General features: G+C 46.0%; 2 protein-coding genes and 1 long non-coding RNA gene across 3 annotated transcripts; 1 reads left to right on the top strand and 2 right to left on the bottom strand.

The window, feature by feature from the left end:
- Positions 1-48,419: 48,419 nt before the first annotated feature.
- LOC135895694 (uncharacterized) lies at positions 48,420-67,288 on the bottom strand. Its single transcript, XR_010562475.1, has 5 exons — positions 67,025-67,288; positions 61,727-61,795; positions 58,259-58,422; positions 51,576-51,679; positions 48,420-48,795 (listed from the first exon to the last, which is right to left on the bottom strand). It is a non-coding gene; the product is annotated as an uncharacterized LOC135895694 (long non-coding RNA).
- Positions 67,289-76,287: 8,999 nt separating this feature from the next.
- LOC135895344 (C-type lectin domain family 2 member L-like) lies at positions 76,288-100,900 on the bottom strand. Its single transcript, XM_065423434.1, has 5 exons — positions 100,488-100,900; positions 98,278-98,361; positions 91,434-91,621; positions 85,898-86,001; positions 76,288-76,564 (listed from the first exon to the last, which is right to left on the bottom strand). The coding sequence occupies exons 1-5, from the start codon at positions 100,807-100,809 to the stop codon at positions 76,453-76,455; spliced, it is 810 nt and encodes a 269-aa protein (XP_065279506.1). The 5' UTR covers positions 100,810-100,900; the 3' UTR covers positions 76,288-76,452.
- A 16,979-nt stretch (positions 100,901-117,879) lies between these two features.
- Positions 117,880-134,426, top strand: LOC135886665 (C-type lectin domain family 2 member L-like). Its single transcript, XM_065414449.1, has 5 exons — positions 117,880-118,228; positions 123,094-123,183; positions 127,660-127,823; positions 130,054-130,157; positions 132,378-134,426. The coding sequence occupies exons 1-5, from the start codon at positions 117,880-117,882 to the stop codon at positions 132,511-132,513; spliced, it is 843 nt and encodes a 280-aa protein (XP_065270521.1). The 3' UTR covers positions 132,514-134,426.
- Positions 134,427-144,179: the final 9,753 nt, after the last annotated feature.

Raw genomic sequence — 144,179 nt, 5'->3', positions numbered from 1 at the left:
GCTGCATCCTCTCGTATGCAAGCAGAGAGGGACTGGCTCCTGAATGGAGGACTACCACAGGGAGAGGAAGCCTTAGATGAACACCACAGGGCTAATCCGAGACTAGTTTAGGTAGCAAAAGTGGGAAATTGGGGTCTAAGAAGGCAGAAGATAAATATAGTGAGAAGGGAAGAAAAGGTGTATGTGTGTCTGTAATGGGGTTCATTCACCACATGAGCACCTCCTCATGGCACGCTTAGCATAATGGCTGTCTCGCCATATAGCGCCCCATACCAATGGTTGCTCCATTATTGTGGTGGTCTCTCTTCCTGCAACTTGGCCCTCTGGCCATGTCATGCTATAGTCCACCCCTGCTAGGGTATCTTCCAGAGTAATTCAGTCCAGTGACCTTACAGCAGGTCTTATGTCTGTCTCTCGGCTCCATGGTCCTTACATCCCCTTATCTCAAGGGGTTTCACCTCACTTTTCTTGGTGGCTGATAGGGGAACTCAGGCTCTGCCTCTACTCAGATTCCAGTCCAGGGTCCCTGCAGCTGGCAGCTAAGGTCTTCTCCCTCAGACTCCTTGGTGCCTCCCTGAACCGCTTCCATCCCCCAGAGCATGACTGCAGACTCTACTTATAGCTTCTTTCTTCTTCTTCTTCTGCTCCTTCTTCTTGACTTTTGTGGCATATAAGATTCACTTCCTGAGTGTTTTACCACCATGCACTGTACTTTGTATCTTCTTCACGACTTAGAGTCTTGCACCTTTCCCGGCATCCTTCAAGAATTGCAGAAGAGCTTTTCTTTTTATTAGGCCCCATTTTCCTTCTATTCTTGACAGATGTTGCAAGCAAAATTTTGTTACTTTAAGACCTCTGACTTTTCTATATAAATACTTCCATTCACTGGTACAGTCTTTACAATCCCAAAGAATATGATCTATCATTTCCTGGACCTTACATGTTACGCATAATCCATCTTTATACTTGTTAATTAGAAATAAATTACTATTTAACAGGCAATGCCCTGTTAGAATTCTAAATGGAGCCACTTCAGTCTTCCTGTCAGGGCTTGGGTCATATCAACATTTTCAACTGGTGAGCATACTTCTCAGAATTCTTCCCCTTTCTTTCATTTGCCCACAGTTCTTGCCATTCCTTCCTTAGCCCATTTTTGAATAGGTGTTTAAATTTCAGTTTGCTTAAGGGGATTCCTAGGTGAACTTGTTCATGATTAATAGCACTTTTTGCCTGTTTGTCCACCAGTTCATTGCCTACTATCCCTACATGTGCCAGGAGCCATGCTATTACTATGGTTATATCCAATTGTGCCAGTTTGGTTGTTAGCAGTAATATTTCATTAAGAATATCATTTCTGCTGTCAGACTTACCACTGTATATTGCCTACTGTCTGGATAAGGAATCAGACAGGATGGCCATGGCAGCTAGCCAGACATTTATAGCCCAATTTAGTACTAGAATAATCCCTGTTAGGTCAGCTGTTAAGATAGCTACGAAGTTAGTTAGCATTATGGTTTCCTTGAATCTGAGTGAGGGCATGTAGGAAGCTCTACCCACTCTTCCTGTTCCTTCCTCTTTGGAGCTGTCTGTATAGATTTGGCAGTAGTGTTCACACCACCAATTTATTGATTTGCTATATCTTGTATATTTATCATTATTCTTTCATTTCTTTCATTATATAATTCCATGTTTCTCTCAGGGGGCTACAGAGTATTTCTCCATAGCTATAGATTTTTCAATCTTCTATTTCCATCAATATTCCTTATCACGTCTATACTCTACTTACCTGGGGAATTTTGATTTTTTTTGTCTTACCCAACCTCCACTTAATTCCCAACAATCATTATATATTAGCGTTGGGATGTCATCTTCACTATTACTTAGTCAAAGGTTAAGTCCAAAAGCTTCCTTGTAAGCGTGATGGGCATTTCACTGTCTGCTATCTGTAGTACATACAGCAGCATAGTAATAAATGCACCCTATCAATATACATTGCCTGTGCTTGGATAGAGTCTAATTTTCTCAGATTTGTGTTCACTGCTAACCCAAAGACCTGGCATCCATACTCAATAATTGGACTAACTTTCTAGCATTACCACCATTTTCTTATCCACTCCACAAGATGTTCCACAGACACTTTTAAGTAAGTTAATTCTGCCTTTGGACTTATCTTTAATATTTTCATTGTGGGCCCTCCAAATGAGCTTGTTATCAAATATCACACCTAAGAATTTGTAGTTTTTCATTATATTTATCTGTTGGTCATACAGATATAACTTTACATCTTTCTGGATTTTCCTTTTTTTGTGAAAATAATTCCCTTAGTTTTGTCTATGGAGAAATGGAAGCCCCTACCTGTTTCTCTGTTCTGCACTTCTCTCACGTGCATCATTGATTCTTTTGGAGTGATTTCATGGTTTCTGCTTTTGGTCCGTATGGCACAGTCATCAGCAAATAACATGATCCCTATTCCTGTACTCATCTCCTTAAGGAGGTTATTTATCCTGGTGTTAAAAAGGGTTGGCCTAATTACACTCTCCTGTGAAGTTCTATTTGCAATTAAATATATGTTGGAAAAAGGTTTCCCTATTCAGAGATGTATAGTTCTTTTGCTCAAGAAGTCCCTTATCCATCTGTACATTTTCCTATATAACACATGGAGGCCACTTTATGAAGAAGTCTCTCTCTCCATAACACATCGTAGGCTTTTTCCATGTCTATGTATCATGAATACTTTGGTATTCATGCTTTTTTATGCATCTGTCTCTATTTTTACAGTGTGGTCAATCACATTCCTACCTCTTCTGAACCCACTTTGTATTCCTTCTATGAACCTATTTCTTTCTAGGTGACTTATTAATGTTTCGATTACCGTTCTTTCCATGGTTTTACCTAAACATGCTGTAAGGGAAATTGGTCTGTATGCCTCAGGACCTGAGCACATCTTACCTGATTGCCTCACTGGGACAATAATTGCATGTTTCCAGTCGTTAGGTATTTCACCTTTTAGCCATACGATATTATGGAATTTTAGTATCACCCTCATGCTTCCTTCACTTCGGAGTTAAAGCATTTCAAAGCTTATTCCGTCCTTACCTGGTGTGGTGCTTTTACTCCTTATCACTTTCTGGAGTTCTCTTATACTAAAGTTTTCATTAAAATAATATCCACATCCTCCTCCTCCTCTTCATCCTCTCATAATTATCCTTAATGAATGTTCTTTTCCTCTTCCTAATTTATATTCTTTGATCCTTGTCATTGCTGACTTTTTGAAACATAGTGGCCAGAATTTCTACTTTTTCTTTGCTGGAGCTTATTACTCTATGCCTGCAACTGCAAGGCTTTCTATTATATGGCTCTTACTATTTATTCCATTCATTTTCCTAATCTGTTTATATACCTCTGCCGTATTAATGATCTGGAGGATGGCGTGGACTGCACTCGCAGCAAGTTTGCAGATGACACTGAACTGGGAGGAGTGGTAGATACGCTGGAGGGTCGGGATAGGATACCGAGGGACCTAGACAAATTAGAGGATTGGGCCAAAAGAAACCTGATGAGGTTCAACAAGGACAAGTGCAGAGTCCTGCACTTAGGACGGAAGAATTCCATTCACTGTTACAGACTAGGGACCGAGTGGCTAGGCAGCAGTTCTGCAGAAAAGGACCTAGGGTTACAGTGGGCAAGAAGCTGGATATGAGTCAACAGTGTGCCCTTGTTGCCAAGAAGGCTAACAGCATTTTGGGCTGTATAAGTAGGGGCATGGCCAGCAGATCAAGGGACGTGATCATTCCCCTCTATTCGACATTGGTGAGGCCTCATCTGCAGTGCTGTGTCCAGTTTTGGGCCCCACACTACAAAAAGGATGTGGAAAAATTGGAAAGAGTCCAGCGGAGGGCAACAAAAATGATTAGGGGGCTGGAGCACATGACTTATGAGGAGAGGCTGAGGGAACTGGGATTGTTTAGTCTGCAGAAGAGAAGAATGAGGGGGGATTTGGTAGCTGCTTTCAACTACCTGAAAGGGGGTTCCAAAGAGGATGGATCTAGACTGTTCTCAGTGGTACAAGATGACAGAACAAGGAGTAATGGTCTCAAGTTGCAGTGGGGCAGGTTTAGGTTGGATATTAGGAAAAACTTTTTCACTAGGAGGGTGGTGAAGCACTGGAATGGGTTACCTAGGGAGGTGGTGGAATCTCCTTCCTTAGAGGTTTTTAAGGTCAGGCTTGACAAAGCCCTGGCTGGGATGATTTAGTTGGGAATTGGTCCTGCTTTGAGCAGGGGGTTGGACTAGATGACCTCCTGAGGTCCCTTCCAACCCTGATATTCTATGATTCTATGATTCTATTGGTGTCTTGATTTACTTTCCAGCAATATGTTCTCCAGATTTCTCTTTTTTGCCCTTTTTATAGCCCTTTGTGCAATTGCCTTACTTTCTTTATATTTCATTAAGTCCTTGCTTGTAAGAATTTTTTTGTTGTCTTATGTGCCTTATTCCTTTCCTAATTACAATTTCACATTCCTCTTTTTACCATGGAACACCCTTCCTATTGTTAAGTAGTGTTGGTATCCTAGGAATAGGTAGGCTGTCTTGATTCCCTTAGTAACATTACAACAGAATTCCTCAATATCTTCATTCACATATTCCTCACTTTTGTTTCTAAAGAGTTTCCAGTTTCCTTTTTTAGATTCCAAGTGGGGATATTATCATGGGTGTAGTTTGGGGAAGCAGAGATGGCATTGCCCCCCCAAACTGCAAGCCTTGGGCAGGCATGGAATTTGCCCCCCCTCCCCCTCACATGTGGCCCCATGGCCTGACTGGAGCTGTCCCCCTCCCAAATATAGAAGTCAAACTACGCCTATGGATATTATCCTCTTCTTTGGTATTTCCTATTTCCTTAATATGTAATTAATTCCCTTCTCTCTGTAAATTTCCCAGCTGAATTTTATGGTATAGAAGCTAAAGAAGCTTCCATCAACTGCATTCAATCTGGTAGGTGCTCCATCATTTAATATTACTAAATTATTCTCTTCAAAGAATAGCGCTAAACATTTTCCATTTTTATCATTTTTCTTACTTCTCCATAATCTGTTGTGACTATTCAGATCACCACGGATAATGAGCAGGCATGTGACATCCACAATTAATTCTTTCAGTTCCATAGCCTCTAGTTTCCTGCATGGGTTATAGACATTATAAAGTTTTACAGGAGTAGAATTGCTTTGTATCAGTATCTCAGTAGCAGTATACTCGATACTTAGCTTCTGCTTCAAAGTAGTTCAGGTTCTACTTAATGAAGGTGCAGACACTATCACCCTTTCCTATTTCTCTCTGAGGTCTATATATACCATATCGCTGGATTTTATAATCTAGCTTTTCTATTAACCCAGTGTCTTGTGTTAATTACATCAGGCTTGGTTTTCGTATCAATAATATTTTTATTTAATTCCTGCCCATCTGCTATTAGACTGTAGGCATTCCAGCTGAAAATAGTCACTACCATTCTTTTAACCTTCAATATTTCCTTCACTTAGGAAAATATGAAGTCATTCGTTCATAGCACTTTTCAGCAGCTTTAATTATAATTCTCATTTTCTCTGTTTTCTTTCAGCCTCTTTCTACTACAACCTTTTTGGCTTTATAATCACCACCCAGCCCCTCCCACACTGGGCTCGGTCATCAATGAAATCAGGCTCTCTTCTCTCTCTCCTGCTGCCAGATATGTCAATAGGCCTCTCAGGCCCAGATTAACCCTTTCAGGGCCTGCGTGAGGTACATACCCAATCACAGTGTTCCAGAGTGGGGAGAAAAAAACCCTACATGTAAGGAGTAGTGACAATAAATAAAATACTTTCTAATAGTTTATGGACTGCTAAAAATAGAAGACTATGTCACTAAAAGTATGCTGCTTGCAAGGTTTGGGGGTCCAAAGACCTAAACTTCTACTAGTCTGATGTGTTAACCCAAACAAATTAATTATAATTAGACAAAAATAAATGGCAATTCATATATTTTGGAGATATTTGGAATATATGTATCTGTGGAATGGGGAGGGAACAGTGAGACAAGAACAAAAATACCATTGCACTGTAGCTAAATACAGACTGTGAAATGAAGAGTCTTCCATGAATTAAAAACATTTTCAGAGTTCTCCCACACCTTCCCTTCCTGTGTCTGTGCCACTGAACTAGTCTAGGTCCAGCTGTTCTCCATCCTAGGCTCTCCAGGCCCCACTGAAAACAGCAGCGTCCAGCCAGCAGGAACCCTTTAAATCTAAACAGAACAAGTGAGAATACAAAGAAAACCTCAAAAATAACAGGAGTACTTGTGGCACCTTAGAGACTAACAAATTTATTAGAGCATAAGCTTTCGTGGGCTACAACCCACTTCTTCGGATGCATATAAAAGAAAACCTCCTTTCCCTTGATTGCCAGCTCTCTCTAGTGTCAGTTCACAAAAATTACAAGTGTGTAATATAATCTTCCCCTACAGGCAGCAAACCAATACAAGAATGATTGTGCTTGTGTTTTTGTTTCATTTTTTTTTAAAGGTTCAAAGCCTGATTGTTCTCTCATGTTGGTGTAAAGCAGAAGTAACTATTGAAATCTGTGGAGTTGGACTGCTGTAAAAATGATGTAAATGTGGTCAAAACCAGAGCTTTAATCTGACAGGGGAATGCCCCTCCTAACTAGAAAAAACAACAAGGAGTTAGGGCAGGGGTGGGCAAAATTTTTGGCCTGAGGGACACATCGGGGTTCCAAAACTGTATGGAGGGCTGGGTGTAGTGTATTAAATTGCTTCCTGTAGAATGTGCTACTTATGGTGTACTACATATGGCTGCCAGTCCTGGTGCTCTGAGCAGCATGGTAAGGGGGTGGGGAGCGGGGGGGTTGGATAAGGGGCAGAGGGTTCTGGGGGACAGTCAGGGGACAGTGAGCAGGGAGGGTTGGATAGGGGGTGTGGTCCCAGGGGGCAGTTAGGGGCTGGGGGTCCTGGGAAGGGATGGTCAGGGGACAAGGAGAAGGGGGGGGTTGGATGGGTCGGGGTTCTGAGGGGGGCAGCCAGGGGGCGGGAAGTGGGAGGGGATGTAGTGTATTAACTTGCTCCCTGTAGGAATGTGCTACTTATGGTGTACTACTTATGGCTGCTAGTCCTGGTGCTCGGTAAGTAGCACATTTCTAGGGAGAGCAAGTTAATACACTACACCCGGCGGCTCTCGCAACCATGCTGCCCAGGAGGAGCTTGCAGCCCCACCGCCCAGAGTGCTGGCGGCATGGCGAGCTGAGGCTGCGGGGGAGGGGGGACAGCCTCCCCAGCCGAGAGCTCAAGCGCCAGGCAGGATGGTCCCACAGGCCGGATATGGCCCGTGGGCTGTAGTTTGCCCACCTCTGAATTAAGGTGACCACATAGCAAGTGTGAAAAATCGGGATGGAGGTGGGGGGTAATAGGAGCCTATATAAGAAAAAGCCCCAAATATCAGGACTGTCCCTATGAAATCAGGACATCTGGTCACCCTACAAGGAGTTCGGTAGCACCATAAAGGTCCTTAAGGTCCTTTAAGGTGCCACCGGACTCCGCGTTGTTTTTGTGGATACAGACTAACACAGTTACCCCTCTGATACTTGCCTCCTAACTAGAACGCCGGGACCTTAGCACCTGTTACATGATATCTCCTCCTCAGACTAGCCAGGCTGACAAAGGTCTGGCACTGGCATAGGCAGGGCCGGCTCTAGCGTTTTTGCCGCTCCAAGCAGCAAAAAAAAAAAAAAGCCGCGATCAGCAGCAATTCGGCGGCAGCTCTACTGCCGCTTCATTTTACGGCAGCAATTCGGTGGCAGGTCCTTTGCTCCAAGAGGGAGTGGGGGACCTGCTGCCGAAGAGCTGGATGTGCCGCCCCTCTTCATTGGCTGCCCCAGGCACCTGCTTGCTACACTGGTGCCTGGAAAGTTTCATTATACTCATGTTACAGATGGGGAAACTGATGCACAGAGCCACCCTGACTTGCCCTAGATGACACACTAAGTCAGTGGCATAGCTGGGCAGAGAACCCAGGTTCTACTCATTCCCAGGTCTGTACCCTTTCCACTGAATCCTGCTGCCTGCTTCCCTCCTGGGTACAGTGTTGGGAAGAGGGAGGTGATCTGCTACTTTTCCCTTGGTCTCTCCACTGCAGCTATGGGGCTCTCTCCTCTGCCCCAAACCATTTATAACCGAATTAATCTGGAGACAGGTGCGGTCTGTCCTTCAGGCCTGACCCAAAGGCCAATGGAAGTTTTGGATCCGTGTCTTGGTCACTCGGCAAAGCCGCAGATGTCCTAAGCTCTCCCCACACGTCAATCCCCCCTTCTCCCACTGCCTTTGGCCTGTCAGGCTCCCCAGTGCACCGGGACCTGTCCCTACCCCCGCGACCTGACACCACGTGGAAGGCAGCACCCGGCCAGGCCCCAGGCTGATCCGCAGTGGCCCCTCTCCAGCCAGCTGCGTGCTGGCACCCCAAGGTAGGGACCCCCCCACATACATGGCCCCAGCCCATGTGCAGCTGCAGCCGGGCGCCGGGGGATGTGAGCAGCCAGGCCCCCCACCCTGCTCACCGGCCGCTCCAGGCTCCCCTCCATAAGCCCTAGGCGGAGCTCGCCCGGTTCAGGCTCAGGCTCAGGCTCGCAGCCCTGAAGGTGCCGGTGGCGACACAGCGCCATGGCCTGCGGGTCGGGCCGGGAGCCTGCACGTGACCGACTCCGACATGCCATGTGGCCCTGCTCCCGGGGCGGACTGAACCACCGCGACCTCTAGCAGGGAATACAGGGCTGCACTTCCCATCCCCTCCGGCTGGAGAGATGGTATCGCCCGCAGAGCCCTGCGCTCAGCTGGTTGCTGCTCTTTGGGCACTGCTTTTTGGCTCCCCCAAATCTTGGCGCCCTAGGCAGCCGCCTAATTCGCCTAGTGGTTACACCAGCCCTGATGACAGCAAGGGAGTTTGTTCTCTGCCTTAATCTCTGTAACTAGAGTCAATTTTTGAGTCAGAGTTGCTCTGTGGGAACTCGGCACTGGTGTTTTTGACGGAGCTTGATGACAGAGGGATTTGCCTGGATGCTGGTTATGGCCACTTCTATTCAGGGACTGCTGTCTACAGTGTAAAATAATCAACTTCCAGTAAATGTATTTACCCAGATTCCTTCACTGATTGCTCCCCCCATAAGAAGCTGACTTCCAAGTCCCTGGACATCTGCCTCTACTCAGCAGAGGGGTGACATGCATCTCCTTTCCTCTCCATCATCTAGTAACCTTCTCTCACTCCCTTTTTTGCAGCAGCATTATTAATCCTGTGAAATAGGATATTCCTCTTCAAGCATGGATTACATCTGATAATGAGTCTCAGGGCAGCAGAATTCACTGCAATTCAACACGGAATGCAAGAAAGAAAATTCAGGGACTTGTGTCATTTTAACAAAATGTTATTATTTAAGCATACAGTCTCTTAAACTGGAGTGTATCATTAAACAAAAAAAAAAGCCATAGTGTGCAGTTTACCATAGACCCAACTTTCCCATTTGCTAGATGTCTGATCAGTTCACTGCCATCAAGTCCAATGGAAGCACCTAAAGGAGAACCTATCCATTGTATGGACTAGGGTCTTGACCTGTGAAAATGTAAAGTATTGGACTGTATTGTGGCAAAGTACCTTCTTCTCCTCAGCAGGCTCAGTCCTTTTTAGCCTTGGAGACCCAGGCTTGGGCAAGGCAAATCCTTGCAGGTAGCACAGGGTTTGGCTATTCCTTTTCTCAGTCAGCCCCTTGTGCTTGTTTATCTTCCCTTCTGGGGACAGAGTGCAGCCTTCCTTGCAGGAAGGGTTCAGAGCCTTGCTGCTCCTAACTTACTGGCAGCTTCCCTGCTTCTCTCGCTCTCTCTCCCCCCTCCTTCCACGGGGAGGGTTTAAAAAGGTCCCAAGCAGTTAGAGCCAGCTGAACCTAATTAGTTCCCTAGTAACCCCTTGCCCAGCTGAACCTTATTTCCCCATGGTTCTCTCTCTTCAGTGGCTTGGGAGAGGCCTTTTTAACCCCCTGGGACTGATTACTACCCCCTTTGTAGCTGTTTGTCCTGGGTTTGCCACAGTATATATACACTTCTAGTATCTCCTGAAATGTGTGTGAGATGGCTGGTTTGCACTCTTTGTTTAACTGGACACTGTCAACTTGATCACATTTCTGTCTAAAGTATTTTTTTTATTTAATGTTGTGACAAGTAACCCATAAGAGGTGTAAAACTGAGTGAGATTAGAGAAAATTTTAATTTTTCCATTGAATTTGTCTACTAAGTACATTTAATAATACTCTTGTGTAGTCATTTGCTCTGCTTGTGGACAGTTGAACTTAGTCTGATGCATTAGTATGGCACATTACACCCATTCACTGCTCTGGAATCCTACATGTATAGTTTTTCCTGGACTCTGCAAAAGTGTATTTAACAGTAATTGTGATGAAGGACCTTCTGATGTTTCAGAGTTTGGGTGGATGCTGCAATATAAGTATTTCTCATTTAAATGATTATGCAATAAAGTTTCACTGAATAGTAAATGCAATGCATTGCATGAATTTCTATTATATACAACAATTACAACTATATATAAAACACTACATTAAATAAATGTTAAGGTTGCAAAGTCTAGTACTCAAAAATTGGGCAATGCCAGAATTAAAGTTGCTCATGCAATCTTAATTTATCCCACTTGGGCATATGCATTTTGAAAGAGTCTCTCTCATCATCATATAAGAAGTCTGTAGCAGAGCCAGAACCCCACACTTCTGCCTTCCAGTTAAGTGCTTTGACCACAGGAGAAAGTCCTTTCTCTTTTTGCAACCCTCTGCCTCATTTACTGTCTAGCTCTAGCATGTGTATTGAAAGAGTCTGGAATACCAAAGAACAAAGAATATGCGATCAAATAATTAACATTGTTTCATAATTATAGGGTAACCTAATTTCTGGCATTTCCATTTAAGTGATGGACTCTGAAACCTTAATGTACTTTTAATGTAGTGGGTTTTTTATGTAATTTTAATATTTTAACAGAAACATTAAAATACACTAAATTTCTATTATCTGGAATGACATTGACCTCACACATAGGTCATCAAAAGGATTTCAACAGAGGATTTTTAGATCCACAGCACAAATCTTTACCTTTTGAGCTAAAGAAGTAACTAACAACAGTGGTAGGCTGTTATCGTCCATGTGATCTAGTTGTGAGAAGGGTACACCGCACACGCTTTGCAAACGGCTTACACAATATTAGGTACTGTATGCTCGACAGCAGAAAGTTGGTAACCAGAATATCTGGGTTATCCTCACAGCTGTGGAAGAGAGTGGGCTTTAGTAGTTAAGGGCAGCACAGTCATGCCCACAGATTTGGCACATTCATCAGGGAAGGAAGTGTAGCTGTGAGTGAGACCTGAGTCTGATATCTAAATATACTTTTATGTATAATTTCACCAGAATTCAAGTTGTGTTCCTTTCATTTTGCATGAACTATCCCAGTAGATGTGAAATTATGTTAAACCTGCTAAACCAATTTGTCACTACAATCCAGCGATGTCTTAGATATCCATCAGAGTGGCCCTTTTCTCACAAATCCATTTGTATAAGGAGTGGCAGCTATCCGCATGCATTTCAGTCATCTTATAAGCAGCACAATTTTCTCCTTGCTTCCTTCCTTGTATTTTAAAACTGAAAAACAAACCAACACAAAGATAAGAGAGATCAAAGTATAACTTGGTTCTACAACACCATAAAACATAAATAGTGAAACAAAGAAGAACAGATGCTTTCTTGGTACCACCTTACTTTCAGAGGGACTGAGACATGGAGGGCTGGGGGTCAGGTCTCCAAAGGCCACACAGATGGGGCTTCCTTTGGGTTACACAGAAGGGGGGTGTATCCCAGGATCTGCCATTATTGATGGATTTCACATGTTCCTTATGGTTTTTAACCTTTCTCTGTCTCACTGGTGGCTATCCAATTGGAAATTAAAGGTCCCATGGAAAGAGTAGAGGTGTCCATGAAGTATCCTGGCCAACATTCCCCCTCTCAATAAAACAGGTTGCTATTCTTACAGTTGTTACAAAATCTCAGCCTTTTGGAAATATATTGACTTATTGGAATTTGTATATGAAAGATGAATTATGGATCAAGCTTGCAATGTACTGGGAGGGGACACAAAGCACTGAAAATGACTCTGGAATTAAGTAGAATATTTATCCTGGTGGAGAGAAAAACAAGGACCTGTGATTTCTCTCATTGAAACAATGATAAAACAAGCATTGGGTTTGCCTTTCCACTGTCTTACACCTCATATGGAGAGACAAGGTGGGTGAGGTAATATCTTTTATTGGACCAACTTCTGTTGGTGAGAGAGACAAGCTTTTGAAACCTTGTTTCTCTCACCTACCTTGTCTTTGTAATATGCTGGGCCTGACACCGATGCAACAACACTGCTTACACCTTGTATAGTCATTTACACCTGTCAAGAGTGGGCTTGAGGTTGTGGTGTGCTTTACTTTGTTTTCAGTGTGCCCTTGTATGGATAAATCATCTGGGCGGGGGGGGAGGGGGGGAATATACTTGTCCAAGCAACTGAGGCAAGTTAAATTGATGGCTAGGGCTGCGGGTGAGCAGGACGTAAAGTAAAGGGGGATCATAGGCATGGAAAACATATTTTAAAACTTGAGAAGGGTTGCACATCAAAGCTGTAGACTTATGCAGCTCCTCAGGATCTGCTCCACACCCTCTGGGCAGAGGCACCACTGCCCACTCATTAGCTCATCTGTCCATGTCAGACATGCAGGGTCTATTTACTACCTCTCCATTGGGGAGGCATATTTTGACCCTACCCACTGTTGGGTGGAGGAGTGGGGAAAGTTGCTGTCCTGATTGGCTCTTTGTTTGGAAGCTGGGAGCCAACGAGGACTGGGAAAGAGAGCACGCCATAGAAATGAATGGGGCAATTCACATCTCTGCAAGGCTTCTAAGGATCTTGAGGTGGGTAAGTTACTCAGGAGATCCCTTTCCCCCTCCAGCTGTACACCAGGCAGGGATTCCCCTGTGCCAAGGAAATCCCTAGCTGCCGGTTTTACAGCTCCTTCATACAACAGTGTAAGTACTGGGGGCTGAGAATCTGACCTCGCGTCTCCAGAGGCAAAAACCTAAAAACTTTCATTATATCTGGAAATGTTCACTGTTCTTATTTGAAAATTAATCTACCTGTGTCCCTGTTGTTTGGAATCATCAAGCCATATCCATCTTCCTTTCTTCTCTTCATAATTTAATCCAGTCCAAAGAAAAACAGCATCTTTGTCCTTTAATTTGTTTATAAATTCCTACAGATAGAATTACATCATTGCACCCTAATAATAATGGCATGTTGCAAAACTCCATTGCTAATAAAGTTCAATAGTAACACAATATTTGTTTGTGCACTTTTCATGCCTAAGGATTCAAAAGTATTTTTACAAACCATCAAACTATGCACATGGGGCCAGATTTGCAGCTGTGCCCAGATTCACTAGTTACAGCTGGTATGGGGGAGTGGCATGGGAGGCAGATCTTTCTTGGGGTCTATTCTATGCTCTCCCAGCCCATGCTAGCTTACTTCAGACCAGCTGCAGGTTCTAAAGCACACCGGCTTGTAATGGGTCTTCTTGCCGACGGACTGCAAGGGTTAGGGATGCTGAAGAGCACTTCACTAATTCTGTCAACTGAAGATCCAAAAAATGTTGGGGAAGTCCCCATTTTCTTTCTAGTCCCTTTTTGTTGCAGGAGTGACAAAGTTGTTGTTTAGGATTTGGCCCATGGGACCTGATTCTCCACTGCCTTGTACAGACATTTAAACTTCTGCAAAGGAGGTCTAAGGTATGTAGAGAAATCACTCCACCCACCGGTGAAAAGCAGCAGCCTTTGGAGTGGTTTAGTTGTGCACAGAAGTTTAGGACAAAAATTGAAGGACAGAAATCCCTGAATCAGTTTACTAAATATCTATTGTTGTCAGGGCCGGCTCTAACTTTTTTGCCGCCCCAGGCAAAAAAGAAGAGCACCGCCCCAGGCAAAAAAGAAGAGCGCCACCCCGTCATACCCCCCCCCCACGTGAGCGCTGCCGAAATCCCCGCCCCCCCAGCACTACGCAACCCGAAGCCCCGCCCCCGAGCACCATGCCGCCCGAAGCCCCGCCCCCCAAGGACCACGCCGCCCGAAGCCCCTGCCCCCCCCTCTGAGCACCACGCCGCCCAAAGCCCCGCCCCCCCTCTGAGCACCACGCCGCCCGAAGCCCCACCCCTCTGAGCGCCGCGCCGCCCGAAGCCCCGCCCCCACTCCGAGCACCACGCCGCCCGAAGCCCCGCCCCCCGAGCACCACGCCGCCCGAAGCCCCCGCCCCCCTCCGAGCGCCGCGCCGCCGAATCCAAAAATAAAAAATAAAAAATCGAGCGCCGCCCTGCCCCAAGGTGCCGCCCCAAGCACGTGCTTGTTCGGCTGGTGCCTGGAGCCAGCCCTGATTGTTGTTGGGGTTTATCACTAAGACAAATTACTGCAAATATTGTTTATGTGAAATTTAGGCTGATGCACATCACATCCTTCATACAGCCAGCCAAGAGGTTTCTTCATATACAGGGGTCTATTTTCCCTCAGCGCACTTGCTTACTAGCCATTAATATTGCATTATATGAGCATATTTATAGAACTGACCTCTATTAATACAGGGAAATATTCTGCTCTATTTCAGATTTATATCCATGTAAATGAGATCAGAAGTTGACCCACAGTAGGCAATACAGATTTACCATTTCAGTTTCATCTTCAATAACAAGCAGCTCAGATTTTTTTTCTGAACAATATTCTTTACTGTAGTTCCAAGTCTCACGATCTTCTGAGTAATAGTAACATCTCCCACTGTGCAGCACCCATCCATTGGGGCAGAGCTCACATTTTGACTCTGAAGAGTTAAGGAGTGAAGAGATATTAATATTCATTATTTATAATTGTATTATGCATTGCCCAATTCAAACTTTTGTTGTGGATTTTGAAAACAGAAGCCAAGATTTTTTTTTAAAATGGGTGCATAAGTCATGCCCTCAAGTCTGTATTTAGGCACCTAAATAGGTGCCTGCTTTTAAAAGTCTGAACGTTAAAATGAGACATTTTTCATGCCTCATGTACCTTGTACCTTTTCTACTTGTGCTGCTTTTCTTGTCGCTTTTCCATAAGGAGAAGCCCAGCAGGCAGTAGTTGGGAACTAGCTGATCCAATTAAGCAGCAGCTAATGATTGGCTCTGATTCCCAGCTGGAAGATATAAGTGAGGTCTCAGTGCTGTTGTGGGGTGGAGGTGAGATGGTATAAACACTTTTCTGGAAGGGTTGGTCTCCTGAGGCAAGAAAGGGCTGTGATACCTGAGCTGTGGGGTAGGGGAGCCTGCAGTATCAGTCCAGGTCAGGACTATCATTTGTTACAAAAGCATAAGGAACATAGAAAAGTGACAGAAAGTAAAAGAGTCTGTGCAGAAGGCTGACATGGAGTGGGAGTGTCTGACTGTTTTGTCCCCCAAGCCAGTGGGCAGGCCCATCACACTACAGCCTCCTTCCATGAAGGCGTCTGAATATAACAGGGGTGGGCAAACTACACCCCGGGGGCCACATCTGGCCCTCCATTTTAATCTGGCCCTCGAGCTCCCGCCAGGGAGTGGGATCCAGGGCTTGCCCTGCTTCAGCCGGGGAGCGGGGTCAGGGGCTTGCCCCACTCTGTGCGGCTCTTGGAAGCAGTGGCATGTCCCCCCTCCAGCTCCTATGCATAGGGATAGCCAGGGGGCTCCGCATGCTGTCTCTGCCCCAAGCGCCTCCCCTGCAGCTCCCATTGGCCGGGAACCATGGCCAATGGGAGCTGCAGGGGCGGCACCTGTGGATGGGGCAGCGCGCAGAGCTGCCTGGCTGCGCCTACATGTAGGAGCCGGAGGGGGGACATGCTGCTGCTTCTGGGAACTGGGAACTGGAAACTGCTTGAGGTAAGCGCCGCCTGCAGCCTGCACCCCTGACTCCCTCCCTCCCTCTCTCACCCCAACCCCCTGCCCCAGCCCTGATCCCCCTCCTGCACTCCAAACCCCTCAGTCCCAGCTCGGAGCACCCTCCTGCACCCTCAACCCCTCATCCCCAGCCCCATGCTAGAGCCCACACTCCCAGCCAGAGCTCTCACCCCCTCCCACACCCCAACCCCCAATGTCATGAGCATTCATGGCCCGCCATACAATTTCCATACCCAGATGTGGCCCTCGGGCCAAAAAGTTTGCCCACCCCTGGAATATAAGATGCACCTGTTGGAGAATGCCTAGGTTAAGGACATGGGGCCACATTCTTAAAGGTATTTAGGTACCTAATGACGCAAGGGCACTTAATAGGATTCTCAAAAGTACCTAGACACCTCACTCGCATTGATTTTTGTCACTTAGGCACCTAGTAGGACTTTCAAAAACACCTATCTGCATTGTAAGGTGCCTAAATTCCTTTAAAAATCTGGCCCATGGTGCCAACTCACTTAAGCAGTGCTTGGTTCTAAAAACATTGGCTGAAATCCTGGCACTATTGAAAGCTGTGGGAGTTTTGCTATTGACTTTGGTAGGGTCAGGATTTTATCCAAGCAGGAGCAATGAAGTACTTAAACGGTACTAGCCACACTGTTACTTTTTTCCTTTCCTTTTATTTTTATAAATGTGTGGGCCAAAATGTTCCAATGTGGGTGCCTAAAGTTAAGCACTTACTTTTTAGCAAGCGGAACATGACTGCAGGGATTTCTGGAGGTGTGGAGCACCTGGAGCTCCCACTGATGTCCGTGGGATTTGTGGATGCTCAGCACCTTTGAAAAATCAGGACAGTTTTATTTAAGTTCCTATATAAACCTAACTTTAGGCACCCACATTTGAATATTTTAGTCGATAGTTATGGACATGCTCTACTTTCTCTTTACATTACTGAGGGCTTAAACAGTTAATATTATTGCAGAATAATATTTTATTTTCTTACCCTTTGTATCTATGCACAAACTGTCCTTTAATCCAGTGAGTAAGATTCTTGCATAAGGATCTTCCTCTGAAGTGTTGTTATTTTCTTTGGGCCACAAAGACTTTGTTGATTGCAAGTCACCTGGGTAGGAAGCTTCAACACTTAAATATAAAACTCAGAGCTGTAACAGTCAGTAAAATTAATAGCTTTAGCCTGGGAGTTCAGGAGTAAAATGCAGTCTTTTTATTGCTCATGTGCCCTTCAAGCTCTCCTGTGATGAATGGTTATGTAGGGATTTGTGCTCTGACTCCTACATTAAGAGTATGTCTACACTACGAAATTAGGTCGATTTTGTAGAAGTCGATCTTTAGAAAGCGATTTTATACTCTCAATCGTGTATGTCCCCACTAAGCGCAGTAGGTCGGTGGAGTGGCTAGCATTGACTCACAGAGTGGTGCACTGTGGGTAGCTATCCCACAGTCCCTGCTGCCCATTGGAATTCTGGGTTAAGTTCCCAATGCCTGATGGGGCAAAAACATTGTCACGGGTGGTTTTGGGTACATGTTGTCAGTCTCCCCTCCCTCCCTAAAAGCAATAGCAAACAATCATTTCATGCCTTTTTTCCTGGGTTATCTGTGCAGACGCCATAGCACGGCAAGCATGGAGCCCACTCAGCTGCGCACTGCTGTTGTGAGCATTGTAAACACCTCGCGCATTATCCTGCATTATGTGCAGAGTCTGGCTAGGAGTCGCCAGCACAAGGACGATTGTGAGGAGGACATGGACACAGACGTTACTGAAAGCACACGATGTGGCAATTGGGACATCATGGCAGCAGTGGGGCAGGTTGATACAGTGGGCCTGGCAAACAAGCACAGACTGGTGGGACCGCAGAGTGGTGCAGATATGGAATGATTCCCAGTGGCTGTGAAACTTTTACATGCATAAGGCCACTTTCATGGAATTTTGTGAGTTGCTTTCCCCCGCCCTGAAGCACAGGAATACCAAGATGAGACCTGCCCTGACAGTTGAGAAGCGAGTGGCGAGTGGCAATAGCCATGTGGAAGCTTGCAATGCCTGACTGCTACCGGTCAGTCGGGAATCAATTCAGAGTGGGCAAATCTACCGTGGGGCTGCTGTGATCCAAGTAGCCAAGGCAATCAGTAACCTTCTGCTAACAAGGGTAGTGACTCTGGGAACTGTGCAGGTCATAGTGGATGGCTTTGCTGCAATGGGCCATCATGTCTGTTTGCTCCCCCATTAGCCTCAGCATCTCCTCCTGCATGTTCTGATCACGCTCACTGTATGCTTTCCTGGCCTCTGCCACCGAATGCCTCCATGCATTCAGCTGTGCCCTATCAGTGCGGAAGGACTGCATGAGCTCGGAAAACATGTCATCGCGAGTGCATTTTTTATGCCTTCTAATCTGCGATAACCTCAGGGGCGGAGATGATACGGGGAGCATAGAAACATTTGCACCTGCAGGGGGATAAAAAGGGAGAGTACAATTTAAGAAGATACATTTCTGAGGAAAAAAGGGAGACTCTTTCACAGTGAATCAAGCAATTCACAGCAGACAGCACACGTGTTTTAGGTACAAGATCGCATTTTGCCTTTTATATTGAGCGCCTGTTGGTATGGTGACACATCACACATGGCTGGGCAAAATAATTCGGTTTCCAGGCAGCCATGATAAGCCAAAGGGTACGTGGGGTTGGCTTCTTCCGCCTTCATAACATGTGGGAATGGTTTTAAACTGCAGTGCCCTCCTTTCCCATAGCAAGTAATGCCGGTTGGGTTTGCTGTTTAAAAGGAGGGGCTGCGGTTTTGGGGTGGATGTGGAGCACACCCCTCCCTCCACTGCGTGGCTATTCTCTGGGATGATCCCTGTTAGCCAAGTGCAAACAGTCCAGCATGAACGGGGTCCTTTTACTGTTCCCTTACAAAAATTCCCCTATTTCAACCAGGTGACCATGAATGATATCACTCTCCTGAGGCTGACACAGAAAAATAAAGACCAAATGTTGCATGAATGCGACCAAAACCCAGGACCATTCGCTGCCATGCTTTGTGCTGCAATGATTCCAGACTACTGGCTTGGCATGGTAAAGTATCCTACCATGGAGGACAAAATAAGGCAGCCCTCCCCAGAAACCTTCTGCAAAGGCTTTCAGAGTATCTCCAGGAGAGCTTCATGGAGATGTCCCTGGAGGGTTCCTGCTCCATCCCCAGACACATTAATAGACTTTTCCAGTAGCTGTACTGGCCACGAGTGCATCCCAATTCTTCAGGGCAAATCAAACATTAAACACAATTGCTTTTAACCCCTGTAGTGTAGTTACAAATGTGCACTCACCAGAGGTGCCTTCTCTGCCTTCAGGGTCTGGCAACGATTCACCCTGGGAGGTTATTGGCTCCAGAGTGATGAAAAGGTCCTGGCTGCCGGGAAGAATGGATTCTCCGCTTGCCTGCTGCGCATTCTCCTCCTCCTCCTCTTTCTCATCCACAAAATCCTCCTCCGTGTTGCGTGAGCCTCCCCCCTTGCAAGTGCCCACGGACAGTGGTGGGGTACTGGTAGGGTCCCCCCCTAGAATGGCATGCAGCTGATCATAGAAGCGGCATGTATGGAGCTCTGACCCGGAGCGACCATTTGTCTTGTAGTAGGCTTGCCTGAGCTCCTTAACTTTCACGCAGCACTGCTGTGTGTCCCTGTTGTAGCCTCTCTCCATCATGCCCTGTGCGATTTTGGCATATATATCATCATTTCTTCCGCTGGATCGGAGTTCTGCCTGCACAGATTCTTCTCCCCATACAGCAATCAGATCCAGTGTCTCCTGTTCGCTCCATGCTGGAGCTCGTTTGTGATTCTGGGACTGCATGGTCACCTGTTCTGCTGAGTTCACCATGCTGACCAAACAAGAAATGAAATTCAAAAGTTCCCGGGGCTTTTCCTGTGTACCTGGCTAGTGCATCGGAGTTGAAAGTGCTGTCCAGAGCGGTCACATTGGAGCACTCTGGGATAGCTCCTGGAGGCCAATACCGTTGAATTGTACAACACTGCATCTGCACTACCCCAAATTCGACCCAAGAAGGTCGATTTTAGCGCTACTCCCCTCACCAGGGAGAAGTACAGCAGTCGATTTTAAGAGCCCTTTAGGTTGGCGGAACGGGGTTGATTGTGTAGCCGCATTGCTTATAAAAATCGACCTAACGTGGCTAAATTCGACCTAACCACCCTAAATGAGGCTGTTTGGCTGCTAAAGCGTTTATGGATACAATTTGGACTGCAATGCCATCATCCATATGTAGAGGACATGCAACTCAACACCTCTTTTTCAATTAACCCAAACGTTGCAGTGTCTGTTTTCCAAGTGCCTGGCTAAAATGTGATTTGGATCAAGGTGAATTGATTGACACTAATTTCAGAAAGGATAGGAATGGTGCTGGAGTGAAGTGTCTACCTCACATGGAAGGGATAGTGTCTGCCTCCATTATTAAGGAGTTCACCCACCCTTTGTTCAAGAAGTTTACATTGTAGAAGAGCTTTTGAATGTTCATTTCCTCCTGGATTGTCAGGCAATATTGGTGCCCAAAAGCACCTTTGGCCATTTGTGTTTAGTAGCCTTTTCAAAAGCAGGACCCTACAATTAGGCTCCTAAATCTGTAGACGCCTGCCTGTTTTTCAAAAGTGTTGAGCACCCAATAGCTTGCACTGACCTCAATTAAAAGTTTTTGAAAATCTTAACCTAAAGCAACTAACCATTTCTTTGATTTTGATCGTGACACATTTATCATGCCTTTGTGCATTGCTGTAACGTACTTACAAGGAGCTAGCTTTGAAGAACATTCAGAGGTTATGACTCAGGGGTAGGCAACCTGCAGCACATGTGCCAAAGGCGGCACGCGAGCTGATTTTCAGTGGCACTCACACTGCCTAGGTCCTGGCCACCGGTCTGGGGGGCTCTGCATTTTAATTTAATTTTAAATGAAGCTTCTTAAACGTTTTTAAAACCTTATTTACTTTACATACAACAATAGTTTAGTTATATATTATCGACTTATAGAAAGAGACCTTCTAAAAACATTAAAATGTATTACTGGCACGCGAAACCTTAAATTAGAGTGAATAAATGAAGACTCGGCACACCACTTCTGAAAGGTTGTCGACCCCTGTTATAACTAGTGCAGAATGTGGCTGCCTATCTGCTATTCTAAGAAGCCTCCCTGTTTGCTTCCAGATAAAATACAGAGTATTGTCTCTGATCTATAAAGCCCCAAATGTTAGACCCTTGCTACCTGAAAGACCATCCCTTCCCATCTGTCACCACAGGCAGCTGTAGTCAGCTTAGATGCTTGGCCTTAAAAGTCCCTAGAGTTAAACAAATGGGACTAGTAGCAAGTGTTTCCAGTGTGTGTTTGAAGGGGGGGGGGGGCTCTGTGTTGTCTAAAGACTTTTGCCCACTCTAACGGAATGAGGCTGTGGTAGACTTCAGGGCAGAGTGTAAGGACCATCTTTTTTTCTCAGGCTTTAGCCTGGTCTACACTACGACTTTAATTCGGATTTAGCTGCCTTAATTCGAATTAACGCTTGACCCGTCCACACAACGAAGCCAGTTAATTCGAATTAAAGGGCCCTTTAATTCGATTTCTGTACTCCTCCTCGACGAGAGGAGTAGCGTCAAAATCGGTATTGTTAATCCGAATTAAGGTTAGTGTGGCCGCAATTCGATGTTATTGGCCTCCAGGAGCTATCCCACAGTGCACCATTGTGACCGCTCTGGCCAGCAATCTGAACTCGCATGCACTGGCCAGGTGGACAGGAAAAGCCCCGGGAACATTTGAATTTCATTTCCTGTTTGCACAGCGTGGAGAGCACAGGTGACCACAGAGAGCTCATCAGCACAGGTAACCATGCAGGCTGATAATCGAAAAAGAGCACCAGCATGGACCGTACAGGAGGTACTGGATTTGATCTCTATATGGGGAGAGGATTCAGTGCTAGCAGAACTGCGTTCGAAAAGACGAAATGCCAAAACTTATGAAAAAATTTCCAAGGGCATGATGGAGAGAGGCCACAATAGGGACACAGATCAGTGCCGCGTGAAAGTCAAGGAGCTCAGACAAGCCTATCAAAAAGCAAAGGAGGCAAACGGTCGCTCCGGGTCAGAGCCGCGGACATGCCGCTTCTACGCTGAGCTAAATGCAATTCTAGGGGGGGCCGCCACCACTACCCCACCTCTGACCGTGGATTCCGAGCTGGGGATAATCTCATCAGGTACACCTGATGATTCCGTGGAAGGGGAAGAGGAGGAGGAGGAGGACGAGCTGGCAGAGAGCACCCAGCTCTCCGTTCTCCCCAACAGCCAGGATCTGTTTCTCACCCTGACTGAAGTACCCTCCCAAGCCTCCCAAGCCAGCACCCAAGACCATGACCCCATGGAAGGGACCTCAGGTGAGTTTACCTTTTAAAATAGAAAACATGGTTTAAAAGCAAGCATTTTTAATGATTAATTTGCCCTGAGCACTTGGGATGCATTCGCAGCCAGTACAGCTACTGGAAAAGTCTGTTAACATGTCTGGGGATGGAGCGGAAATCCTCCAGGGACATCTCCATGAAGCTCTCCTGGAGGTACTCCAAAAGCCTTGCCACAAGGTTTCTGGGCAGTGCAGCCTTATTCCGTCCTCCATGGTAGGACACTTGACCACGCCATGCTAGTAGCAAGTAATCTGGTATCATTGCCTGACAGAGCCTGGCAGCGTATGGTCCCGGTGTTTGCTGGCATTCAAGCAACATCCGTTCTTTATCTTGCTGTGTAATCCTCAGGAGAGTGATATCGCTTAGGGTAACCTGGTTGAAATAAGGGAATTTAATTAAGGGGACAGAGGTGGCCGTTCCTACTGGGCTGTTTGCCTGTGGCTGAAAAGAAATCCTTCCCTGCATTTAGCCAAGTGCAAAGGGGGGGGGGGGAGGATTGGCCCAGAGCTTTTCGCGTTTTGCTAGCAGGGATCTTCCCTGATACCAGCCACGCGGTGGGGGGAGGGAGAAAGCACTCATCCCTGAGAATTCATGGCGGGTGGGGGGGTGGTGTTAGTTTGGTTCCTGCAGGGATCTTCCCTGATACCAGCCACGCGGTGGGGGGAGGGAGAAAGCACTCATCCCAGAGAATTCATGGCGGGTGGGGGGGGGTGTTAGTTTGGTTCCTGCAGGGATCTTCCCTGATACCAGCCACGCGGTGGGGGGAGGGAGAAAGCACTCATCCCAGAGAATTCATGGCGGGTGGGGGGGGGTGGTGTTAGTTTGGTTCCTGCAGGGATCTTCCCTGATACCAGCCACGCGGTGGGGGGAGGGAGAAAGCACTCATCCCAGAGAATTCATGGCGGGTGGGGGGGGGGTGTTGTTAGTTTGGTTCCTGCAGGGATCTTCCCTGATACCAGCCACGCGGTGGGGGGAGGGAGAAAGCACTCATCCCAGAGAATTGGATGGGGGGGGGTGTTAACCTTCAGCAGCAGAAAACAAGCTAACAGGAAAACTGCAGCACAACGGGCTTTGCTTGGTATGTGGGAAAGCAGGGCGCAGAAGCCTAAAGACAGTGGCTTACCATGGCAGCATGCAAGGTGAATTCTGTTGCCCGGACCTGCGTCTGTGATCTCTAGCAGCAAAGCCACAGGCACTCAATATTAAGAGGCAAAATGCGACCTTGCACAGAAATCACATGTGCTATGTAATGTGAATAGTATACACCGTGAAAGAGTATAAGCATTGTTCTGAAAAATGTATCTTTTAAAAAAATTCTCTCCTTTTTTCACTCCCTCCAGCAGGTGCAAATGTTTCAAGCCTCCCTCCTCCTTCCCAAAGGCTATCCCAGATAAGGCGTCGTAAAAAAAAGACGAGAGAAGAGATGTTTTCCGAAATCATGCAATCCACCAGGAATGAAAGAGCTCATCTGAATGAGTGGAAGGAGACGGTTTGCAAGTATAGGAAAGAAGCCAGTGACCGTGAGGACAGGAGGGACCAACGTGAGGACATGAGGGACCAACGTGAGGACAGAAGGGACCAACGTGAGGAGAGGAGAGACGCTCGAGATGAGAGGTGGCGGCAGGAAGATCAGAGGAGTCGGGAAGCAACGCTGGGGCTGCTGCGTGAGCAAACAGACATGCTCCGGCGTCTGGTGGAGCTTCAGGAACGGCTGCTGGAGAACAGAGTGCCGCTACAGCCCCTGTATAACACCCCTACCTCCTCACCATGTTCCATAGCCTCCACACCCAGACGTGTAAGAACACGGGGGGGGAGGCTCCGTACACCCTCCCATTCCACCCCAGTGGACAGCCCAAGCAAAAGGCTGCCATTTTTTTAACCTTTTTTTACTGGGCTTTTCCTTCCCGCAGATCCTCCTCCCAAACCCCACTCAGGTTCTGTGCCGCTACAGCCCCTATATAACCCCCCTACCTCCTCACCATGTTCCATAGCCTCCTCACCCAGACGTTTAAGAACACGGGGGGGGGGGAGGCTCCGTACACCCTCCCATTCCACCCCAGTGGACAGCCCAAGCAAAAGGCTGCCATTTTCTTAACCTTTTTTTACTGGGCCTTTCCTTCCCGCAGATCCTCCTCCCAAACCCCACTCAGGTTCTGTGCCGCTACAGCCCCTGTATAACCCCCCTACCTCCTCACCATGTTCCATAGCCTCCTCACCCAGACGTTTAAGAACACGGGGGGGGGGGGGGGGGAGGCTCCGTACACCCTCCCATTCCACCCCAGTGGACAGCCCAAGCAAAAGGCTGCCATTTTCTTAACCTTTTTTTACTGGGCTTTTCCTTCCCGCTGATCCTCCTCCCAAACCCCACTCAGGTTCTCTCCCTCTTTTTATAATCAATTAATAAAGAATAAATGATTTTTAAACAATGGTGACTTTATTTCCTTTGAAAGCAAGCTGGGGGAAGGGGGAGGGTGGGTTCCTTACAGAGAATGAGTCAATAAAGGGGGCGGGTTTTCAGGAAGGATAAACAAACATAAATTTCACACTGTAGCCTGGCCAGTCATGAAACTGGTTTTCAAAGCTTCCCTAATGCGCAGCGCTTCATCGTGTGCTCTTCTAATCGCCCTGGTGTCTGGCTGCGAGTAATCAGCAGCCAGGCGATTTGCCTCAGCCTCCCACCCTGCCATAAAGGTCTCCCCCTTGCTCTCACAGAGATTGTGAAGCACACAGCAAGCAGTAATAACAATGGGGATATTGGTTTGGCTGAGGTCTGAGCGAGTCAATAAGGATCGCCAGCGACCTTTTAAACGGCCAAATGCACATTCTACCACCATTCTGCACTTGCTCAGCCTGTAGTTGAACAACTCCTGACTCCTGTCCAGGCTGCCTGTGTATGGCTTCATGAGCCATGGCATTAAGGGGTAGGCTGGGTCCCCAAGAATAACAATTGGCATTTCAACATCCCCCACGGTTATTTTCTGGTCCGGAAAGTAAGTCCCTTGCTGCAGCCGTTTAAACAGATTGGTGTTCCTGAAGACGCGAGCATCATGAACCCTTCCCGGCCAGCCCACATGGATGTTGGTGAAACGTCCCTTGTGATCCACAAGTGCTTGCAGCACCATTGAGAAGTACCCCTTGCGGTTTATGTACTGGGTACCCTGGTGCTCCGTTGCCAAGATAGGAATATGGGTTCCATCTATTGCCCCACCACAGTTAGGGAATCCCATTGCAGCAAAGCCATCCACTATGACCTGCACATTTCCCAGAGTCACTACCTTTCGTAGCAGCACCTCCGTGATTGCTTTGGCTACTTGCATCACAGCAGCCCCCACAGTAGATTTGCCCACTCCAAATTGATTCCCGACTGACCGGTAGCTGTCTGGCGTTGCAAGCTTCCACAGGGCTATCGCCACTCGCTTCTCAACTGTGAGGGCTGCTCTCATCTTGGTATTCTGGCGCTTCAGGGCAGGGGAAAGCAAGTCACAAAGTTCCATGAAAGTGCCCTTACGCATGCGAAAGTTTCTCAGCCACTGGGAATCGTCCCACACCTGCAACACTATGCGGTCCCACCAGTCTGTGCTTGTTTCCCGGGCCCAGAATCGGCGTTCCAAGCCTATAACCTGGCCCATTAACATCATAATCTCCAAAGCACCGGGGCCCGCGGTCTCAGAGAATTCTGTGTCCGTGTCCATGTCCTCATCACGCTGGTCGCTGCGCTGCAATCGCCGCCTCCTCCTCCTCGCCTCTTTTTTCTGGTCCTGTGTAAGCATAAACTCCACGAGAAAGCGTGAGGTGTTTATAATGTTCAAGACTGCGTTCTGGAGCACAACGGGATCCATGCTTGATGCAGAATGGAGTCTGCAGAGTTCACTCAGGAAAAAAGGCGCGAAATGGTTGTCTGCCGTTGCTTTCAGGGAGGGAGGGGGAGGCTGTACCCAGAACTACCTGCGACAATGTTTTTTGCCCCATCATGCACTGGGGTCTCAACCCAGAATTCCAAGGGGGGTGGAGACTGCGGGAACTATGGGATAGCTATGTAAAAGCTACCCACAATGCAACGCTCTGGAAATCGATGCTACTATGGTAGCTTGGACGCACACCACCGAATTAATGGTGCATAGTGTGGCCGAATACATTCGAATTTATAAAATCGGTTTCCTAAATTCGAATTATATAAATTCGGATTAATCCTGTAGTGTAGACATACCCTTAGGGAATGAGTAGGATTCCCTTCCAACCCTGATATTCTATGATTCAATGAGTGTAATGTGTCATTTAATAGTGATGGGAGTCATCCAGTGTTGATATTAGTCAAGTTATACATATTCCTTTTTAATATTGTTCAGCATCCACAGACTATGTGATGGATGTTGTTATAGACTGAAGTGTGTAACTCACTTTTCCTCTTTGGTGGTATTTTCTAAATCCCTGTAAATATCACATCTCCCCACTCCATTTCCACCCATCCTTGAAACCTAGCACCATACATACTGTTCTTTGGGCTAGGGAGACTGGGTGGGACTCCTTTTGCAGTCAGAAAGAGGACAATGTGTTAAGCAATGTGAAGCTCCCACTACTCTAGTAGCAAGAAACCAGTACTGGCAGTCAAAACCATATGGTAGGCCAGAGGCCAAGTTTTCTGTCACAGGATGTCAGGGGCAAGGATCCTACATAGAGCTGCAGTTAGTCTGCTGAGTTACTCTGACAGCCAAACCAGGTAGATGCAATTAATTCTAAAACAAGAATATAAAACTTACAGGAAACTGAAGGAAAGGAAAGTATGGGTAGGGAAAGAGGAGACTCTGAAAGGAAAAAATCCTAGGAATAGCCACAGTCAAGAAAGAGCTGAGGCTAAAATTTGTTTTCCATTTTGTTAACGATACAGGAAACCCCACAAATGGTGCAAATTTAGACAATGTTCCGTGTGCATGAACTGTGTTAGAAGTCAGGTGATAATATCTGATCAAAAATCAGAGGCTTAAAAAGAATGTTTAGTTACAAGATTCAAAGCTGTAAATTGTACAGAAACTAAAACAAAACATGTCATCCAGTTACTCACATTGCAAAGATAAGGTGATCACAGCTCCCAGAAGCAGGAGACTAAGAAGCCCGAAGATTAGGACAAGATACCACAAGCCAGGACATTTAGGAGATGAATCTGCAAGAAAAAGATGGATTTTCAAATGAGTGAGATGTTAGAGTCACATTTAACTGCTAGGGAAATGCCTGATTTATCTTTCAGAGAGAAAATGTTAGATCAGGAGTCTTCTGTTACTTCTCTATAAGGTTTGATCACTTTCCCCCCCCCCCCCCCTTCTGATTGTATCATACCCCTGGAGTGGGTTCTGTTCCTAATTAGCTTTCATTTATTAAATGTGGCTTTCCAAACTGTAGACTTGAATTTTCTCATGTTGGTATCCTTTTTATCACCTGTGAGTGGAATGAATTTGTTATTTTGTTGGGTTTATGAAGGGCCTTTAAAAGTTTTTCATATTTCCTGTTTCCTCAGGATATCGGCAATGCCGTCTGCCAGATACCATGAAGACTGTCAGAAACCACAGTGAGCACTTAAACATTAATAAATAAAACCTCACAAATGCTTTGAGACAGAGGTACAGGTAAGCATTATTTTTAATAAATGCAAAGAAAACATTGGGATATGTACAGCAAAACCTGCCAAGAGCGACCACTCATGGGAGTTAGCAAAAGTTGTCACTTGTAAGAAGTTGTCTCTCTTCAAAGGTTTGCACACTAGAGAGCAGTGGTGTTCCATGGCCTCTGCAAGTAGTTGCTCGTGATACATGGTATCTTGTCACAGGTGGTCTAAGGCAGGTTTTACTGTATTTGTAACATAAAAGATGCAAAAATAAAGTTATGGGGCAATGAGTAGTTATGCTGTAATTAAGGTTGCAATATGGTTTCTGTTGAAAGATTACTTACATCCTCTCTATAAACCACACAGCTAGTCAGATCACTTGAACATTGGTACACTAATTCAGGGACTAGAGTGGTAGAGATTGTGGTGCAAATTGGAGATCATTTGATAAGAGGTTCCTGAGGTACAGCTTCTCTCCCTTGGGAAATTAACCCCAACACTTAAGGTATGTCTACACTACAAACCCAAGTCAACCTATATTATAATTACCACGGTGGTGCATGTCTACACTACCCTTCTTGGCACGTCCTCACCAACCTAAGAGGGGCAGTGTGCGGAGCTGAGAGTTGCCTCCTTCCCACTACCCATTCCCCACTGGGAACAGGGGGATGCTGCCTGGGGCTTCTTGCCCCCCTGCTCCCCGCCAGGAGCAGGGAGAAGCTGCCTGAGGCTTCTTGGCCCCCCCTGCCCACTACCTGCAGGGAGCTGGACAGCTTTGTCAATTTCACTGAGCCATGAAATTGACAAGGCTGCCTGGCTCCTGGCAGGGAGCCGGTGGGGGGCCCTCTGGCTTCTCCCCAGCTCCCAGCGGGGATCAGGATCTGAAGCTGCCGCAGCTCCCAGCTGGGATCAGGGTCCAGCCGCCCAGGGGGGTGGGGGGATTTGTCAATTTCACAGCTCCTGCCATGAAATTGACAAGACAGACCAGGGCCAGCTCCAGGGTTTTCGCCCCTAAGCAGCCCCCTCCCCCCCCCAAAAAGCCGCGATCGTGATCTGCGGCTCTTCGGCAGGAGGTCCTTCACTCCGAGCAGGAGTGAGGGACCCTCCGCCGAATTGCCGCTGAATAACTGGACGTGCGGCCCCTCTCCGGAGTGGCCACCCCAAGCACCTGCTTGCTAAGCTGGTGCCTGGAGCCGGCCCTGAGACAGACAATGAAAGGTAAGTAGTGTCTACACAGATACTGTCTCTCTAACTACACCTCTCGTGGGGGTCGATCGAGTTATTATGTCAGTGTAGTAGGGCACTTGCATCAGTGAGAGGAAGGCTGTATTGTAGGCATTGACATAATTAGGTCGACATAAGCTGCCTTACCTTATGTCGACCTGTGTAGCGTAGACCAGCCCTTAATTACCATGGAATTAAGGCTGGAAGTGCTCAATATTACCCTGTTCTCCTTGTGGCATTCGAAAACATGAGTTTATAATTTCCAAAACTCAATCATTGGAAATGCAAGTTTAAGGTCCCTCACTTATCCCTTACAAAATATTAGCATAATTGAAAAAAATATCAGAATACCAACACTAGAAATCTCAGAAATTTCCCCTACAACACAATCTTAACTCTGCTCCCACAGGGTTGCCAAGAGGAACTGGGAACATCCCAGTACCTTACTAATGCCTAATGAAAACTGCCATTTTCTTTTGCCCACCAACTCTTGATCAGGATTATATTTGTACACTCCAACAAACCCTCAATGCATAGGCGCCGATTCTGTGGGTGCTCTGTGGCTGGAACACCCACGGGGAAAATTAGTGGGTGTCTGCACCCACCGGCAACCAAGCTTCCCTCCACCCCACCTCCTCCTCCTCCCCTGAGTGCACCGCGTCCCCACTCCTCCGCTTACCTCCCAGGGCTTCCCACCTGGCCACCACCAAACAGCTGTTTGGTGGCATGCTGGGAGGGGGAAGGACTGGGAACGTGGTGCGCTCAGGGGAGCTGGCGGGGAAGAGGCGGGGCCGGGGTGGGGATTTGGGGAAGGAGTTGGAATGGGGAAGGGCAGGGGTGGGAAGAGGCAGGGCTGCATGGAAGGGGTGGAGTGGGGGCAGGGCCAGGGGCAGAGTGGGGGTCGAGCACTCAGGGGAAGCAGGGAAGTCAGCGCCTATGCCTCAATGTGCTCTTTGCAGCACTGTAGATTTGGTGAGTACTTGCTGCTGGATAGATCACATTGGACAAAAAGGCTGAGGTACAGGGGGAAGGTACAGTATTACAGGGGGCAGAGTTAAGCTTGTGTGGGAAGTGTCACCTAAACTCTGCGTTTTCTGGCTCTCTCATTGTTTTGTGAATTCAACTTTATGTTCTGGAAAGACAGACACAGGACAGAGTTTAGCACATGCAACCTTAACTTCAAATTAATAAAGTTTTTGCATGTTAGTTGTTCCCTGATTTGGGGCTCAGTAACAAAAACAAAACCCCAACAAAATGATTCTTCTCCCACTGAAATGTGCATCCTTGGATGAGGAAACAGAAGCCGCTATTTTATACCCTGTCAAGCTAGGACAAGCTATAATGAAAAAGAGTATTTATTTTGGGAATCAGCTTTGCATCTGTTTAGATAAAATCCTCAGAATCTGGATAATGACTGATTCAGGAGGATGTTGATGTGATTTCTCCTTGAAAAATCAGTGTCCATTTCCAAAGGCCTGTATCTCTGAACAGATTTTAATCAGGGAGGACATTTTAGCATGGCTGAAAAGAAATGATTTGAACTTACTCGAGCTTACATAATAGGCTAACTTTGACTAACACCTTTGTAACATGGCTGATTTCTAGATAGCACATCTCTGCACATGTGGCTGAACTGTTCTTTTTCTAATTTGGATTTTTCATAAGAATTATTATGAAATTTCTATACTGTGTCTGTCTACCCCAAATAGTAATGAGTCAAATGGATAGATCTACCAAAGTATATATCCACAATGTACTTAAGTTTCTTCCTTTTTCAGATGGTTAAAGATATGTTAATGGACTGTATATCATTCATTGTTAATCTGCTGTGACCAAAATGGTTGAGGGTATGTTTATATTTTTTCTCAGACATTGTCTAGTGATTAGAACACAGCAAGGGAAGCCATAACTGCCAATTTCTAATGGCTCTGCCAGTGACTTACTGTGTAGCCTTGGGTACGTGATTTATGATATATAGCCTAACAGTCTAGTTCAAATCATTATTCTCTTTAGTGCCTGAATTCAAATCCCACTGCTGCCAAGTCATGTTTTTTTGCCTGTATCCACATTTGCAACATTCCTTTTTGGAAAGGTGGTTAGAGCGGGAATGTGGAGTTCTAAACCTGACTTATTTACTGGGTGACCTTGGGCAGCTCACTTAACGGCTCTTTGCCTCCATTTCCACATCTCTAAAATAGGAATAAAAATATTTACTCTTCTACATTACAGGAGTATTGTGGAGTTCAAATAACATTTGGGAGACACTTGGAGATCCTCATATAAAAGGCATTATAGATGTAAAGTATTGTAATCATCTCCCAATTGGTTTTCAACTCTGTGGGTTGTATACTTTTTGTATTTTGGCCCTAATTATGCTCTCAATTAAACTGTTATAAATTTGGAGAAGCTCAACTGAAGTCAATAAAATGGCTCCTGATTTACACGGGCATACTTAATAGAATTTGCTCTCTCTTGTAATAATAAAACATAATTGTTCATTTGTAAAACGAAGGAACATTTAGCCAATACATCTTATTGTCCAATGAGATTTCTGTTAGCAAATTCTATTCATTTTAAGCCTCCTATGTTTGGAGTCCGTTTGATCAGCTGTCTATCTCATTTTCCCTCCATACATGCTTAGTGCTCAAATCCTGTTAGGAATGTTTCATAAAGAAACTGAACCTGCAAAATGCTTTGGTAATGCTGCTGAAGTTATTGCCATTTTGTAGGTTCAGTTTCTTTATGAAACATTCCTAACAGGATTTGAGTAGTAAGTGCACTTTTGATGACAACTACAACAGCCAGCACTTACAATGCTAACCTGAGTAACAATTTCATTATATATAGAAGAATTCAGATATATTAATCTTACCTGTATTTGATCTTTTCTTCCTTTTTTTGAAGTGAAGTGCTGTGTAACCCTCCTCATCTTCCATTCAAAGGTCTTTTTATCAGTTCTTACTATTGAAGACAAAATATGACCCTCACCTTCAAACTTAATGAGAAAAATTTCACACTAAGAGTCTGATAAACAGGAAGGGGGAAGAGGCTGGTCACTCAAACTTCTAGCTGAAACCATAAAGCAGGTCAGCCATCCTGCTTATAAGGACTTAATGTAATCTTCACAATCTGTTGATTGGTTTTTTTCTTGCAACTTTATTACAATCTCACTGGCACTGGTTTTACCCCATTGTAATTCCACTGACCAATCTCACTGACTCCCATTGATTTCAAAGCACCTATAAAACCTTTGAGGATCTGGACTTCTGAGACTACTAATCTGGACTAATCTGTTGTTCTCATTTACCCATCAGTAACTAATGGCAACATCAAATAGTGGTGCTTTTCAACATTTATGTACCCTTCGTCACTGTCGCGGGGCAAGTGCGTCCCATCCCCTCTTGGGGTGGGGTGAGGTAATTACCTCCCCATGGTCACATCCTTTCGACCAGCCTTTGTCTTGGGGTGGTGAGGACTAATAAGAAAAGTCAATATGGCCACTCTCCTCTCAAGGTTGTGTGGCCCAAAGGCCAGAGGCATTTACAGCAGCTGTTACGTTCAGTTCAGCATGGCCTAGCAGACAGAGTCAATTACAGCAGCCCTTGCATTCACAGCAGTGCACCTAGTGGCCAGAGTCAATATCACAGCCTCCAGACACAGGGCAGTGCAGCCTAGCGGCCAGTACCCAGGGAGGAGAAAGGGGCCGCCACCAGGTAGAGAGGCTCAGGCCCACCCAGCTCCATCAGGCCTCAACCCAGAGCCCTGACAATGGCCCACCACTAGGTCAGCAGGGAATCCCACCAAAACACACTGACTTCACTCAGGTGGGAGGCACCACTCACACAGCCTCCCGAGGTCACTTCCTACTGCACTTCCAGGCACTGAAGTCCATTGAGCATCAGGGTTTCCAATCTCCTCAGCACAAGTGATTTCCAATAAGGCTCCGTCGGCCGCAGACCTGCCCCCCGCCTGGGCCCTCCTGCCAGAGACGGGCTGAGCGAGCCGGAATTCCCCTCCCCCGGGCATGCTCAGTCCCTTCCCTGGCAGCTGAGCCTGGGTAGGGAGTGGGCCGCTGTTGCCTGCCAGCCAGGCTCTCTCAGGCAGAAGCGGCTCCGTTCTGCTCCTGATCCTGTTGCCAGGGACAATGGCGAATGTGCCGGGGGGGGGGGGGGGGGGGGGAGGTGCAGGGAGAGAAGGACAAAGCCCCTCTCTCTTCCTGCCCTTGGCAGGCCAATCTGGGGGGGAGGGCACTTGACCTGCCATGCCCCGCCATGCGTCGGCTCTGCTTCATCAGTCAGGAATTATTTGTTGCCTTACCAAATGAAGGTTGGACAATGTTTCTCATCAAATAATAGAATTAAAAAGGTACATGACTGTGATGGAATATATCCTGTATTCACATCCTATGCACTATTGTAATAATCTTTGTATAAAGTATTCTTTGTAAGGTATCATTTGAAAACTCATAATTTTCTGGTCAATATTGTCCTGATAAAATATGTGTGACAACATTGTATGTGAAGTTATAAAATTCCTGCTTATGGTGTTATTAACATGTTCCAAACACCACAGCCCTGCCCAGGCAGAAGTCAGCAAACAGGTCTACCCTAAAGAAAAGAATGTGTGCTTTCCTTAATTTGCATTTAAGCAATTAACAAAGTCATCAAGCAGGAAGGGAAAACAAAGGAAACTCAATCAGGTGGAAAAAAACAGCAGGGAATATCTTCCACAGAGACTCTTTGTCTCCTGGTTCTCAGCTGAAAATGTTTTTCAAGGGGGGGACTGAAACTATAAAAAGGAGGGGCAAATATCCTAAGACTCCTTGCCCACCACATTCTCTGCACATGAGAAGACAAAGGAAACAACCATTGGATTTGGGGGTGAGTGGGGACCCTGACCTGAAGAGTTAGGTCAATAATCTTGATAGAATCATGCAGTGAGAAATTTTGCTTGCATCTAATATAGTTTGTTAGGCACTAGTACGTGTTTTTAATCTGTATTTTTCTTGTAACCATTTCTGACTCGTATGGCTCATTACTTGTATTCACTTTAAAGCTATCTCTTTGTAGTTAATGTACTTGTTTTATTGTTTTATCTAATCCAGTGTGTTTAAGTTAAAGTGTCTGGATAACTCTATTTGGGATAGCAGGCTGGTGTATATTATTTCCTTAAAGAAATAAGAGACAATATATTTGTATTGTCCAGGAGAGGGCTGGAGTACAAAACATACATTTCTGCGGGAAAGGCTGGGACTGGGGTGTGTTAGGGTCCATTCTGCTGTATCACCAAGGTAGGTGAGAGCCAAGGTGTGACTGGCAGGCTTCAGTTATACAAACACATCTGGGAGTGACCTGCATGCTGGTGGCTGTTTGTGAGCAGTCCAGGTTGGAGGCTACAGCAGCAAGGCATTGCAAGGCACCGCAGGTCAAAAAGCAGGGTAACACAGCCCCTCACTGATCTGGACTGTACCCCGGTATGTCACAATGACATAAATACATTAAAACTGGCTGCATAGATCCAGATCCTTGGCTCCGCTGTTTCCGCTTTGTGCAGGTCCACAGAGGCATCATTTAGGAGGACAAGGGGGACTCCTGCCTCCCTATCCTGAGTTTCATACAGGAGGTGTGGGAGCTCCCAGACGGAGCTCTTAACTACAGCACAGAATTGGTGTGGAATGTAAGTACTGCAGAGGATAGGTGCCCCTGGGGCAGGGAATCAGTATTTTGTTTACAAACAGAGGCAGGGTGATTAAGAGAAGAAAGGGCTGGTGATTAAATTAAGAATCTGGAAGTTGTTTGATGAGCAGGGGAGGTGTTGAAGAGAAAATGCAGGGGACTCAGAAGAAATACAGTCAAGCTCTCTGAGCCAAATTTACTTTCAGAAAAGAGTGAGATTTGAGGAGCATAGGTGAAAAGAAGAGGCCAAAACCAGTAGAAGGGGTAGCAGTGGTATAGAGAAGTTCCCTCTCTACCTGCAGGGCCATCTGTAGGCATACGCAGCATACATGGCTGTGTAGGGCATCCAAAAATTTGGGGCACCATTCCCCTTGCTACCCGCGGCTGGAATCCTCTCTTCTCCAGCCCCCCTCGCGCTGGGCTGGCAGGCTTCTCCCTGACCTCAACCCCGCCCCCTCCCTCACTCGCTCCTCGGCTGGCTAGCTGAGGGCTCCAGCCTCCAGCTCTGCCACCCCTGCCCCAGGGAGCCCAGAGTGGCGCAGCCAGTCACAAGTGGCCAGGAGGCACTTCGGCGGCAACTCAAAGAGGAAGAGAGGGACTGAGGGACCCGCTGCCGAATTGCTGCCGAAGACACGGACGTTCTGCCCCTTTGTATTGGCCGCCCCAAGCACCTGCTTCCTTAGCTGGTGCCTGCAAGTGGCACAGCGGCACGGCCCACCGCCGCTCGGAGCGGAGTCCCTCCCTGGATCCTGCTGCCTGCACCTCTCGGTCTCTGGTGAGGGCCAGGCCGAGGCTAGGACTGGAGGAGCGAAACTTCCACATGAGTCAGCGAGGGTGGGGCAGCCGGACCAAGCAGGGGAGGGAGAGAGGTGGGAACCTAAAGTGACAGTGTGCTTACTGTCTCTCACACTTCCCTAACACACACACACAGAGTCTTTCTCACTCACAGACTGGCTCTCACATCCACATACACTCTGCCTCTCACGAGTCCCAGTCCCCAATACAGATTTTCACACACATGCAATCTCACACCCCCCAACACACACTCTGTCACACAGTCCCCCAACACACAGTCACACACACACACACTGGTGTTCTCTCTGTCTCTCGCACATGCACTGGCTCTCTCTCTCACTCACACATACACACACACTGTTACATACATGCATGCGCGTGCGCACACACACACACTATTTTTGTTGTTATTACTGCTTGGTACTTCCTGTCAAAATGCTTGTGGTGAGCCAGGAGGGCCGTGGGCTCTGGCAAGATGCAGCCCCCATGTGACAGCGTGAAGCCTGACTTGAGCCATTGCTGCAGCGTCTGCTGTGTATGAAGCTCAGTGTGTGGCAGCAATGGGGGGGGGGGGGGGTGGCGGGGAGTGATGGCCCCCTCGACGCACTGGGGTCAGCGGCGCCAGCTGGGAACCACCTTCAGTGGAGCATAGGGGCACCAGTTTAATAATACTGTGTAGGGCCCCATAAATCCTAAAGATGGACCTGTCTACTTGTGGTACTTATGTGGCCCTATCACCATAGTATCTGAGCACCTCACAATGTCTAACCTATTTCTCCTCACAGCCCCTTGGTGAGATGGAGCAGTGCTGTTATCCCCATTGTACAGAAGGGGCACTGAGGCACAGAGAGACTAAAGGCCAGATTTTCAAAAGTATTTGTAGTCTTCCTTCATGTATGATAAAAGTAATTGGACTCCAAATTCATGTTCTGCTTTTTATTTATGAAAATATAACAAGAATTCTGGTGACAAGGATGGGATTGTAAAACAATGAAGAGAAACTGATGAAGCAGTGAAAGTGGTTTCCTGGTTATAAAGAAAAAGGGGAAACGGTCATTTATGGAAATACATAAAATGTAACTATGTATTCCATGATGAAAAATACTTACATTAAAATGGAGTTACAACTGAGAGTATGTATCAATAGTTCAAGGGATATTGTAATTATCCTGAACCAAGCAATACAAACCCTGAAAATTCAGAGTTAAGTCTACACTAAAAGAAATCCAAACATGTTAGGGTATAGACACGGATGGTCAAGGCACCCAAACAACTTAAGTTTGCCCTTTAGTGATGTTATATAATAACCATATAACTATGATAAAGACATTTTAGTGTTTGTGGTCCCAGATTAAACTAATTTTAAAGACACTTTAGGTTTTATTCATATTGTTAAGATGGAAATGTTAATGGCTGCCATCAAGAGGGTCTTTGATCGTAGACAGTTATAGAGCTGGTTAAAGCTGCTGGGTTTGCGAAACCCCCTTCTTTCAGGCTCAATGGAAGGTGCAATTAAATGTCCTTTTAGGTCGTGTGACAGACCCAGACCAGTGGGGTACAGGAGTCTGGTAGAGGGCAAATATACTGGTCACTGGATGAGTAGTTTTCTGTTCCCTGAGTGACCAGAGCAGGGGCTGTACTAGAGTAATCAGGAACCTGCTAGAACCAGTTAAGGCAGGCAGGCTAATTAGGACACCTGGAGCCAATTAAGAAGAAGCTTCTAGAATCAATTAAGGCAGGCTAATCAGGGCACCTGGGTTTTAAAAAGGAGCTCACTTCAGTTTGTGGTGCGAGTGTGAGGAGCTGGGAGCAAGAGGTGCAAGGAGCTGAGAGTGAGAGGGTGTGCGTGTGCTGCTGGAGGACTGAGGAGCACAAGTGTTATCAGACACCAGGAGGAAGGTCCTGTGGTGAGAATAAGGAAGGTGTTTGGAGGAGGTCATAGGGAAGTAGCACAGGGAGTTGTAGCTGTCATGCAGCTGTTACAGGAGGCACTATAGACAGCTGTAGTCCACAGGGCCCTGGGCTGGAACCCGGAGTAGAGGGTGGGCCTGGGTTCCCCCCAAACCTCCCAATTGACCTGGACTGTGGGTTCTTCCAGAGGGGAAGGTCTCTGGGCTGTTCCCCAACCCACATGGTGAATCTCTGAGGCAAGAAATCCACCAATAAGCGCAGGACCCACCAAGATAGAGAAACTTTGTCATAGTAGTGATAGCTGGAAATAATAGCAGGGTACCACACGAGGCACTGAGCTGCATGGCAAAGCCTGAGTAGAGCTAAGCTGTGTGGGCTGAGGGGTTCCCTGACTATAAACATAAGGGCTAGAGAATTGTTTGGTCAGCTGGGTGTGTCTCTGTGTAAGAGACAGAAAGCCAGCAGACAATGAGAAAAGCAATTGTGAGATCCTGAGAAGGAGCAGAGAGACAGAGCTCCTGGGGCATAGAGCTGACTGGAGAGGCAGGCTTGAAAACTGTGAACAAGGAAATGGCCTGATGTTGTTTGTTCCTGCTGTGGTCAGGAGAACTGAACTTTGTGCACATTCTTTGTAAACAAACAGTATTGCACCTAAGAAATACCTGACTTGTGTCATCTATTTCTCATTCTAACAAACAACCCAGCAAGGCCCTGAATATTGGCTAACCGCTCAGGCCAAAAGGACCAACAATGTCTTCTCTTCTCCCCCGCCACCCCCATGTCATCTAACGTTGCTTAGTCCTGTCCTGCATGCTTTTGAAAGCCCCTCTCTTATGGCCTTTGGGCTATGGAGTCTTAGGGAAAGGCCTAAAATAACATAATCAGTGTCTAGGTAAGGAGAACCCAATCCATATTGGAAATCTTGTTTGAACTTTGTTTTGAAAACTGGGGTCTTGTTGATGTGATTCGAAACTGTTGAAAGATTCCTTGTTTGGATTAAAAAGCTACTGGTAATTCTGAAAGAAATATTATGCTTAGCCTGGTAGCTTTCCATGATTTATGGAATCTCAACGGGCAGGGGGAAGGGTGCAGCATTTGATGACTGTGATTCATTAGGGCCTTAGCATCTATATTTTTCATTTGCTTTTCTTATTTTTTTTGGTTCTGAGTTATGGACCTAATGGTTGTCAAACTGATTGAACATCAGGCTGTAGTATTTCTAAGGTTTTATCAGTGTATTCTCTCTCCAGGTATGTCCACACTGCAGTCGCAGCTTGCAGCTTGTGTAGAGATACCCAAACTAGCTTTAATCTGGCTAGCTCGGATACCAGAGTAGTGAATCTGCAGCAGCATGGGCTTCAGTGTGGGCTGTAGGAGCCTGCCTGGGACCCTGGGTAATTACTTGGGCAGCTAGCTCACTCTGAAGCCCACACTGCCATAGTGTCACTGCTCCAATACTGGAGCTACTGTGATTAAAACTACCCCATGATTGCTGTGTAGACATACCTTCAGACTTGGTCTTTGTCTCCTTATCTGAAACTGACTCTTCTGGTTTCTAACACCTGGAAAGGAGGGAAACTCCATCCACTGTCTGAAAATCATCTCCAGTCCAGGCTTATGACCTGACCCCTATTCGGCCAGGATCTTTGCTTTCCTGAGAAAAGTACCTGATTTTGCTTGAAGTAACAATTGGCATCCACTCCATCAGACCACAGTAGAGCTTCTTTTCCTTCCCTCTCTTCTTCTGTCTACTCTTTTGTGTGTGTTTGGTTGTGGAAATTGATTTTAAAAAATCAATAACTTTGTAAATAGGCAGATAACATTTTGGTTGAAACTTGTTAAGATTTCCATCCTTTAAGAAAGGTGTAAGAAAATAAAACTTTATTTCTAACTGCAGTTTTTGCATGTTTAGCTTAATAAAGTATGTGACAGTCGGTGCCCTCCATAAGGCTTTATGGAAATGTGTGTGTGTGTGTGTGTGTGTAAAACTAGAATGTGTTTTATGCTACATATGCCATGTAAGATATCTCTGTTAAGGTTATGATCTACTGAACCTATTAATCCTATTTGTATGCATGCATCATTTTTGTATTTGACGTTATGAATATTGGCTGCATACTTGTTTGATTCTAAGTAGGCTGTAGTGAAGCAGTTGGTTAGCTTCCTGAGAAAAGACTATTCTCAGTAAGTGCCCAATCAAGAAACATTTACGCCAACAATGAACTTGGAGATGCCAATCCACATCTGAGCTCTCCAAGGAATGTGGCTTGGCTGGGGACATGTGACTTGCCCAGGTGACTCAAAAACTCCATTTTGTAGCTGGACTTTGCAAAGGAGAGAGGAGGGGGTCTCCACCCACAAGAGAGTCTATTTAAGCCCATGGGAGACCCCTCCATTTTGTCTTTGGCTAAAGAGAGGGCATCTCACTCCCAAAGATACCTGAAAGAAACTGGATCAAAGGACAGTGACTGCAAGGGGTGTGAGTGATTGCTGGACTCAGACTAAAAGGAGATTAGTCTGTAAAAGGAAGCATTCTGGAACCGGTGAGGATCTTGTCAGTATTCAGTTTCTTACTGTATTAGACATAGACTTGCGTGTTCTATTTTATTTTACTTGGTAGTTCACTTTGTTCTGTTTGTTACTACTTGGAACCACTTATATCCTACTTTCTGTATTTAATAAAATCACTTTTTACTTATTAATGAACCCAGAGTATGTATTAATACCTGGGGGGGGGGGGAGAGGGGCAAAGAGCTGTGCATGTCTCTCTATCAGTATTATAGAGGGCGAACAATTTCCAAAAAATGGAATTATTGGGTTTAGACGCCATTGGGAGTTGGGCATCTGAGTGTTAAAGACAAGAACACTTCTGTAAGCTGCTTTCAATTAAGTCTGCAGCTGTGGGGCAAGTAATTCAGACCCTGGGTCTGTGTTGGAGCAGATGGGCGTGTCTGGCTCAGCAAGACAGGGTGCTGGGGTCCCAAGCTGGCAGGGAAAGCAGGGGCAGAAGTAGTCTTGGCACATCACTTGGCAGTTCCCAAGGCAGTTTCTGTGATTCAACCCATCACGAAGTAGAAGGTTTATGTTTTGTGTGATTACTGAGAAGCCTTAGACCATGAAAAAGAAAACTCAGTGTTCAGCATTACCTCTTTCATTCCATGGCTAATATCTAAGAAACTTATAAAATGCAACAGGAAGGAAGTGAAAAATAAACTGACTTGATTTCTCACTGACCAGAAAATAAATATGGTTCTGTACACTATAATTCAATTACGTACCTTTTTCAGGAGGTTTGAGAGTTAACAGCTGGGGATGGGAGGAGAATCCTCAAAACATATTTGTTATATCTGTTCCTCTCCTTCTCCCACCCTTCACAATAACTTTAGGATGACAAATTCAGATTGGAAATAAAGCATAAGTTTTACAGTCAGGGTAATTAACGTTGGAACAATTTACCAAGATTTGGGGTGGATTCTCCATTGGTAACTTTTAAATCAAGATTGGATGTTTTTCTAAAATATATTTAGTACAAGCATAGTTATTGGACTTGAAACAGGAATTAATAGAGAGTAATTCCATGGCTGGTGTTAGGTGTGAGGTCAGACTAGATGATCACAACAGTTCCTTTTGGCCTTATATTCTATGATCTATAAAGAAGAACAGTTTAAGGCCTGGTCCAAAGCCCATTGAAGTTGATGATTTTCTTTCCATTGACTTCACATCTTTAGTGTGACATATCTTATTTGTGATTTTACAAGGTGATATCGGTAGTCTTTTACCATCTGAGTACTCTATTAGAACATTTCTTACTGTTCTGGAATTGACCCAGGCTCTTATCTCAGCACATCTGGTGCCTTCCAAGATGTGAGTCTTATAAGGCACTAAATTATTCAGTTCCAAAACCTCTTGAAGTTTTCACCTTTGCATTTTATTATTTCTTATAAATTCAACCCAGAAGCACATTCAGGACATGGAAAGAGATTAACCACACACCCCTTAGTGTATATACAATTTTTCAGGGCTATAGTTATACTTTTACAGCCAGAGATCCAGAGGGGAACATGGAACAGGACTCATGGAATACATCCATGGAAGTTATTGTTTAAAGCTGAATCAGCCTTGTGCAATTTAAAGTTTTCTGGTATCACATGCAGATCTTGCAGTTACAGTAAGTCCAGTATTTCTGGCCTCAACGTTATAGGCTCCACCATTATGACCTGTGGGACTCTTTGTGTTGATGAACTCTGACAATATGATGCTTGTTGGAGCTATAATGTTATGGTGAAATGGGCTAATGTCATGCATGTTATGAGTCACAGATGTTTAGGCACACAAAGTCTTTAAGTGTGTTTGTGTGGGTTGATGCACTCTCTCTTTTGTTTATGAAGTTAATTCTTTTCTGAGGTTCCTTTGTGTTGCAAAGCACCTACACAAAAGAAGGGATGCTGTCCAGGCTCACTTGTTGAAGCCAGGAGCTGAGGGAGGGACAGAGAATAGTGTTTTTAAAGAGTAAAATTCCAAGAGAGCCCAGGACAGACAGACCCAGAATAGTTGCTCTGTGGTGAAATGACAATGATTAGGGTTACCATCTGTCCGTATTTCCCCGGACATGTCGGGCTTTTTTGTCTTTAAATAGCCGTCCGGGAGGAATTGGTAACAAGGTTAAAAGGTCCGGGATTTTCCCCCCTCCCCTCCCTTCCATGCAGAGTGTGGCGTGGCTGATTGGGTGGCTGGGCCTGATTGAGCCGCTCCCATTGGCCTCCAGCAGCCAGAGCCCCTCCCCTGCTCCCCCCATGCTGCCTCAGCACTCTGCGGGGGAGGTGTGTTTTGCCTCCATGGGGAGGAGCCAGCATCTGACAGGCATGGGCATGGTAAGGGGAATCCCGGGAGGCAGTCAGGGAGCAGGGGGAGGGTTGGATGGGTCAGGAGTTCTGGGGGTGGGGGTGTGAATATGGGGTGGGGGGCAGCGGGTTATATTCTTTTGTGGTACCTGAGCTCCAGCAATATCCAAGGCCGGGGGTCCTGCTCCAGCAATATTTGGAGCTGGGTCTCTCCCCCGGCCCTGCCTGGAGCGGGCCCTGGCCTCCACCTGCCACCCCCCCGCGCATCCCCGCCCCACGGGTCCCCCCCGTCCGTTTCCCTAAAGAAAGCAGCATGCGCCTCTCCCATGCTTGCTTGTGCTGCCGGAGTAGCACATTCCTACGTGGAGCCCTGCTCACGGCAGCAACTGCTGTCTGCTGCCCCAGGGTCCTAGTGCCCCCCATCCACTAAGGGCAAGGCAGGCTGCCCTTACCCTGCCCTTCCTCCCTAGCCCTGAGCCTCTCCAATGCCCCAAACCCCTCATCCCCCCCACACCCTAATCCTCTGCCCCAGCCCTGAGCCTCCTCCTGCATCATGAACCCCTCATCCTCAGCCAGAGCTGTCATCCCCCCTGCACCCTAATCCTCTGCCCCAGCCCTGAGCCCCCTCCTGCATCATGAACCCTCATCCTCAGACCCACAGCCCTCACCCATGCATCCCCCTCCTATCCCCAAACTCCCTCCCCAACCCCCTCCCCCTTCCCACACACCCCCTCCTGCCCTCAAACTCCCTCCCAAAGCCTGCACCCCCTCCCTATGCACTGCCTCCCACCCCCAAACTCCACCCCAGAGCCTGCACCCCTCACCCCCTCCTGCACACCCACCCCCTGCCCCAGCCCGGAGCTTGCACACAGCACCCAAACTCCATCCCAGAGCCTGCACCCTGCACCCTAATCCCCAGCCCAGGACCTGCACCCCAGACCTCCTCCCCCCACCCAACCCCCCTCCCAGAGCCTTAGGCAGGTGGGGGGGGCGGAGTTGGGGGGGGGGCGGGTTCTGGGCACCACCAAAATTTCTACAAACCTGCCACCCATAAGGGTCAGGGCAGTCAGGGGACAGGTAGGGTCCTAGGGGGGCAGTTAGGGTGGGGGTTCTCAGGAGGGGGCAGTCAGGGGACAAGAAGCAGGGGTGGGTTGGGGGTTCTGAGGGGGGCAGTCAGGGGGTGGGAAGTGGGAGGGAGTGGGCGGTGGCGGGGCTAGAGCAGGGCTCCCCCCCAGTGTCCTTTTTTGATCGTGGAAATATGGTAACCCTAACAATGATGCTTAATCTAGCACTGATCTGATTTGGGTGGCTTTTTTCTTTTGAGAAATATTCAGTGAAACAAACAAAAAATTTTCATTTTCATTTTCCATGGCAAATTTTGAGTTTCCAGGGGAAAAAACCTCAATCAAGATTTCAGCTGAAAAGAGAGATGTAGTGCCTCCTGGGTGTTGCAGTTTGCTCTTCGTTTCCCCATTCCTTTCTCTGGGCTGGGATCCTCAAATGGACTACATCTACCATAATGCATCACAGTATCCCCTTTCAGTGAGGAAGCTGTGCTATATGAAGTCCCTGGTCATGGTACATATACACCTCTACCCTGATATAACGCTGTCCTCGGGAGCCAAAAAATCTTACTGCGTTATAGGTGAAACCGCATTATATCGAACTTGCTTTGATCCATCGTAGTGTGCAGCCCCGCCCCCCCCCCCCCCCCGGAGCGATGCTTTACTGCGTTATATCCGAATTCATGTTATATTGGGCCGCGTTATATCGGGGTAGAGGTGTACGTATACAGAGCTGTAGTCCAGCAAACAGTTAACTTAGTTATCTAGTGAAATAGCTAGTAAAAGGCTTAAAAGTCTCAAATGAATCATCTCTAATTATAAGAAACATAAATTATTCCAAAAGTATTAGAGAGGATAGCTTGCTGATTTCTTAGATACAACTTCTGGCCAGACCTGAAGCAAGGCTGCCTTCTGAGACGAAACCGCTGAGCCCACTCTGATCAGCAAGACCAGAAGGAAAAGCCTTGCCTCCCAGTGAAAGTGACCACTCCATCACCATTCACCAGTGTCTTTTATGTGTTTGGGGAGTAATAAAGTAGACTTTACAGTAATTTACCTTATTTTGAAAACACAAGTACAAACAGGCTTTTAATTTGACAGCCTTCTGAAGAATTTATTCTTAAAGCTGCTTAATCTAATTAAAATTATTAATAATAATTTTTATTATTATTTAACATTTATATTGCAGTAGCACTTAAAGGCTGCAACCAGATTGAGGTTTGATTGTGCTAGGTGCTGTACAAACATCATAAATGACAGTCTTTCCCCCAAAGTACTTACAGTCTTAAAGACAATAGGCAATGAGGCAAAGATGGGCCACAGTGGGCTAGAGAGCTGGGGTAATAAATAAATATGATAGGATATGTATAATTTCTAGTCAATTAGTAATACTTTTCACAAATCTCCATTTGCCTGTCCATTATTATGTTGCAGTTTACTGTATGCCTGGGTGAGTTCTGAAGAAGGAATTAAAGGAAGACAAGGCGGTGGATTTAAGGATTTTGACTGGAATCTTTTACACTTGTAAGGGGCGGCATGGGTGAAAGGGTAAAAGTTCTTTTTGGAGAAGCAGCATAACTGGCCAAGTGGAGGCAGATGTTGATAAGATAAGAAGTCAGATAAGTAGGGAGGGGCTAAATTGTGGACGGCTGTCAAAGAAAGGACTAGACATAAGAAGTGAACCAGGACAGAATGGAGTCACGAAAGCCCATTGACAGGATTTCAAGAAGAGTATGGTTGACAATGTTGAAAGCAGCCAATAGTCATTGTCATTCATGTTGACCATGAACAGCTTCAACAGGAGAGACTGAGAAAGCTCCATACCTGAATATCCCATAGCCTAGTGGCTAGGTCACTTTCCTGCACTAAGGAAGACACCAGTTGAAACCCTTCTCCACATTAGGTAGAGGGGGACATTGAACCCAGGTCCAGTGGTGTAGTCCTAAACTGCAGCATCTCCCCACCAGCCTGGCCCTCTAACCCTCCCCTCCATGCTGATCTAACCCTGTCCAGTCACTTCCACTCTGCTCTAACCCTTCCGACATGGTATGGGGGAGCAGGGCACCATTTTGGTTCGTTCCAGCTCCATTATGCCATTACCCAGGCGTACTGCTCAGGTATCCCACAGTCCAGTTGAGCTCCCTACTCGCTGAGCTAAAGCTTGTAAGGTAAGCCACCTCCTCCCCACTTGGTTTGTATCTAGGCCTCCTTTGCTTTTATAAAATTGCCCAAAATTGAAACACAAAATTTTGAGCCAGGTCAAAATGAAATATTTTGTTTTGACCCCAACTTTTTTTTATTGGCCAAAATTTTTTGAAAAATTTTATTTCAGTTCGACCCAAAAGGATGTTTTTTCCCAATTATTTTTTAATTGCCAGTGAATCAAAAAATCCATTACTCTCCCAGCTCTAGTCATTAAAGGCCTTAATGAAAGAGGTTTCAGGGGAATATGGGGTATAAGTCATGTTGGAGCGGGTCTAGAATGGAATTCGAGGAGATGAATGTAATTTCAGTGGTTGTAGAGGGCATGCTCAGTGAGTCTGGAGATGCAGAGGAGAAGGGAGATGGAGTGATAATTTGAGGGGTTCAGTGGTGCATTTTTATATGATGCAATGCTTGTTTTCATTGTGAGGGGAAGGAACCTAACAAAGGTGAAAGTTTGAGAAGAGTGATGGCAGAAATAAGGGTGGGGGTGTGGGAGGTCAAGAAACAGGAGGGGATGGAATAATGAGGCAAGTGAAAGGGTTAGAAGAAGAAGTATGGAAGCAATTTCAGTGTCTGTGCTGGGAAGAAAGAGGACAGTGTGAGAGAGTGAGGGGAGAAGGGAGGGGAAAGATACCAAAGGGGAGGGGAAGTCACAGTGGATTTTGTCAATTTTCTTTTTTTTTTTTTTTTTAAAGAAATTGACAAGATCCTATGCAGGGAGGAAAGACAGAGAAGGAGTCAGGGAAGATTGTAGGAGGGACTGAAGAGGGGCAAATAAATGGAAAGAACTGTGAGCACTGGAGTGAGAGAGTGGAGAAGAAATGCTTTGGACTAGAAAGATGGCAGCGCTGAAGGGGGAGGATGCAAATTGGTAGCAGAATTAGGCCTTGTCTACACTACACAGTTTTGTCGACAAAAGGCAACTTTTGTCGACAAAACAGTAGTGGTGTACACACTGCAATGCCCCTCCTGCCGATTTAATTTTCCTGCTATGCTGACAAAATAAAACCACCTCAATGAGAGGCATAGAGCTTTTTGTGACATAGTTAGAGTGACACAGTATCAGTGTAGACACTGCATTCGTTACGTCACCGTAACTGGCCCCTACAAGGTATCCCAAAATGACCAGCCTGACTGCTCCGCTCACCATTTTGAACTCTCATGCCCTGCATCCAGCTACAGAGATATGTGCCCCTCCCCTTTCAAAGCCCCAGGAAGCTTTCATATTGCTCAACATTGAGAGCTCACATAGCTACTGCCCGTCTAAGCATGCCAGCTCCCAGCAGCAAACACACTCCTGCCTGGACTACAGGAGAGAGGGTGGATCTCCTTGGTCTGTGGGGAGAGGAGGCTGTAGGAGAACTCAGAGGGAATTATGGAATCAAAACATTAACACAGAATCCTGCTCTCTCCAGCACTGGGACTGCAGCGGCAGGCAGGCAGGATGAGCTGCTGCTGGGGGGATGGGGAGGGGAAGAGACAGATGTGCTGTGCAGATCTGGGAAGGAAGATGGGGGTTCATAGGAGGGTGTCCTCCTCCCCCCACATGTGTACCGCTCTTTGCTGAGCTGAGGTGTGGGGAAAGGGAGGGTGCCTGGATTGGTTGCTTCTGGCTGCTATCTGAACAAGTGTTCAGGCTAGTGAGTGCTATAGTTAGAGACAATGTGCTGACACACTCACTGTCCTCCAACATACACACTCCACCAATTCTCTTTCTTACACACACACACACACACACACACACACACACACACACACACACACACTTCTGTGAGCTTCTTGTGTTAGGTAGCAATAGAACTTCCACATTTTCTTTAGTAAAATGTGCATGTTTTATATTACTAATACTAGCACTTTCTACACTATTACAATATAGATATATTATGGTGTGTGCAAGGTCAAACTGCATGGAGGGTGCTATTTTAGCATCCTCCATGTGGCATGACCTCACAAGTATGGTATGTCTGAGGTCATGCTGTGTGGAGGATGCCATTTTGTAAAATGGTGTCCTCTGCACACTCAGGATTGCCATGACTCTATCTGCTGATGGAGTGACCCCACTTGGGGTCTCAACCCACAGTCTGGGAACCGCTGGGCTAAACTCTTGTCTAAAGTAGTTTATCTCATCTAAAGTAATCTCCCAGCATCTCCAACCAACATGACTGAGATTCCTCTTTTATGAATGCAAAAATCACTGTCCTTTTTGCTTCATCACTAAAGGGAAAAAGAGGTGTCCTTTTGCCTTCTCCTTATATTCTCTCCCCCCCTCCCCCAAATTCCTTGTTTTGTCCCCAAGTCAGGATTACTCCCCATGGTTTATTCCCTGCATGTGCTGGCTCCATGCTGCCTTCACATCCTCATGTTGACTCCGTATGCAAACAGGCTTCCATTGTGTTGGCTTACAATGCTTATTTTACACAAGAACCAAGGCAGAAAGGTGAATATACACTTTGTCTGGCCAAATCTGCTTATCAACCCTGCTTTGATTCAGACATTAGCAGATATTCTCCAGTGTATATATACACAAATCTTTAAATATCATCCATACATATATCCCACAACAATTATGAGGATCAGCATGGTACAAGCTTTTATTAGAGAACTCACTTGACCCTTTTTGGATAAATACTATGAAAGCAATATTTTAGGTGCAGAGAGTTTGTCAGGCCTGTCAGAAGTTACTGTTATAGAACAATGAACCCTTTGCAAATTGGCATTGAGGGGTTCCTAGTGTCACAAACCTATAACGAAAAACCCAGTAAAATAAAAATCAAGACAAACTTTCACTCCTCTTAGCCTTTTTTCATTCCCTGGGAAGGGGAAAATTCCTGGAGTCACACTCTGTCTTGTACTCCTGCACTGGGCTCCCAGTCACTCAGGTTTCTTTTTACACATCCAGTTCCTAGGTAATGTACATCCAGAGGTAGAGATAATATTTGTTTCAACATAAGCACATTCACCAGAACCCTTTACTTCCAACCTGTAAGTGAGGATAAAAAAAATTATCCATTTAAAATTTATGATCAGATAATTGCACTCAAGGATGGGTCCCTGTGCTGATAACTGCTCTTCTTGAGGGGCCAAGTTGTTCATCTTATTTTTATTTTCTATTTTCCTCTCATTTTTAGTTTATATTTATTTTGAAGTACATGCAGATTAAAGGAAAGGGAGGAGATACTGTAGTTAAAGAAGCATGCACCTAAATACACAAATTGAGTCATAAAATTCCGACTCTTCTGGGATGATGACAAAACCTGTTATAGGTAGATTCATATCCCATCTGGAGCAGTGACTTGAACTTAGGTGTCCCACCTCTAAGGTGAGTGCCCAGAGTACTCGGTTATAGAGTCAATCTTTCTCTCTCTGGCCCAGTGAATATTTGATTATTTATATAAAGTGGAACAGCTTCAACAGGAAAGGTTGAGGAAATCCGAACCTGGAGTGCCCAATAACCTCAGGGTTAGGGTACTCACTTGTACTCTGGGCCACACCATTCCCAGTCAGGTTACCCATGGCTGTCTTTTGTACAAAGCCCGACCTACTAGGCATGCACGCCTACCGGACTGGGGTAAAATAGGTGGGGGAGCACCTACTTTGAGAATCCGACTAGGCCTCATGTATTCACTAGGGCACCGAGCTGGAGTCCGTTGGAAACAATAGTATTTGATCATGTAATTAAAGAATGTTTCATAATGGATACACACAGGAGGGGCAAATTAGAATTACACCGGCAACTTTATAGGTGGCATTTCCTAACTTCTAAGTGCTTGACTTTGCAACCTTAACAATGTGCTTTTAACAGTTTTTATGTGTTGTGTGTGTGTATATATAATTTATTAGACTTTATAAAAGCATCCATTAACACAGTACATCTACACTACAGTGCTTATTGCTGCGCAGATGCACCGATGCAGCTGCGCCGCTGTAGTGCTTGTGGTGGAGACTTTCTAAGCCGACGGGAGAGGTGGTAGCTATGTTGTCGGCAGAAGCTCTCCTGCCGACATAGTGCTGTCTACACCGGCACTTAGGTCAGTATAACTTTCATCGCTCAGGGGTGTGGATTATTCACATCCCTGAGTGAAGTAAGTTATACCCAAGGAACTTGTAGTATAGACAGTCTAAGTGGTATATTTGTTATGTCTCTTCATTCATCTTTCCCTTTGCGTGTCTTTGTTGGTGTTCCTCAGATTCTGTCCTGTGTTTAACCTCACAACACGCCTGTGAAGAGTAACATTTTACACATGTGGAACGGAGGCACAAAGAGATTAAATAAACTTAGTCCAGGTCACTCTGGGGGTCCTCCCCAACCTTGGCATGTATTAGTATTACCATTGTTTGCCCTATATTTGCCACTTTTTCCCCATGTCTGTTTACCCACCTCCTTTTTTTCTTTTCTTTTTAAAGTTTCAAGGATTTTAATTAATGTTTTTACTGTGTTACTGAACAATACCTCAAGTGCCTTGTCTGGGAGGAGGATGGATACTACTCTATAAATAAATGTATTGCTTGCAATTTCATCCTGCAGAAAAATAGCAAATGTCCTAATGTGTCCTTCAGTACTCTTTTTTTTTTTTAAGTCAGGGAAGAAAAAAATAGATAATAAAAAACAGTTCATTTTATCCTGCAACATAGATTCATTTTTTAATTTCATAGCATACTACACAAAAATCAAAGTGCTTGTTAAAATTATAGCCTCTATTCATGGAGTAATAACTTCATCCACCATTAAAATACATTCACTGTTCACTTAAGTGCTGACAGCTGCTTTGTATTGTAATGGGTTTGGTAGCATACAACAGATCAAGGACAAGGAGGGATAAAGACTACTGTTATACTGAGAAGTACTGGTGACTGCTTGGACCACAAACCTGAGACTGGGTGTAAATGCACACTTTAACTCATCCTGAAAGTATATTAATTAATCAGAAGGCCTGCACTTAAGACAAAAGGGTGTTGTGAACCTGCCCACGATTTTGGAGTGAATGGGTGGATGGGGTTTGCTGAATGAGGGGGTGGAGGGGAACATGGGGTGGGTCTGAAGGCAGAACAAACAGAAACTGAAAATGGACAAGAACAGACTCAGAGAGCAGAGAGGCAGAGACAAAAAGGAAGAAGGCCAAGAAGCTGCTAGTAAGTACAAAGGGACCCTGGAAAAAGAGAGAGAGAGGACAAGAAAGCTGGGCTGTCACGGGGATGGGTGGGGCGCTTCAGCTAGAGCCTGGCTGCCCCCAAGGCTCCCCGCTTCCAGCTGGGCTGCACCCACCCCACTCCCTGCTTGGAGCCTGGCTGCCCCCTGGGTCCCAGCTCCCCACTTCCAGCCCAACTGCTGCCTGGGCTCCCCACTCCAAGTCTGGCTGTGAACATCCGGTTCACACTCTCCAATTCCAGCTGGGCTGCTGCCTGGGCTCTCAACTCCCCACAGGGAGCCCAGCTGCCTGGAGGCTCCTGGCTCCCTGCTTCGCACGGGAAGCCCAGCTGTACCGAGGCTCCCAGCTCCCCCTGGGGAGCCCAGGGGGCCAGCTAGACTCCTGGCGGTGGAGAGCTGGGGGGCAGGGGTCCCAGCAGGGACTGCATGTGGAGCTGAGAGCCTGGGCTCTCAGCCCCCCATACTGCCACTCTTAAGTTGGAGAAAGTGCTCCTGGACAACAGAAGGAGGGTAGTGTGGACATCGACCAGCACAGTAATTACTGCGACCTAACATACGTTTCTAGTGTAGATATAGCCTTAGTTTAGCAGAAAGAAAAATCAAAGGCAACTTACAGACTTGTATTTAATGCTGTACCATTTACCCAAAAGAGTTTTCCCTTTGTCTTGTGGAGTCCAATCCATGCATCCTTCCTGCAAGCAAGCTTTTCTATAAAATTCTGTACAAGAGAAACAAACATGCTTTTTTGCAACATGACAATCATATGTATCAGTTCAAAACAAAGACTTAATATTTTGGAATGATTTTATATTCCAATGCCCCCATGCTTCAAGTTTAATTATTGTATACTAATGCATAAATCTTTCAATGTTGGAGAATTATTGTTATTTAATCTTTGATATGCCACTGGTTAGGGCCAATCCTATTGGTTTCCCTCCTAGTTAGGGTGAGGCTTGGGTCAGGCCCATCTCCTTTTATTCAGTGGTGGATCATTTAGATTTACAAATGCCTTTTTTCTTTAACAAATCTCTCTGCACATATTTTTAAACACCTCTCTCTCTCTCTCTCTCTCTCTCTCTCTCTCTCTTTTTTTTTTTTATATATATAAATAATAATATATATATAAGAAGGGCCACACTGGTCAGACCAAAGGTCCATCTAGCCCAGTATCCTGTCTTCTGAGAGTATCCAATGCCAGGTGCTTCAGAGGGAATGAACAGAACAGGTAATCATCACATGATCCATCTCCTGTCACCCATGCCCAGCTTCTGGCAAACAGAGGCTAGGGACACCATCCCTGCCCATCCTGGATAATAGCCACTGAATGTATTAATACCCTCCATGAATGTATCTAGTTCTTTTTTGAACCCTGGCCTTCACAACATCCTCTGGCAAGGAGTTCCACAGGTTGACTGTGTGTTGTGTGAAGAAATATTTTCTTTTGTTTGTTTTAAGACAGCTGCCATTTGGTACCCTTAGTTCTTGTGTTTATGAGAAGGAATAAATAACACTTCCTTATTTACTTTCTCCACACCAGTTATGATTTTATAGACCTCTATCATATTCCTCCTTAGTAGTCTCTTTTCCAAGCTGAAAGGTCCCAGTCTTATTAATCTCTCCTCATATAGAAGCTGTTCCATACCCCTAATCATTTTTATTGTCCCTCTCTGTACCTTTTCCAATTCAATATATCTTTTTTTTTTTTTTTTTTTTTTTTGAAACAGGGTGACCAGATCTGCATGCAGTATTCAAGATGTGGTCATACCATGGATTTATATAGAGGCAATATGATATCTTCTGTCTTATTATCTATCCCTTTTTTAATGATTCCCAACATTGTTAGCTTTTTTGACTGCCGCTCACACTGAGTGGATGTTTTCAGAGAACTATGCACAATAACTCCAAGATCTCTTTCTTGAGTGGTAACAGCTAATTTAGACCCCATAATTTTATATGTATAGTTGGGATTATGTTTTCTAATGTGCATTACTTTGCATTTATCAGCATTGAATTTCATCTGCCATTTTGTTGCCCAGTTGTAACTCTTTGCAGTCTGTTTTGGATTTACAAAACTACTCAAGATAATTATGTATCATCTGCAAATTTTGCCACCTCAGAGCTGGTCTACACTGGGGGGGGGAGATCGATCTAAGATACGCAACTTCAGCTACATGAATAGCGTAGCTGAAGTCGAAGTATCTTAGATCGATTTACCTGGGGTCCACATGGCACGGGATCGACGGCCGCGGCTCCCCCGTCGACTCTGCTACCGCCGCTCGCTCGTTCCGGAGTCGACGGGGAGTGTGTTCGGGGATCGATATATCGCGTCTTAACGAGACGCGATATATCGATCCCCGATAAATCAATTGCTACCCGCCGATACGGTGGGTAGTCTGGACGTACCCTCACTGTTTACCCTTTTTCCAGATCATTTATAAATATGTTGAACAGTACTGGTCCCAGTACAGATCCCAGCGGGACACCACTATTTACCTCTCTCCATTCTGAAAACTGACCATTTATTCCTGTCCTTGTTTCCTATCTTTTAACCAGTTACTGATCCATGAGAGGACCTTCCCTCTTATCCCATGACAGCTTACTTTGCTAAAGAGCCTTTGGTGAGGGACCTTGTCAAAGGCTTTCTTAAAATCTAAGTACACTATATCCACTGGATCACCCTAGTCCACATGCTTGTTGACCTCCTTGTTGGGCCAAAAGAAATCTGATGAGGTTCAACAAGGACTAGTGCAGAGTTCTGCACTTAGGAAGAAAGAATCCCATGCACCGCTACAGGCTGGGGACCGACTGGCTAAGCAGCAGTTCTGCTGAAAAGGACCTGGGGATTACAGTGGACGAGAAGCTAGATGTGAGTCAGCAGTGTGCCCTTATTGCCAAGAAGGCCAATGGCATATTGGGCTGTATTAGTAGGAGCATTACCAGCAGATCGAGGAAAGTGATTATTCCCCTCTATTCGGCATTGGTGAGACCACACCTGGAGTATTGTGTACAGTTTTGGTCCCCCCACTACAGAAAGGATGTGGACAAATTGGAGAGAGTCCAGCGAAGGGCAACGAAAATGATCAGGGGGCTGGGGCACATGACTTATGAGGAGAGGCTGAGGCAACTGGGCTTGTTTTTGTCTGCAGAAGAGAAGAATGAGAGGGAATTTGATAGCAGCCTTCAACTACCTGAAGGGGGGTTCCAAAGAGGATGGAGCTTGGCTGTTCTCAGTGGTGGCAGATGACAGAACAAGGAGCAATGGTCTCAAGTTGCAGTGGGGGAGGTCTAGGTTGGATATTAGGAAACACTATTTCTCTAGGAGGGTGGTAAAGCACTGGAATGGGTTACCTAGGGAGGTGGTGGAATCTCCATCCTTAGAGGTTTTTAAGGCCTGGCTTGACAAAGCCTTGGCTGGGATGATTTAGTTGTTGGTCCTGCTTTGAGCAGGGGATTGGACTAGATAACCTCCTGAGGTCTCTTCCAACCCTAATATTCTATGATTCCTCAAAGAATTCTAGTAGATTGGTGAGGCATGATTTCCTTTACAAAACCATGTTAACTCTTCCCCCCCAAAATCATGTTTATCTGTCTGATAATTCTGTTCTTTACTATAGTTTCAACCAGTTTGCCTGGTACTGAAGTTAGGCTTACTGGCCTGTAATTGCCGGGATCGCCTCTAGTTATTTGGTACAGAAGCTGATTTAAACAATAGGTTACATACCACAGTTAATAGTTCTGCAATTTCACATCTGAGTTCCTTCAGAATTCTTGGGTGAATACTATCTGGTCCTGGTGACTTATTACTGTTCATATATATATGTGTGTGTGTATTTAAGATTTTTACATGCTTTTAGCTGTGCTGCTTTTTTCATTTCTAAGGGTGGAACTACTTATCAGTCACTGATTTAGGGATTCCATCGATATAACAAATCATATTTTCCCCATTCCTAGGTAAGGCAAGCCTTCCTGTTGAGGTCAAGGGGCAAAAGGGGCTAAGCCACTCCCCAGGAAGGCAAACATTTAGGTTATAACACCATTTCTGGTGCATCATCAATTCTGTTAACATTGTCTGTCATTTCCTGTGATGCCACTTTCTGGTTATGATGGGACTTCCAGTGGCATCTTTATCTCATGCATCAATCCCATATTCTATCCAACAATCTTATAGACATTTTCTAAGGGCAATTAACTACTTAATGGGGTTTGTCCTTGAACCAAGAACTGTTAGCATTGTGAGAATGTTTCCCAAAACAAAAAACACACAGACTTTGAATGTTCTCCATGTTGTGCTTTCTGCTTGACACCCATTTTACTTGTTGCACAAATTATGCAACTCCCTGGCATCTTTAATAGCCGTATCAGTGGAGACAGCAATTGCTAGTGCATGGTTTAGGGTCAAATCAACCTCAGTCCATAACCATTTTTGGGTTGCTTCGTCCATCATTTAAACTCTCTCCAAACTTGCAATGATCTGTTAATTTCCTTAACTTTGACACATACTCAGAAATTGTTTCATATTATTTTAATTCCATTAATTAAGGTAGCAATGCTCTGCAAACACCAAGGGCTTTTGTAGATTTTCTACATTCTTGGCAAATATTTTGTCTGCTGATTTAATATGAGCTGGCAGCCTATGTAACAGACTAAAAGTTTTAGCCCCCACTGTACTCAGTAAAACCAGTAACAACTCATCGGTAAGGCTGCATGTCTGTCATGGAGGTAACGGAAGTAACAGATTCCATGACTTTCCGTGACCTCCGTGATTTCTGCAGTGGCCCGTGCGGCTGGCTCTGAGGCTGCTCGAGGTTGGATGTGGGAGGAGGCTCAGGACTAGGGCACGGGGCTGGGGTGCGGGGTGGCGCTTAACTCTGGGGGTGGTCCCCAGAAGTGGCTGGCATGTCCCTGTAGCTCCTAGGCGGAGGGGCCAGGGGGCTCTGCATGCTGACCCTGCCTGCAGGCACCAGCCCCACAGCTGACATTGGGTGCGGTTCCTGGCCAATGAGAGCTGCGGAGCTGGCGCTCATGGTGGGTATAGCGCATAGAGCCCCCCTGGTCTTCCCTCACCCTAGGAGCTGCAGGGATGTCGCCACTTCTGGAGAGCTGTGCAGAGCCGGGTAGGGAGCTTGCCAGCCCCGCCAACCCCTCCCCCCCCCAGCACCACTGGTATCTCGGGCCGCGCACCTGCTGCCCGGCCCCCCCCCCCAGAGCACCTGCGGCGCCCCCAGGCCACCCCCCCCAGAGCACCTGTTAGCAATTCTATACTGTTCTGGTATCTTGATATTGTTGGGCCAGTCTTGTCCTGAGCTATCAAACAAGATAACTCTCCCCTAAACGCCAGTGTCCAATTTTTAGCACACCCTTCTTTTTTTCCCCTAAATGAGAGAGTACTCTCAATCCCAGCAGCAACAAGCTGCAATTTCCTTTTTAGTTTCACTTTCCCACTGTAGTTACTCTCTGCTTCACTGAACTCCTGCACTAGGATCCCATCCTCATCAACAGTTATGTCATTTGCTATTTACACTACAAACATACTATGAGAAAACCATACCAGCATGCTGTGGTCCAAATAACTGTTTACTCAAATATACGCAACATGCAGGGCCTAGCTACATATACACAGTGAGCACCTCTCGAGGGTTTGAAAACCATTTAAAGGAATACTACTCTCTTCCAATACACTATAGCAGGGGTGGGCAAACTACAGCCGCCAGGCCGGCTTCGACCTGCCAGCCGTTTAATCTGGCCCTTGAGCTCCCACTGGGAAGTAGTGTCTGGGGCTTGCCCCGCTCCGGTGTTCCAGCCGAGGAGCAGGGTCGGGGGCTGCTCTGCACGGCTCCTGAAAGCAGCGGCATGTCCCCCTTCAGGCTCCTACACGTAGGGGCAGCCAGGGGGCTCCGCTCTGCATGCTGCCCCTTCCCCAAGCACCGCCCCCGCAGATTCCATTGGCTGGGAACCGCGGCCAATGGGAGCTACAGGGGCGGCACCTGCGGATAGGTCAACGCGCAGCAGAGCTGCCTGGCTGTGCCTCCACATAGGAGCCAGAGTGGGGACATGTCGCTGCTTCTGGGAGCCGCTTGAGGTAAGGGCCGTGCGGAGCCTGCAGCCCTGAGCCACCCCACCCACACCCCAACCCCCTGCCCCAACCCTGATTCCCCCCCCCTCCCACCCTCTGAATCCCTCGGTCTCAGCCCAGCACACCCTCCTACACCCCAAACTCCTCATCCCCAGCCCCACCCCAGAGCCTGCACCCTCAGCCAGAGCCCTCACCCCCCCCGCCCCAGCCTGGAGCCCCCTCCTTCACCCTGAACCCATTTCTGGCCCCACCCCAGAGCCCGCACCCCCAGCCAGAGTCCTCACCTCCTCCCACACCCCAACCCCAATTTCATGAGCATACATGGCCCGCCATACAATTTCTATACCCAGATGTGGCCCTTGGGCCAAAAAGTTTGCCCACCCCTGCACTATAGGAAGGAAAAGCAATTAAGAGCAGAAATAATGGGGACCCTAAAAGCAATTTTATTTTCCCACTGAGTGATACTGAATGTGATGATAAAGTACTGAGTATTAGATAATAAGAAAAATGTCAATTATGTAAAGTCCATATTCCACCCTTGATCTTTGTGCAAACCTTCCACTGACATCAGTTGGAGATATGCTGTGGACTGAGGAGAGTAGGGGGTCCTAAATTTATGCCACAGTGCACTTACCATATTTAAAAATGGAATTTGGACCTCTCTACAGAATAAATTTCATATTCCCTGTGCTAAAGTGTCAATTTGCTCTGGAATAAAATAATATCTTGATAACCCAAGCTAGATAATCCCCTGAAAACAAATAGCCCCAAACACTTTCCCATCACTACAATGGATTTTGTTTTCAAAGGAGTTTTGACGTTTAATAAATATTGACTGAAAAATTATGTTTCGGAGAACATCCTTACACTTTACTTTGATCAGTCTTTATTGTACCGGGAACAAATATTTGATAATAGGCTCTTCAGTCTAGCAGAAAAAGGTGTAACACGATCCAATGGTCAGAAACTAAAGCTAGACAAATTCAGACTGGAAATAAGATGGACATTTTTTACAGTGAGAGTAATTAACCCTTGTAACAATTTACATAGGGTTGTGGTGGCTTCTCCATCACTGACAATTTTTAAATCAAGAGTGGATATTTTTCTAAAGAATCTGCTCTAGGAATTATTTTTGGAGAAGTTCTGTGGCCTGCTTTTTACAGGAGGTTAGACTAGATGATCATAATGGTCCCTTCTGGCCTTGGAATCTATGGATCTACTTACCAATTCCTCTTTGTTTTCAATTACAGCAAGTAAAGCATCTTGTTGAGAACAGAATTCCTCACTAGTCTCCCAATACTTCACTTCATCAGAAATGTAGTAACATTTTCCTTTGTAGAGCAGCCAGTTATCAGGACATGGATCTTTACACTTAGGATTCCTAGAAGCTAAATAATTGGAGAGCAAACTTTATTTCTGTTCTCTTATAAAATTCTCTCAGTGCATATTTCCTGGGTAGGTTGGCCCAGCCCACAGTTCATTCCCTTCTGAGGAAAGGCTGCGCAGTGAAAGCAGAGGTGGCGCTACACATCAGAACTTGTGTCAGCACTAAAAAAATCTCAAATTAAGATAAACTGAAAAATCTTCCCTATTCGGTGGAGATTTTTAATGAAAACAGAATTTGACACAACTCCCAAAGGAAGGTCCAATATAGCTATTAATCTGACCTTCTGTTCCAAATCAAGGGTGGGCATAATCAGCCTGGGTATCCAAAAAGTTATGCTAATTTGTCTCTTATATTGTTAAATTCTATAGTTCTTTCCTATACTTTAACTCCACCCCCCAACTGTCACCCTTCCCACCCCTGTTTTGCATTTGTCCCATCTATTTCAGTGTCAAAAATTACATAAAACATGCAACCCTTTGCCAGAACTGGTCAAGAATATTCCATTGAAATGTTTGTATGAGATTCCCATGATATACCATAGTGGTTCAACCAGAGCAAAGACTACGGTGAAACATGGGATGTGTAGTCCAGCAGAAAGAAAGATGGGCACACGAGGCACCCGCACTACAACACTCATGAGGTACTAGGGCAGATGCACTTCCAAGTTAAACTGAGAAGTAAAAAACATTTTGATTTGGGAATGTCAGAATATTTCATTTTGACTGAAAAGGTTGGAATAAACATTTTGAATCAAGTTTTTTCTTAACTTTTCCTTCTGCAGTGAATTTCAGTATTTTGACTTTTCATCCTGATTCAGGCTGAAAACAAAATGTTGAAATAGCAGAATTTACCACAGGATAGAAATTCTAGTTTTCCTCTGGCTTGACCACTGGCATATACTAATACTTTCCTGGCACTAAGTGCTTTGACAGCACATATATCTGCAATATCTTCACTGAAGTTGCTTTCAAACACACAGGATGATGTGGTGGCTGCACAAAGGAAAGGCCACCCATGCTATTGTGCTGATATGGTAACGCTACTGAAAGGAGAGCCCTACACTACATCTGCTGCAGGAAAGGACCCCTACTATTTTATACCCTGGTTTCTGAACATTCATGTCACACAGACACAGACACACACACACACACAGACAGTCTGGAGACATGGCAGTTGTAGTGTGGATGTTCCCTGTCCCTCAGTGTCAACATAATCCTGATATAGTATCTGCACTGAATGAACTCCAGTCCTACATTACTGTTGTCCTACTTTCCAAATTACTAGCTGCACTGAGAAGAACTCAGGCATCCTACTGTACTGAAGTGGTGACTGTACAGAGTAGGAACCAACAGTCCCTCCCTCCTCCCCGCCCCTTACAGTGGTAAGGTGGCAGCTCCACTTAGGAAACATCCCAAACTCTCACTCCGTTAATGTAGTAGGAGCACTGAAGAAACCCTTTCCCAATCCTATGTGTTGATAGGGCAGTTTCACATCCTCTGTACTCCCCCCTCTCCTACACACTGCTCTCCTTTTCCCATCAATGTGGCAGCTGCACTAAAGGAGCCCCAAGCACATACTCAGCTGATGTGTGGGAATCACCAAGGAACTCCCTCCACCTAAATGCACACCATATGCCGGCACAGCAGCTTCAATGGGATGGGGGATCTAGCCAAGCTTTCTGCCACGCCACACCCTATATGTCTCAATTGCACCTACATTTCGGGGTGGAGGAGGTCCCACTATACCATGTGCCAGTGCAGGAGCTGCACCAGGAGAATCCATGTGCCAACACTGAAATTACACAGAGAGAACTTGATACACAACAGCATCAGAACTCCCACCTTTATACTTTATACATCTGCTAGCACCAAGAGAAGTGTCCCTCCATTCTAGTTATATTTGATCAGATGCACAAAGGGAAACACACAATGTGCAAATGAGTTGGCTGCACAAAGGGGCAACCCCGCATACATAAGGTGATTGCACATGACATATTGAAAGAGAATAGAGAGCTTGCGCCTTTTGATGGTGCTGTAAGCTCCATGCTGGGAAGGTTTAAAGAGAAAAATTCTCTGGTCCCCGCGTAGGAGAAAGGAGAAAGTGTTCTCTGTCAGTATTTAATTTAAATAAATTATATTAGTAAGCCAGGGTCTGAATGGGCTCTCCCCGCCATGTATTGATGAACTTGGGGGGAAGACCTCAGGAGCAGACTGTATTTGCAGAGACACACTTACTTTGCTTAGGTGATCAGCAGACAGACATGCTGTGCCAAAGTAATCAATTTTGGGCAATTTTGGGTTAAAATTTACTTAAGTCTTGGATGCAGAGATAATGAAATGTTGTTATCCTGAGTGTGTGACTAAGGGGCAGTAGAACTATACTTAATCTTCCCTAATTAAAGAGGTCACCCTGACTGGAATCTCTCATTAAGCAGGGGATAGTGATGAAAGTGAAAGTCGGGGGGAGGCGAAAGGTGTTCCTACCTAGTGATGGCACTCTGTTCAAATGGTTCTAAGCTCATCAGACTCAGTTTAGAGTCTTTATTTCTGGTCTGTGATAACTAGAGCTGAAATCATTACCTCACAGCAAGGGTTCTGTCTACATGGGACCCCTCTACCACCTCAACAGAGGATTACTGAAGGGGGAGGACAGCCCAATATTATTATTATTGTGGGGAAGACAGCACAATTCAGTGACTCATGGGGGTGGATGAGCATTGAGGGATGTATTGCAGCAAGTCTGGGACAAACGCTGATTGATGTATGGAAGGGTGGGGCATGTCATAGCATTGACTGACTTATTTGCTGTGTGCATGTGATGAGAGAACAGTATTAATTGTGGGGTCAGAAGTCAACCAGTGGGAGACTGTGTTTTGGGCCCAAGAAGTGGGAGATTACCCAATCAATGGGACACCAGTTACAGGGGAGCATCGGCCAGGAGAGGATTGTGGCTTGGAGCCCTGGTGTATTGCTTGGTCCTTGGTCTAGTAGGTATCAGGTACATTTTTTTTCAAGTCCTGCGTATTGTTAATATATATTTAGAAAAAAAGTTTTGACTTGTGTATAATTGGTAACTGATGCATAACTCTGAATCCCATATGGCTTACCCCAGTGTTACACTTAAATAAAATCAATCCAAATTTATAGCTGAGGAGTAAGAAGATGACAGAATGTGGTACGTTCTCTCCATGTCACATCCCTGAAGCTCTGGGTACCATACCTAATATATTTTACCTCTGCATTTCAGTCATATGATTAAGCCATTATTAAAAGGGTAGACGCACTTTTACAAAAGCTTCACTTTACCTAGGATTATTACTGCAATAGTCATTGCAAGAGACCATGATATTAATATGAAGCATCCTATGATCAAACCTGAAAAGAAGAAGAGTCAATAAATAAATACATTGTATTGAATACCTGGAACAAGTTTTCTGCGCTATTGCATCATAAATAGGCTTAAACAGATTAGATTTAAGAATTTTGGCAACTATATCAATGTTTAATTCCAAATATTTTGCCAAGTTTCAATTCATTTACAATTTTGCACTAGCACAAAATAAAATCCCCAGTATTAATTACTGCCTAATACCTCATTTCTTGGGTGGTTAATAAATACGTAGTGATTGGGCATTTAATAATTATTAAATAATTATTTATTCATTGGGTAATGACTACAAATTGACATTCATCATAATCACATTATTCAGAAACAAAATCCTATTACATAATAATCATGATGTTTCATAACACTAATTGATTGCCTAGCCAAATTAAAAGCAAAGGGAACAGTTATCTGCAGCTATTGTATAAGGTGAGATATTATTTTACATAATTACCTACAAAAAACTAGATTAAAATAACATTAATTTGATTGCAAAGTCAAGTACTTAAAAATTAAATCTGCCCATGAACCCTGTAGTGTATCTAAGACTGCATCATTCAGCGTATAGGCTCCGGGGGGAAATATAGCATGGGATCATGTAATTAAAGATTGTACCACAATGCATCGGGAGCAGAATTAAGGTTGTACAGGCAACCTTAGTTCTTGCATTTCCTAATTTTCAAGTGCTTGACTTTGTACCCTAATTAGCATTCTTTTAATATAGGATTTTAAAATGTAATTTCTTTGCAGTTTACAAAGGAAAGGGGTAAAAACAACTATTGTTGCATGCAACTATAACAACTACCTGTTGTTACATATTGTATACATGTATGTTACATACAAATACATCAGCAGCAAGGCTTGAACCTGCACGGTCAGTCTTCTGGCATAGACTACTAGTATCAGACAAACTATGGGCTTGTCTGCGTAGGTGGTTTGATCTGCAGCTGGCAGCAGAGCTGATTTTAAAAAACAGAATTTCCATTCCCCAGGAATTCTGATCAGCAAGGAGAGAGTCCTGAGGGAAGAGATGTAAGTGTCTTTAGATTTGGCCAGTTTATAATCTATTGAAAATTGTTATTTCCCCCCTGGATGCGCATAGCACAGCATGTTTTGGCAACATGCCAAAACTCCTCAGCACTCCATAAACACTATGTATGTTCTACATTGATCCTCACTCCAGCTGTTTACATACACAGCAAAGCCCCGAGATGGGAGCAGGCTTTGCACTGGGTCTGGTCTGGCCAGGAAGTCATCCCGGCATTCTTGTTTTGAGGGTGTCATCCTATTCTCTGGAACCTCAGTTTTCATGTCAGAAAAACTAAGTCTGTAGGTGTTATGAAAATGTGAAAAAGCTTAAAAATGTGAAACAGAGGAGACATCTGCCTGAGTTTGCACAGAGCCTGAAATAAGATCTGTGAGATGGGGAACTGCCTCAGGCATCTCACTGAGATTTTAATTTAGGTGCCCAGTAATGACAACCTAAATGTCAACGTTGCTAACTAGTTCACTACTGATCAAATCTTGTGAGAAAGGAGAAGAACAATCATTATGAACATCTACAAATGAGTGGTGTCTCATTTGGTAGTTTGGGACAGTTCCCAGCACATTTTTTCATAATCTGACCCATGAAGCCAAAAGGCCATGGGACATCTGGACTCCAAAAAGGGGAGCCATTTCCTCAGAGCTCAGCAACGCAGCCAAGCCCTGTTGAGGGGACCCAATCCAAAGCAGTGGGTGCCTGGCTTGTTTTAGTGCTGGGTGTAGGGCCACATGGTTTGCTCCTTGACTTTAGTGGCTGCTGGTGCTCCCTCTGCTAGGGGCTGTCTGCAGACTCAGGCAGTCATTGCTGCACAAGTTACACTCAGGTAACACTTTAAAGTTTTTGTTCACAACCAGGGTGAGTAGAGTTTCTGAGCTCATCACATGCCTGTGGCAGCTAGGGCCCTAAACATGTGCCTATTCTTTAATCTGGTTCAGCTCTTGGTGCAGCTGAACCTCAGACATCTAGCAGTGCATGTGTGCTAATACATTGACCAGCTGCATAGTGTGCTGTGGGCGGCATCTCATTTTGACAACTCAAATGGGCAGAAGTTAGTAAAGCACCTCTATTTTTTTTTTCAGATTCAAGCCCTAGAGAGGACACAGACAGAATGAGTCCTCCCTTTGCATCCTCACATCAAAATATCCATTCACCTAGGGGAACATACATAGTGTTAGGAATGAAGAGCCATGAGTAGAGCTTAGTTCTACCCTTGCCTGTGCCACAGGTTTCCTGTGTGAGGGTGGGTGCTCCCAAATGCCATGGAAGTCAGTGGAAACTGTGGCTGTTTCAGAATGCTGGTTCTGAGGCAGGTGGCATGACTGCAGGGCTTCACATCAGGGGGCCATGAGCTCTAATTTTGGCTCTGCCATTGATTTGCTGTGTGATCATGAGCAAATCACTTTGCCTTTCTGTTTAAGTTTTCCCATTTGTAAAAGAGGATTAATAATACAGTAAAAGCTTTTTTATCTGGCATGTTGGGGGAATGCGGGGTGCTGGTAAGTGAAAAATTCTGGTTAACTAAGAGGGAGGGAGGTTGGGTGCGGGAGGGGGCTCCGGGTTGGGGGTTTGGGCACAGGAGGGGTTTTGGGGTGCCAGATCCGGGGGGTGCTCACCTCAGGCGGCTCCCCGCCAGCGGCGACCTGTTCCTGCTGCTCCTGGTGGAAATGTGGCGAGGCGGCTCTGCGTGCTGCCTCTGGCTGCAGGCACCACCCCAGCAGATCCTATTGGCTGTAGTCTCAAGTTTGGGAACCAAATTTTGAGTTGGAGACTTTTTGCAAAGTTTGGCTTTAATCTCCCTGTGCATCATTTACCTGTCTGTAAAATGGAAATAGTAACTTTGCCACCTCACAGGTGAGTTGAGAAGATAAATCCATATATCCAAACCCTCTTCACCTAAATGTAACAGCCATCCTTCATTCAGGTTCAATGTAAAAAACAATAGTGGTCCCCAAGACAACACCCAAGCATAGGCGCTGACTCCGTGGGTGCTCCGGGGCTGGAGCACCCATGGGGAAAAATTGGTGGGTGCTCTGCACCCACCGGCAGCTCCCCACTCTGCACCCCCGCCCCAGCTCACCTCTGCCTCCGCCTCCTCCCCTGAGCGTGCCGCGTGCCCACTTTTTCCCCCTAGCTCCCAGCACTTGCGCGCGAAACAGCTGTTTCGCGCAGCAAGCACTGGAAGGGAGGTGGGAGGAGAGGGAACATGGTGCACTCGGGGAAGAGGCGGGGCCAGGATGGGGATTTGGGGAAGGAGTCCAATAGGGGTAGAGAGGGGGCAGAGTTGGGGTGAGGACTTTGGGGAAGGGGTTGGAATGGGGGCAGGGCAGGGGTGGGAAAAGGGTGGAGTTGGGGCAGGGCCAGGGGTGGGGGGCATGAGCACACACCGGCACCAGGGAAAGTTGGCGCCTATGCACCCAGGGCCACTCAGGAAACTTGAGCAAAGAGGTTTAGGGAGAGCATTGTTTGGGGGGGGGCATTGTTTTGCAGGGAGGAGAAGAGAGAGAGGGAGAGAGAGTGTGTGTGTGTGGTGTATGTGTGTGTGTAAAAGTAAGAAAAGCAGGAGATAGCACACCGGCACAGAGAGAGGCACACACACAGTCTAGACCTGTGCTTCTCAAAGTATACAGTGTGTGACCCTGACCTTGAGAGAAGCCAAAAGACGGGATTTCTGGTATGGACAAGCTAGTTAAAGAGGCTTTGGGCTATAACCAAAGCAACTATCTCCTATGGTTTGGTTCCTCTCATTTTGGGGAAAACAGGACTTTGAACATTCCTTGTAAATAAACAAAATTGCATCAAAGAAAATACCTGACATCATCAATTTCTCCTAACTGAACAACTCACAACACCCCGAATTTGGCCAATTGCTTGGGTTTGGTTTAACAAAGTTTTTTAAATAGACCTGTAAAAATAGCTACAGTGAAACCTGTAGAAGAGACCACACTGACTGGGTAGAGTCTTGTCTCAAACCACCCTATCAGACACTTTACAACCAGCAGCAAAGAGCAAAGGGGAGGGGGAGGGAATAAAAAAGGAAGGAAGGATGGTGTGTGGGGGGAGATAAGAAGTTTTATGGTAGACGGTGCTTAAAGGGTGGAATTATGGGGTGTCACAAACCTGGGGAAAATAATGTAAAGCTTGAGATGGGGGGGTTGCTGAGGGACAAAAAGCTTCTAGCAGAACTGCTGCCTCACACAGCTCCCAGAGCTCCTGCTGCTACCTCCTATAACTCCCCCCCCCCCCCGCCCCGCGGCTCTGCTGCACTCCTTCATTGGCCCATCCATCACACACAGGGGGCTTGTGTCTAGAACGGAGCCCAGGGAGCAGCAGATGTAGCGCCATGGGGCGGGGGGGGGGGGGGGAGGCTGGCACAGTCGAGAAGCCAGGGAGGGGCTGAGAAGCCGCAGTGGGCAGAGACCCCACCTCTTCCCCCAACATACACATGCTGGGTGCCCAACATCTTGTAAAGACATGCTCAGAGCAGGTCTGGCAGGGAGGGACTGGGCACTGAGCAGTGAGGAAGTGAAAGCAAACACAGCACTCCAGGGCGGGCAGCACTCCCAGCATGGGCCCCTGGGCCTCAGAGAGACCCCCTCACCCCACTTACTTTCACTGCACCCTCAGCCCCATATCCCCAGAGAGAACCCCCAAATCCAAGAGATCCCCAACCCCAATGAATCTCACTGCACCCCACAGTCCCCTATATCCTGTGAGACCCCCTAACCCCACTGAATCTCCCCAGACCCCTAGCACCCAAACTCACAGGACGTATTTCATTTTAATAAGTTGTATGAGTCCTGTTGCCACATTTAAAAGCAATAAGTATAAATAGCTTCCTGAGCTAAAAATTGAATCCGTTTATGCAATACATGTATAAAAGATCATGTGAATTGTCTGTATCAAGTGCAGGAAAATTTACTTTAGCCAGGGTTAGGCTAGATCCCACACACATACACTTTTTTTCAAACAACTTTAATCGCAGAAGAAAGAGGAGAGAGTGAAGCAGGCAGAATATCAGGCACTCGAGCAAGGAAAGAAAGAAAGGAGGAAGAAGAGCAGACATTTTATGGCAGAGGAAGACAGGGGGGGGAAAGAAAATCTGACCCCTTTATAGGAGAGAGAGGGGAAGAGAAGCAGAGAAGAGGTAAAAAGGGAGATATTTTTGTTTATTAACCTGCTCTCCTCCTGGGTGCCTTCCTCGATTTCTTTCCTGTGGACGATGTAAGCAGGGATGACTCCTCCTTTATGCTCTCCAACTTCTCTGGATTGTTTTGTAAGGACTTGTAAGAAAGAACTGATTCTGAGTGGCACCTTCGCCTGTGAGGGAGATTCCTATCGTCTCTCGAAACAGGGGACATCATTTTGCAATGCCCTCTTCTGTCCCCTGGCCCTCCTTTGCCTCCCCAGATTGCTGCTTCCTGGTACTGTGTTTACTTTCATTCTCAGCATAGTATAGAACTTCCCTCCTCCTGAGGGAAGCTGGGATATTTGACTCCCTTTCAAAAATTGCCACTTTGCTATTAACTCTCATCTGTAATCAGTTTACAAGATTGAAGCCACTGCTTTGTACTGCCATAGAACCTGCCAGGAGTAAAATGGGTCAGGGAGGGTATAGAGATGGTAGATAGAGAGACAAAACAATTAGGCAAAACAGGGCCAGGGCAGGGGTGGGGGCGCGCAAACTAAAGCGCAAAATGAGGGAACAGTGTAAACTGTGGGGAGAGGGAACAATTGTAAGGGACAAAACAGGGAGCTAGTAAAGTGGGGAAGGGGGGAAAGAGGGGGCCAAGGCAAAATGAGGAGGGCCGGGGCAACAAATGGTCAGCTGAAACTCCAAAACTTTCTTTTCCCTTAGCACCACCATCAAGGGGTTGTCAGAGACAAAACAGGGGCAATGCAGTTACCTAAGATCTTAAAAAGAAAAACATAGTGTAGTATTTTATTAATAGAGTTCTCATTTGTGTGAGTGAGCCAAACAAAACTATAGAAACTAGTTTTTACCAAAAGTTTGGGGTTATAAAAAATGCTGTTGTATAGTGGGGTGACCAGATGTCCCGATTTTATTAGGACAATCCCGATTTTTGGGTCTTTTTCTTATATAGGCTCCTATTACCCCCCACCCCCGTCCCTATTTTTCACATTTGCTGTCTGGTCACCCTATTGTATAGAGGCCTTTATGCCAGTTGTCACGGGTGGATAAAAGCTAACAAAAGTGTTGTTATATAAAACTGTTTATGAAATGAGCAAAAGTTGGAGACAGATAGGTACATACTGGATGTGCTTAAGCTAAAAGAACAGTGATAATGAGTTTTCAAGACTCTTGGTAAGGTCCCAGGTAGCCATAACAATTAACTGGAGTTTTTTGGAAAGGGTGTTTTGATTGGATCTTGATGGAATGAAGTTTCTACCCCTTTCTAGCCACCGTATTTTGGGGGAGAAGGGGGTCACTCAACAATTTGTAGGAGTAAATGAAGGCTGTGGTGTTCAGTGACCACTCAGACCCAAGGAGTCTGACAGAAGTCTGATTCAATGTCTGAGTTCTAGGCAGTAGCACCAACTCTTGCAAACTGATCATGATTCACATGAGTTTGGTGCCCGCAGGGGTTGCTCTCATGATGATGCTAGAAGCTACTCTGTTCTGGCATTTTCAGGGCTGGCTGGGTATGTGGGCAGAGCTCTGTGTGAGAGCGGGACTAAATGACATGAGACCTGCCCTGCTACTAAGTGCCTTCATGTATGTATCAGCCTTAGCAGAAAGAAGGCTGGAACAGGGGAAGAGGGAGTTGGAGAAAAGTCACTGCTAGGCCCATGCTCAGTTGCTGCCTCTTGCTGCTCTGGATGTGGGGGAGTTGGGGAAGTGGTGCTGCAGAGACCTGGGCAGAGGAGACGCCTCAGTGCAGTGGGCAAGAAGTATAATTTAAAATAAAAAATAATTATTTTAAACTATTTAATTTGTGCAATTATAATGAGATCTTTTAAAAAACCTAAATGATTTATTGTAATTACTTGATAATTTATATATTTATGTCACAGGCACTGACTCTGTGGGTGCTCAGGGGCTGGAGCAGCCACGGGGAAAAAATGGTGGGCGCTGAGCACCCAGTGGCAGCTCCCCTATCAGCGCCCCCCTTCCTCCCAGTGCCTCCTGCCTGCCCGCGGGCCCCACAGATCAGCGCCTCCCCGCGCCTCTCGCCCGCTGCAATCAGCTGTTTTGCAGCATGCAGGAGGCTGGGGGGGGAGAGGGGAGGAGTGGGGATGGGGCACACTCGGGGGAGGGGACGGAACAGGGCGGGAAGAGGCAGAGCGGGGTGGAGTGGGGGCGGGAAGAGGTGGGTGTAGGGTGGGAAAAGGTCAGGTGGAATGGGCCTTGGGGGAAGGGGTGGAGTGGGGGCAGGGCCTGGGGCAGAGCTGGGGGTTGAGCACCTCCCAGCACACTGGAAAGTTAGCGCCAGTGATTTATGTAGTTATCAAAATTATACAAAGAAAGACTGATTTCAAGATATTTTTGAAATACTTTGTATGTGATTGAATTGCTTATTTGAAAAAAAGCATATTAAGAATTCTAAATATAATTACTGCACTGAGACATAGAAAGCTCTGCTTGTGTGAGGGTTTTCCAGCAGTTAGCAGGGTTGTTGACATTATAAAGACCTTCTTCATGTAAAGATTTTTGCAGCTCACCTAAATCTTTACTAAACAATTAATTTGAAAACTTGATCCATAGGGCGGATGCTTTGTGTTTCTTGGATATTCACTGTTCACTTTCCAGCTCTATTTTATAGCCTTTGTACATTATATTCAAAAATAACATCATGATCCTTTGTGTCTGATTTATGAAGGTGCAGGTGACCAGTCAGAAAAAAGAGAAGGAGGAGAATTAGGGAGGAAGGTTGAGGAGGGGAATATTGGGGGAAGGTGAGAAACAAGGAGAGAAGAGTCAAGACACTGGTAGCAATGGATGGGAGTTCTCTTATCAATGGGGGAAGAGGAAGTAAGTGGAGTCTCCATCTGAACAGCCTGGGGAAGGTGTGCATTTTTGTGTATGGTTGACTTTTCAATCTGATTTATCACACATATTGGCAAAAGTAGATATGATTTTAAAAGTCAAAAGACAGACTAAAAAACATGATTTGATTTTTTTAATCTCATGATATTTTTGTCTGACATGTTTTTGATCCCTTGAGGTTGGCAATATTGTAATAGATCAGTATTGCATAATTTGAGTCTCTTCATAACATAACAACTAGTTCCAACAGGCCACAGCCTCTTAAAAGTACAGTTCCCCACATCTTCCTTCCCCAGCCAAACATAATAATAATTAACAATCAAATCAATATAATACAGAATTTCAAATACTTTTAACCAACCTAGTAACTAAACTAACAATGTTCAATTAGTCTCTGAAGTGCCTTCTGCTGTTTTGTGGACTGTTTGGGCTCCCCTGAGACATCAGCACCACTGTTATCAGGAGGCAGTAAGTCCATTAGTTCAGACTGGTCCATGTCCTGAGACTCAGCCATCTCAACCTGCTGTAGTTGTTGCCTGTCTAAGACCCTCTTAGCATGGGGAAATAGTTTTTAGTTTGTGTACATGCTTAATTTCCCCCCTACTGTTACTCACACCTTCTTGTCAACTGTTTGAAATGGGCCATCCTGATTATCACTACAAAAGTTTTTTTTTCTCCTGCTGATAATAGCCCACCTTAATCGATTAGTCTAGTTAGAGTTGGTATGGCAACCCCCATTTTTTCATGTTCTCTGTATATATATATCTTCCTACTGTATTTTCCACTGCATGTATCTGATGAAGTGGGCTTTAGCCCACGAAAGCTTATGCTCAGATAAATTTGTTAGTCTCTAAGGTGCCACAAGTACTCCTGTTCTTTTTGCTGATACAGACTAACATGGCTACCACTCTGAAACTTTCAATGTTGTTATCTTTATTGTATGAGTAAAGGGCACCAAAACTGTGCTTAGCCTGTCCTGATTGGGGGGCCACCCACAACTGAAATGAACTCACTAAGGCAGGGGCTCAAATGCCAGACCCTTGTGAAAGTAAGAAGAGGTGGGGACAGGTATCCCTGCTAGGAGATGTAGACTCTACCGAAGAGCCCTAGGCACAGTTTAACCTGCCTCTCCCCACTGTTCAAAGATAGAGTTAATTAAGGCTCCTTGAAGAGTCATTTGTTTTGTTAAGGGCTCACTAGACCGGAAATCACTTGTTGTGGAACAGTGTTTCTGCCCAGCCTGCTTCAGCAATGCAGTTCCCACACTAAGAGCTGACAGTCACTGAGAGCTGAAAATTACTAAGAGCTGGGTGGAGCCTCAAGAGACTGACCTGTAGAGGTCACAGCAGAGAGGCAGGTGTCAGCAGAAGGTGAGAGGCAGGGGCAGGGGGCAGCCAGCTAGGGTGACCAGATTAGTAGTATAAAATATCGGGACGGGGCGGAGCAAAAAAAAGAGGGGGGCGGAGCAAAAAAAGGTGGGCGGAGCAAAAAAAGAGTTTTAAAGGGGCCTGGGGCATTAGCAGGCCCCGGCCCCGCCCTCCCCGCGGAGCCTCCCGCCCCCCGGCCCGCCATGGGCATATGCGGGGCACGGTGGGTCCAGGCAGGGGCAGCGCGGAGCGAGCAGGAGCCAGGTGGGCAGCAGGGGCCGAATCCCCGCTGCTGCCAGGGAGCCCCGCGCCTCTCCCTCCCGCTCACGGCTGTGGCTCCTCCCCGGCATGACGCGCCTCCCGCTGCCCCGGCCACATGCGGCGCGCGTCCCCAGCGCCTAGTCTCCCTCCCGCCGGGAAGGAGCAGCTGGACGCGCGCCGCATGTGCGCGGGGCAGGCCGGGGGGCGCGTCCCGCCGGGAAGGAGCCGCAGCCGCGAGCGGGAGGGAGAGGCGCGGGGCTCCCTGGCAGCAGCAGGGATTCGGCCCACGCCCCCGCGCCACCTACCTGGCCTCTGCCCGCTCCGCGCTGCCCCCAACCGGACCCACCGCGCTGCCCCGCGGGCTGCAGGGCTGGAGCAGCCTCCAGGCTGCGCTCCCGGCCCCGGGTGCAGCAGCCCGGGCAGAAGCCCTCTGGCGTGGCGGGGGGGTTCACAGCTGAGCCCCCCGTCTCCCTCCCTTGCCAGCCCCCTTTGCCCGCCTGGTGCCCGGGTGCCGGAGCTGACTCACCAGCTCCAGGATCCAGGCACCGCCGCCACCCCCTCCCTCCAGGCTTGCGCCGCCATGCTGCAAGCCTGGGAGGGAGGAGGAATGCTGCGTGGTTGGGGAAGAGGCGGGGCCAGGGCGGGGATTTGGGGAGGGAGCCAATGGGGGAAGGAGGGGGTGGAGCCGGGGCGGGGGGGCGCGAGCGCCAGAGCGGAGGTCAAAATTTCTTTTTTGTCCAGTGTCCCGACCAAACATTGGTCGGGACGCGGGACAAAGAAGCAAATATCGGGACAGTCCCGATAAAATCAGGACGTCTGGTCACCCTACAGCCAGCAGAGTGGAATGGCGGCTGGCGGGTGGCCAGGAGAATGGCAGCAGGGCACTGACGCCACAGCAAATGCTCAGATGGCGGAGCAAGCAAGGTCCCTCTCTCCCTCCCCTCCCCCAGGTGGGAGGTGAGCTCGCACAGATGCACCTCTGAACTCTGTGTCCTCAATGACCAAAGACAACCATTGTGAGTGGGGTATGGTGAGGGAGCAGAGAGAGGCATGGTAAAGGAACTTTTGGTTGTAGAACCCAAGAACATGAGGCGGAAGGCACTGCCCCACGCACTCTGGGGTGGATATTTTGCTCATAGTTTTATCTTTATGAATCCTGCTTGCGGCATTTTCTCTAATGCTGGGTGACTTCCCTCCTTTCATTAAAAGTTTCTTTTCTACACTCAGCCTCTGCTTGCGAGAGGGGAATTACTGCCTCTTAGAGGCTCCCAGGGGGTGGTGTGTAATTTCCCCAGATTACTGGATAGGGGCTTGAGCCAGTTCTGTGTTCTGTTGTTGAAAAGGAACCCCTAGATATTGAACCTGGCCCTGGTTTCTGCCAACTCCACCTGGCAGAACGGTTACATTCTAGTAAGGCTAATTCAGGGAAGAGAGAATAATAGACTTGGACAAGTACATAGTTTTTTCCAGTCAACAAAAACAAATCTATGCTTTCTTTGCAGCAGGGGGGTTATATTTCTTGAGACACCAACATTTGACTTGGCCTATATTTTTGTCACATGTGACAAGACTTGACAGCTTCACTGTTAATTTGAAGCCAGTATAAAATGTCTCTGGTCCTTCTCTTATATTTTTTAATCCATAAATGACCTTCATATATTCTTTTAAACATTTTTTTTTGTTTCACCTTAAGAATCCCCATGAAGGTGCCTTTAAACAAAATCCTGTCTAGTACTAAAAGCTCTCCCTTAAATTGATAATAGGCTCTGGGACTACACTGTCCCAGCCACCATGTGCTAATATAACCTTAGTTACATTCTGCATGTTCTCAGCCTGAGCAGTAGCTCTGGCAATCACAGTCCATATTTAGTCTGAGACTGGAGAGGTTTTGCTTTTTTAAAAAAAATTGAATGAACATGCCTAAATCTCAACTTTGCTTCACTGCACTTTTGTCAAATGCTCTCAAAAGTGTGTCTGCAACCACCACATCTCTCCCAGGTTTGTATTCAATTTGCAGACCATATATTTGTAACTGAAAAAAATAATAATTTCTGTATTCTTGTTGGAGTGGATGAGCAGGTTACAGGCCCCTTTTGGCAATAATAATAGTGGTTTATGGTCATTTTCAGCTAACACTGGCATCCCCATAAATAAAGACATGGAACTTTTTGCATCCATGTACTAAGATCAAAGTCACCTCCTATGGACTCTCTGTTTTTGTTAGCACCTCTGACACATACATTACTGGTCTCTAATTTTGACTGTATCTTCTGTAAGAGGAATTCACCAGTACCTTCTTCAGAGGCAACCCCTGGACAACATTGTTTTGTGCTTCCTGTCATAGTACTTTAGGACTGGGGCCTCTTTAATTAACTCCTTCAGTTTCTCAAACTGTTTATTAGAATTTGCATCCCATGTCCCGTGGATATCTTTGTAGAATAGCAGTTTCAGGTTACTGGTTTGAGCAGCTAGATTAGGCATAGATTCCCCTACATAGCTCCCCATTCCAAAGAATCTTTGTACCCTTTCCTTGTCTAGGGGCAGGCATGTTGGTGATGGCCTCAACTGTACTGTGATCTATCTCTACACCTTGCTGTGTTAACTTCTCTCGCAGGAATGCTTATATCCATTACATAAAATTTAGATTTTTGGTTGCTTAGCTTTAGCCCAGCTGCTTGGGCCTTTTCCAAAGCAGCCTGGAGCTGCTGGTCATGCCCTTGTCCTGTTTCCCCCCCGATCAAAACGTCCTCTATATAAACCTCAGTGCCCTCTAAACCCATCAAAAATTTGGTGTATTTTTCAGTGAAACATGTCGGGTGTAAACAACCCAAATGGCAGTCTGTGAAATAGTGTCTCCCCAAGGGTGTTGAATGTACACAAACCTATGCTCTGTTTTTCTAAGGGCACCTGCCACAACCCTGCTGATGCATTAAACGTAGAAAAATATTTGGCATCAGCCATTTCCCCAAAATTCCTCCTCTTCTACTTGTTCTATGATTCCCAAAGCAATGAACCTATCACGGGCAGCACGTCACTCCTCCATTTAGTGAGGCTGTGTGTGCCCGGACCGTGGCCCCAGCCCAAGGCCTGCCCCAATTCAACCTCCTCCCCTGGAGGCCCCGCCCATACTCTATCCCCAGCCCTGCTTGGTCCCCACCCCGAGGCTCTCCTACCTGCTGCTCGTGCCTCTTCGCTGCCTCCCCTGCCCCCCCCTGCCTGCCGCTCACGCTGCCCCCTCCCCCTGCCCCCACCCACCCACCTGCCAGCCGGCTGCTCACTGCTCGCATGCGCCTCTTCACCCCCTCCTATGAGTGGGAAGGGAACAGCAAGAGGCCGAGCCTCAGGAGAAGAGAACAAGCAGGACCAGGGCCTCGGGGCGGAGCGCAGGCGCACATCCTTTCAGTGGCAGCTCCAAAGGTGGCCCCTTATACCCGCCGCCTTTGGAACCTATCCAGTTCTTCTGAGCGGGGGTGGACGCAAGTCCTGTAATAATTCTATTTCCAGTACCCTATAGCCTGCCCCAGTCCTCAAAAGATGTGTACCAAAGTTAGCCGGGTAGAGACTGCACTAGGGCAAAGCTTTTTTTTAACACTGCTGTGAACTGGTATCTTGTCAAGAGGCTGCCCTCCCAGTGTGAAGGGTTAAAATCCATGTGCATTTTATATAACAACCAGGTATATGGATTGTGCCAGCTCTGTTCCAGACCCAAAGTCCAGAGTATGGTCAAGAGACCAGAGGCCTAGCAAACAGTGATCAGCTAAGAGAAAGCTATGGTAAACAGATAATCTTGTTTTGCTAAATTAAGACTAGTCAGCAAATTGCCAGGTGTTGTAGCTAAGAACTAAATAATTGTGTCTTATTCAGAGTTGCAGATTGAACAAAGAATCCCTGTTCCTATTGTGTTAGTTTCTTCTGTAGGGAGACGTTCTTCCCACAGATCCAACCTTGAGTTTATGAAAAGTTGGCACATGTCAGTATAAGATATGGCATCGTCCCACTCCCTTCCAAGGGACCAATGCCTTGCCTTAAGACATAAAGGAGACAATCTTTATTGCCATATACTTTCACTGTTTCTTTGCTTTAACACCTAGGAATGTACCTGTTGGACAATCAAAGGAGTTTCTCCATTCCTATGGACCCCAAATCAGAATTCAACATATATATTTTATACTGATAACATTTTATCTAAGTATTAATTAAATGTTAATTTGCTAACTTGAGACCATGGGCGGAGACATTATGTAACCTGTTAACCATTGGCTACTGTGCTATCTTGTCTTGCTGCAAAACCTATCCCGGGGTGTGGAACTGCCTACCCTGTCACTTTCCCCCACCCATGGAAAATCCATATATTCTATTGTAATCAATTGATTGACAGTGTCTCTGAGCCTAATAAGCAAGGTGACACTCCGCCAGCGCTGTGCATAATAAACTCCTATGCTTGACCTCTACACGGTGTGGATTTATGTCCTTCACAGTGTATAAACAGCACACCCAGCTCCTGGCTCCGTATGGCTAGGAAACCTTTGACTGCCCTTAATCACTTGACAGCCCAAAACCAAGTTTGAGGTGGCAAAATTGGCAGATGATACAAAACTTCTTGCTTTAACGTCACTGCCCCTTTTGCCCCCCCTAGGGCCGCCGAGAGGGAGGCAAAAGGGGCAGATGACTCGAGGCCAGCAGTGGCCAGAGCCCCGGGCCCTTTAAACCGCCCTTTAAACCGCCGCTGGAGTCCTGGGCGGCACAGGCCAGGCAGCGTGGAAGGGCTGGCTGGGGGAGGCTGAGCCCCAGCCCCGCCCCTTCTGCCTGAGTCCCTGTCCCTTCTGGGGGCCTGGAGCCGGGCCCCCATACCAGTAAGAGTTTTATGTTACTTTCACCCCTGGTGCTGTGGGGCTAGACGTGCCATCTTTTTGAAGTGATGGTAAAACTCTGGCCCACTTTTGGTTGTTAAAGATCCCCTTGAACTGTTCACTTGGAGGGATGGCGGCTGCAAATCCAGTGCCTGGGTAAAGAACATGCTGATGTAGAGATACTAGATGAATCTGTGTAGGCACATTCTTCATGATCCTGTATGTGAAACCTGAAAAATACATGACAAAACAGTCATCGCTAAATAATTTCCAGCATGACATTCAAATCCTGCAGTCTTCTATGAGGCAAAACTTCTACTCAAGCTAGTTTCAATTCATGTGACTACTTGCATCCACTTCAGATTGAATTAAACTTTCCAATTAAGATTTTGAAATGGCATCAAATGTTTTACTAAATTCCAGATACAGTATATACTTTGCTGCGTTTCCTCACAAAAAATAATCAATTGTATTTAACATGATTTATTCTTTATAAACCTGACACTTTATTGTTCATCGACTAGTTCCATTAGCCTCTAAGTGAAAACATATTTTCTCTTAAGGTTTGCTCCATTTTGGAGTGAAGGCAGATTTAAAGGACAGTAATTGCCAGGATCACTGTACTTTCCTTTTTAAATACTCTTACCAAATTGGCTTTTATTTTTATTTTATTTTACCTGCTTGAATCTCTGTGGTTCAGGGATTCACTTACAGCTCAGTGAGTAGCAACTAATGTACAGATATTCACATTTTCTTAGTATTTCATTCCTGCCTTCTACCAGTTTTAGTTAAAAGAGCTTCAATTTTCCATGACCTTTTTCTTTATTTTTCTTGTTAAAAAAAAAAAAAGACAGTCCATTATAACTATGTTAGAATCATGATAGATTCAGCCTGTCTCCTACTTTAAAGGCTGTTGGTTTTTTTTACTGAGTTTTCCCTTGGTATTTTATTATGGAAGTGCTGCTCACAATTCCATAATTAAGGCTGAGTTGAGTTTTCCACTATAAAGCAATGGTATAACCACTTTGTAAGACATGAAGAATACAGGATATCTACCCTAAAATTACAGCACTTACTCTGAGTACAGAAGGAATTTCCTGAGAATTCACAAATAAATTTGTTACTTGGTTTATGAGTTAAAAATAATTTTTAAAATTAAAATTTAGCACCCTGTGTCAGATCATTTTTATGTCCCAAATGATCTTAATAATGGAATAACACAAACCCTTAAATTGTCCCATATAGTTAAAACTCATGGATTGTGCATTTGCTACATTTTGAGAACTAGTTTTAGGATCAATGGCCATTTTTCCTGTTATTCTTCATACCTGTTTCAGATGTTTCTCCTTCAGCAGAAGCTGACAAATACTGTTCTCCATCATGGAACTCTTTCAAAATGGCTGCTATCTCCTATGTTCTCAATGATAATGAAGCTAAAGGGATGCCATTCACAAAAATGCCCTCTCTCAAAATGCTACTGTGATAAATGAAGGGTGTGGGGGTAGCTCTCCTTTATGGACACCCCGCCAGCCAGTTAGCTGTAAAATCCCTCTTGGTAGCTGTCCTCTACTTGCTTTACCTGTAAAGGGTTAAAAATGTCCCCCAGGTAAAGAAAAGGGCACCTGACCAAAAGAGCCAATGGGAAGGCTAAGACTTTTTAAAATTGGGAAGGAAGCTTTCCCTTTGTGTCTGTGGTTGTTCTCCGGAGAGGGGGGACAGAGCAAAGTCAGGGCTATGACTACGCTATAAGCAGCTTTAAGCCAGGTATTAGAAATCATCAGATTATACCTAGAATTACTTATTTGAAACCCCCCAAATATGTAAGTAAATTAGGAATGTTTAGAAAGACGCGGTTAGGTTTATTTCTGTTTATTTTTTAAGGCTTGTGGACTTCTCTGTGCTAACGCCAGATGCTTTTGTTTGCTTGTAACCTTTAAACTGAAACCCCAAGAAAGCTATTTTGGGTGCTTAATTTTTGGAATTGCTCTTTTAAAATCTAGCAAAAGCCTAAATTCCAGATGTATTTTCTTCCTTTTTGTTTTTAATAAATTTTTTCTTTTTTAAGAACAGAATTTGGTTTTTGGTGTCCTAAGAGGTTTGTGCATGTGGGTTGATTAGCTGATAGCCACAGCTAATTTCCTTTGTTTTCTTTCTCAGCTCTTCCATGGACCAGGGGTGGTGGTGGTGAAGGGGCTTGAGGGTACCCCACAGGGAGGAATTCCCAAGTGCTCCTTCCTGGGTTCAAAGGGTTTTTTTTGCATTTGGGTGGTAGCAGCGTTTACCAAGCCAAGGTGAGAGAGAAGCTGTAACCTTGGGAGTTTAATACAAGCTGGGAGTGGCCAGTATTATTTTTTAGAATCCTTGCAGGCCCCCACTTTCTGCACTCGAAGTGCCAGAGTGGGGAATCAGCCTTGACAGATACCATCTTCCATTGTTCCCAAGTGGTGTGAAGCCAAACTGTCCTCAGGAAGATGGTGGCTTTATGTGGCTATTTTGAAAGAGGGCAGTTATAATACTAAGCACTTATTTTTAAAAATTACTGTTGTACCAGATCTACTCAACAGGGAGGACAGGAGCAGGACATTTGGCAGTGGAGTGTAAGGACATTTGGGAACAGGACAGAGGAGGAAATCGGTGTGCGCGTGCGCAGGTACATGCATGTATGTGTGTGTGCACAGGGAAAGGAAAATTGAAGGGAAATGTTGGAGACAGAAATGGGGAGAGGTAGGGGCATGTATAGGAATTTAAGCTCCACCACTTTTGAAGGGGCATGTTCTGTGCCCCCTCCCCGTGCACGCCCCTGGGGAGAGGAATTGGTGTGTGCATGGGTGAATGGGGGGAGACATGTGGAATTGGAGGAAACTGGCCACTATATTCTGGCTGGTTTACATAGCACCAGAGTGGTAGAAAGCAGCTAGAATTGGTGACTCTAATCATAAAAGTTAAAAATAGGGCTGTCAATTAATCCCAGTTAACTCAAGCAATTAATGCAAAACAAATTATCTAGATTAAAAAAAATAGTCACAATTAATCACAGTTTTAATAGCACAGTTAACCAATAACAGAATACCAACTTAAATGTATAATAAATATTTTTGGATGTTTTTCTACATTTTCAAATATATTGATTTCAATTACAATGCAAAGTGTGCAGTGCTCATTTTATATTATTTTTCTTACAAATATTTGCACTGTAAAAAAAGAAAAACAAAAGAAATAGTATTTTTCAATTCAGTTCATACAAGTACTGTAGTGCAATCTCTTTATCATTAAAGTGCAACTTACAAATGTAGAATTATTATTAGAGCTTTCAATTACTCACAATTAATGCATGTGATTAACTCAAAACAAATTAACGTTATTTTTTTAACGAGCTTTACTCGCACACCTCTGTAGATGGGACTCAGCAGCGGCTCGGCGGGGAGGGAGGCAGCTTTGGGGCACATGATTCAGACCCTGGGTCTGTGTTGTAGACTGGCATGTCTGGCTCAACAAGACAGGGTGCTGGAGTCCTAAGCTGCCAGGGCAGAAAAGCAGTGGCAAAAGTTGTTTTGGCACATCAGGTGGCAGCTCCCAAGGGGGTTTCTGTGATCCAACCTGTCACAGTGGTGTAGTCGGCAGGCTCTGTGCACAGCTGATTGCTTTGTGGTACTGGTAGTGATTTTAAGTGAGTTTTAAGTGTGGTGGCTGGAGAACAGACAAAGTGGTTACTGGTTTGTTATTTTCTGTTTGCTTATTTTGGGTAAAGGAAGTAGGGACAGAAAAGGAAGCAAAATAAATAAGAGTGAAGATCAGAAGAAGCTATAACTACACAAGTTGCAAATTGCCCAGAAAGGCTGAACACTGGGCACTGGGAAAGTCTCTGTTAACTAAGAAGCCCTTGAGCTGAGTGCATCTCAGTTTCAGTGAACTGCAGATGGGTGTGGCCCAACCTCTGTGTCTGTGCTGAAGCTGACTGGAGTGTCTAACTTAGCAAGACAGGAGTGGAGGGGTGCCTATTCTGGCAGGAGGGGGTTCTCTGTGGTATCCCAGCTCACCGAGTGACAGTCTAAAGGAAAGACAAATGGAAATTGATGTGCAATTTGCCCAGGAAAAGGCTGCTCTGGAAAAAGAAAAGGCTGCCCACCAGCAAACCCTGGACATAAAAGACAAAGCAAATTGAGACCCAGAAGCATGAACTGGCTGTAATGGAGTGGAAGAGGTACACAGAGACATGTATCCTGGAGCTGGAAGTTGGGGTCCTGGTGACTGCTGCGGTGGGAACAGACCCCAAGGACTCTGTAGCTGGAAGCAAGCCCAACCTGAGTGAAAGGGAGGGGATTTTGCTGGCCAGTGAAAGGTCTGTCATAGCTGGTAGCTGTGAGCCTACAGCTGGATCAGGGTCTCTTTCCCTTTTGGGGGCCACAGGAGTGTCTTCCCCAGAGGGGAGCCCAAAACCAAATTTTAGGTATACTGCCTCCACCATGGTATCATTACAAAGCTTATAATCTACTGAGTGTGATCATCCTATTTGTATAAATGTACCACTCTTGTATCTGAAACTAGAAATATGAAATATAACTCTGAGGGCCTATTGTAATTATGCAAAGTGTGGGCCATTAATGGTGGTTTGGAAACTTGACGACTCCCATTAACAAGGACAATTGTCTGCAGATGGCTCTGTTTACTTGTAAGTCTCCCTGTATACCTGTGTGCTGGCAAGTGGGTAATGAAGTCTTACAGTGACATGTGATCATGTCACCTGAACTGGAATCCATCTTTAACCTGGTGCTTTTCCATTGAGAAGGAGGGGTGGGAATCCAGAGAGGGACAAAGGATTCCCGCCTTATGCAAAAGATTTATAAATGGGTGGAACAGAAAAAAGGGGGCAGCCATCATGAGAAATCCCCTAGCTACCACCTGAGCTGGAACAAGGGCTCTCCAGGGGAAAGGATTGTGCCCAGACTAGGAAGGCGTCCAGTCTGTGAAATAAACTAAGCTCAATACACTAAAGAATACTGGCTACAAATAATTTCTCACCCTAAATATTGTTTTAAGCAGATTGCAGAGTTTCTTGAAGGTAAACGGCACTGCTTGCAGCTTAAATCTCCAGGTATTCCTTTCACAGGCTAGACAGCTAAGACTGAACTTGGAAAAGAACTGGACCTTCCAGCCTAGGTCCAGTTCTTTTCCAAGTTCAGTCTTAGGTGTTTCCAGCAGTCATCTTCAGCGGGGAGTCCATGAAGAACTGACCCTGATTAACTCACTCCCAAGCTTTAAATAGGATTTACATATGGCAGGAATCCTTTGTTTCCCAGTTTGATCCCCACCCCCTCCTAGTGGAAAAATACCAGCAGTTCAAGATGGTGTCCAGTACCAGGTGACATAATCACCTGACCCTGCAGCGTCCAAATCAGCATCCCAAGAAACTTCTCAGGAAGGAGGGAGATTAGTATATTCAAAGACCTATTGTTCTCCTTAATGGCCCATCCAGGCTGATTGCATTCTGTCTGGTGGGTGTTCTCCAGGTGCAAACACAGTTGTAATTGTTACATAGTTCATAGTCTTAACTTTACATACAAAAATGGTACATGCATACAAATAGGATAATCATGTTCAATAAATCATAACTTTTCCAATTATATCTCACATCACCCATCTTGCATAAAATACATCTTAGTTATGCCATATTCATATTATAACAATATTTCTGTGAAGAATATGGGGTGTAGCGTCACAAAGGTTCCCTGAAAAGGGATGAGGAGAGAGGGCAGGAGGGAGGGGAAGAACTAATTCCAGAGTGTATCGCAGTCTTATTGTGCATAGCACCCAGCGATCTGAGGTGATATGGGCCCATGCCCAATAGAAGTGGGATAGCCAGTCCACAAAATAGGGGAGGATGGATCCAGATATAGTTCTGGTATGCCGTCCACGGGCACACCCTCAAAGCGCCTGCTTGGTGCCAGATGACTACCTGGTGGGCCCAGATCCCTGGGTCGAAGAGGGTTGGAAGGAGGTCTCCTCTTGTAATTCCTGCCCTGCCTTCTACTATAGTCCTGTCTCAGTTGTGACTGGTAGAACTGAGGCAATGGCTGTGGATTGAAATGTTTTCTCAATGGGTCCAGGGTGTACAGTCCTAAAGACTTCAGCGTGGCCATGGAGTCCTTCAAGCTGTGCAGCTTGGCATCCGTTTGCTCAGAAAACAGTGCAGTGCCTTCAAAAGTCAGGTCTTGGATTATCTGCTGCCCCTCGTGAGGGACGCCTGAGGTCTGCAACCAGGAAGACCTTTTCATAGCCACCGCCGACACCATGGTCTGCACAGCTGAGTCAGCTACATCCAGAGCCACCTGCAGGGATGCCTTTGCCACCGCCCTGCCCTCCTCGACCAAAGCCGAGAACTCTGCTCTGGACTCCTGGGGCAATAACTCATTACATTTTGTCATTGCTCCCCAGGTATTAAAATAACATTGACTGCGGAGCACCTGCTGATTTGCAACATAAAGCTGGAGCCCCCCCTGTGGCATAGATCTTTCTGCCAAAAAGGTCCAGCTTTTTGGCATCCTTAGCCTTCAGGGTACAACCCTGTTTCCCTTGCCTTTCTCGCTCATTTGCTGCTGAGACTACTAGGGACCCAGGAGGGGGATGGATATAAAGATATTCAAACCCTTTTGGTGGGATGAAGTATTTTCTCTCCACCTTCTTTGCCATAGGTTGCAATGAAGCTGGAGTCTGCTACAGTGCCTTGACCAGTTCTAAAATGGCACTATTGAGGGGCAGAGCTACCCTTGATGGACCCAATGATGCCAAGATATCCACCAGAGCATGGGAGGTCTCTGAAACTTCCTCCACCTCGATCCCCGGGTTTTGGGTGACCCTTTTTAGCAGCTCTTGGTGCGACTTGTGGTCATCTTGTGTGGGCACCACTGAGGTTCCTGCAACCGCCTCCTCCGGTGGGGAGGAAGAGGATCCTAGAACCAGTCTTGGTCTTGCCTGTGAGCTCCTGACGGGTCCCGTGGTGCCAGTCCCTGAGGCACGGTACTGGGCTTGGTGCCTTGGTCATGTCCCTGTACCACTAGAGGAGGAGGTGGCGGTGGGGCTCTACTTTCTGATGCCATTGAATATGACCTCCTCGACTGAGGTTCTTGGACCTGAAAAGCCCAAGGAGTCCAAAATGGCCATTGCATCAGCATCTGCCATTGTGCTGGCCAGCCCATTGGTGGGAATCCCTGAGTCATGTCCTTTATCCAGTACAGTTGGCCTGACCGGTGACGGCTCCTTCATGAGGTATAGGACTCTGGCTCTGAGTCCGATGCCGAGGATTCACTGCCCAGAGACCACGGGGGACGGGGGATGCTAGATGGTACCAGCAAGCGGTCCCGGGATGGGCTGTTGCATCATTGCCGGTTTTCCTTTTGACAACACCTGGGGGCTCGGTACCGAAACTGTCCTTGCTTCCAGTGCCGGCTTGTGTCTAGTTGGTGATGGCGGTACTGGGAGGGACATCAGGTCCCGTGCTGCCTGGAACTCCTCAGCCGTGGACGGAAGTGCCAACCCTGCACTCCTATGGCTCTCCCTTGGGGGAGAGTCCAGTGGTACCGGACTCGACAGCTCCCTCCCTGGGGTTGGAGTCAACGGTGCCACAGTAGCAGCCGTTGAGCCCAAGTGGCACTGTGCAGGTCTCACTCTGCCAGAGTCCTTATGACCGGTGGGCCTTGGGGTCGGGGAGTGCCCCCTGTCAGTTTTGCACTGCTTCTTGTATGGTACCGGGGAACAGGAGCAGTGCCATATACTCTCCTGCACCAACCTCCTCTGTACCGGCGAACTGTGGCAATGCCGGGAGTCATGCGATGCTGATGAGGAGTCCTTTCTCGGTGCCAGAGAGATCGGGCTGCGGTGCTTGTCCCTCACAGAAGCCAATGCACTCCTCACAGAGGCAAAGGTGCTCGGTGCCAAGTCGGGGTGACCCGGCTCCAAGGGATGAAGAGCCGCCTCCATCAGGAGGAACTTAAGTCTTTGTTCCCTTCCTTTTGAGTCCAGGGCTTAAAGCCGACATAAATTTTGCAGCGATCACACAGCTGGGATTCACCCAAACACTTGAGGAAAATGGAGTGGGGATCACTGATAGGCATGGGCTTGTGGCAAGCCTTGCATGGCTTAAACTCCGGAGACCGAGGCATGCCCTGGTGCTGGGGCGGGAAAGAACCCATGGAGCAGGGTCCTACTCTATGCTAACAACTACAAACTTTTATATAACTATTTACAGGAAAATGTACAAGTGAGTCCACTGGGGAGAGTACCTGCAGAGCGACCGTCACAGGCAGAAAGCAGGAACTGAGGGGATGGTGGGTCTGCAGGCTCCTATATACAGCGCCAAGAGGGCACCGGAGCTGACCCAGTGGATACCATTGAGAGGAAAAACCTTCCGGCGACGGTGCATGAAGTGCACGTACACCTACATTGGAAGGGACATGAGCAAGGACTCGAAGAATCAATATATTTGAAAATGTAGAAAACATCCAAAAATATTTAAATAAATGGTATGCTATTCTTGTTTAACCGTGCGATTAAAACTGTGATTAATCATGACTATTTTTTTAATCTCGCGATTAATCGCCATTAATCTTTTTAATCGTTTGGCCGCCCTAGTTAAAAATAAAATTATTTAAGATACAAATATCAGATGGTAATATTATTTGGGGGCTTATTATTTAGTGTTTGGGTATACGATTGTTTGGTTTTTCAAAAAAGGAAATTCCTAAACAAAAATTCCAAAACATCCAAACATGATAAGATATGGGGAATACCCAGGTAAGCCAGACAAACAATCTAACTCTGCCCTGTAGTGATAACATGGGGAACATGAAAAACCTAATATATCTTTAGAAATCAGCTTCATCTAATCCCAAACATTATTATGCACTAATCATGCTTGGTTATTGCATGGCATAGCTACAGGCAGAGTTAAAGTTGTTTGGGTGCCTTAACTGTGCATTTACATACATAAAATGTTTAGGTTTGTTTTATGTTGAACTCAGTTTCCTGAGTTCGTAATGCTTATCTTTGGGATAATTACAATACCCCTGTAATGTTTTACTTCTAACTTACTGATACGTTTAATATATTTTCTATCCAGGAATATTTATGAAAGCTCTTCCTAGTCTCCTGTGTCTAGTATTAACACATTCTGCATTTTTGCTGCATTTCTTTGTTCTCTGCAGGCTTAACAGACCCTGTTTATCTTTACGGATTTCCCTGGTTCATTTTCTGTAAGAGTGCTTTTTGTACTAGGAAAAAAGCAGAGCAGTTTGGAACTGTATCACTGTCAGGAGAGTCTATTGCCAACTCCATGCGTTCAAAAATCATGAGACTTTTAAAAGTAATGCGTTTTGTGTTCTTTTTATTTGTCATCTGGAGTTGGAATGTTTAGGGCTTATATTTTCAAGCTTTTCTCTACACCATAATCACTGAAACTTACTGTTTTTGTATAAAAGTCATGTGTAGAAAAGCCCTAACTCTGCATTTGTTTAATTACTTCCCTTATTCTTGATCAGCACCAATATATTAGAAACACAGAAGGAACTTACAGGTCTGTTGTAAGAGGAATGCCATTGACCCAGTAGAAGCCTTCTTCTCGCTTGCGCAGTCCAATCCAAGAGTCTTGCATGTGCATACGCTTAGTGAGGAAATGCTAAACAAGACAACGTTTATATTAACTTGAATTTCTCCACTGGGAACTTTTCTGTACCCACTCAGGAGGTATGATTAGTCATTCTATCAAGGAGTTATTGTTGTTATTGCACAGAAAGCAATGGGCCTGATTCTGCACTTACATCTATCTTGAAGAGTTTACAATCTTAGTTTAAGTCACAGTGTAATCTAACCTAACCTGAGTGAAACAAACAAAGAGGAGTGGAAGGTAGCAGGAAAGGGAGGACGAGATAACAGAAATCTGAGCATGTTAGCATGTGGAACTCATTGCCACAAGTTATCACTGAGGTCAAGTGTTGAGCAGGAGTCAGTAAATCATTAGCTATTTATATAGATAGCAGGAATATTCAGGGTTATGACTGTATGGGGGTTTATTTAAAGGTTTTGGAAAGGATATTGTGACAGACTGACAATATCCTGTAATATCCTGAACAAACCTTATGGAATAAATAAAGTTTATTGAATTAAGTTAGACCTTATTGAACTAAGCTTAATACTTCTGGTGTACAATATATTAAAAATGCAACTGTTTATGTGTTGTTGGGGCATTGTATGTATCTTCTCTAATAGGAGGGGGATGCTAATAAACTTCTTCCTTCATCAACCTTTGAGGCCCCACAGGGAGATACACATATATTAGTTCCAACTGGATTTTCCAGGGAGCAACAGACGAAGAAAAGACTTTTGGGTAAAAGCCTGGGTTTAAACTGATTCGGGGCCTCATTTCTGATCCAGCAAATGGACAGGAGCCCTGGTCCCTGGAGGGCCCCAATCCTCAGGGGAGGACTGGAAGGACTTGACCTACTGAGACCTCATAAGATTGTGTGCTTGTTCTGACCTGAAGCTTTGATGAGCTTGTAACCACAAAGAAACCTCTAGAGTGGGGTGATGCCTGGTAAGCTTATTAGCATGCATGTAGGTTCTTTCACTGTTTTTAATGTTCTCTCTGTAATGCTTTTTACCTTAAGAGTAAAGTTGGCTTGCTTAGAAAGAGCTGTGTGGTAACTTGTATCTATAGTAAACACTCTGTTATTAGTCTCTGAAGAGAAAGCAAGCAGGTCTGGTTAGACAGACTGTCTTTGCTGAGAAATACACAGGGAAGGCAGGGAACTGTGCAGCCTGGGAATACCCCAGTTAGAAGGGAGTGAGACACAGGTCTCCACTAAGGAAGGCAACAGCTGGGGAGCTGGAAGCCCAGAGTGGGTGCCCTTGCTGAAGGGAAATACAGGTGCAGTTACCCTGAACTTTGACAGATATAAATTCTCATGCTTCAAACCAAAAGCCAATGACCAACTAATGGTATAAAGAAGAAACTTTCACTATAGACACGTTTCTGTAACTGCCTTCTACAGGGTTTCTTACACTTTCTTCTGATGCAGCTAGTATAATAGACAGGGCCGGCTCCAGGCACCAGCTAAGGAAGCAGGTGCTTGGGGCGACCAATACAAAGGGGCGGCACTCCGTCCGCTATTGGGGCGGCCTGTCCGTGTCTTCGGCGGGAATTCGGCGGCAGGTCCCTCATTCCCTCTCTCTCTTTGAGCTGCTGCCGAAGTGCCGCCGAAGAGGAAGAGAGGGCGTGAAGGACCCACTGCCGAACTGCCACCGAAGAATGGAGTGGCGCGATTGAGCTGCCGCCGAAGTGCCGCCGATCGGCTTTTTTTTTTTTTTTTCTGCCGCTTGGGGTGGCAGAAAACCTGGAGCCAGCCCTGATAATGGATGAGATGGATCACTGGTCTGACCCAGTATAGCAATTACTATGTCCCTATGGTTTTTTTATAGACTAGCTGTGATCACAGTTTATAGGTATAGAGCAGTGCTTCTCAACCTTTCCAGACTACTATACCCCTTTCAGGAGTCTGATTTTTCTTGCGTATCCCAAGTTTCACATCACGTAAAAACTACTTGCTTACAATATCAGACATAAAAATACAAAGGTGTCACAGCACACTAATACTGAAAAATTGCTTACTATCTCATTTTGTCTAGATGAAATTTTTGTTTGTACTGACTTCACTAGTGCTTTTTATGTAGCCTCTTGTAAAACTAGGCAAATATCTAGATGAGTTGATATACCCCCTGGAAGATCTCTCCATTCCCCAAGGGGTACATGTATCCCTGGTTGAGAACCACTGGTATAGGGCATTGTTACTGCTGAATTCCTTTCCAATACAAATAAATAAAATCAGATTAAAATGCATGGACTAAATTCAATCTTGATGTAAATTAGTGTAAATTGACTTCAGGACTGAATTATTTCCGTGTCACTATCTGTTATCACCAATAAAATGTGTACCAGCCAGTAAATCAGATAACACTCTGGCTTTCTGACCATATTTAGTGATTAAAGCAGGAAAGAAAGTTCAAATATCAGTCTATCAGAAACCAAACTTTCCATAAGAGTACAGTATATTACCTATTCAGTATATTACTCAGAATACACAGGTTCAAGTTCTCATCTAATAATAAGTAATAATGCAGCAATGTCACCGGTGTTGATTAACCCAGTGTGGTTGGACAACAACAGGAAGGAATGAAGATATGTCAGTGCAAATGACAAAACAGTGAGTTAGAATCCAAGGAAGGCCAAAGCAGATCAATCCAGATCTACATCACTGACACAGTCAAGGGATCTAGTCCCACCTTAGCATAGTTGGTGTGTGTCTCTGTCACGTTATTGACTTGACCTGGGACCGTATAGAACATGGTTGCAACCAAAGTCCTGTAGTGGCACCAAATCTTGTATAAAGGGGGTCAAATGAGGTGTCTAAGACAAGGTTATGGTTTGCTGGTTATGATTATGCTCTCTATATGTGCGTATCAATTTTGTAGTTGAAGTTACGAATATTGTCTCTACACTGTCTGTATTTCAAACTTATGCTGTGCTTCTGGGAGACATCCCAGACAAGTTGGTGTTAGCTCTGCCTAGCCTGCTTGATGGCCCATTAAGGACCATAGCTATACAACTGACCCATTGAGAGAAGGCAGATACACCTTGTAACTCAGCAAAGTATGCAGGAACTTGCCCATGTGACTCCAGACTCCATTTTGCTGTGATTTTCCACAGTAAGAACAAAGAGGTGTTCTTACACCTGGAAAAACTATAAAAGGCTGATGCCTCATCTCCATCTTGTCTTCAATCCTGCTTCTTACCTCTGGAGGGACTTTGCTACAAATGGAAGCTCTACACAAAGGACTGATGACCCATCCCAGCTGTGGATGTACTCCAGAGACTTGATTTGAACCTGCAGTTTATTCTATCACTGCTACAAGCCTGAACCAAGAACTTTGCCATTACTGTATGTAATTGATTCAATTTAACCAATTCTAGCTCTCATTTATATTTTTTCCTTTTATGAATAAACCTTTAGATTTTAGATTCTAAAGGATTGGCAACAGCGTGATTTGTGGGTCAGATCTGATTTGTATATTGACCTGGGTCTGGGGCTTGGTCCTTCGGGATCGAGAGAACCTTTTTTTTCTTTTACTGGGGTATTGGTTTTCATAACCATTTGTCCCCATAACGAGTGGCACTGGTGGTGATACTGGGAAACTGGAGTGTCTAAGGGAATTGCTTGTGTGATTTGTGGTTAGCCAGTGGGGTGAGACCAAAGTCCTCTTTGTCTGGCTGGTTTGGTTTGCCTTAGAGGTGGAAAAACCCCAGCCTTGGGCTGTATCTGCCCTGTTTAAGCAATTTGTCCTGACTTGGCACTCTCAGTTGGGTCCCGCCAGAACCAGCATTGTTACAGTCTCAAATAGGGATGAAAACCAAAATGTTCAAATCTGGGTTATTTAAAATTAGGCAACTACATCCATATTTAGGCATTTAAAAATAAGTGACCTGAAGATCCACTGCTCCCAGTGGGATATGGAATTAGTTGCCTAATTTTAAGAACCCATGTTTAACACTTTGACCTAAGTGTGTATCAAGGAGAACAGATGATACCAGGAGGCAAGGAACCACAAGAAACAGCAGTGTAATCATTCCACATAATTCACTGCTTTCCAGAGGGAAGAGGGAGAGATAGGCGGAGAGAAACAAAAACTTACAGAATTTAGAGACTGGAGTGGTAAAGAACAGAAACCACAACTAGAGTACTCTCCTGATTTGTAGTCCATACCCACAGCTCTGCCAAAGCACCTCCTTTAATCTGAGGAAATTTTCTCCCACTAGTGCCTGCAACGCAAGGAATGAATTGGGCCCATTATTTTAAGATTCTGATGGCTGTCTTACATTCTTTTAAGGTGGTCAGATACCACTGGTATGGCCATGATATAAATATATTGACAGAGGAGCAAAAACCACCACTCCCCTTGCCAAAATTCTGTTAGAAGGAGGTGGGTTAAACTAATGAGGCATCATCACTCATCTGTCTGACACCATGAAAGCCCATCCACAGAAATACCATTCCTATGGAGTTACATGGTTTTAGGGAGATGACTAGGTGTGGAAAGGATATTGAAGAACTGTCCTACACAGCACTGTCCCCCTTCAAACTCATTTCGATTTCCCTACTGGCTATAACAATAAGATGGACTCCCACTCCCTGATATCAAACTTCTTCAGTAAGATGGTTGACCTAGGTGTATCTAGAGAAACCATGACAGCTAAGCCCCTGAGGCCCAAGGCTGTGGGGCCAGGAAGTTGTGTGGATGCAGTGACCTCCATCCTGGTGCCTGGCCTTCTCAGAATGGTCTCAGATCTCCAGGTTTTCCTCATTTTCCTCATTGGGACCTCTATGATGTTGGAAAGCCACATCTCCCACTTACTACATGGAGAGGCAGTCTGTCTTCCCTCAACAATGCTTAAATTTGGAGGAATTCTGCAGCCTCAAAGCCAAGGAGTTTTTCACCTACATGGACTCTGACTGTCTTCTAGGTGGGAAGCCATTGTCTAGTCTATAATTCATCATTCCCAAGAAATAAAATTAATATGACTCATGACAGATGTTGTTTGTACAGGCCAAAGCTTTTCTGGGGGGTTCTTTCCCCCCCCCATATTTAAAGGACATCAGTTTTGCAAGTAGATGATACTGGAAGGTGATCTCCATTTCACTGGACTGTGTTTTACAGGATCTGATTTCTTTACCACAGATCCATTCATCTCTGTGTACTGTGAGCTTGGACATGCACTGGAGGGAGGAAGGGACAGGAAGGGTCAGGGGATTAATAATTTCACCTCTAATTTGCCAGTTCAAATCCAGCCATCAGGGCAATGTGTGCATTGCTGCTGCCTCTGCTGGGGCTAAATAAAGGCCCTTGGTTTCTGGACTGACAATCTGGCACCTTTCACTATCTGATTCACATAATTTTTTATTTTACAAAGACTTAAAAGGACAAATGTTGAATGAGAAAATGGGGACATTACAGGAGCTAAGGAAAGAGACTAAATGAACTTTGTTTTTATTCCCTTACCATTTCTTGGTGGTTTTCAATCACAGCTAGTGAAGCTTCATAAAGGGAACAGAAGCTCTGACTGGAGTCCCAGTCCTTCTCCTCCTCTGAGAGATAATAACATTTCCTTTTGAAGTACAGCCAGTCCTCAGGGCATGGTTCAGAGGGCAGGGAGATGGGAGGTTCTTTATTGAAGAGATGCCATGCAACTAAAAAGGAAAAAGAATGTGTCATATTTCTTTCGGATAAAATCTCCCAGTTCAGGTTCTCTGGGGCAGCCTAACCCAGCCAAGTTTAGCCCTTCTGAAGACAAGTTTCACAGTGAATGTCAGAGGAAAAAACAAACTAAATAAAGAATAATAATGCACCTCATCCTGCAAGCTCTTCTGCATCCAGAACTCCCACTGGCTTCTACTGAGGCCAATGGTACTTGAAGGAACTCAACACCATGCAGAGTGTGCCCTCAGTGACATGCCCAGGATCTCAGTGACGGTCTCACCCTCCATGTGTACCAATGCACATCCTAGGTCATGAGCACCTTCATCACCCAAGGCACCAAAAGTTCTCTACCACCTGAGCTATACTTTAGCTGATAGCAGTAACAAGCTCTTATCTTCTTTTGGGGCCACTTCACTCACCTCAAGTAAAAATAATTGAGCTTTATACATGTGAAGTGCTGTGGAGAGGAGGAGGAGTTTGTGGGGAGTGAATCTATATCCCAGTCCCCGTGGCCAGAACCTCCTGCTGCTCCAGCTTCTCCTCACCATTTTTGTGGGGTGTTAAGATCATTGGATCTGCATAATCATCAGTCGTGTAGCCATTCTCCCAGCCTGCCCCCACCACCACCTTCTACATTGGTCTATGTTGGACTGGTGTGAAATCCCTTTCTGCAATGCACAGAGAATATAGAATCTGTTTCCATCTGCACAACTGCATTGGGGGCATAAATGGTGTCAGGAGTTTTGCAGAAGGGATCCTCACCAGGGTGAATTTCACCCCATGGTGAACTATTATTTATATCAGAGTAACTCCCAAAATGTCTCACAGCACTGTACTGACATGTAGACAGATGTATTATTGACCCCAAAAGCTTATAAACTAATGGCAGCCATGAAAAAAAAGCTACAACAATAGATGGGAAAATTGGAGGATGGCCAGAGGAGGGTGTGACGAAGTGGGGAATTTTCCCTTGTCATGTTGTATGTGAGCCTATGTGAGTCTTACTGATGAGCCTATGTGAGTTTTACTGTTTTGCATGAATACTGTGTGTGCCTCAGTTTCCCTGTGTGCTGCACCAATGCCTAGGTAGTGGGAATAAGGCTGTGTGACTTTGGCTGAGACCCTCGGGGGGCAGGTTAGGCTGCTCCAGCTGCCTGCATATAGGCGATGGCCGGTGCCCTTCGTAACCTGAGACCCAGGATGGGGATGAAACCAGGTGACGACCAGGTGACACTTTGCCTGGGAAGTGAGACAAAGACCAGGAGGAGGAGCAATAGGGGTGTCTGATGTCGGCTTGCTGGAATCTGGGCAGTCTGCTTGGGGGGATTGGAAGAGGGGGAGTCCCCAAGGTGGACTTGGCTGGAAGTCACTGATTTCTGTGCTAGCAAGCTCTGTTCTATGCTGTGTTCCTGTCAACTAATAAACCATTCTGTTCTACATGCTGGCTGAGAGTCATTGCTGACTCAGGAGTTGGGGTGAAGGGCCCTCTGGCTTCCCCAGGAGCCCTGCCTGGGCAGACTTGCTGCAGGAAGCGCACGGTGTGGAAGGGGATGCTGAATGCTTCGAGGTCAGATCCAGGAAGGTTGAAGATGTGTAAGCATCTTGCCCTGGCGACAATATGCTCAGAGAGAAGAGACATGCTACCCCAGAGTCCTGACTGGCCTCATATGGAATAGTTCCAGAGCACTGGCCCAGTGACTCCGTGACAGAGGGTTACAGACAATAAGGTCATGTACACTTAAAATTTTACCAGCATAGATACATCAGCTAGAGGTATGCTTTTTACCAATATAGCTATGCCAGTAAAAGCCTTAGTGTAGATGCAGTTATATCAGTATGACAGTGCTTATGCCAGTATAGCTTATGCTGGGCAGGGGAACAGGCATAAACTATACTGCTGTAACTACTTTCATACTCATAGAACTGTGTCTACAGACGGTTTACTTAGAGTTATGCACATCTTGTTACAAAATGTGTTTGACAATATGTATAATACTCCTTTAACCCACTGAAATCCTCTTCCAGGGTAGACTGCCCCTATATTCAAACTCCCAACCCCATCCTCAGGCACCATTCAGCCTCTCCATCCACTACCCTCTCTAAACATCCAACCAGCCTCTGTCCTCATTCTACATGGCAACTTCTTGGCAGGTCATCCTGTGACCATTCCATACCTACTCCTAGCAGCCCGCTCCCTCAGCACAAGTTCTCTCTCCCCCTCTGGGGTATTGTGAATGTTTTTAGTAACAAAACTTGATAAAGGAGAAAAAAATCCTCGAGCGTTGGTGTGGGGTAGGAAAATGGGATTCTTTCTGGTCTCCAATGAGTTAAGGGCTAGAGCTGGCTGAAAAAGGGGAATCCTTTTCTGGAAAAATTCTTGCAATTTTGAAAAAAGTTATATCCTGAAGCTAAACTTATTTTCATCAGAAAAATTCTGACAGCTCTGTTAAGGGTACGCAGGGCTGCATTTCACCCTTAACAAATGTTTAATTAGCGATGCTAAAAAATAAAACACAGAAAAATAGCAAGTGACCCCACAGAATGTTTGTGGGAAAGGGGCACAAAAGGTTGAGTTAAGAATAAAAAGGCAATTTTACTGCTAAATCCTCTGGATTTTATTAATTTGTGGGGTGGGAATTAAACAGTTTTGGAATAGCAGACTTAATTCTTTTTTAAGATTCTATATTGAAGTTATTCTGCCTCAATAGCAGCATCACATTGCTATAAAGATGCCTGACATAATAAGGTACAATGTTGCCTTCATTAATGGGAATTCTGGCTTTAGGCCCCAGCATTTCCAGTATTGTTGAATACAAGTATTATTGCATTTGACAACTGAAGTCCTAGAGCAGGGGTCAGCAACCTATGGCACGTGTGCCAAAGGTGGCATGTGAAATGATTTTGAGTGGCACTCACACTGCCTGGGTCCCGGCCACCGGTCCCGTGGCCTCTGCTGACATCTTGGGGTCCTACTGCTGGCCCCCTGCCACCCGGGGTCCATCCGCCGGCCCTGCTCAGCCCGCTGCTGGCCCCAGGCTCCAGCCACCGATCCCAGGGGCTCTGTTGCCATCCTGGGGTCCTGGCTGCCGGCCCGGGGTGCTGCTCCTGGCCTCAGCCCGGGGCTCTGTAGCTGCCACCAGCTGTGGCCCACTGGCCCCAGCCTGGGGTAGTGAGGGCTGCAGACAGGGGCAAGAGGGAGCGCAGCTCAGCATCCCCAACTTAAAAGTTGTTCCAGCGCCACTGTACTGGGATATTTTTAAGTCCTGATTTGCTGCTTACATCACTGTCACGTCACATGGAACACTGTGTTTGATGTTGACGTTGTGTGTGCCGTCTGTCATGATTTTTTTTTTCCACTGTAAGTTTGAGGAGTACATTTGACAAAATGTCAGCTCCTAAGAAAGCAAAGTTAGATGTCTGTTCACTTCATTTCTTGGACAGACACATTTGGATTCATTCAAAAGAAGGACTGTGCTGTTTGTGCTTTCTGTTGTGAAACTGTTGTTTGTCGCATATCAAGTGTTCGAAGACATTTTCAAACGAAGCACAAGAAAACCTTTCTTGACGAAACAGACAAGACTGAATCGATCAAAAAGGCAGTAGCAGGATATGAGAAACAAAGCAGTGTTTTTAAATGCTTAAGTGTAAGTAAAAATCAAGCCACACAGAAGGAAGTTACAAGATTGTACAGTATCAGAGGGGTAGCCATGTTAGTCTGGATCTGTAAAAAGCAACAAAGAGTCCTGTTGCACCTTATAGACTAACAGATGTATTAGAGTATAAGCTTTTGTGGGTGAATACCCACTTCGTCAGACGCAAGATTGCACAGTGCATTGCAAAAAATGGAAAGCCGTTTACAGATGGGGAATATATAAAAGAAGTTTTTCTCAGCAGTTCAGAGGTTTTGTTCAATGATTTGCCAAATAAAGATGCGTATCTAGAATAAAAGAACTGCCTGTCTCTGCCAGAACAGTTGAGAGATGTGTAAGCGAAATGGCAGAAAACATTAATGAAAAGCAGACAACTGCTTTAAAAGACACAGCAGTCTTTAGCATTGCAGTTGATGAGAGCATGTATATAAATAACGTTCCACGTTTGGCAGTTGTTGCAAGATATTGTGCTTCCAATGAAATCCAAGAGGAACTTTGTTGTCTAAAACCCCTGCATGGCACAACAAAGGGGGAAGATATAGCGGAAAATTTTGTAAACCATTTTTAAGAACGAGGAGTTGACATCAGAAAAATATTTTGTGTGACAACAGATGGTGCTCCTGCCATGGTCGGAAAACAGAAGGGATTTGTAAAGTTACTTGAAGATCAAATTGGCCACCCGACTGTCAAATTTCACTGTATCGTCCATCAAGAAAACCTGTGTGCTAAAATTTCTAATTCAGAGCTTAATAATGTAATGAATACAGTGGTGCAAATTGTGAATGTCCTTGTTGCTCGATCTGCTTTGACTCACAGACAGTTTCAAGCACTGCTAGAAGAGATGAACAGTGCTTATAATGACATTCCACTTCACAGCAACATTGGTGGCTAAGTCGTGGCAAGGTTTGGTGCACTTTGTAAACTGTTTTGATGCAATCAAGGCCTTTTTGTCAGAAAAAGGACAAAACTACCCTGAACTGGATGATGACAAATGGCTGTGTAAGCTCATGTTTCTAGTTGTCATCACTACTCACCTAAATGAATTCAACCTCCATCTCCAGGGTACAGGGCAAACAGTTCTGGATCTTTATGAAACCTGGAAGGCATTTGTCATAAAACTAGCAGTTTTTTCTCGGGATATTCGAACTTCGACTTTCCGCTACTTCCAACACATAAAAGAGCTATCGACACGTTGTACTGTCAGTGTCGGAGAGATTGGAATGTACATGTAAGAACTGGAATCAGAATTTTCTGACAGTGTAGGAGGTCTGGACTCACCCCTGTGGCGCCTCCTTCTGGTCGTCCAGGGAATTAGCTCACCAGCCTCTGGAGCACCCTCTGCAGGGCAGTGATCCGCCTTGTCCTCTGCACTGGCCCCATGTCCCTCCCAGGACCCCAGTGCCCCTTGCTCTGGGTGCTGCCCCCTGGCAATACCCACACACGCTGGGTCTCCCCTCCCTGGGGAACCCCCACCCACTAACCCCACCTCACCTCAGGATAAGGCCACTGCCAGTCCCCATCTAGCCCCCACTCTCTGGGGCAGACTGCAGTATAGGTCACTCATCATCAGCAAGGTTGGGTTTGGACCTGCTGCCTTGGCCTAGCCCTGGGCTGCCCTCTGCAACCCCCAGTACCCCTTGGCCTATTACCAGGCCGCAGCCTGGGGCTATCCAGGCTGGAGCTCCCCAGCTCCTCAGCCTTTCCCCAGCCCTGCTCCACTATAGGTACCCTGTCTAGCTCCCTGCAGCCAGGCCCTTCTCTCTCTGCACTCAGAGGCCTGGTCTACACTAACCCCCAAATTCGAACTAAGGTACGCAACTTCAGCTACGTGAATAACGTAGCTGAAGTCGACATACCTTAGTTCGAACTTACCGCGGTTCAGACGCGGTCCACACGCGGCTGGCAGGCTCCCCGTCGACTCCACGGTACTCCTCTCGCCGAGCTGGAGTACCGCAGTCGACGGCGAGCGCTTCCGGGATCGATTTATCGCGTCCAGACCAGACGCGATAAATCGAACCCGGAACTTCGATTGCCAGCCGTCGAACTACCGCGGTAGTGTAGACCTGGCCAGAGAGAGACTCTGAGCTCTTGGCTCCCAGCCTTCTTATACAGGCCAGCTGTGGCCTGATTGGGGCGTGGCCCAGCTATGGCTACTTCCCCAATCAGCCCAGTAGCTTTTCCCTTTGCCCTAGCCCTCTGCCAGGGCTGTTTTAAACCCCTCAGGCAGGAGCGGGGTAGCCACCCCACTACAGACAGATTTCAAGATTTCCAGTGATTTGGCCCAATGCTTTCTTTTCTAATAAAACCTGAAAAGTTCAACGAAAGCAACTTGGAATTGTCTGCATTTCCGTGGATGGGTGTTGAAGATTTTGAAATGCAGCTCATTCAGTTAAAAAGCTCAGATTTGTGGGCATCAAAGTTTGGAGATCTGCGGAGTGCACTTAAAGCTACCGAGAAATATCCTGGCCTCTATTTTGACCTGCTGGCCAGTGAAATTTATCTGTTTGAATAAAATTGCGTTTGCAGTGCTTTCAGTATTTGGATCCACATACCTGTGTGAACAGGTATTTTCACACATGAAATCTGTCGGTCCCTCTCAGAGCCAGTTAACAACTGATCACTCAGAAGCCTGTGTGCAGCTTAAAGTATCCAAATTTGTGCCAGACATTGGAAAACTCTGCAAAGAAAAGCAAGGCCAAGGATCACACTAAACTGATAAGATCTGCATTTTAATTTAATTTTAAATGAAGCTTCTTAAACATTTTAAAAACCTTATTTACTTTACATACAACAATAGTTTAGTTATATATTATAGACTTATAGAAAGAAACCTTCTAAAAACATTAAAATGTATTACTGGCACACAAAACCTTAAATTAGAGTGAATAAATGAAGACTCGCCACACCACTTCTGAAAGGTTGCCGACCCCTGTCCTAGAGCATGGTAGTGAGATGAAATGTACTTCAAATGGTGAAAAAACAATACAAATACTTACTCAGGACAATTACCAGGACCAATACCAAAATCAAAACAGCAACAGAAACAGTTCCAGCGATGCGATTCTGGCATGAGAAAAGGCCTAAAAAGGTGAAGATCATTAAAGGCTTTAATATGTGTGTAGCAATTTCAGGTTTAGGACTACTGACTGGAGATAGGCTGTGCCCCACAGAGCCAGATAAAGGAATCCTCACTCAACGCTGGGACAATTTCTAATCTCAGTTACACCAATGTAATCCTGAGCAACTCCACTGAAGTCAAAGAAGTGGTTGCTCTGGTTTTACATCAGTGTAACAGGGCTTTTCTACACACAGAATTACAGCATTCCTGATTAATTTTGTTCCTGATTAACTTCACATGTGGACACTTACTGTTTGCAAATGGGTTATGTATGCTAAACATGAAGAAAGCACTTTTCTTGTGGAATAATGGTGGCCACACATGGAGTAATTCAGGAACAGCTACTGTGCTTTAAATTCACACCCTATCTTAATCAGTGTTAATTTTCAAGCATACACAACTCCGGTGTGAGACCAGAATCTGACCAGTTATGTCTACCTAGCAAATCCACCCAACCCGGTCAGCCACATGTGCATACCTGTAACCATGTTTTATTAGTGAATGCAGCAAGACAAGATGAGGTACTTGAGTGGGGTTGAGGGGCATGGGGCAGGAGACAGGGAAGAGTTAGAATCTCATATGAGGGGGCAAAGGGATACAGAGGATTCCAGGCCAAACCAAAGACAGTAGTGACTTGGATTTAAAAGGGCATGTCTACTTGAATTCTAATCTATTTAAAATATATATGTTAAAAGGAGCCTCAAACTCTATACCTGCTCCTCAATTACCCTATCGATCACTGTGGTTTTATAATCACATTTTTCTAGTTTCAAAAATGTTTGTTTGTTCACCCCTGTTGTTGTATGAAAGACTCACACAAACAATGGGGAAACAAATAAACATCAATCACATTTCCCATAGATTTTTGGGGGCAGTTTGAGAAGCGCAACTTTCATAGAGGGCACCCCCAGAATGAGGCATTCAAAGCCACTAACCTCTTCTGACTTTTTGGCCTTCCTATACAGGGAAAGTAGACTCAGCACAAGACCCCAGATACTCAAAGGTATTTCAGTGGGAGTCAGGCACCTAAATACCTTTCAGGATATGGGCCAATGTGCTGGCAAATAGAAAGTTGATGAATATTCTTTCTCTAATCTCTTTTAGTTACAATAATCTTTAATGTTTACCTGTAGTTAGTAGGAAACATTTTCAACCAGAAGTATGATTTTTAAATTGGCAGTGTCCCTTTAAATAAGCAATGGCTTTACGTTTTCCTAGTGCACCCGATATTTAAGCCTGTGATAATCCCTGCCTAAAGAGATATGCTTGAAAGGGTATGAAACAGTGAGGAATCTATTGTTTTGTTTTTCCACTTAAATAAAAACACATTCTCTTAATCGCAGAATTTACAAATTACAAATGTATTAAGATGCACTTGGCTGACAAGAGTTGTACTTTGTTCCTGAAAAAACAGACCCATAATATTGCACAGTTCAAATGGCAGAATTTGAGGCATGGGGCCTGGCTGCACATCTTGAAAGCGAATCAAATGTTGGGGTGAGGAGCCCCACCACTGGATTTTGTGAGAGAGATCGTGTCCATTCCGAAGTCAAAATGTGTGTGTGGGCAGCCCTGCACTCTGGGCAAAAAAAACATTGTGTTGTGTCCTTCGCGTGCAACTAGCGCTTGCAGCAAACTCAGCCCTCACCCGCACCCGATCTGGGCATCTCTCTAGCACCACGCAGAACTCAAATCTGGGACTCCAACAGTCTCAGAACGGAGGGTTCCCAACCTGGATGTGGCGCCGAACTTCCCCGCGATGGAGGTGTTCAGCGTCCCCCCCCCCCCCCATTCAAGCTGGATGTGGGGGTTTTAATTTAATTAAACATTACAACCTCCTCCTCCTGTAATATCCTCCCATCTCCAACCCTCTTCCTTTCCTCACTCCCTTCGGTCATCGTCCCCGAACACAGCCCTCCTTTTCTCTTCTCTTACCCTTCCCCCATCCGAAACCTCCCCACCCCCAAAGGTGGGCACCCTTCCCCCTCAAATGCGTCTAGGCCCATACTGCAGCGGAGAGGAGTGGGGACAATTCAGATCGCACCAACTCCACACACAGTCTCATGGAGTACAATTAAAATCTCTTACCGGACACAGCTTCCTTCATCCGACTGAACAGCTCCCCGCATCCCGACAGTTTCCGTATCCAGAAAGTTGCATTAGGCGGTAACGAAGGGCTCCCAGTTACAGGATCACAATCTCTCGACCCGCTGCGAACCTGGGGCTCACTGCCGGTGCCGGGTGCCCACTGAGTGCAGGGCGAGCTGCGATCTTCCGGGGTTCCCGGGGGTGTTGTGCTTGTTAGCGGCTCTCTCTCCTCTTGTTCCCCGGGCTGGTATCCAGCGGCTCCTGACGTAGACCGAGCAGGAATCCCCCCTTCTCCTTCCCTCTGGGCCCCTGCAGGCTCCATCCTAGCTGAGAAGCGGCCTAGGAGTGGTCGCGCTTCCTCAATGATCCGGTTCCCCCTTTCACTTTCACTTGCGTGCCAGGGCGCTCGCAGGAAAGGCTGCGGATAGCACAGGCGCCTCCCCCCGATAGCACCTCCCTGCTCTGCCCTGCAGAGGAAATCAGGGGACGGGAAGGGAAGGGGTGGGGAATGGGGAGAATAATGCCTCCAGAGGGCGAAGAGGGCAGAGTGGCACAGGGGGAAGGGGATGGTACATGGGAGGCACAGAGAACAGCAGACTGAATAGCAGATGAAGGGGTAAAGGGAAAGGGATAACATGGGGAAGGGAGATGGGAATGACCTGGGAGTTGAGAAGAGGTTACAGGGTGGGTAGCACAGAGAAAGGAGGAGATGCCATGGACAAATAGCAGGAGGTGGTACAGAGAAGAAGGGGTGGCCTGGGACATAGGAGAGAGGAGAAGGTGAAGAGATGGCACAGAAAGGAGCATACGCATAGTTTGACTGCTATATTGGGGGGGCGAGGGGGGGGAGGGGAGAAGCCCAGGCACGCACACACATGTGCACAGTGAAGCCAGTTCCCTTGGCTCGCTGGCTCTCTCCCCCCACCTGCAGTTGTCCCTGGGCTGCTGGTGCCAGGGGAATGGGGTCGGGGGAATGGGTTAGGATGGCTTAATGGGGCATCCCCAGCTACTGCTGTCTGCTGTGGCGACCTGAGCAAGGGGGCTGTGGCCACTCTGGCAGCAGCTGCTGCCATGTTGTGCCTGCTCTGGTGCCCCCCTGTGCTGCTGAAGCCCACTCCCTGCTGGGGCGGCTGGTGGGGGGACACCACATGCCAGGCTCCTGCTCCCCCCACCCTCATTTCCATATCCAGGGATTTCCCTACACCCCCCCTGAATTTCCCCAACACCTCCCCCTCCCCCCAGTTATATGCAGTGTTGCCAATTTAGTCGTTTGGAAATTTGAATTGACATTGAAACATTAATAGACACTTTAAAAGCATATACAGTATATGGGAAAATACTTGTACCTGAGAAAGCATGATGGGTTTGAAAAGTATGAACAAGGACTAGCTTCCTCACCAAGCCATTATTTATGTAAATATATGTTTCCTAGTAGGCCAAGATTTTTAAAATGCATTATTTGCCAAGGTTGTTATCTCACATCATCACTATCTCAAGAGGAGTTTCTGTACTTTTTATTATTATAATTAATGTTTATGTAAGAACGGCCATATTGGGTCAGACCAATGGTCCATCTACCCCAGTATCCTGTCTTCTGACAGTGGCCAATGCCAGGTGCTTCAGAGGGAATGAACAGAACAGGGAATCATTGAGTGCTCCATCCCATTGTCTCGCAGCTTCTGGCGAACAGAGGCTAGGGACATTCAGAGCATGGTGTTGCATCTCTGCCCATCCTGGCTAATAGCCCTTGATGGAGCTAACTTCCATGAACTTATCTAGTTCTTTTTTGAACCCTGTTATAATTTTGACCTTCACAACATCCCTGGCAAAAAGTTCCACAGGTGACTGTGCATTGTGTGAAGAAATACTTCCTTTTTTTTTTGTTTTAAACTTGCTGCCTATTAATTTCATTGGGTGACCCCTGGTTCTTGTGTTAAGTGAAAGGTTAAATAACATTTCCTTATTCATTTTCTCCACAGCAGTCAAGATTTTATAGGCCTCTATCATATCCCCTCTTAGTCATCTCTTTTCCAAGCTGAAAAGTGCCTGTCTTTTTAATCTCTTCTCATATGGAATCTGTTCCATACCCTTAATCATTTTTGTTGCCTTTCTCTCTGTACCTTTTCCAATTCAAATATATCTTTTTTGAGATAGAGTGACCAGAACTGCAAGCAGTATTCAAGATGTGGGTATATCATGGATTTATATAGTAAAAGTGGAGGACCTTGGTTTGTCAGACTGATCAGCCAAGCCAATACTGACAACCTACATGAAAAGGCTACAAAATACCATGCCTCTGGACTGCATCAACATGCAGAAAGCCTTATAAACCAGTCACTGTCAAAGCCAATTTTAGAAGTACTTAATAAGGCTGTAAGAATGCTGGAGACACAACTCAGTTTATGTGAACCAACATGGCTGTTGCATCATACTTTCTATTTAAGCAAGAGATACCACACACTACAAACTAGAGGCCAATGTTAAGTGCATTGTCACTTGTTAATCCTGAAGTTGGACACTGGTTCTGAACAAGACTGGCAAATGCTCACTATCTTTCTGCAAAACACTCAGCTGACTGTCTAGAAGCAGGCAGTGCAACAGTGAAAGACTCAGCAGTTGAAAAAGTGAAGAACTCTTTAACCACATTCAAAGAATGTGCATACATGGCTGATGAATGCATGAATGCAAATAGGCATCAAGTATTAGAAGCAAGAGGAAGGCCAAGGACAGAGTAGGCCCGTTACTCAATGAGAGGGGAAAGACAATAACAGAAAATGTGGAAATGGCAGAGGTGCTTAATGACTTCATTGTTTCGGTTTTCACCAAGATGGTTGGTGGCGATTTGATGTCTAACATAGTGAATGCCAGTGAAAATGAGGTAGGATCAGAGTCTAAAATAGGGAGAGAACAAGTCAAAAATTACTTAGACAAGTTAGATGTCTTCAAATCACCAGGGCCTGATGAAATGCATCCTAGAATACTCAAGGAGCTGACTGAGGAGATATCTGAGCCATTAGCAATTATCTTTGAAAAGTCATGGAAGACGGGAGACATTCCAGAAGACTGGAAAAGGGCAAATATAGTGCCCATCTATAAAAAGGGAAATAAGGACAACCTAGGGAATTACAGACCAGTCAGTTTAACTTCTGTACCCGGAAAGATAATGGAGCAAATAATTAAGCAATCAATTTGAAAACACCTAGAAGATAATAAGGTGATAAATAACAGTCAGCATGGATTTGTCAAGAATAAATTCTGTCAAACCAACCTGATAGCTTTCTTTGACAGGGTAACAAGCCTTGTGGATGGGGGGAAGTGGTAGATATGGTATATCTTGACTTTAGTAAGGCTTTTGATACTGTCTCGCATGGCCTTCTCATAAACAAACTAGGGAAATACAACCTAGATGGAGCTACTATAAGGTGGGTGCATAACTGGTTGGAAAATCGTTCCCAGATAGCAGTTATCAGTGGTTCACAATCATGCTGGAAGGGCATAACGAGTGGGGTACCACAGGGATCGGTTCTGGGTCCGGTTCTGGTCAATATCTTCATCAATGATTTAGATAATGGCATAGAGAGTACGCTTATAAAGTTTGCGGACGATACCAAGCTGAGAGGGGTTGCAAGTGCTTTGGAGGATAGGATTAAAATTCAAAATGATCTGGACAAACTGGAGAAATGTCTGAAGTAAATAGGATGAAATCCAATAAGGACAAATGCAAAGTACTCCACTTAGGAAGGAACAATCAGTTGCACACACACAAAATGGGAAATGACTGCTTAGGAAGGAGTACTGCAGAAAGGGATCTGGGGGTCATAGTGGACCACAAGCTAAATATGAGTCAACAGTGTAACGCTGTTGCAAAAAAAGGAAACATCATTCTCAGATGTATTAGCAGGAGTATTGTAAGCAAGACACGAGAAGTAATTTTTCCGCTCTATTCCACAATGATTAAGCCTGAACTGGAGTATTGTGTCCAGTTCTGGGCGCCACATTTCAGGAAAGATGTGGACAATTTCGGGAAAGTCTGGAGAAGAGCAACAAAAATGATTAAAGGTCTAGAAAACATAACCTATGAGGGAAGATTGAAAAAATTAGGTTTGTATAGTCTGAAGAAGAGAAGACTGAGAGGGGACATGATAACAGTTTTCAAGTACATAAAAGGTTGTTACAAGGAGGAGGGAGAAAAATTGTTCTCCTTAACTTCTGAGGATAGGACAAGAAACAATGAGCTTAAATTGCAGCAAGGGCGGTTTAGGTTGGCTATTTGGAAAAACTTCCTAACTGTCAGAGTGGTTAAGCACTGGAATAAATTGTCATCATTGGGGATTTTTAAAAGCAGGCTGGACAAACACCTGTCAGGGATGGTCTAGATAATACTTAGTCCTGCCTTGAGTGCACGGGACGGGACTAGATGATCTCTCGAGGTCCCTTCCAGGTCTATGATTCTATGATTAAGTCATTAAGTATGTTATCCTGGTGTCCGTGGTAGGCCAGTAGATGCATTCTAGATGTTCAGGTTATAGAAGACACATCAGCTGCATCTGTGACATCTTAGAAGAGTTAAATGCTTGTAAATTGAGCCCCAAACAGATGGCTGCATGTGCATTTGATGGAGCCACAAACTTCTCTGGAAGACATAGTTGAGTACAAGCTTTGCTCAGAGAAAAGTGTAACCCTAATCTCTCCTATACACACTGCAGAGGCCATCTACTGCATCAGAGGCCATCTACTGCAGCTAGCACTAGTACGAGCTGCAGAATCTTCAAAAGACATTAAAAAGCCATAAATTTAATGGCTTTGTTATACTCTTTTTTCAGCAAGAGTCCAAAAGGACTGAACATCTTGGAAATAAATAGAAGACTGAAGAAATAAATTGAAGTTCAAATTAGTCCAACCTGGGAAAACCTGCTGGCTCTCTAATGAGCGATCCTTGGCTATTGTGTTAAAATTACTGCAACTGTTATTACTGGCTTTGGAAAGTATCTACCAAGATAGGACAGATCTAAGTAATGAGGCTGGTGTTACTAATTTCAGAGAAGACTATAACCATTCTCTCTCTTGTAAGTCTATTGTTGAAACCACTTGGGTCATTAAACAATGCCATCCAGGCATCTGCTACAACAGTAATAGATCTTTGTCCAGCAATAGAAGCGACCCTTGGACCAATCAGAGAGATATCCATTGAAAACATACTGCAAGAAGCAAAGACTTCAGTCCAGAAGTAGACTAATGAAGGCACTTATATTGACTCCTTAAGTGAAGAGGACAAGAAGTGTTTGTTAAACCAGCTGAAAAAGTACACAGACTTGATTCTTACAAATCTAAAATAGCGATTTCTGGATTCTACTCAACCTCTATGTAGCTTTTACAGATGCCTATCTTATAAAACACCTACAGTTGAGTGGAGTGAGGCGCTACCAACAATGGGGCCGCTATGTGATCAGGAGAGAATAGAGAATTTTGAACACAGAGTGGAAATCAGATGATGAACGAATGACTTCAACTTCTTCTTCTTTATCATCAGTAGTGGTTCGACCCAATCTTTGTGCTATGTTTCCTGGGATGAAAGAAGTAGGAATCCCTCTCTTGCTACTCCCAGTCACAACAGCTACCATTGAGCGTTCTTTTTCCTCATTGAATAGAATATTGTGTCCTGAAAGAAGTCGCCTTCTGCCTGATCATGAGCATCTCATGAAGGACTGGAAGTAATGGACACACAAGAAGACACCAAGTTGTTGTGCAAAATTACAATAAGAAACAAAGAAGGATGTAGATATAGTGCTTCATAGTAGGCTTGAGTAGGTATGTTAGCAACAAGAAAAAGGTCAGGGAAAGTGTGGGTCTCTTAATGAATGGGGGAGGCAACATAGTGACAGATGATGTGGAAAAAGCTGAAGTACTCAATGCTTTTTTGGCCTCGGTCTTCACAGACAAGGTCAGCTCCCACACTGCTGTCCTGGGCCACACAGTATGGGGAAGAGGTGAGCAACCCTCAGTGGTGAAAGAACAGTTAAAGACTATATAGAAATGCTGGACATGCACAAGTTCATGGGTCAAGATCTAATGCATCCGAGGGTGCTGAGGTAATTGGCTGATGTGACTGCAGAGCCATTGGCCATTATCTCTGAAAACTTGTGGCGATCGGGGGAGGTCTCAGATGATTGGAAAAAGGCAAATATAGCGTCCATCTTTTAAAAAGGGAAAAAGGAGAACCCGGGGAACTACAGACCGGTCAGCCTCACCTCAGTCCCTGGAAAAATCATGGAGCAGGTCCTCAAGGAAACCATTTTGAAGCACTTGGAGGAGAGGAAGGTGATCAGGAACAGTTAACATGGATTCACCAAGGGCAAGTCATGCCTGACCAACCTGATTGCCTTCTATGATGAAATAACTGGCTATGTGGATATGGGAAAAGCAGTGGACGTGATATATCTTGATTTTAGCAAAGCTTTTGGTACAGTCTCCCATAGTATTCTTGCCAGCAAGTCAAAAAGTATGGATTGGATGAATGGACTATAAGGTGGATAGAAAGCTGGCTAATTTATCAGGCTCAATGGGTAGTGATCAATGGCTCGATGTCTAGTTGGCAGCCGGTATCAAGCGGAGTGCCCCAGGAGTTGGTCCTGGGGCCGGTTTTGTTCAACATCTTCATTAATGATCTGGAGGATGGGATAAATTTCACCCCCAGCAACTTCGTGGATGACACTAAGCTGGGGGGAGAAGTAGATACCCTGAGAGTAGGGATAGGGTCCAGAGTGACCTAGACAAATTGGAGGATTGGGCCAAAAGAAATCTGATGAGGTTCAACAAGGAGAAGTGCAGAGTCCTGCACTTAGGATGGAAGAATCCCATCCACCGCTACAGGCTGAGGACCGACTGGCTAAGCAGCAGTTCTGCAGAAAAGGACCTGGGGATTACAGTGGACAAGAAGCTGGATATGAGTCAGCAGTGTGCCCTTGTTGCCAAGAAGGCTAACGGCATATTGGGCTGCATTAGTAGGAGCATTGCCAGCAGATCGAGGGACGTGATCATTCCTCTCTATTTGGCACTGGTGAGGCCACATCTGGAGTACTGCGTCCAGTTTTGGGCCCCCCACTACAGAAAGGATGTGGACAAATTGGAGAGAGTCCAGTGGAGGGCAACGAAAATGATCAGGGGGCTGGGGCACATGACTTATGAGGAGAGGCTGAGGGAACTGGGATTGTTTAGTCTGCAGAAGAGAAGAATGAGGGGGGAGTTGATAGCAGCCTTCAACTACCTGAAGGGGGGTTCCAAAGAGGATGGAGCTCAGCTGTTCTCAGTGGTGGCAGATGACAGAACAAGGAACAATGGTCTCAAGTTGCAATGGGGGAGGTCTAGGTTGGATATTAGGAAACACTATTTCACTAGGAGGGTGGTGAAGCACTGGAATGGGTTACCTAGGGAGTTGGTGGAATCTCCATCCTTAGAGGTTTTTAAGGCCCGGCTTGACAGAGCCCCGGCTGGGATGATTTAGTTGGTGTTGGTCCTGCTTTGAGCAGAGTGTTGGACTAGATAACCTCCTGAGGTCTCTTCCAACCCTAATCTTTTATGATTCTATGAATTTTAATTTCTGTGATGATTTTAAAACACGAGTTAAATCTAATAAAACGGTCATGAAACATTTTTCAGTTTTTACTATGGTGCCATACAGCCCACCTTTGCCCTCACAGTCTCAACCCTCCTCGGCCCTCACCCCCCTGTATATTCGAATACCTCCCCCCCCGCATTTCAATTCCTGAGGAAAACATTGCCCATATCCCCTTCTCTTCCCCATCCCATTCCCCTTCCCCTCCCCACTGGCCCTGCCCCATCCCCCTCTCCACATCCACTTCTCTTCCCCCTGCCCTATCCCCCCTTCCCCACTGTCTCTTCCCCCACCCCCCTTTCCCCAGCCCCATTCTGCCCCCTTTGCCCTGCCCTGTGCCCCCTTCACCACCACCCCCCATGTTCACTCACCGTTGTACAGGAAAGAGGAGGGTACTAGGGCACTAGGACCCAGGTGGCCAGGTGGCCTCCTGGGGCAGCTGCTGCTCCATCCTCCTGCTCCCCACCCAGGCCCGGCTGCAGGACTTACTCTGCTTGGCCTGCTGGGGGGAGGCGCAGAAGGACCTAGCTCCTCCCCCCCCTCCCCACCCTCCTGCCACTGCTCCTTGTGGCCCAGTGGTGAGGTTAGGTGTCACGTGACCCTGTGTGCCCCCCCATACCTCATCTCTGTTTGGGGGGGCAATGCCTTCCCTGCATCCCCCCAAACTATGCCCATGAGCTTAGGGAGAAGTGGAGAGGATTGCACAGGGAGGCCAAGGCACAAAGCGAGTGTGGGGATGGGGGAAGAAGGTGGGGATGGCACAGAAGTGTGGGATGGGGGCATTCCAGACAGGGGGCATAAGGGAAAGAATGGCTGAACAGGTAGGATTGGAGAACTTTCCCAGAGACCATATTTAACCCAAAATAGTATTTTTCTTGCAGTTGCAAGAAACAACAGTAAGTTAAAAGATGCCAACAGGTCTTGCATACAGTCACAAGAAGTGTTTCCATTTTCAACTGAGGGCTTGTCTGGACAAGTTAACATACTTGTAAAGGCCAGTCTGAACACTTCCTAACTAAACATTAGTTCCAGGCTGCAAACATTTGTAGCTTATCTTAGGTGATGTGAAGTGACAACTGTTAACTGCTTAAATAAAGGTATAAAACTTCAGAGCCAGCCAGAGCTTCCTCCCTCTTCTCAAACAATTTACAAATAGTTTACTGGGCTGAGCTCCAAAGAATGTGTTGCTGTGTATTCCTTTTTCAAGACAGTGTGTTCCTTCTCTTTTCTGATCTGAAATGTGGTCTAAAAGTACATTCTAAAACAAGGTTCCTATTTTCTGCAGCGAGGGACTAAAATAATAGTAAGAATTGATTAGGTCCAAGTAGCTCTTTCTGTGTAAGACTCTATGTCTGGATGTTGTGTGTGTGTGTCTGTAATAGAGCTGCATTAAAAACCAAACAAATAACTTGTGGGAATGTTTAGCACTCTGAAAGCAGTTTCATTCTGTTTGTTTCTTAAATGTACCGATTTCACAATTTTTCAAAATACTTGGTGGAGTTTATCAAAATTGTTTTGCATTTTGAAATCTGTCATTTTTGCAAATAATTTTTTTCTACTTCAGAATTGAAAACATTTGATTTTGGAAGAAAAAAATCCACCATCTCGCTAAGATGACCAGTCAAATGAGCATTGGAAAAGAATAAAACTGAATCTGACAAAAAAAACAAACCCAAAACTAATCCCCACAGGACTCAGGATACACAATGAGGATGTGTGAAACACAACAGAGAAAGACAACTATGTGGGAATGTGTCATTTTTGACAACATACCAATAGAACAGGCCTGCACAACTCGTAAAGCGGAGAGGGCCATATTACTCCAAAGAAAACAGCTGAGGGCCGAAACCCCCCGAGCGCCGCCAAACCCCCCCCCCCCCAGCGCCACCCAGCCCCCCCGAAACACAACCCCCCCCAGCACCGCCCACCCCACGGAAACAACCCCCCCAGCGCTGCCGAAACACACACACCGCCACGCCACCTGCCCCGCGGAAACAAACCCTCCTTCCCCAGCGCCGCCCCACCGAAACAGCAGTATTGAACCTCGGTAATATGTTATAGCAGGCCCCTAAGGTAGTATAATTAAGGTAAAAGAAAAATGTCTTTTTGCTAGAAGTAGAATAAGATTTTCCCCCCACTTTGTAATCAATTGCCCTGTTGAATGAATGAGGTGTGAATGAGGAAGGCTTGGAAGGCAGGCACCTCCAGACAGCTGCAACCCTTGGAGAGGTAGGGCCGGCTCTAGGATTTTTGCTGCCCCAAGCAAAAAAATTTTTGGACGCCTCCCCTTTCTTTTTCGTGCCCCTCTGCCCCCGGCCCCACCACAACTCTACCCCTTCAGAACCCCTTCCCCAAATCCCCAGCACCACCTCCTCCCCCGGCATGCCGCATTTCTCCCCCCCCCCATTGCTTCCTGCGGGCCCCCCGTGACCTCCCGCCCTAGCTCACCTCTGCACCGCCTGCTCCCCTGGGCGTGCCGCCGCTCTGCTTCTCCCCCCTCCCTCTCAGGCAAGGGAGGGGGGAGAAGAGGAGCAGCGGCGCGTTCAGGGGAGCAGGCGGAGCAGAGTTGAGCTAGGGTGGGGGGGCGCAGGAAGTAACGGGGGGGTAGAGGAACCGCTCTCTGCTCCAGCTCACCTCCGTTCCACCACCACCGCCTCCCCCGAGCACCCGCTGCTTGGCTTCTCCTCCCTCCCAGCCTTGCTGCGCGAAATAGCGGTTTCGTGCGCGGCAAGCCTGGGAGGGAGGGGGGAGAAGCGGAGCGGCGGCGGCACGCTCAGGGGAGCAGGCGGAGGCGAGCTGGGGCGGCGAGGGCACTTTTTCCCCATGCCCCGGAGTCGGCACCTATGATGGCCGGCGCCAGAATGCCGCCCCTAGAAATGTGCCGCCCCAAGCACCTGCTTGTTTTGCTGGTGCCTGGAGCCGGCCCTGGGAGAGGGGATGGGAGCCAGACCAGATCAGTAGAACAGGTCAGCCACCGACTCACCACTCGCCTCCTCAGCCCCCCTCCCCCGGCTCACCTACTCACCCTCCGCCACTGCCGGCTCACTCACCTCCTCAGCCCCCCACCCCTCCAGCTCGCCGGCTCACCTGCCCCCCGCCACTGCCCGCCCACTCGCCTCCGCAGTCCCCCAACCCCCCTGGCTCGCCTACTTACCCCCCGCCCACTTGCCTCCTCAGCCCCCCCCTGCCACCGACTCACCTGCCCCCCCTGCCACTGCCCGCCCACTCGCCTCCTCAGCCCTCCACCTGCCTGGCTCGCCTACTCATTCCCTGCCACTGCCCGCCCGCTCGCCTACTCAGCCCCACTCCCTCACCCGCCGCTTGCCTACTCACCCCCCCGCGGGCTGCACAGTGAGCCCATCTACTCAACCCACGCGGGCCGCATGCGGCCCCCGAGCCGCATGTTGTGCAGGCCTGCAATAGAACCTTGCCTGGTTTCCTCCAAATCACCCACCTGGCTCCTTGGCAGCCCACTTGGTGGGCTGACAGGAACTAAGAGCTTGGAAGCTCTGAGACCCTCAACTTCCAAGCTCCCAGGCAGCCAGAGGCAGAATGCACCAGGGGTGTAACAATAGTTGAATGTGGGATTACTCCAGAGTCTTTTACTGATAAGCCACTTGTAGGGAAATTCATGGCTTTAAAACTTGGGAGCAGATCTACAACTGAAGTACAGGGTTCTCCCAAAAATAATAGCCTTATTCGATACCTTGACCAACAAAGGAGGAACAGAACCGAAGACCCTTTCACAAAGCAGGCCAGCTCCTTTTAAATATCAAAATGTTGGCTCGTTAAAGGATAGAATATATACTTTCCTCATGGATTGTACTTTCTAAATGGACAACCTACCCTAAATGCTCAATTACTGAGAGACAATCATCACTCATTGATATATTTTGCTTTCCACAACCAACTCTCTGTACAACTTTTCATGAGTGATGTACCCGAGTATACGGATTCTAACATCTAAACTGTATTGTTAAATTTATTCACCTAAATTTCGGTTATTGCTGATTATGCACTATATGTATCCTATGACTTTTAAAACAAACTTTGTATTTGTGGATAATCTAAGCAGTATACCCAGATGTACAGACACTCTTTTCTTAACCTGTCTACTATATAATTTTTTAACGTTAGCTTTAATAAAAAATTTAAATCTGCCTTCCAATCACCTTTTCAATCAGTGCAAGAGGACGAAAGGAGGGCTTGCTTTCCTGGGCTCTCAGAGGAGGGAAAGTCCCAGGCAGCAGGCTATTCTCAGAACAAACCAACTTTTACAAACCAGCATGAACAGTCTCAGTTGAGTGAAGAGTTAACATCTGAATGCAAGAGTATTGTTTACAGTGAAAACTTGAAAGAAAAATTAACTAATGGTGATAAAACTGCAGTGTGTAACCAGGTATGCAAGATTGTCTCTCCACCAGAGGAGGTGCCCATCATTGAAACTACTACTGCTGCTATTTCATAGGAAATTCCCTGTAAGAAAATCCCCAAATATTACTGAATCTGGAAGATTATCTTTAGCGGTTATTCCACTAACAGGCATCCCAAATACACCATGCAACTTTAGTTCTGAGTGTATCAGTGAAGAAGTTGGAAGTAATACTTGATCACAGCTAAGTAGAAAGAAAGTTACCTTTGCAGAAGATCTGAGCTTGGAGATATTTGATGATACCATGCTACCTATTACACCACTCCAAAAGGGAAACCTTCCATCCAGTGAACAATCCCATAATGGCTCCTCCTGCCTTCGATCTGTTCTGAAGAAAACACCAGTAAAACTACTGAGGGCCCAGGCTCCCAAGACTTTCAGGATTCTGGCTCCTTGACAGCTGAGAAGCCCTGGGGCCTACTTCCCTTGCTCCCAGGTTGCCCAGCTCCCAGGCTCCCTGCCTGGTGAGCTGCCAAGACTACAGCCAGCTTGGCAGGCCTTGGATGAATTTAGAAAGGGTCAAAATAAAATGCCATGTCAACTTTTTAAAAACAAATTTTTGGAATTCCCCTTCCCTGGAAAATTTTGAAATTTCAAGTTCTGTTTTGGAACATTTTATTTATTTATTTATTGAAATTTCAGAGATGCCCACAGAACAGGAATTCCAATTTCTGGCCAGATCTACTCTGTACATATGCCATGCATGGATCTTATGTGTGTCTCTCTCTCCCTCTCTGTGCAATGCATTGATCCCATTGATAAATAGATTTTCAAGCCAGAAGAGACCATTGTGATTATCTAGACCACGGGTCGGCAACCTTTCAGAAGTGGTGTGCCGAGTCTTCATTTATTCACTCTAATTTAAGGTTTCGCGTACCAGTAATATATTTTAATGTTTTTAGAAGGCCTCTTTCTATAAGTCTATAATATATAACTAAATGATCGTTGTATGTAAAGTAAATAAGGTTTTTAAAATGTTTAAGAAGCTTCATTTAAAATTAAATTAAAATGCAGAGCCCACTGGACCGGTGGCCAGGACCCGGGCAGTGTGAGTGCCACTGAAAATCAGCTCGCGTGCCGCCTTCGGCACGCGTGCCATCGGTTGCCTACCCCTGATCTAGACTCACCTGTATAACTCAGGCCACAGAACTCCCCCAAAATAATTCCCAGAGCAGATGTTTTAGAAAACATCCAGTCTTGATTTAAAAATTGTCAGTGATGGAGAATCTACCATGACCTTTGGTAAATTGTTCCAATAGTTAACTACTCTCACTGTTAAAAGTTTACATCTTATTTACATCTAACTGGTGTGTGTGCACCGTCCATGCATTGATCCTATGTCTCCTGTCTCTGTCTGTAAAACCTCAATCCTGTGCTTTGTTGCAAGAGGGTTGGAGCAGGAAGAACAATACCGGATTTATAATGGCGCCAGTGGCGCCATGGCGCCGGGCCCACGGTCAAAAGGGGCCCCGGCGCGCTCTTCTCCGCCCCCCGCTCTCTCCTGTGGGGTCAGAGCTTGACGCTGCGGGCTGCTGCGGCTCCGTGGCAGCCTCTGCCCGCAACCTGGCTCCTGCCCCGCCCCTTTCCCCAGCGTGCTACGTCCCCCGTCCCCCCGGCCAATCAGCTGGATCAGCAGCTAGCCGGCAGGAGGGGGGAGGAGGGAGCTGCAGCACGCTGCTCCGAGTCCGGGGGGGAGGAGGAGAAGAAGAGGCGGGAATGAGGCCTCTCCCCTGCCTCTTTCCCTCTTTCCCCAGCGTGCTACGTCCTGTCCCTCCCCCCCCCCCACCACTGGTCAGTTGGATTAGCCTTGCAGGCAGGAGGGGGGCAAGGAGGAGCGAGCCACAGCACACCACTCTGGGGAGGAGGAGAAGACGAGGTGGGGTGAGGCCTTGGGGAAGGGGCTGGAATTGGGGCATACCCCCTCCAGCCCCCTGCGTGAGCACCCCCACGACCCCAGCCCACCCCCTAGCCCTCTGCCCACCCTAATCCCTGCACCCCCCAACCCCCTGCCCACCCTAACCCCTGCACCCCCCAGCCCCCTGAGCCCCTGCCCTGACCCTGCACTCCCCTCACACCTCCTCAGCACCCCCCCACACCTCCCCAGCCCCCTTCCCTGACCCCTGCACCCCCCACACCTCCCCAGCCCCCTGCCCTGACTCCTGCATTCCCCTCACACACCCCCAGCCCCCTGCACCCCCCTCTCACCTCCTCACACACACCCAGCCCCTGCCCTGACTCCTGCACCCCCCCACATCCCCACCCCCATCCTGAGAACCAAACAGGAGCTGCCCCAGGTAAGCGCTCCACACCCCAACCCTGAGCCCCCTCCCTCGCCCTAGCTCCTGGCCAGACCTTGCACCCGAACATTTTTTTACAATATTTGCAAAGATCATTAAGTGGTCCGTCGAGACCCTCCGTGATTTTCAAGTGGTCTGTGGAAAAATAAGTTAGACTACAAGAACAATCAAGTATCAGAGGGGTAGCCATGTTAGTCTGAATCTGTAAAAAGCAACAGAGGGTCCTGTGGCACCTTTAAGACTAACAGAAGTATTGGGAGCATAAGCTTTCGTGGGTAAGAACCTCACTTCTTCAGATGCAAGAACAATCAAGGTACCTCACTTTATTTTCATTTACTTGCTATTACTTATGGGAGGAGGATGAAGAAAAAAAGAATGAAAAACGGGGGCGGGGGGAGATAAGAGAGAATGTTCTTTTTCTTGACTGGGTCCCAAGGAGAAGCCCCAAAAATGAAGCTGAGCACAGGGCTGGGGGGCCCCACTAACTCTAAATCCACCACTGGCTGTCACGTCACCTGGACTGGGGATACTGTCAGGGCCGGTGTAACCACTAGGCAAACTAGGCAACCGCTTAGGGCACCAAGTTTTGGGGGTGCCAAAAAGCTGTGCCCCAAAAAATTTTTTTACACTACAGTGGAGTCACATCTTACACGGGGGTTAGGTTCTAAAGTCACTGCATAAGAGGAAAATTGCGTATAGTGAAAATTACCATAAAATACAGTATACACTAGAACAGGGGTCCTCAATCTACGGCATGCATGCCAAAGGTGGCACACAAGCCAATTTCTTTTTAATGGCAGGCTGCGGGTCCCGGCCGCCGCTGAGCCTGCTGCCGACCTGGGGTTCTGTTCACCCAGCTGGCAGCAGGCTGAGCAGGGCCAGCAGTGGGCCGGCTCCTGCCAGCCGGGGTCCCAGCCGCCAGCCCCGCTCAGCCCGTTGCTGGTCTGGGGTTCCGGCTGCCAGCCCCTGAACGGGGGCTGAACAGATCCAGCGGCCGGGACCCCGGCTGGCAGCAGGCTGAGCAAGCTGAGCGGGGCTGAGCAGGCTCTGGAGCCAGTGGACGGAACCCCAGACCGGCAGCGGGCTGGGGTCCCGGACGCCAGCCCTGCTCAGCCCGCTGATGATCTGGGGTTCCAGCTGCCGGCCCCTTGCCAGCCAGGGTCTCGGCCACTGGCCCTGCTCAGCTTCCTGCCAGTCTGGGTGAACGGCAGGAGGCTGAGCGGAGTCGCCGGCTGGGACTCCAGTTGGCAGCTGAGTGAACGGAACCCCAGGCCGGCAGCAGGCTCAGCAGTGGCCGGGACCCGCAGGCTGCCATTAAAAAAAAAAAAATCAGCTCGCGTGCCACCTTTGGCATGTGTGCCGTAGGTTGAGGACCCCTGTTCTAGTGTATACTGTACTTTATGGTAATTTTCACTATATGCAATTTTCCTCTTATGCGCTAACCTTAGAACCTAACCCCCGCATAACATGTGACTCCACTGTATTCGTTTTTGAACATTTATAATAAGCGACGCTCCGGAGGGGAGGGGCACAAGGTGGAAGTTTCGCCTAGGGTGCAAAATATCTTTGCACCGGCCCTGGATACTGTGTCAGCTGATCCCCACAGTCTCCAACCTACCTGGGCAGTACAGCAGACATGGCCCTGCCCACTAGCTCCTCTCCACTCCCTAGTCCACCCACCACTTGCCCAGGGCCGGCTCTGGCTTTTTGGCCGCCCCAAGCAAAAAAACAAAAACAAAAAAAACCAACCTGCAGCGCGGCTGGAGCGCGGGTGCAGGGGGACCGGCTGGGGGTGGGGTGGGGGAGGGAGCGGGTGGGAGAGAGAGAGAAGGGGGCGGCCAGGGCTACAGCAGGGGCGCAGCCACGCGGCCCATCCCGCTGCGCCGCCTCCTGCCTCCTGCCGGCAGCCGCAAGGGCTCCGCTCCGGTCAGCGGGGAGGGAAGGAAGAGGACTGCCCTGCAGGGCGCTCTGGTTCTCCGCGCCGCAGCCCCCTACAGGGCGGCTGGAGCGGAACAAGAACAAAACAAAACAAAAAAAAGCGGCCGTGCCGCCCTACGATTGGGCAGAATGCCGCCTCCAACAATCTGCCGCCCCAAGCACCAGCTTGCTCAGCTGGTGCCTGGAGCCGGCCCTGCACTTGCCTCCCCCTTAAGGCTTAGTCCTCTTACTTTTAAAAATGATTGCTTGCCCCTCTCCCCCCCTCAGGCTTTTCTGGCAGCCCTGTTGCCAGGTATCCAGTTTTAGACTGGAAACTCCAGTAGAAAACGGGACCTGAGTGTCCGGTTAGCAGTGCTGACTGGAAACGAAATGTCTGGTTATAGGAGTAACCACATTATCCTCCGCTCCTCCCACTCCCAACACCCACCCCAGAGGGCTGGAAGAGAACCTGTCCTGCTGCTGTGGGAGGAGGGGTGTGACGACACGGCAGAGAGAGACAAAAATATGGGCTAGAACCAGGTAGGTACCCGCTCTATGTGGGCAGGGGTGGAGGGGGGATCCTGTTTACCCCCTCCCCAGCCCAGCTGCACTTGCAGTTTACCCCTGACCCCTCCCTTGCTCCAGAGACCAACCCTAGCCCCCGCCGCACTGTGCTTTTACCCCCTGCCCCTTTTACAGTTATTCCCCAGGGGGGCACACAAAAAGTTAATCCGGCCCTGGGGAAGAATGCATTACTTCCATGTCTTGGTGTGGATGACATGGATTGACACTAAAATTGGATGCTTTTGCGTCCTCAGCCTTTTCTACAGCGGGGAAGAGCGTCTGAATCTGGTGTTGGGGCTCAGCTCATTATAAGGTTCAGGTTTCTGAACCCCTCTGATCTCCCAGAGTCTGGGCATGTTGGTAACTCGGCAGGACGGTGCCTGTCACTCTCTGCTGGGTGCTGCCTGGGAATGTACATCGGCCGGGCTGCTGCTGATCCCCGCCCCCGACCTGGGCTGCGGGGCGGGGGCTGGGAGCTCGCAGAGGAAGTGAAAGTGAAAGTAGGTAAGAGAAGCGAGCGCTGGGTCCCGGGGAGCTGCTCGGTAGCGCGGGCGCGTCGCCGTCGGAGGGATGCAGAGCCTCGCAGGGCAGAGCGGGAGCGAATGGTCCCACCGGCCTCCGCCCCGCGGGGAGAGGCCGCAGCTGAGGTGGAGGCGCGGCCGCCACCGTCTATCCAAGTCAGAGTCAGACCTGAGGGATGTAGACCCCGACCCGGCTGGGGCCCAGCTAGCCCTGGGCGGCGCTTGGCCTGCGGATCCCTCCAGGAAACGGGGCTCAGCACGGGACTGCCTGGTGCTGATGGATACCAGGGACCGCGATCCGGAGCCGGGACGAGGCACAGGAGGGGAAGTGGAGCAGCTCCTGGGGTCAGGGCCGGGCGCCGGGACCCTAAAGGCCAGCTGGAGACAGACCACGTGGGGTAAGAGGGGGAGGGGAGAGGTCTATGTCTGGTGTTTGTGTGACATGCTGCCTCCTCCTAGAGCCCCTCATCGTCCCTTCTCCCCATGTTGCCCTTCCACCCTCTCTGCGACTCCACCCAATCTTCCTTCAAGCTCTCTGCTTCCCCTACAGCCCCTTGCTCTCCTCCACACCCCTGGTCTCCCCTTTCCCCTCCACTCCCTGCCTTCTTCTACTCTCCCCTTCACCCCTTGCTATTTCCTCCTCTGCCCTAGCCTGCTCTCCTTGTTCTTTCCCTGTAACAAGCAATACTTTCTTAATAATGTGCAAGACAGCTCCTTACACGTCAACACAGAGGGGCTGAAAGTGATAGGAGAGGAGTGAGGGGCAGGGGAAGTTTGTGTGGGGAGAGAAAGACGCAGGCGCTGTGAGAACAGGGTCACCTCACAGGCAATCTGTGAGGGAGGGGATTCCTGGATACACACGCTCTGTAAAGAAATAAAGGCTTTCGAAGTCCCTGCTAGAGCTGGGAATAACTGGGTTTTAGGTTTGGGAAATCGAACTGAAATTCCAAATGAAAATTTGTTTTAGTGACTTTGAATAACCTCCCTCTGCACCAAAACGGAAACACTGGAGGTGTTTGAGGTTGAACAAAACATTTTGTTTTGACCCAAAACATTTTTAAACGTGTCAGGTTGTTTTGGGGTGTTTTTCGTTCTTTAAAAAAATATAACTAAATTTAGAAATGAAACACCATTTTGAAATGGAAAGTTGAAATGTTTCATTTTGAAATGAAATGTTTTGATGGTTTTTTGGGGGGAAAAAACAATCCAATTTTATTGTCCCGGACAAAACTATTTGCCAAATTTAACCTGAATTTCACAAATAGTTTTGGTGTCCTGAATAGTGCATTTTTTGGTGAATTTACCATTCATAAAAAAATATGCTCCCAGTTCTAGTCACTACACATAGGTACAGGTGTTGATTCTGAATTATTAAGTCCTGATCTCTTTTATTCCCTGGCCTCACAATAGTGTTTGTCAGCCCACCAGGTGTCATTTATGAGCTAGTGCAGGGGTAGGCAACCTATGGCACGTGTGCCGAAGGCGGCACGCAAGCTGATTTTCAGTGGCACTCACACTGTCCAGGTCCTGGCCACCGGTCTGGGGGCTCTGCATTTTAATTTAATTTTAAACGAAGCTTCTTAAACATTTTAAAAAACGTATTTACTTTACATACAACAATAGTTTAGTTATATATTATAGACTTATAGAAAGAGACCTTCTAAAAGCGTTAACATGTATTACTGGCACGCAAAACCTTAAATTAGAGTGAATAAATGGAGACTCGGCACACCACTTCTGAAAGGTTGCCTACCCCTGAGCTAGAGGTTCCATCTTTTCATTAATTCCCAATCCTGTTGTTGCTCATCCCTTTGCCCCAAGATTCTCACTGTACTATCTTCAGCCCTCACCTCTCCACTTCTGTCCCCTCCTTCTCATCATGCCACATATACACTAGTTATTAGGGCTATCGATTAATCACAGTTAACTTACATGATTAACTTAAAAAATGAATCTCAATTTTAAAAAATGAATTGTGATTAATCACAGTTTTAATCACTGTGTTAAACAATAAAATACCAGTTGAAATTTATTAAATATTTTGGATGTTTTTCTACATTTTCATATATATTATATTCTGTGTTGTAATTGAAATCAAAGTGTATATTATTTTTTATTACAAATGTTTGCACTGTAAAAGTGATAAACAAAAGAAATAGTATTTTTCAGTTCACCTCATACAAGAACTGTAGTGCAATCTCTTTGTCGTGAAAGTGCAACTTACAAATGTAGATTTTTTTTGTCACATAACTGCACTCCAAAACAAAACAATGTAAAACTTCAGCACCTACAAGTCCACTCAGTCCTACTTCTTGTTCAGCCAATCACTAAGACAAACAAGTTTGTTTACATTTACAGGCAATAATGCTGCCCTCTTCTTATTTACAATGTGACCAGAAAGTGAGAACAGTCATTTGCATGGCACTTTGTAGCTGGCATTGCAAGGTATTTACATGCTAGATATGCTAAACATTCGTATTCCCCTTCATGCTTCTGCTACCATTCCAGAGGACATGCTTCCATGCTGATGACACTTGTTAAAAAAATAATGCATTAATTAAATTTGTGACTGAACTCCTTGAGGGAGAATTGTAGGTCCCCTGCTCTGTTTAAGAACACTTTAACTGCAGAGTTCACAAAATGCAAAGAAGATACCAATGTGAGATTTCTAAAGATAGTTAGAGCACTCAACCCAAGGTTTAAGAATCTGAAGTGCCTTCCAAAATCTGAGGGATGAGGTGTGGAACATGCTTTCAGAAGTCTTAAAAGAGCAACTCTCTGATGCGGAAACTTCAGAACCCGTACCACCAAAAAAGAGAATCAACCTTCTGCTGATAGCATCTGGCTCAGGTAATGAAAATAAACATGCGTCGGTCTGCATTGCTTTGGATTGTTATCGAGCAGAACCCATCATCAGCATGGACACATGTCCCCTGGAATGGTGGTTGAAGCATGAAAGCACATACGAATCTTTAGCGCATCTGGCACGTAAATATCTTGCAACGCCGGCTACAACAGTGCCATGAGAACGCCTGTTCTCACTTTCAGGTGATGTAAACAAGAAGCAGGCAGCATTATCTCCTGCATATGTAAACAAACTTGTTTGTCTGAGCAATTGGATGAACAAGAAGTAGGACTGAGTGGACTTTCAGGTTCTAAAATTTTACATTGTTTTATTTTTGAATGCAGGTTTTTTTGTACATAATTCTACATTTATAAGTTCAACTTTCATGATAAAGAGATTGTACTGCAGTACTTGTTTTAGGTGAATTGAAAAATACTATTTCTTTTGTTTTTTACAGTGCAAATACTTGTAATCAAACATAAATATAAAGTGAGCAGTATACACTTTGTATTCTGTGGTATAATTGAAATCAATATATTTGAAAATGTAGAAAACATCCCAAAATATTTAAATAAATGGTATTCTATCATTGTTTAACAGTACAATTAATCACACGATTAATCTTGATTAATTTTTTTTATCACTTGACAGCCCTACTAATTATCCTTCAAAATAACATGGGTTCCACTCTTTGTGATGTGAGAGGGATGTGTGTTGTAGTGAGTGGACTGAGGTAGGGGAGGCCTGGCCTCTAGCATCTCAGTTGTCCATCCTTCTAAGAGGAGAGGTACTCTATCAATGAAAACAACAAGGAGTCTGGTGGCACCTTAAAGACTAACAGATTTATTTGGGCATAAGCTTTCGTGGGTAAAAACCTCACTTCTTCAGATGCATAGAGTGAAAGTTACAGATGCAGGCATTATATACTGACACATGGAGAGCAGGGAGTTACTTCGCAAGTGGAGAACCAGTGTTGACAGGGCCAATTCAATCAGGGTGGATGTAGTCCACTCCCAATAATAGATGAGGAGGTGTCAATTCCAGGAGAGGAAAAGCTGCTTCTGTAATGAGCCAGCCACTCCCAGTCCCTATTCAAGCCCAGATTAATGGTGTTAAATTTGCAAATAAATTTTAGTTCTGCTGTTTCTCTTTGAAGTCTGTTTCTGAAGTTTTTTTGTTCAATGATAGTGACTTTTAAATCTGTAATAGAATGACCAGGTAGATCTACAACCTATCCTGGAAAATGATCCCTCACTCTCACAGACCTTGGGAGGCAGGCCAGTCCTTGCTTACAGACAACCCCCCAACCTGAAGCAAATACTCACCAGCAACTACACACCACACCACAGAAACACCAACCCAGGAACCAATCCCTGTAGCAAACTTCGTTGCCTACTCTGTCCCCATTTCTACTCTGGCAACACCATCAGAGGACCCAACCACATCAGCCACACCATCAAGGGCTCATTCACCTGCACATCCACTAATGTTATATATGCCATCATGTGCCAGCAATGCCCCTCTGCCATGTACATTGGTCAAACCGGACAGTCCCTCCGCAAAAGAATAAATGGACACAAATCGGACATCAGGAATGGTAACATACATAAGCCAGTAAGTGAACACTTCAATCTCCCTGGTCATTCTATTACAGATTTAGAAGTCACTATCATTGAACAAAAAAACTTCAGAAACAGACTTCAAAGAGAAACAGCAGAACTAAAATTCATTTGCAAATTTAACACCATTAATCTGGGCTTGAATAGGGACTGGGAGTGGCTGGCTCATTACAGAAGCAGCTTTTCCTCTCCTGGAATTGACACCTCCTCATCTATTATTGGGAGTGGACTACATCCACCCTGATTGAATTGGCCCTGTCAACACTGGTTCTCCACTTGTGAAGTAACTCCCTTCTCTCCATGTGTCAGTATATAATGTCTGCATCTGTAACTTTCACTCTATGCATCTGAAGAAGTGAGGTTTTTACCCACGAAAGCTTATGCCCAAATAAATCTGTTAGTCTTTAAGGTGCCACCAGACTCCTTGTTGTTTTTGTAGATACAGACTAACACGGCTACCCCCTGATACTCTATCAATGAGTCATTCTCTAGCTAACAGTTCTGAAGGAAACCACACATTCACAGAGGCAAACACTTCACATTTTGAGTGCCTAAAGTTAGACACCTACATCCATATTTAGGCCTTCTTTTCAGAGGTACCAAGCATCGGCAGTTCCCATTGACTTCTATGGAAGTTGTAGCTGCTCAGCATCTCTGAAAATCAGGTCACTTATTTAGGTGCCTAAATACAGATATAATTTGAATTCATGTGTGATTTTTTTTGAATGACCAAGTCTCTAAACCCTTCAGATCTATACATATTTAAGTCACTGAAGCGTCTCAACTCTCTCCTTTTCAGGCCTCTGCTCACACCTCTGGTTCTGGAGACGGGTTGCTGGAATTTTGATTGCTGTTTCTGCGATTGTCCTCTTGATGTGGTTTAGTTTGCGTAAGTGCATTTAAGACAAACTGATGTTGGAAAGGCAAAGCAATATCTTTCCTTTCCTCCTTCCCACCTCAGAGCCTTCTGGCTGCTATGAGGATGGGAGAGATCTACTATTTATCCCCCTCTCCATCCTCCCAACCTACTAGCTGCTCTGATGGAGGAGAAGGGTGTCTTTACCTTTCCCCCAGGCTTCTGTTTTTGGGTCCTCTCAGACAGTAGCCCAAACGTGTAACCCTTTCTTGACTGTATTCAGTCAACACACTTAAAATCTCTACACCTGCATATGTAGTGCAAATCTTGCCCAGAGCAACAAGCTGTGTGTTTCACCCTGGTCACTGTGACATCCCCCCCCCACCTCCCCCGTGGTACAACATGGACTATGGGACTGCTGTGCCCCCTTTAACTCTCTGGCTCAGGATACCTCTCACACTGCTCTGCTAGTGACAACCAGCCCCTTCAGGCTTTGCTCTCACACAGCCATTAGCATGTGAAGGCACACCCAAAGTTGTATGCAGGCTCATAGCCTCTCATAAACTATCCACAGGGAGACACCAGTAAATCCCCGCAGCCTTGCACCCCAGTAATGTACCATCTTACACTGCTCAAGGCTTCCTTGGACAGTACAAGCTCATAAGTCCGTCATTTTATCAAAGAACATTAATATGCACCAGCCCTTGTTAACCTGAGCTGAGATTCCATAAGCACTTCAATCAAAAATACACTGGTTGAGATAAAACATTAAACAAGTTTATTAACTACAGACAGATTTTAAGTGATTAAGTGTTAGGTGTAGAGGTCAGAGTTGGTTACATAAGAAATAAAAGGTAAAATCCTAAACTTTATCAGACTAAGCAAGATTTGAATCAAACAGTTTTTCACACCTTACTGGATGTTGCAGGCAGAATACAGTTCACACTAACTAGAAAGCCTAGTTAGGACCATCCCGTCTCCCAAGTTCTAGGAGGTTTCCCTTTTTCTTCCAAACGATCTTGCTTCTAGGTGTTGAGATGGGAGAGGAGAGAGTTGGTCTGGTGATGTCATTGTCCCTGAGTTTATACTATCCTCCAGGTGCCTGGAAAAGTACTGGCTCAAACATGGAGTCTTGGATCACATGTCCTGATGTGCCTTGCTGAGTCAGCGGTTATTCATTGCCTATGTACTCTTTGAGTAGTCTTCAGGAGGGGCCCACTGGGAGAGTAGATTCTCATTAATGGGCCATCAACACATTGCTGGCTTGTACTGATGAAAATCTGTCTTGTGGGTGTTAGTTGCTCCTTTATTGCCACTGAAAGGCTAGCTGTGGGTGTTTCTCAAACTCACAACATATTTCAGTAACAAACATATAGCAAAACTTCATAACTTCACATACAATGTTAATACATACAATTCAACAGGATAGTAAACAGATCATGACTTTTCAAATAATACTTCACACGGCATACTTATCACAAAACCTATCGTATTCATATAACCGTGGCAAATGTGGGGGTACCAGGGTGCTATTTTGAGATACAGTGCTTCACTCTGCTGCTTAGAGCTTTCACAGGCATCTGCAGAGCAAAATTGACCTGGTTCATGTCAGTTCCACTGCTGCTCTCATGTCTTTGAATAAAAACAGTGTAAACTGATCAGGCTGGTCAGGTTGTTGCTGTACTTCAGCTTGGCAAAGGTCTGAGGAGCAGCAGAGACACTGAAACTGTCTGTCAACAGACTTAGGAAGACAGCACTGTATTGGTTACACTTGGTTCCAGTTTGGAAAGTTTCCTGGCTTCAGAGAGTCAGATTCACCATTTTGTGTCAAGCTAGGTTTATGTCTGCTCTGAGTTGCTGTATCAGTGCAAATCACCAAGGATACCAGTGAATCAGGCCTTTAATGAAAACTTAGGTTCAGCAGAAGTTGATGGTACTTTCCTGGGAAAGTTTCCTATGCATTCTTAGTGACCAGACAAATGGACTTTTCAAGCTCACTCAAAGCATTTCATCTTCAAACTGCTTAGCTACTATTTACTCTTGGTAAATATTATAATTCCTAGTTTATAGATGGAGAAACTGAGGCAGAGTTGTCAAGTGACTTGCTCAAGGTCACACAGTAAATCAGTGGCTCGGACAGATTGGAACTTGAGCTCTTGGCTCCCAGTCTTGTCTTCAATTTACTAGACTGCATCTAATTTTCCACTTTTCCCCATCACTGTGTCTAACTAGTAATAAAGGCCCAGATCCTCAAAGGCCCAGATTTAGGCTTCCAACTTCCATTAATTTCAGTAGAAGTTAGGGGCCTAAATACCTTTGTGAAACTGGGCAAACGTGCCTGTATTGCTGTGCAAAATTTGATACTATTTCTAATCTGATATTAAAATTTTAGCTAAACAGCATCAATGCTTCTCGTCAATTTTTAAATTAGAACTGTCTTTAATTTAAATAGAGTGCTTTACAAGCTCTGTCTTTAATAAGACCATTAAAAAAAAATAATACCAGTCCTGGTATTTAACAAAACAGCCCAAAAATTATTCTCCTTGTCTTCTCAGGTCCTCCTAACCTGCTTGTGGTGCCATATTCTAAGTAAATAAATTGCTGCTTCATCATGTAGGTCATTGAAAGGTTTGCAAAGTTCATAAGAACTGTTTAGAATTAATGTTAACTTCAGCTCAATCCTACATACTTAACTGCATTAAGAGAATGTTATTGAGGTTGCAAAGTTAAGCACTCAAAAGTCAGTAAATGCCAGTATTATGATTGTCTGTACAAACTTAATTCTGCCATCTTCTGCATATATATTATGATACAGTGTTTAATGATGTGATCACATACTATTTTTTCCCTGGGACCCCAGCCTCATTCAGTGTCCAGTATGGTTGGTGTGCAAGTAGTGAGGCAGCTGTTCAATATTTTTATTCTCATTATTTAGTTATTAGTGTACACTATCCAAAGCCTGCAGTGAATAAAACATTATTCATTTCCTGGTAGTCTGTAGTTGAGCACTTGTCACTGTACTATCTGAGGACCTCACAAACATTGAGAAATTTCTCTCTACAGTGAGGTAGAAGGGCATTATGATCTCCATTTTACAGATGGGGGAATTGAGACAGACTTGCCTGAGACCACACAGTGTATCAGTGGCAGAACCAGACTTAAAATTTAGGACCACTTCACTCCCAGCCTTGTTTTCATTCCTTCAGCTCATGCTGCCTTACTGTCAAGCATCCACTGACTTTAATTGCAGTTATGGGTGCTCAGCACTTCTGCAAATCAGACCTCAAGTGTCTTGGTTGGGTACCCAGAAAATGAGAAACATGTCATTAATAGCCACCTGCAAAATTTTTGGTTTAAGTGCCTTGTTCAGCATCACATAAGAATCCCATGGCAGAGCCAAAGATAGAAATGAGTTTGCCTGTTTGGCATTCACCTGCTTTACCTATAATATCATCCTCTCCACACATTTTCTAACTTCTAGAGCAAGTGAGGCAGGGATCCTACATGCAGCCTAATTTACTACACAACCCTGATTCGTTTTCTGACCATTATCCATCCGTTGCACTGAAGAAGACAGGGACCTGTAAAAAAAAAGAGTATGTGATTGTGTAATTAAAAATTGTAGCATGATGCATATGCACAAGAGGCTCAAATTAAGGTTATACAGGCCACCTAAGTTCTGGTATTTTCTAGGTTTTCAGTGCTTTCCTTTTGCAACCTAAATAATGTTCTTTTAACATAGACTTAAGGTCAGAAGGGATCATCATGATAATCTAGTCTGACCTCCTGCACATCGCAGGCCACAGAACCTCACCCATCCACTCCTGTAATAGACCCCTAATCTCTGACTGAGTTACTGTTATCATCAAATCATGATTTAAAGACTTCAAGTTACAGAGAATCCACCATTTACACTAGTTTAAACCTCACTGAAAGTCAGTGGGACTTAGCCTTTTAAAATAGTAGGTTCTTTTAAAAGTGATTTTAATGGGAGTTAGGCACCCAACCTGTTTAGGTGATTTTGAAAAGATCACTGTAAGTGCCAAAGTCAATTTGAACATTTTATTCAATGTGTTTATCTCACAATCTCAAACCCCTTCCCATGCCCCAAAGCCCCAAACATTCTTCACTCAGCTGTCTGCCCTCCCATGTCCTGCCAACTTTTAGCTGTGTATTTTCACTACAGAAATGTACAGCCCATTGTCACTTGATAATTTAGGGAGAAAGTAAAATAAATTTAATTTAATATTTTAAATAATTAACAGAAGATATTGTATTGCATTGTTCAGTTTAATCTTTAATTCAGTACAAGCTTCCATTTTTTAATATACTAGAAGTTGCAGCAGAATTTCCCAGGTTGTTGTAGCAGTACCACAGACACCAAAGTGCCTTGCCACAGAATTTAGGACCAGCTTGCTGTGGAGTTCTTAGGGAATAGTGAATAAAACACACAGTCCTATGTATTTGCTATGTACTAGGATAGTAATATTCACTTCATTTCAAATAAAGGTCCTCCCAGATTGCCTCACCAGGAGCCATGCCATGATGACTGGCTATACTACAGAAAGAAATGTTATTACCTCTCAGAAGATCAAGCAGACTGGGACTTCAGTCAGAGCTTCTGCTCTGCACATGGGGCTTCTCTTGCTGTGATTGAAAGCCAACAAGAAATGGTAAGGTTTCCATCCTTCTGATACAGCATCCCTTCTCTCACACCAATGATTCCTGTAATGTTATCACTCTTCCCCCTTCCTCCCCCTCCCCCCACACACATACAACCTAGAATATCAGAATATGCTGGAATCCAACATAGCATGTGACAGAGCTGCTTGTCACTAACAGAGAAGTCAAATCACAAACATCATGTTCAGTTAGAGGATTGGGCCAAAAAAAACCTGATGAGGTTCAACAAGGACAAGTGCAGAGTCCTGCACTTAGGACGGAAGAATCCCATGCACTGCTACAGACTAGGGACCGAATGGCTAGGTAGCAGTTCTGCAGAAAAGGACCCAGGGGTCACAGTGGACGAGAAGCTGGATATGAGTCAACAGTGTGCTCTTGTTGCCAAGAAGGCTAACGGCATTTTGGGCTGTATAAGTAGGGGCATTGCCAGCAGATCGAGGAACGTGATCGTTCCCCTTTATTCGACATTGGTGAGGCCTCATCTGGAGTACTGTGTCCAGTTTTGGGCCCCACACTACAAGAAGGATGTGGAAAAATTGGAAAAAGTCCAGCGGAGGGCAACAAAAATGATTAGGGGTCTGGAGCACATGACTTATGAGGAGAGGCTGAGGGAACTGGGATTGTTTAGTCTCCAGAAGAGAAGAGTGAGGGGGGATTTGATAGCTGCTTTCAACTACCTGAGGGGGGGTTCCAAAGAGGATGGAGCTCGGCTGTTCTCAGTGGTGGCAGATGACAGAACAAGGAGCAATGGTCTCAAGTTGCAGTGTGGGAGGTCTAGGTTGGATATTAGGAAACACTATTTCACTAGGAGGGTGGTGAAGCACTGGAATGCATTACCTATGGAGGTGGTGGAGTCTCCTTCCTTGGAGGTTTTTAAGGCCCGGCTTGACAAAGCCCTGGCTGGGATGATTTAGTTGGGAATTGGTCCTGCTTTGAGCAGGGGGTTGGACTAGATGACCTCCTGAGGTCCCTTCCAGCCCTGATATTCTATGATTCTATGATATATAAGTTGATTCCATTAGCATCCATAACAGAAGCCCATTCATGTTCTGAGATGGGGTGAAAGGAGTTTTCAGAAATTAAAACTGCAAAGTGGGCATGGATTAAAAGTAACCATCAAAGGAAATAAAAATTTGAGATGGACTTTTTTGTGTTTCTTTTTTAATGAACAAAAAGGCCTAAATGTTGGTTTTTTAATAATAATTTTTGGCTTATTAGAAATGTAGGGTCTCATCCTGTACTCCTAAAGTCAATGGGAGGTTTGCAATTTGACTTCAGTGAGTGCAGGATCCGAATTTAGATCTGATCTACCCAGAAAGAAAATAGAATGAAATGGCGAAATGATATCATCAAAATCAAGAATGAAAATTGAATAATTGGGAAGGTAAGGGATATTTGTTCTGTATTTCTCAACTTTTATGCTGGTGTAACTTTACTGAAATCAGTGGAGTTATCCTGGCATAAAACTCCAGCAGGACAATGGTGAATCAGGTCCAGTGTACTTAAACATTGTAATCTCTTAATCTAAATATGTATTTACTTAGATTTCTCCTACTCTCACCCCTCACCACTATTAGTTGAGTGAAGTCATTGCGCTGAAATATTTTGCTGTCCTTCAGAGCATTGTATTATCTGTTATCCATGATACACAACTGATGATATTAATGATCTGTGCACTTTTGCAACTGCAGGGGTAGCGGAGCATGAGGTGAGGTGGGGTGAGGATATACTAGTGTCATTGTAGTGGTTTCTTTCTGACTGGCTGAAGTTGTATTTTGGTCTGCTCTGATCAGTGACCAAGGCTCTGTCTGTCCAACAACATGGCTGACTGGCTCATCCTCCATTGACTATAGTTAGTGACCTCTCTGTGCTTTTAGAGTTGTTTCTTGCAATGAAATTTAGCAATAGAGCAGTAGCGATCTAATCAAGAAAGCACATTGGGCTTGATTGTCCACTGCCTTGTACCTTGTGTGGCTATTTAGATCTGTGCAAAGATGAGCAAAACCCTCCCTATTCAGAATGGTGTCATTTGACACCCACTTGGTCAGGCAAAAATGACAACAGAAGGTGCAGGGCTGGGGAGAATCAGACCCCCGGTATCTGTCTGTAAAATAAAGACAGGAACCCATTTTCAGAGCGGAAACTCTTCCATACTGAATGGATTCAGAAAAGATGCACTTCCCAGCATGGAAATTAATTTCTGACGTATGTTTTGTCTAGAATTTCATAATGAATCGAATGCGCACAAGAGACTCTTGGATTGGGCTGCGCAAGAAAGGAGCCAAGTTCTACTGGGTGAATGGAGAGACACTTAATACGAGTCTGTGAGTTGTCTTTCAAATGTGCTATATAAGAGGAGAGTAAGGAAAGTGAGAAATTAAGGGCTTGTCTACACACAAAAGTTGTTCTGCTTTACCTTTACCATCTAAAGTGGAACCCTTCCCCCCTCCCCCCCCCCCCGAGTGTGGACATAGTTATACTGGTAAAAATGTACTTAGGGGAAGAGGAATAAGCTATACTAGTAAAAATCGCCTTTATACTGATGTAACTGTGTCCACACTAGGAAGGCTATATTGGCATAACAATTTCAGTAAAAATATCACGTCCCTAACTGAACTAATTGTACCAGTACAAAACCCGTGTATAGACCTGGCCTAATGCTGTTGTCCTTCACAGAAGCTGGGGCTATTGTCCCCCTGAACTATTATTTTCCTTTGTTCATTGGGAGAGAGCTCAGCTTCTTTTTAGTTAGTTAGAGAAGGAGGAGAGAAGAATTAGATATTGAAATTGTTGCTGCGTGTATGGAAACAGTAAAGTCAAGAGACTGGCCCACTTTCTACTCTGTTACATCAATGCTGATCTGAAAGTACTTCATTAACTCCATTGGAGTTACTTCAGATTTACACCAGCTTAAATGAGATCAGATCTGGATCAATCTGTTTTATTTAATCTTGTTGCCTGCCTTTTATTTGACTATATGCACATTATGCTGTTACAGTCATGATTACAATACATTGTATGTATAAATTTCCACCTTATGTGAGGAGAAATTGACAGTAGTAATTTTAGTGGGTAAGATTGTTCCCTAAACAGGAATTACCTATGCAATAGATTAAACTCCATGAGGTTACCCTGTATGTAAATCGTCTAGGATCCAGAGGTCCTGTACTCTTTTAATAGCTCTCTGTAGTATAGCGCTATATTGATAAGGGCTCCAAAACTAGTAGATGTCCCCAGAAGCCCCACTAAAGATTGGTTCCCAGTGTGAACTGGGGAAATGCCTGAGGCAGCATTAATTTAGACGATTTTCTCCACCAAGTTGGTGGCCACCTCCACCTCTACCCCTCAAAGACCTAGCAGAGGAGGCTTTTCTGAAGTCTGGAAATGAGGAGACCTATGCTACAGGTGGGACTTCCCCTTTCTGTGGATTCCTCACAAAGATTTTGCTGGGATTTTGTCCTCTCCATCCATGAAGATGGTCTGGGCCATTCTTTCATATCGAAATACCATTTTAGATTTTGAACTGCCTTGCACATTCCAAACACACAAGCAGCTCCAGTAACCTAGCATCCAGTTGTGACTAAAGTAACCTTCTTTAGAAAGGGTGTCACAATAGGCCAGGGGTAGGCAACCTATGGCACGTGTGCCGAAGGCGGCATGCGAGCTGATTTTCAGTGGAACTCACACTGCCCGGGTCCTGGCCACCGGTCCGGAGGGCTCTGCATTTTAATTTAATTTTAAATGAAGCTTCTTAAACATTTTAAAAACCTTATTTACTTTACATACAACAATAGTTTAGCTATATATTATAGACTTATAGAAAGAGACCTTCTAAAAACGTTAAAATCTATGACTGGCACGCGAAACCTTAAATCAGAGTGAATAAATGAAGACTTGGCACATCACTTCTGAAAGGTTGCCGACCCCTGCACTAGGCAATAGTGGGAGTTTTCCATATACAAGAGTGTCACATGGTAGGCTCCATTTCTCCATGTGTTTTGCTTTGCAAACAGCCCCCACACACTCCTCTCTAAGTCCAGCACCATGTGCTTATAATGTTTTATACCCATTCATGGTCTCCATAGCATAAGGCTTTCCCCAAGTTTCTACTTACTCCCTAGGCACAGGATGAGAGGAGGAGGGTGAGCTCACCTTTCTGAGCTCCTGGGCTTCTTTGTTCTTCCTTCCAGCCTCCTGTCCCATCCTGTCTCCGTTTTAACTGCCTCAGCTGATGAGCTGAATCCCCTTGTTAACTGGTTGATCACCCAGTCTTTAATCAGTTATCTCCCATTTGAGCCCAGGCAGGGAGGCTTACAGAGTGCACAGAGTGGTGAGTCAGCCTTAGGCTACTCCTGTTCTGACCCACAGAGTGATGGACAAAGCAACACATTTATTCCTCCCGAATCAGACAAATGTCAAATGGTTCCCTAAAATGTGTTCTCTGGGGCTTCGTCAGCTCTAGTTTTAAATGACATAAGCAATGAAGCATTGATCGTTTATTTCAGAATTTCTACCTTAATTCCTATTTTCTTATGGTTTTTCAGATTTCCTGTACACCTATCAGGTCATGAAGAATGTGCCCACACAGATTCAATCTCCATTTCTACATCAGAGTGCAGGTTACTCAGGAACTGGCTCTGCAGTGTGGGTCTGCCTCAGTCCAGCACACTTTCTCCATAGAACACAGCTTGATGTGTAAATCCATGGACTTTCTTCACATGTGGATCCTGTAGTCCACAATATCTGAACATTTTGAAATTCAGGATCACAGTAGCAGCAGAGAAAACAGAGCCATTGTGGGAGGGTTCATGAATGCACATCTTCAGTACCAGCTGGATACTGATAAATAGAGCAATCATCCCTACATGGAGAAGAATGATAATTCCTACGGGAAGCTGGTAGGGTCCGGGGAAAGGGCTGATATAGTGATAGCAATTGTAGCAGACTTCAGTGAGTGGACAGGACATTGACCATAATGAGACCTAAGAAATGACTGCAACACAAATATTTCCTTGTTTGAGCTTCAGCCCAGCTGAGGAGAAAGATGATAACACAGGTAAAGCAATCACTGATCCGAGAGGGCTCTAAAGCACTGTCCTAGACCCAGCAAACCATCTTTTCATTTGTAAAGAGAAATCTCACTTATTGAGGACCTCAGTTCAGCAATGAGACTGCTGAAGGAAATGAAGCTGGCCAGACTCCTTGAGGACTCTGACAAGGAGCTCTAAAAAGAATGACGTAGAATAAATGGATTTCTTGGATGCGTAAAATGTCACAAAATGGTTATGTAAACTTTCTTACAAAGTTAATGTACAGTGTCCCTCATGTTTCTTGCTCTTTCTGTTTTATCCAGAGTTTTGTAATTCTGTACCGAAGAATTTCAGATTCAGCTTTGTGGGTCCTGGTGTTTCAAAAACGCCTAGGTGCCTAACACCTATTGGAGTTAGGGACCTAGGCACATTGAAAACCCCACTACATGCCTATCTGCATCTTTAAATACCTTTAAAAATCTGTCCTATTAGTCTTCTCTTCCCTCTTTCCCCCCCCCCCCCACCTCCATTTTGTTATATCACTTTAAATATAGATCGGAGGCTGTTTGATGTGGTGACAGTGTCTTCACTTGTTTGTTGAGGTGCCTCATACATCATGAAAAATAAACGTTAATTTAAAGTGTTTTTAAAATGTAAAAGGCAGCATACCTCATAATAATAATGATCAATGCCTAGGTTTTCTGTTACTTTTCCTCAATAGATCTCAAAGTGTGTTACATCGGTATCATTACCCCTAGTTTAGATCAAGGACATCAGAATTTAACGTTTTAAAACAGAACAAGAGTTCTCTACGTTTCTAAAAAGCCTCTGAAAATGTTTTTCTGAGCAAATCCTTTATTGACAGGCTGACAACTCAAGAACGGATGACAGGTTTCATTTTCATAGGCCTTATCACCATTTAGGTGAAGGGTACGCTTGAGTCGTTTCAGCCCAAGGGATATATTTACCCCCAGAAAACAAACATTTGAGAACAAACATAGCTAAGCACTGCTGTTATGATATTACTGTAGAATTTGCCAGGAAAACCTTGGCTGAACCAGTTGCTTGTTCTTGTTACACCCTTCAAATGTAAACAATTGCTAGTTCAGAAAAAAAACAAAACTGTGCTCTGTCTCTGTCTGATTTCAGCACTGAAACAGAACAAAGTGTTTGACTTAACCATGTTAAACTTATTTATTAGAATATGTGTGTGAGCCAAATTCTCCTTTTAGTGAAACCAGTGTAAATTCAGAGTCATTCCACTGCATAAGCAGGAATGGTGTCCCTAGCCTCTGTTTACCAAGAGCTGGGATTGGGTGACGGCATGGATCACTTGATGATAACCTGTCTGTTCATTACCTTTGGGTCACCTGCCATTGGCCACTGTCAGAGGACAGGATACTGGGCTTGATGGACCTTTGGTCTGACCCAGTATGGTCGTTCTTATGCTCTTATGTTCTTATCCATCTTAATATTGTTTTTATTTGGAAATGTCTTTGTTGTTTTAATTTTTTTTCTTAATGATTTAAAATGTCACATAAATAATAAACCCAAAGAAAATGTTAGTGTGGTATGTCTAATGATCTGAAGATATGAAATATCATAGAATCGTAGGACTGGAAGGGACCTTGAGAGGTCCTCTAGTCCAGTCCCCTGCACTCATGGCAGGACTCCGTATTATCTAGACCAGGGGTTCTCAACCGTTTTCTTTCTGAGGCCACCATCAACATTCTATAAAAACTGCAGGGCCCAGTAGGGGAGGTGGGAGACTTGCAGTTCTGGACCTTGGGCATAGGCATATTTTGACTTCTATTTTTGGGGGGGGGAGGGGCGAGCAGGGCTTGGGCCAGCTCCGCACAGCATGGTCCGGGGAGGCAGCGCCACCTCCATGCCCTGACTCACCTCGGCAGACCACCCAGCTTGTCTGGGTTGTGTGTGGTGGGGGTTCAGCTCAGAAAGTTTGAAAACTGCTCAGGGTACAGGGAGGAGGTAGCTACAGGCTGTGTGCGGGTCTGGGGGTAACTCAGGGTGGAGGTAGGGAGTCGCTAGGGGCTGTGTGCAGGCAGGGGGTAGCCCAGGGGGTAGGGAGGCGGGTAGCTAGGGGCTGTGTGCAGGCAGGGTATAGCCCAGGGGGTAGGGAGGTGGGTAGCTAGGGGCTGTGTGCAGGCAGGGGGTAGCCCAGGGGGTAGGGAGGTGGGTAGCTAGGGGCTGTGTGCAGGCAGGGGGTAGCCCAGGGGGTAGGGAGGTGGGTAGCTAGGGGCTGTGTGCAGGCACGGGGTAGCCCAGGGGGTAGGGAGGCAGGTAGCTAGGGGTTGTGTATGGGCAGGGGGGATAGCTCAGAGTGCAGGGAGTGGGGTAGCTAGGGGCTTTATGTGGGCACTGGGATAGCTCAGGGTGCAGGGATGGGGTAGCTAAGGGCTGTGTGCCAGGAGGGCTCCCCTGTGGTCAGTGTTCCCCAAGGGCTCTGCCGGGCACAGAGCCGGGTCACCCTGCCTGGGCAGCTCTTACCAACTGCGTGAGCTGAGGAGCAGTCACAACCCCGGACACCCGCAGCAAGAGACAGAACGATGCAGCTGCCCGCTTCATGGCACCAGCCAGAGCAGCAGCTGCTCGCACTGCCCAACTCCGGCTTCCTGCCTCCAACCTGGCCACGGGGTGGGACGAGGAGGAAATGGGATGGAGCTGCCCTCGGGACTGCTCTGCTCTGGCACTGAGGGGAGGGGGAGCAACCAGCATTCGGGGCTTCCGTCCCACAGCTCCCAGCTTTAGCCCCACGGCTGGGGGGCACCAGAGCTCAGGGTCTCAGCCCCACAGCTGGTGGCCCCGCGGCTCCCAGCTTCATGCCAGGGCTCGCAGCTTCATCGCTGTGGTGGAGGCACCAGGACTTGGAGTTTCAGCCCCATGGTGGGGGGCCCACCAAGGCTCGGGCTCTGGGTTCCAACCCTGGGGTCCAACGCCCCCCCTGAAAGGGCTCAAGGCCTCCCAGGGGGCCATGGACCCCTGGTTGAGAACCACTGATCTAGACCATCCCTGGCAGGTGTTTGTCTAACCTGCTCTTAAAAAGCTCCAATGACGGAGATTCCATAAACTTCCTAGTGTATTTATTCCAGTGCTTAGCTACCTTGACAGGAAGTTTTTCCTAATGTCCAACCTAAACCACCCTTGCTGCAATTTTTTAAATCTTCCCTCATAGGTCACATTTTCTAGACCTTTAATCATTTTTTGTTGCTCTTTGCTGGACTTTCTCCAATTTGTCCACATCTTTCCTGAAATGTGGCACTCAGAACTGGACACAATACTCCAGTTGAGGCCTAATCAATGCAGAGTAGAGCAGAAGAATTACATCTTGCTTACAACATTCGCGCTAATACATCCCAGAATGATGTTTGCATTTTTTTGCAAAACACTGTTGACTCGTATTTAGCTTGTGATCCACTATGACCCCCAGATCCCTTTCCGCAGTACTCCTTCCTGGGCAGTCATTTCCCATTTTGTATGTGTGTAATTGATTGTTCCTTCCTAAGTGGAGTACTTTGCATTTGTCCTTATTGAATTTCATCCTATTTACTTCAGACCATTTCTCGAGTTTGTCCAGATCATTTTGAATTTTAATCCTGTCCTCCAAAGCTCTTGCAACCCCTCCCAGCTTGATATCATCCACAAACTTTGTAAGTGCACTCTCTATGCCATTATCTAAATCATTGATGAAGATGTTGAACAGAACCAGACCCAGAACTGATCCCTGCGGGATCCCACTCAATATGCCCTTCCAGTTTGAACCACTGATAATTACTCTCTGGGAATGGTTTCCCAACCAGTTATGCACCCACTTGATAATAACTCCATCTAGGTTCTATTTCCCTACTTTGTTTATGAGAAGGTCTCATACGGGTAGGTATTTCAAGGTACTTCAAGGCTAGGAAGGTATTTCAAGCATCCATACTCTATTGATCAAATTACAGATGAGATGGGCAGGGCATGTCACCAGAATGTCAGATGAGTAACTGCCAAAGAAGATCTTCCATGGTGAACTAAAGGAGGGAGGCCAGAAGAAACGTTTCAAAGACGCCCTCAAATTATCCTTGAGGGGTTTCAACATTGACCTAGAGTTTTGGGAAGATCTTGCTCATGGTTGTTCTACTTGGCAAAATCTCATCCATACTGGAGCTACAGTCTACGAGCAGATGAGAACTACTGAGGCAGAGCAGAAGTGCCAGCAGTGTAAATCTCACAACAGCAACATGTTCGCTGCTAATCAAGAACCCATAGCGACCTCTCTTGCTCAGTGTGCCACAAACAGTTCAAAACTCAAATTGGCCTGATCAGCCACTCACATGTCACAGAAAAAAAACCCATCAGTGAACTCGAAGGACAAACAACATTCCCTAGTTTATTTATGAGAAGGTCATGCGAGACAGTATCAAAAGACTTACTAAAGTCAAGATATACCACATCTACCCCTATCCAGAAGGCATGTTACCCTGTCAAAGAAAGCTATTAGGTTGCTTTGACACAATTTATTCTTGACAAAGCCATGCTGACTGTTACTTATCACCTTAGTATCTTCTAGGTGTTTACAAATTGATTGCTTAATTATTTGCTTCATTATCTTTTGAGTTATCAACCTTGAATCATTTAAAAAAAAATGTGTAGGGCCAAATTCCCCAGTACACTCTGGCTGCTGTATGCCAGTCTGCAGCAGCACAAGCCTTAGAGTCTGGGAGAGACTGGGTCTGCAGCCAACTACTTTCCTTAGCAGGGTCTTCATCCACTGGTGAGGGAGAAACTTCATTTGAAGAATAATGGCCGAAATGACTCCAAATCCTTTTGTTTTCCTCTCAGATATACCTATCATGGTGTCACAACTAGGTCATGGACAGTAAGACCTAGTGGGAGTCGGGAGTCAGGCCAAGTCGGGTACCAGCCAGTCAGAGTCTGAGACAGGCCGGAGGACAAACCAAGAGACAGACATCAGGAGGCAGGCACGGTACAGTTACTGGGAGGTCAAAATCCAAGATAGGCTGGAGGGTAAACCAAGAGTCAGGAGGCAGGCAGGGTCAGAAGCTGGAGTCTGGGATCTCTCACACACAGGGTCTGAAGCAAGATGGACAGGTAATCTGTTGTGTTTCTCAGACAACTCCCTGTCATGGCTTCCTGGTTTGAGTACTAGCCAATTAGTGGGCTGCAAGGAGCTGCCACTCGAGTCCTGCTGGGTGGTACTTCCTGCTGGTCCCAGCCTCACAGGATCCTCCTGCAGGAGCCTAGCCTAAGCTCCTGGGGTGATTTGGAGACACCAGCGGCTCAGAACCCCCACGGTCCAGGATTTAGCCCTGCAGGTTCTTACATCATCCCTTCTTTCAGGCCCCCCTTTGGGATGGTGTTGGTCTAGGCTTGTCTGGTTGAGCCTTGTGGAATTCTTTCAACAGGACGGGGCATGAACAGGGGAGGCCGCTTCCTAAGTGCTCACTTCAGGGTTATAACCTTCCCAGTCCGCCAGCTCGTACAGGCAGCCACACGTCTGTCAGGAACTGAGAATGGCATGTGCGTCATATACCTCGTGACCCTGGATTTCAACTGGTGGAGGCAGGGATGTGATTCAGTCATGGAAGAGGTGCTCCATGTAAGGCTTCAGAATGGAGACATGGAAAACAGTGTGACTTGTGAAACAGGAAAGCTAGAGTGTGAATGTAACGAGGTTAATCTGCTGGCCTAGCAGGAAGGATCCCAGGAACTGGTGGTGCAATTTGCGGGAGGGTCGTTTGGATGTGGAGGTTTTTGGCAGTGAGCCATACCTTCTGGGCTACCATAAATATTGGAGCTTTTTGCTGACAGTTCACATACATCTTGCAGGTCTTCTTAGGCTATTCTAAGTGGTTCTTGAATCATATGCATCTGTTGGATCCAGTCAGTGGAGGCAGGATTCGGGGAGACCACTGGTAACGCCAGGTGGAAACGGGGATAGAACGCGTAATTAGTGAAAAAGAGGCTCCTACCTGTATGCTCAATATTATTGTAGGAAAATTCTGCATATGGCAGGAGCATAGACCAGTTGTTTTGATGACAGTTTACAAAGCACCTAAAGTACTGTTCCAGTACTTGGTTCACCTGTGATGATGTATGGAGTATCAGTGACCATTTATAATATTATTGATACCATTATTACAAAATTGCAATAAATCTTACAAGATATGTCATGTAAGGTATCAGTGGAAAAGTTATGATTTGCCAAGTATGATAATCATGTGTATATGTTTGTATCATCTTTGTGTTATGCGTTATAAATATGTGTGATATATCTGTGTCTGTGCTGAGTTTCTGGGTGACACCGTCAGACAGATTGGCATCAGCATAATCTAGCCCAGCAGTTCTCAAACTGTGGGTCAGGACCCCAAAGTGGGTTGTGACCCCATTTTAATGGGGTTGCCAGGGCTAGCTTAGACTTGCTGGGCCCCACAGCCAGAGCCGAAACCCGAGCCCCACCATGTTACAAGCCCTCCTGCCTGGGGCTGAAGGCCTTGGGCTTTGGCCTCCCTTGCTGGGTGGTGGGGCTTCAGCTTTGACTCCTCCCCCCCTTCCCCAGGGGTATGGCTCAGGCAGGCTCAGACTTCAGTCCCCCTTCCTGGGTTCATGTAGTAATTTTTGTTGTCAGAAGGAAGTCATGGTGCAATGAAGTTTGAGAACCCCTGATCTAGCCAGTTTGATGGCCCCTCAAGAGCAATCAGCTATACAATGAACCCACTGAAAGAAGCCAGGGGCTTCCCCTATGAGTCAGCAGGACATGTAGGGATATGGTGATGGACAGGGGACTCTCATGTGCTGTGAGCTTGTGTTTGGGACAGAGGATGTACAAGCCACATGGCAGAGAATATAAAAAAACAGTTGCATTTTCTCCATTTTGTCTTCAATCCTGCTTTTTACCTCTGGAACAACTTCTCTACAAACAAACATTGAACAAAGAACTGGCAGACCCATCCAAGCTTTGGATGTGTTACAGGGGGACACTACAAGCCAGCAAACTCACAAATGCAGCTAAGTACCTGATATATGGACTCTGAAGTCTTATATATGTATCGGATTGCTTTGACCATTTAACAACTTTCTTCTTGTTCTTTTATAATAAACCTTTAGTTTTAGATACTAAAGGATTGGTTGGCAGCATGTTATTTTGGGTAAGATTGAAACTAATATTGATCTGGTAATGTGACTAGCCCTTTGGGGTCAGAAGAACATTTTGTATAGTAAGCAGAGTTTTTAAATAACTTCTCACTTTACTGGACCTATGTGCTGGTTGGGAACCAGAGAACTGGAATGCAATAAAGTGGACTCTGGGATTTCTTTTTTCGGCTTCTTAATAACCAGTGTGGGGGATCAGGAGCACAGTTTGTGACTGGTTGGTTCATCTAATTTCAGTGTTAACCTCCAGTTTTGGGAGCATCTGCTTTCCTTTTGCAGCCTGCCTTGACCTTGGTATTTTCAGTGTGGGCTATGCTATGCACCATGGGCCACGTACCCATTCTATTTGTTCATCTGTTTGAGGGTGGTATGCAAAGGAGCTGGATATCTGGACATCAAGTAGCCTGAGCACTTCACACAAGAAGTGAGAGGTGAATTGTGGGCCTCAGTTGAAAAATATGTGGTCTGGGAGTCCATGGAGCTGGCCCACATTGTGCAGTAGGAGTTGGGCAGTAATCTCGGCATTGGTCAGATGGTTGCAGGGGATGAAGTGGGCCATTTTTGTCAGGCAGTCCATAACTGTCAAGACTATGGTGTGGCCACCAGATGGTGGGAGCTCCACGTTAAAGTCTAGGCTGATGGCGGAGCAAGGCCTAGCTGGAGTCTCCAGTGGTACTATGGTGCCAAGGGGTGCCAGGGGTACTGTGGTGCCCTCCTTTAGGTCACCATAAAATATCTTCTTTGGCAGTCGCTCATCTGACATTCTGGTGACATGGCCTGACCATCTCATCTGTGATTTCATCAACAGAGTATGGATGCTTGGAATACCTACCCATATGGGACCGTCTCATAAACAAAGTAGGGAAATAGAACCTAGATGGAGCTATTATAAAGTGGGTGGATAAAGTGGATGTCTTGGTAGGTGCACACCACTTGCAGGAGTCCACATATGCTTGGACCTTAGCCCACATGTGGGGCTACCAGAAAAAATAAGAACCAGATGGGAGGTCTTCCGGTGGCCAAAGTGATCCACCAATGGAGCATCATGGCACAGCCGCAGCACCTCCTATTGGAGATGCCTTGGGGGCACATATATGTGCTCATTGAAGTATGTTACCCCATCCCAAACAGAATGGTACATCTTAGCCCCCAATGGCAAGGGGCTGAGTCCCTTGGGCAAGCAAGTCTTCCTTCAAGATGGCTTAGATAAGGGAGAGCAGGTCTCACTGGATTGTGGCATTGGCAAAGTTACCAGGCTTGAGGTGGTGGTGGGGCTCAAAAGTCAGTTATTTGCTTTCCCGGTAGTATTCCCCCTTCTGTGACAGAGCACCAGCTTTTCCATTTCGCCTTCTTGGGCAGTAGGTAATGGTGAACTCAAACCAAGCAAAGAACAAGGCCTGCCTTAGCTGCCTCTGGTTCATCGCTTGGGCCTTGTGGAGGTACTGGAGGTTCTTATGATTGGTGAAGACCTGTATTGGGTACTAAGCCCCCTCAAGGATGACACCATTCTTCAAATGCAGTTTGAATGGTTAATAGCTCCTTGTGCCATATTTCAGTTTAGCTCAGTGTGGCTAAGCTTCTCGGAATAGAATGCACAACTGGGGCCTGAGTTGCTGTGAGTGTACCACCCCTAGGGCCACATTGGCTGCAACTGCTTCCACTGTAAACGGACGAGTTGGATCAGGGTACACCAGGATTGAGGCTATAGTGAAGGTGGCCTTTAGCTGGTCAAAAGTGAGCTGGGCTTCAGGTGACCAAGTGAATCACATGGCTTTGTGGAGAAGGGAAGTCTGGGGTCGGGGGTTATTAATTGAGAGAAGTCAGTGATGAATCTTCTATAAAAAATTGAGAAACCTGGGAACCAGTTAAGTTCCCGGAGGGTCCGGGGTCTGTCTAGTTACGAATGGCTTCCACCTTCTGAGGATCCATCTGGATTCCCTCCAGTGAGATGATGTATCCCAAAAATTCCATGGCGGCCTGTTCGAAAGTTCACTTTTCTAGTTTGGCGTACAACCTGTTACCCCAAGGGGAGTAAGGTAATGCTTCAGAGAGAAAATACTAGAAAAATGGTAGCGGGAAAGATAGAAAAGGAAAGCCTCTTTTCTCAGAAGAGCAGACTCGGCTCCCTTCCGTGTCTGTCACTATTGGATTTAGCTTAAAATAAGGGTGTCCCTCCCTCCCTGTGTGATATAATAAAAATAAAGAGAGACAAGGTAATATGGTGCAAACAAAGGTAAGTATATTAAGAGTAAAGGTACAAAAAACTGGGAAAAATGGGGGGGAAGAAACACAAACTTAACCATACAGTGATTCAGTGACTGGCTTTAGGAGCTTGAATCTCAGACCCACAAAACCTCCCTTGGCATTTAGAAAAACAATAAAAGAAACCCCAATACAGAAACCTTTCCTATGATTTAGGCACAGTGGACACAGTGTGCAGGTGCGAAGCCCAGGACCTTCTACTCTCCAGCAGATTTAGAGCCTTCGAGGAGGACTACTGGGGAGTCCCGACGACGGTTGGACTTCGTCGCAGGCGGGGAGACCCTCTGGGATGACGGGCACCAGGAAAGCAGGACCCTCCACAGGTAAAATGGATTCAGTTCGCTGTGGCAGGGATAGTGATGACAGGCCTCTCCTTCCTCAACCTTGCTGCAGGATAGATGGTACTCTTCTCTCTAGCTCTGGAGCTGTAGGAAGACCCGACGGTGGACGCGCTGCCGCTGGAATGGACAGCCCCACGCAGGCACTGAGCAGGCTCTTATATAGACTTTTTGGAGGGAAAAGTTCTGAGGGAATAGAATGTTGGGGGCTGGTTTTGGCGGGAAAAACTGGTTCAGTCCGGTTTGAGCCAGGGAAATCCAGTGTCTTTAACAGTAAACAAGTCTGCTTACAGAGATGGAGTCCGAGAGTCACAGATGATATACTCCATATTGGATTTCATTAAAGCCAGTGATTTACATAACCTTTATCTTATACACACTATTAAAACAGCTAATTAAACACCTTTAAACAGTACCAACACAACATTTCTTACTAACAAACCCATGCTTCCATAATGTCCCCAGGATGGACCAGACATGGTAGTAGTGCTGTTCCGGGTTCTCAGAAAATACCAATATATTCTCAAGGTAGATAATCAAGTATTGATCCAGGACATCCCATAACAAGTAATTTATGAAACATTAGAGGGGCATTGGTGAAGCCCAAACAGCATCACCAAATATTAGTATCCATATCAGATACAAAAAGCAGTCTTCCATTCGTCCCTAGGCTTTATGCACACTAAATTGTATGCCCTCAAAGATCTAGTTTCGTGAAGATCCTGGCCATCCTCAGGTGTTCCAGCAATTCTGGAATGAGGAGCAAGGGATATCGGTTACATATGATCACTTGGTTCAATGCATGATAGTCTACTCAGAAGCATAGTGACCCATATTTCTTCTTTACAAAGAGGACTGATTTCCCTGCTGGAGAGGTAGGTCATCAAAGTAAGCCCTTGGTGAGGTTTTCCTGCATATACCCATGTAGTGCCCCCAGTTCTGGTTCAGACGTGGAATATATCCATCCGTAGGGAACCTTTGCCCTGGGCTGTAGGTCTATCAGGCAGTCATAGTCTCTATGTGGGGATAGAAAATCTGCATTCTTCTTCTTGAACACATCCAGGTAGTTGTGGTACTTATTGGGGGCTGAGGTTCTGGCCTGGAGCCACTCCTGCCTGGTTAGCACCTGCCATCTGGGGCTCTGCTTCTGAGGGCCCTGGTCCAGGTCAGTTAGGGGTTGGTTGCTTCGTTAGAGGCACACTTTCTGACAGTATTCAGAGAAGATGCTAATATTCCTCCGCCATCAGGAGATAACATGGATTGTGCTATTCCAACCAGAGAATGTTGAGAATTATCAGGACGAATGGGGAACAGATGACATTGAAGCAGATTGTTTCTCAGTACCCTTCCACTATGGCCTATAAGAGGATGGTCTCCTGAGTCACTGGTCCTGATGATAGGGGTGACCCATCAATTGTCTCTACCAGGTCCAGTGCAGATTTTGGCCAGAAGGAGATCTGCAGGGTTTTGGCTGCCATAACATCTATAAAGTTTGCAGCATCTGTGAGGGGACTGGATGGATTTTGGGGGGAGGGGAGTGGAA

Source organism: Emys orbicularis, chromosome 1, assembly GCF_028017835.1.
Source record: "Emys orbicularis isolate rEmyOrb1 chromosome 1, rEmyOrb1.hap1, whole genome shotgun sequence".
NCBI classification, from domain to species: Eukaryota; Metazoa; Chordata; order Testudines; family Emydidae; genus Emys; species Emys orbicularis.
This window is presented reverse-complemented; position numbering and strand designations above follow the sequence as displayed.

What these genes read in the sequence shown, in the direction of transcription:
- LOC135895344 (XM_065423434.1), bottom strand. Translation starts at nt 100,809, where the DNA reads ATGGAGCCTGCAGGGGCCCAGAGGGAAGGAGAAGGGGGGATTCCTGCT. An exon ending in GATGAAGGAAGCTGTGTCCG is followed by an intron (nt 98,362 to 100,487) that starts GTAAGAGATTTT and finishes TCACCTTTTTAG; the next exon opens with GCCTTTTCTCATGCCAGAAT. An exon ending in TTGAAAACCACCAAGAAATG is followed by an intron (nt 86,002 to 91,433) that starts GTAAGGGAATAA and finishes TGTCTTGTTTAG; the next exon opens with CATTTCCTCACTAAGCGTAT.
- LOC135886665 (XM_065414449.1), top strand. Translation starts at nt 117,880, where the DNA reads ATGCAGAGCCTCGCAGGGCAGAGCGGGAGCGAATGGTCCCACCGGCCT. An exon ending in CTTGATGTGGTTTAGTTTGC is followed by an intron (nt 123,184 to 127,659) that starts GTAAGTGCATTT and finishes TTTCAAATAAAG; the next exon opens with GTCCTCCCAGATTGCCTCAC. An exon ending in TTGAAAGCCAACAAGAAATG is followed by an intron (nt 127,824 to 130,053) that starts GTAAGGTTTCCA and finishes TGTTTTGTCTAG; the next exon opens with AATTTCATAATGAATCGAAT.